Genomic DNA, 144,179 nt, shown 5'->3' on the forward strand with positions numbered 1-144,179 from the left:
AACCTCTTAGAGATTTGTACAGTTAGTAGAGGGAGATGCCCCAACTCCTTTTCATGTTTTATAAAGTCTTTCACCTTTAAATCTTCCTCCATCCAGCTAATAATTAACTGCCAGTTATTTATACCCAGTACCGTACTAGGTAAACAGGTTCAAAAACAAATGCACAAAAGCAAACAAAACAGCACACTGGTGCTAGTTTTGAGGATTTTGCATAGAAATGGAGAAGACGGACAACAAATAAATAAATGAATAGATAAATACACAGACATAAACTATTAGAAAGATACTAAAGCAGAAAAAGCAGAATTAAGCACTAGAAATTATCAAGGGAAAATCAGCTTGGAGAACGTGATCATAGAAGCTTCTCTGAGGAGGTAGCATTTTTTTATCTTTCTTTATTTTTAATTCCAGTATAATCAACATTCAGTGTTATAATAGCTTCAGGTGTAAAATATAATGATGGAACAATTTTACACATTTCTCAGTGCTCATCACAAGTGCATTCCTTAATCCCCAGTACCTATGTCACCCATCCCCCACCCACCTCTCCTCTGGCTACCACCAATCTGCTGTCTGTATTTAAGAGTTTGTTTATTTGTTTGTCTCTTCTTTGTCATTGTTCATTTCTTGAGTTTCTTAAATTCCACATATGAGTGAAATCATATGATATTTGCCTTTCTCTGACTGATTTATTTCACTTAGCATTACACTCTCTAGGTCCATCCATGCTGTTGCAAATGATATAATTTCATTCTTTTAATGGCTGAGTACTATTTCATTGCCTATACACATACCACATCTTCTTTATCCACTTATCTAGACCCTTGGGCTCCTTCCTTAATTTGTAAATAATGGCTCAATAAGCATAAGGACACATATATTGTTTTTCTCAAATTAGTGTTTTTGCATTCTTTGCATAAATACCCAGCAGTAGAATTGCTGGACCGTATGGTAGTTCTATTTTTAACTTTTTGAGGAACCTCCATACTGTTTTCCACAGAGGCTGCACCAGTTTGCATCCCCACCAACGGTACAGAACGGTTCCTTTTTCTCCACACTGAAGAGGTAGCATTTAAACCAAAGCTGGAGGAAGAGCATATTAAGCAGAGAAAAGAGTGTGAATAAAGTCTTAGGACAGGAAAGGATTTGATGACTAAAGAGTTGAAAGGAATCCAGTGTGATTAGGGGGCGATGCGTGAGGGAGCAGTAACAGCACGCCCGATGGGAGGTACAGAAAGAAGCCTGTTGGGTCTGTCCCAGGCTATTGATGGTGATGCTCCAGCTTGGAACACCCCTGCTCCTCACCTGGGCCCATACTCCCCATAGCAGGTGCCACAGACCTTTCCCCACCAGGGCCAATATTGTGGCAGGACCAGTCTTGGTGGTTCTGATTATGACTCCATGACACTTCAGCCAAGAGCCCCAGGGAACTCTGAGGAACACGATTTGCTGTTTGCAGTTCCTAAAGGACACCTAGCAAGGTCAAAGGTGGATAAAAAACTTGTACTTGTACCTAGGGCCCTGCTTTCATTAATATCTGAGGGTGGGATGTCTAGGGTTTTGTGGGTTCACATTTCACTGGCAAATTTAAAGCAGAGAGCAGGAATGAGGGTGGTGGGAAGGGAGAAGTGGGGTCACTCAAGTGGTCCGTTACCTAGGCCACACAGGGCCTTCTGGAAGGGGACCTTCACGACTGCCTGCTCCTCATGGGGTTGTTTTGTGAGCGGCCGTGTCATATTTCTGGCAATATGTTTCTTCAGGACAGGTATCTTTTGAAATGGATGCCTCGGCAATCAGAAGCGTAATGTCAGGCACTTAGACCACAGTTAAAGGGCTAATGTCAGGCACTTAGACCACAGTCATAACCCGTAGAGCTCTTCAGGCTGTGAGGAAGAGGTAACACATCTGAAAAAGGATTCTCCTGTTCACACACCCTAAGGATTCTTGGCCTCTCCAAACACAGAGTTGCTTTGCACTTGCCCAGAATGATTAAAAAAAGAAAAAAAGACCCAATGCAAATAATGCGGGTTATCTCACTATGACCAGAAGTCCAAATTGGCAGTTTTACTTACGCAAATGATTAAAAAAATATTATTTTTGATTATACAATTATTAAAAATATATTAATTAATTATGCTAGTCAGGGTCATTTACTTGAACAAAACTCTTGCAAGGCACTCGGTCTGTGAATGAGAAGTTCAAAATCCTCCAATCAAGTCCGACTACTTCCTATGGTGCAACATGAGGCTGAGACACACACAGCAAATATGATTTGTCCAAGGTCACACAATTTAGAGAACCAAGGTGGAGATCTAGATGTCTGTGTATCTATCCCGACACTCTTTCTACCAAACACCCCACTTGGGCATAATATGATTGGAGTCCACGTAGAGGTTAGGCTAACTAAAGGAGGGAATCTGGTGTTCTTCCTTTGATGAGAAATCTCCTTGAATCCTGAACTCACTTGAATGCATGACATTTTCCCCATTGCCCAGATAGATAGAAATTTACTTCAAAAATTACCCTTTTCTTGTGCCTCATGAATAATCATTGCCATCAGATTAGAGGCCAGATTAACATTTTCTATATACTTGATCCAAAAGACTGCCTGGAGGTTTTTGGGTAAATGAACTAGGCAGTAGGTAATCATTAATTTCCATTCTATCACCCATGCATGGAAGCCTGCGCCAGTGTTGAAACCGCTTTCTCTCTAGCTGACAAATAAATTGTTCCCACCTTGATGCCTCTGAACTGCATGTATAATGGCTTTAATTAATATCATGTATTTTCTATACTTGATGAGCACAAGATAAATAAAAGTCCCAAGGAGACCAGTATGGGCAGGAGAGTATCAGTGGGAGACATCTAAATACGGCAATCTACTGGTGACAAGCAGGTTGTTGCATGGCCATTGTCTCTGCTGCTCCGGTTGAATTCTGGAAAAAGACTGTCTGCGAGGTGTTGAAGAGAAAGGCTTCTGATTGATCTGAGATTAAACCCTAACATTTCTCGTTCCCATTCAGGAGACTGTAAAACATTTCTTAAATGTGCTAAATTTTCATTTCCTCATTCATAATGGAAGCAGGATAATACTCATAGCTAACGTTTATCAAGCCCTTACTATTACATCCTTGATACTTCTGTATGTAGCTAATAGGATTCAATGAAAGGTGTGTAATACTATCTCGATCATAAAAGTAAAGAAAAATAAAATCCTTGAATAGCCTGCCCAGGGTCATACAACTGGAAAATAACAAAACAATCATATTCCAACGCTTTGTTCTTTTACCTGCATAAATCCTATGAAGTTTTTGTCCAGCTTTTGTGTTCTTTTTTTTTCCCCTGAAAAATGAGTAAATGCCTCATTCCAGAGAGATAAAAATGGCAAGGCTGTTCCATGACCTCGCTAGCCATCCGGCCTCTCCTCCATTTTTCACCCCCATGTACTTTCCTGAGAGTCCTGCTGCCTCAGGAGAAAACCTTTCTGTTATTTTATTTTCCTTGTTTTTAAAATATTGGCGATTAACTGAGCTTCATAGGCATCTGCCTAGAAATAGTATGTTCTAGAAAGCTTTGTGGAGGCCCTGAATTCTATAGCACTCCTTTGGGTTATGGGACAGCAGCCACTGCACCTTTCAATACCCATAATGTAGCTGTCTCCACTGCGCTAGTCTTGCCCTCCCCCTGAACTCCTATTGTGCTTTTGCGAGCAATGCTCTCGCAGCATTGCGTGCGATGCTGTCTATTGTGAGTATGCATTCTAGAAAATAAAGACCATGTGATCTGTGAGCAAGGCGTTAGTATAGAACCTTATTGCATTCATTGTATTCTATTGGCACAGTAGCAAGCTCAGATAGCACAAGAAAGGTAGAAGCGTCCTCCAAACAAGCAAGGAAGGACAGGGAAGGCTCCGAATGTTTCACCCTCTCCAACGAAGGCACAAATGATATGGAATCCTACAAAACAGCATAAAATAGCCCCATTGGCATGCTTGGAATAATAAGCAGCCAGAATGGAGGCCTACTGTCCTTCATCTGGGTCTCAGATATCAATGGCTTCCATAGGCAAAACCAAGGCTCACCAACCGGACTCCCTAGAGTCAGTGCTTCTCAACTGTTTATTATGCTTTCTAAATTTATGCCTGAGTTTGAGACTTCAAAGGTGTTTTTACACTGAAAAGGAAACAGGAATAAGATTCACACCAGTCCCTTAAAGTTTGGCCCTATGTTCATAGTTCCATATTAAGTCTCAATCCCCATTTTATTTTTGGCCTTTTGTCTTCTTCTTTCTTACACTTTATATAATTTGTTTGCCCTGATCTTCACTTTCTGGGTGTGAATAAGCATCTTTGCGGTTTGAACTTACCAGCTAAACATCTGTGCTTCAGTCTTGCTATTTGCTCACCCATAACTAAGTCCATCAGTCCTCACACCCCATCTCCTTCTTCTGGGTTTCTCATCACAGCCAATGTGTTTTCTGCATTTTTTTAGTTACTAAAGACTGAAACTAGGCATTGTTCTTACCTCCTTCTTTGCCCCATTCCCCTCAGGCCCAATTACCCGACGGCGTCAAAACTACCTTTCAACCAACCTTGAAGTCCGCTCATTCCTCTCCTTGTTACTGTTGCCATTTTTTCCCGTTCACCTATTTAACCCAACCTCCCACGCCCCTCCCCTCTGGTAAGCATCAGTTTCTTCTCTGCAATTAAGAGTCTGTTCCTTGATTTGTCTCCTTCTTTTTCCCCTTTGTTCATTTGTTTTCTTTCTTGCATTCCATATATGAGTGAAATCATTTGGTACTTGTCTTTCCTTGAGGGACTTACTTCGCTTAGCCTGATACACTCTAGCTTCCATCCATGTTGTTACAAATATGTTGCCACCATTTTGGCCCATGTTGTATTACTTCTCACCCACAACAACTCTTAACTGGCTTTCATGTCTTCTTTCTCCCTTTCAACCCTTTTCTACACTGTAGCCAAGGGTGTTATTTCTGAAGTTTGCCTGTGATCATGCGTGCTCATGAGTAAGGCCATCCAGTGGTTTCTAATTGCTCTTAGATCAAGCTGAAACAGCTTATATCAAGTTATAAACTGTGTGCGTAATCTGGTTACTGCTTGTTTCTCCAACCTTAGTTCTTCCCTCCCTCGCTTACTGCCTGCCCTTCACACAGACTTAGAAACATAACAAGATTCTACCAGTGTGAGAGAACCAATGAAAATGTGCTAACTTTGATTACTTGACTTGTTTTAATATATGAAAAGTAACTACTATTAAAGAATGTGTTCATTCCTGCTCCCTTCCTGTCTATACCATGGCACAGATCAGTTTCTCTTCGTAAACATGACTCCTCAGCCACCACACACACAAACCCTTCTTTCCCTGTCAATTCTGTATATTGGTCAAGACTCTTTGATTTGTAAGCCATAGAAATCCATCTCAAAGCATAGTAAAAGTAATAGTGTCATATTAAAGTTATTGCATGCCCCTTTTCTCAGGCAGTTGTCTACCACCCATCCTTCTGCAACAGTGGTGGACCCATGGAGCTGGGTTTCCTATGTATGATCCCTCCCCCACACCTGCCAGCCCTGGGCCACAGTACGTGGATCCCAGGTGAACATCTAACCCACTGAACCAAGAACTCCCGTTTCCCAGGAAATTGGAATTTCAAGCAATATGTCTCTACCTTTGGCAAGACCCAAAACAATCTCCAGTGTGGTGGGATGACTACATCTTCTGCCAGGAGCAGAGAAAGACAATCTAGACAGAGGAAGAAAAATAAGGAATTAGACACACGGGAAAAAAAAAATCAAATAAATAATAACAACAGTAATAAGAAACAGAAGGTATTTTCATATCCTTCTGGTCCCTTCCTGTCTTTTCTGATAGCTGGAAGCATGTTCGCACCTGTGCTCCATTAAACATCTGTATGCCTCCCTCCTTTCTGTGTGCTTAAGTCTACTCAATTTTATTTTCATTACATCACAGTAAGAGTCCATTATAATGTGTTGTTTGCTTTCTATGCAACACATAATATGGATATATATTATATGTGCACATACATAATATATACATGAATATATATGTGTGTATGTCTTTATGCACATTTGAGCGTGCGGGTGTGTACATACATACATAGTCTCATGTCCGTATCCCCATAACTCTGAAGTGTTTGTGTTATGATTTCCATTTTACAGAAGAGAAACATGAGACTCATAGAAGTGATATAACACATCCAACATCTCACAGATAAAAACCAAGGAGCTGACGATGAAATTGAAATATTTTTTTATGCTCAAGAGCAGATTTTTTACCTATTTTGCTATGTTTCCCACCCTCATTCATTTGGATCGTAGCATCAGTCAATTGTTCATCCCTTAATTCACTTATTCACTCATTCATTCATTCAATAAACACCTATTAGTTTTCTTCTCCATGGCAGATGCTGTGCAGGCAATTTTCTCACAATTTTTGAAGACAGTTTTCCGTGACTCTCACATTTCTGCATGTCTTGTGTCAGCCATTATTCTAGATTAGCTTTTCAAGGGTGTCCGTATGACAGACAATCCTTGGAAGATAGAGACAGTGTCTTCTTCCACAGCAGAGGGAATATTTCTTTTCTGGCCAGGGTGATAGAGACAATTTCTCCCGCTGGGGTGAATGTTGAGTCCATTTGTTAGAAGTCCCTTCTAAGAGATCAGAGTGTTCTAAGTTTGGAGTTCCTCAGCTGTGATGCAGGCTCAATGAATATGTAACATCTATCTGGGCCACTCCACATCACTCCATGAGACTTGTGCACAAAACCAATGTGAACACAAAGCTTATGATGCCTTCTGTTATTCCGTGAGCAATAAAGTCCATTATCTCTGACCAAGAAGTCTCATATCTCCCCCCAGCACCTACGTGTGACAAATGTACTTGCTAGTTTGCCAAAGAAGAAAGCTTAGATCCTTCAGAGCTTTTGATAAATACGACTGATAAAATAGTTACGGGATGATAGATGCAGACAATACTACTTGAGTCACCAGGGTTCATGCAGACTTATAAGTGGTAAGGCCAACGTTTGAACGAAGGTCTAACTGACTTCCAAACCATCAAAGAAGGTATAAAGGAGTTAAATAGAATTAATAAAACAGACAGACAGCCTCAATCGGTCAGCTGTATTCTGCCATAAAATAGGTGTGTGATAAGAACTTTTGGAATGGTTACCATCGTCAAGTGCATCTGAGACCGGCACAGGGGTTGGTGAGTAGCAAGTAGAGAAGACAAATGGTCTTAGAGGTTAAGAGACTTTGGAATCAAACCGCCTGAGGCTCAAATCTGACACTCTGCATGACACGGCACAATTTATTTAACCTGTTGGAGCAGTAATTTCTTTCTCTCTAAGGCAAGAATAATAGATTCCATCTCACAAGAGTGTCATAGCATTAAACAAGGTGATGTATAGAGCATTTAACATGAAGCTGCACACAAAGAACGTGCTCATTAAATAATAGCTCTTAGTGTCGCTAATAAGTCCTCAATAAAGTTTGCATGAGTGATTGATTGATTTCTCTGCATCAATTCACCTGCTCCTTAACTATCAGATCATTTACTACTAGTGTTGCCCTAGTAGTTAGCAACATAATCAGGTTTATAAACACAGATCATTACCTCAACCACTGCAGCTTTAAGAGCTACAGGGGGCCTCGATTTTAAGTGTGGTGGATACTAATAGTTCCTTTCTTGTAACAAAAATATCTTCGGGCTGCAATTTTGAGATAGCATTAAAGCCCAGCCCTCACTTTGTACATTTCCACAATGGTATGAGAAATTACAAGGCTGGGGTTTTCTCGGTTATCCATTTGTCTCTTTCCCATCTTGCAAGTGGAACCAGTACCTCTGTTGCCAAGCAACAGTGTGGAGGGAGACACGGTGCATGTGTAATGTGGCACTCTGGGAGTGAGGGGCTTAGTTCTAGAGCTGGTCCAAGGGCACTGAAAAGGAGCACCGAAGAGTGCACTTTTTCTCGACAGCTGGACAGTCATGTCATTAATGCAAATCCTCCAATAATTAAAAGAGCTGCTTCCACTGAGCAATCCCATCACCAGCTTTCTGTGAACTGTGGAAAATCCTAAGAACCACAAGGCATAGTAGCTTTTGAGAGTCGCCATTTGCCATCCGAGTATCTTGGCCAAACACACCGCATAAATCCAGCGATCTTTCTTGCTGAATAATCAGGACTCAGACTAGACTCTGAGAGAGGGGCTGGAAATCTCAATCCCAAACAGGCCTCCATTCTATGGAATGAATAAGAAAATGGCTCTTTCACCGAAGTAATACAAAGAAGAGATCTTGAAAAGGGGAGTGGGGAGTAAAGGCAAGAATGAGAGAGGACACACAGTTTGGCAACCGGCAACCATCTGTTTCATGTCATTAAAGAGGGTGAAGAAAATGAAGGTTGAGAATGTCTCTGTTACATTAGTAGCTGACGCCTCCCTAATTAATTTTAGTCAAATATCCCCTAATACGGGATAATTGTGTTCAAGCTGAAACAGTGTGCAAAGCAGGATTGTAAGATAGTGACGTACAGGCCCAGGAACCAGGCTGCTTTGGTTTGGATCCCAGCTCTCCCACTTACACACCGAGTGAATTCTGGAAGGTCAACTGACTTCTCTGCGTCCCATTTATATAAATATATAAAATGTGAAACATTATAGTACACATTTCGTAAGACTATAAAGATTAAATGAGTTAACATATATAAGCAATCTAAAGTGAGAATATAGTATTAAGTAAATGCTAGCCATTATTCACGACAGTTTCACACATTTTTATTAAGAAAAGGAGCTCATCTCATTCCTCTTTTTATTTTTGTCATCAAAAAACTACATCCAGTCTTTAGTTGGTACATGATCAATTTTTGTTGGATGAGCAAAGGAGGGGGCACTCTAAAAATTAAAATACCTCACTTTAGTTCAATACGTTTTTAAAGCTGGCTAACAAACATTTAATTCCAAGTCAGAATAGGAATGACATCAGGAGTACAGAATATGTTTCCTTGCCTAATCTCTCAAAACATATTTTTAGGAAAATTAAACTCAGGGGGCACTTGAGGGGAGCCCGCTTAAGATTCTCTCTTTTTCCCCTCTGTCCCTCTCCCCAGCTCACACGCTCTCTCTTTTCAAAAAAAAAAAAAATGTTAAACTCAACATTTGACCTCTGTCCTACATTTTATTCTTCCCAGATGGATATCTCTGCCTCCTAGAGGCAACAGCGCTATCCCGGAGTTCAGTTTGAGTTTTTTAACATATTGTGCCCTTGTCTTGTATTGAGCTTTAATAGAGAAATCATCCAACCTCAGTGGGAGGGAGAAAAAGCTTTGATAAGCTATAGCAACCCTGCGCCCTAGAAAAAGCCCAGGGCCCCATTTGAGTTCTCCCCTGGTGTCTCACGTGGAAAAACAGCTTTAATTCTTGGTGCATTGGTTTCGTCGTCTTTAAAACGTGAGTCATAATCTGAACTTTTTGTGTTCATCAAACGAGACCGTTTACATCAAAATGTAATGTTACGTGAGAGGTTCTTGAGAAAATTTTAGTCCGAGAAAATGTCTCCTTTTGAAATGCACCTTTTAAATGAAGGAAGTGGTAGGTTTCCAGATTAGTTAGTGGCATAAGTACTTTCTCCTCTTTCTTCTGGTATCTCTGAGATTGTTTTTTATTTGCCATATAAGGAGTGGAGTTCTTTGAGCAACAGGTACAGCAAAAATAGCTGCTGTTCCAGCAATCAAGGAAGCAAACATATAAAAATAAGATGTGTGTTCACAGAAACCGAGGGACAACCAACTCTTGATTATTTGAGACTTTAACCATTTTATAAGAAATAAAAGTAGGGGAGCTCCCAAATGCATATGTAATTATATCAAGGAAATCAAAATGATTCCATAAATATTTTCTATTTTGAGCCAAGCAGTATCTAGGTTCCAAGAGAAGGCAAATATATACAAAAGTCTTAGAACCACGCCTTCGGTATTTTGGTAGATTGCAAAAATTTCCCCAATTCATCATGGCTGTGTTCATTCTCTTTGCCATGTGGATTTCAGTGGCCTCTAAATCTGACTCAGCTAAGTCCAGGAATAAGAGATAATAAACATATATGAGTATCTAGTTTCTGGCAGATAATATATCTGTAACACACTCATTTACTGTTACCATAGTGTGGTATTTATTTTCTATAACTACATAGGAAGTTACCACAGATTCAATGACTTGAGACAATACCTATATATTAGCACATAGTTCTGCGGGTGAGAAGCTCCCCATGGTAGAGTTGGGCTCTCTGCTCAAGGTATTGCAAGGATGAAATCAGTGTCTGCCATGCTGAGCTCTCATCTGAAAGCTCTTGAGAAAAATCCACTTCCAAGCTGATTCTTGTTGTTGGCAGAATTCAGTTCTTTCCAATTGGACTATAAGATCCCCATATCCTGCCTGGCTGTCAGCAAGGGGCCGCCCTCAGGCTGCTCACAGGTCCTCGCCATGTGGCCCTTTCTATCTTGGCAATGGAGAATGTCATTCTTATTAAACCCCCCTCAAGCCTTGAATCTCTCAGACTTCATCTTCTATGAGCAGCCCTGCTTTTAAGGGGCTCATGTGATTAGGGCGGGCCCACCCAGGTCATCTCCACATGTTGAGGTCAACTATGCCATAAAATACAACCTAATACCAGGAGTAAAATCTATCATAATCACAGTCCTGGGGATTATGTGGGGCATATTAACACCAGGATCAAGAAATCTTGAGGGAATATCTCAGAATTCTGCCTACCGGAAGTGTCTAGTGGGGGCCATAAGATTCATTCTACAGAAAGATCTTCACAGAAATAAAATGGAGTAAAAGGAAATGCAAGGAAAGCTTAAAATTACTTTAACAATACATGACATTAACAGGCATCCCAAGGCAAATTCACTCCTTTTTCCTTTTTTTTCTAGAAGCCTAAGGATTTCTAAGAATTTAGTGAAAATGACACAAAAAAACCTTTCTGGAGTGCTGGCAATATTTTAGATTTTGACCTGGAAATACCTGGTTGTATCTGTGTATTTGTCAAAATACGTGGAATCATATGCTTAATATTTATGTACTTTATCATGTGAAAATCATAAAGAAATAAGAGAAAGATACCTAGGAAGCTCACAGTGGAAGGTGCACATTGGAAGATGGGTAGCAAGTGACAGAATAGCTCTAAATTATAGAAGATAAAGGAAGGGACCCAAAACTGGAACCCAGAGGAAATAACCAAAGAAGATGCTCTGTCCCTTTAGTCACTTGAAGGTGCACACACTTTAAATATCCATTTTGAAGAAGCTACAAGTTTGGCTTCCAATTAAATACAAACCATGTGTATATTTTTAAATGTTTTTTAATGTTTATTTTATTTTTGAGAGAGGGAGACAGAGTGCGAGCGGGGGAGGAACAGAGAGAGGGAGACACAGAATCCAAAGCAGGCTCCAGGCTCTGAGCTGTCAGCATAGAACCTAAAATGGGGCCCAAAGTCATGAACCAGGAGATCATGACCTGAGCTGAAGTCGGATGCTTAATCAACGGAGCCGCCCAGGCACCCCAACCATGTGTATGTTATATGTCGTCTCCAATGACTTATTCAATGTCTCTTGAGATAACTCTTCTATTGGAGTGCCTCCCACATGTTGCATATTGTATATTTTGGATAGGAGAGTTCTGGAGTTGCACAGAGATGAGGGAGATCCTCAGTTGCCTTAGTCATTATCCCATACACTAAATAAACCAGTAGGAACACTAAAAGCTACAATGACAAGGATGTTAACAGAAACCAGCAGCATTCCGGCAAGAAATTATTCTGACAAAATCATACTTCTGTACTGTTATTTAATATTGCTACTGAAATTGTCCTGCCCATGGACATACCTCAAATGTGGAAATGTGCTCCTGGTGAGCAGTTAGCACCCACGTGATCATTTTTCCCCCAGGATGGATTTCAAGATGGATCAAATTAATAAATTTGTCAAGGAGGTAAAGACTCTGTGCCCCCTGATCAAGTGGGAGGAGTTCTTCTCGGGTATTTATAAAAGAAGACCAGTCTCACAAGGAGAATCTTGAAACCAGTGTAAATTTAGTAGAAATAAAGGAAATATGGGAAGACTTCTGATTACTCTCCTGGTGTAATGCAAACCTCCTATCCCCTTGTTCTATACCTTTGCTTATTTTGAAAGAACCAACATTGCTTAGTTCTGGACAAGAGGCAACCACCCCTAACTTGCCAAGCATGCATGCAAGAGCTCAGGAGAGGAGAGGAGGCTTGGAGAGGGTGGGTAAGTTTTAGAAGAGCTACTGTAGATAAAGAGGAAGGAGCTTCAGTTAAAAGGAGTAGGTGGGAGAATCATGCTTCCAGTTTACAATGGAAGTTATTAAAAGACCGTACCATTCCTCAAGAATCACCTGCTTTCTGGCCCAAAATGGTGTTGAAATGACAAACAGAATGGATGCAAGCATTAATATGGCTGGAGCCCAGCCTTCCTGACCTTCTGTGCCATTTACACAGACCCCAGGAGTCTCACATCTTCCCGTGGAGGAAGCCCCTCCTAGGCTCCCTCTTCCCTTGCCCCCACCCTCCCCATCACTTCTGATTCTCCTCTACAACGGGGTCCCTAATTGTTGTGTTAACATTTCCTTCAATTGTTCAATATTACTCTAGAACAACAACAACAAAAAGGCACACATGGTTAATGCCAGTATTAGATCATAGATTTGAAAATGTGTCTGATGGTGCAAAACAGGCAAAAATCAAATAAGTAAAACAAATAAGCAGAAAATCCCACCAGGGGCTTGTCTTAAGTCCGAGATTACCTCTGTCCCTTCAATATGCCGTTTATCTTCAAAATAGCTGTGAGATCTGAAACTGTTGAAAGACTTGATCTTATCTTTCTTTCTTTTTCCTATGTTTTTTTTTTTTCATTTTCCATCATCTTGCCCCTTAAGAACTTAAGAGGAATGGGGAAGAGACAAGAAGCTGTGATTTATAGTATATAAATCTCCTCTTCAGTACAAGAACAAGAATGCTAAAAAAAAAAAAAAAAATGCTTGCTAATGAACTGGTTGAAATTGAGATTTTAAATCAACCATTGAACCGAGAATTTAATTTACATCTTTTGACCACCCTAACCCAGAAATGCAGGAATGTACCACGTTATAGCTGAAAGCACATCGCATGTGTGCTTTGAAGGAACTGGATAGACATCTTGACTGCAGCACTACCTGTGGGTTATTAAACTGGATAAATTGGTTAACCTCTCTGACTTTAAGTTTCCTCACCTCTAAAGTAAGAATAATGGCACTTATTTCGTGAGGACTTGTGAGGCTTAAATATATATAAAGATTTTGGAATAGCTGTATCTTTCCACTCTGGAAAGCTGGAATCACATAAGCTTTAGGGATAAAGCACAGGTATGTTAGATTAAAGTTTCCCTCAAACTTCCCTAAACATTGGAACTGTCGTGGAAAACTGTGCCCAGACCCTCTGAGATGCAACATGAAGCCCACCTCAGAATTGCACATCTCAGGGTGCAAAGACTAGAACATTTATCCCTTGGCTTCCATCCCCCCCCCCCATGCATTGACAGTTGCTTCTGGAACATTCGTGGGGTACGCACTTCTGGGTTGTGCCTTTTTGTTCACAGAAGAAAACCATCATCAGGGAAAAGAAAAAAATGGGCACTGGAGGTGGTTGCTGAGAGAGTAGGTGGGAAAGTGTCTCTTTTTTCTCATTGAAATATAATTAATGTACAATGTTGTGTTAATTTCAGGTGTACAACATATCGATTCAACAACTCAGCGCATTGTTCATCGATCACCACAATAAGTATAGTCACCATGTGTCACCATACAACGATATTACAATATCCTTGACTACATTCCCCATGCTGCACTGTTTTGTTTATCATTCTGTCCTTACTGCCTACTGCCTAGAACATAATATGGAGTTTAGTAGATGCTTAATTAATATCTTTTGAGTAAATGAACAAATGGGTCATATTTAATTAAGTATAGAGTTGGGATTCATCCCCAGGTTTTCTAATTTCCAACCTAGCATAAATACCACCTTGCCAAGACACTAAATGCTATTTCTAGTCTGCTCCATTATACCCTTAGCCTACCTGAGTTTATAGATCAAAACAGCTGATACATAAAAGATGGTAAGTCCTCAGTGACAGAAGATTAGGGTTAGGGTTATGGTTCGGGTTCAGGCTTGACAGAAGGGAAGACCCTGGAATGAGAATAAAGACTGCTTCTAAATAGAACCAACATCTATACTTTGGCCAGAACATTGGCAAAGTCCACCAGCTTCTGATGGAACTCAGTAAACTAAGGGCAGATCGAGCCAAACACCAGAGGCTTCCCTATCACTGACATAGAGCCAGTTACTTGAACACCCCAAGTCCTCCCTTTACATCCTACTTGATTCAATCTGAAGAAGAGGGGAGGAGAACTATAAGAACAAGACCATTTTCTCACCCTTTGTCTAGGCCTTTATTCCATAATTCACCAGGCTATGATGTTGGAGAAGAATGCTTGAAACTAGACATGACAATAAGCATTTTATTAGATTGGGCTGAGTTTTAATAACATTACTGAAAAATGGCCATAAAATTATACAAATACCAAAATGACCTCAAGATCTATAAAGAAAAATTTAATATAACACAGTGAAATCAGTGGCTGGAAATATAGAATGCCATTTCATGTTTACAGGTAACTGCTGTGGACTCACTTGTGTCCCTCCAAAATTAGTAGGTTGAAGCCTAACCTACAGTGTAGATTTGGAGATGAGTCCTTTGGGAGATAATCAGAGTTAGATGAGATCACGAGGGTGGAGCCTTTGTGAAGGTATCAGTGCTCTAATAAGAAGAGATAAGAGGGAGAGATCTGTGCTCTCTCTCACTCTCTCTCTCTCTTTCACTCTCCTTACTATGTGAGGACCCAGATAGAAGGTGGCTGTCTCTAGGGCCAGGAAGAGAGAGCTCTCACAGAAATCAGCCATGCTGGCACTTTGGTCTCAAACTGGTAGCCTCCAGAACTGAGAGAAAACAAATATCTATTTGTTTAAATCACTTATCCTATGGTATTATGTAATGGTAGCCAAAGCTAAGACAGTATCTAAGTATAAACCTTAATAGACCATTTATACTTGCCTGAAAAATCCTGAGTAGTAATTTTAACCTCTAGTAGTGGCTCTAACACTGGAAACTTCTTCTAACATGCCTCTTTCCTGCTCAAAAGTGGTCTTAAAATACCATCTTCCCACTGAATTAAATCCTAACTCTTCCTTTCTGGAATTCCCAACATGGCCCCAACCCAGCTCTTCAGCTGTATTCATGTTCTTCTCTGTACATGCTCCAAGCTCCACTTCTCTCCTCCCAATCTGTGCTTTGCAATCTCTTTGCTAGGGCTGACATTAAAAACTAACACAAACTGGATGGCCAAAACAACAGAAATTCTTTTTCTCAGCTCTAGAAGGTTGAAGTCCATAGTCAAGATATCAGCAGGATTGGTTCCTTCTGATGGCTGTGATGGAGCCATCTGTCACAGGCCTCTCTATACAGCCTACAGATGGCCACCTTCTTCCTGGGTGTCCTCAAATTGTCTTTCCTCTATTCCTCTGTGTGCAAATTTCCCCTGTGTATAAAGTCAGCAGTCATGTTGGATTAGGGTTCATATCAAGGACTGTGTTTTAACTCAATTACCTCTGAAAAGATCTATCTCCACATAAGGTCACATTCTGAGGCATTAAGTTTAGGACTTCAACATATGTATTTGGGGAGGTAGAGAGGGACACAGTTTAAACCAAAAGTTTATATTTAAAAAAAAACTTTTTAATGTTTATTTTTGAGAGAGAAAAAGAGAGAGCACGAGCAGGAGAGGGCCAGAGAGAGAGGGAGACACAGAATCCAAAGCAGTCTCTAGGCTCTGAGCTGTCAGCACAGAGCCTGATGCAGGGCTTGAACCCACGAACTGTGAGATCATGACCTAAACCACCCAGGTGACTTAACCTACGCCACCCAGGTGCCCCAACACATTATATTTTTACTTGCTTACTCTTCTCTATTCCCCAAACTTCCTTTCTCTGTTTTTTCTTTGATGACTTTGAACTCATACCAGTCGTTCAATGCAAGCTTCTTTAAAAAGTGTTCTCTCCTGATATCCCCTGTCTCCCAACTAAATGTACTCTATTCCTTCAAACATCCATTATACTTAGCTTTTATTTTTCTCATGGCACTTATCTCCCACTTCATATCATATACCATGTGTATTTTTTTCCCTCTTTTAATAGACAGTGGAGAGCTTAATGGATGGTCTGACTCTGACCCCATACAGTGCCAAATGCAGGTCTTAATATTTGGGAATTGATGGGGGAATATTTGTGCACATGGTTATTCATTTGAACAACCAGTCTGGACTGCGATAGTTGTAACTCACTTGTATATGCATTTTTAGTACTGGGCACAATGCCTGGCACGGAAGCATGACTTATTGAAGTGAGTGAGTGATTTTTCTAAAATAGTATATGCTAAGGAGATAGGAGGGAAACAGCTAATAGGAAAGGTCAACAAAGCTAACTGCTTGCTACATGACGCCTGCCAGCATCTCACTGCCATGTCCCTCTGGACTGTAGATGTGGACTGTCAGTCTCGGATTAAATGAGCTCCCTTCAGAAGAGGCATCCACAGGGATCACTTTGACTGACAGAACGTCACAGGAAGTGAGGAGTGTGCCTCTGTAACGGGTTCTTTCACGTTTCACATTGGCCCATATAGAGTGAAAGAATAAAATGACCCAGAAAAACGATTTCATAGCAGGATATCTTGACCTGTCTATAGGGAGCCCATTGGGAATAATGGCATGAATACAGACAAAGGTGAAGAGAAATAGATTCCATTAACCATAGTGGTTCCGGCAAGTCACAGGCAATAAAGCAAGGAAGACAAAACTCCTGACTGCTGGGCCTGGTGTGGGTCCTTGCGTCTGCACATCACTTTGCACTCCCTTTGTGGTTTCAGATGAGGGCTGCAGGGGTTAGGTGGTGGTTGGAGCTTAAGATGCAGAAGGGCTGAGCAGTGTTGTAATATAGGCTTTATTATTATTACTTAGGTATGGTAGACCAGCAGACTAGGAGACAGTGGCCATTGAAAAAGAGCTTTTATACTGACAGATCCCAAGAGGAGAGGGTGTGTCATGCCATGGGCTGGGGGCACAGGGGGAAACAATGAATTGTAACAGAGAGGGGGAAACCATAGGAAGAGCCTTTGTGCTGTGGTTTCTATGGAAAGGAACAGGCAAAGCAGGCTCAACAGGTTTAGGATTGGCCAGTTTGAATACTTTCAGCGGGCTCTGGGGGATAGGGGTTGCCCCTGGTTGTCTAGTGTCTGCCCCTGGAGAGATTAGGCAGGTAATACTGGTCCCCAATAGAGAGACCCCTGTAAAGGAGGTTGATGGAGGGTAGACTCTAGATTGGTTGGTTTGCATTTGTGAAGTGTGCTCAGTGCTCCAGCGTTTACTCTCCCTAGGAGTTGGCTAGCCCAGGGAAGGCAGTCCTTCCAGGGCTAGGAAGGCCCTAGATATCAAAGCCTCAGAATACAGAAAACAAAAGCAATGGTTCATACAAACAGTCAGGCCCTGAGCCACCTCCATTCTTTCAAATACAGCATCTAAAATATGAATTTCATTAACCAGCATTGTTTCCCTTAATGCCCTTAATAATTTTTCTAGACAGGTTTTAATTTTCCTATTGACAAGTGAGAAATGCGTGGCTTACAGAACTTGTTCCAAGTTTGTACAGTCAAAATGGTAGACCAGTTCCTCTACATCAAGCCTAAGGATAATTTTGTTTTCCACCTTACGTTATTATGGTCACTCTGCTTGCTTACAATTCTCAGGGGCTTTAAATGTCCATCAACTGATGAATGGCTAAAGAAGATGTGGTTTATATACACAATGGAATACTACTTGGCAATGAGAAAGAATGAAATCTGGCCATTTGCAGCAACATGGATGGAACTGGAGGGTATTATGCTAACTGAAATAAGTCAGGCAGAGAAAGACAGATACCATATGTTTTCACTCATATGTGAATCTTGAGAAACTTAACCGAAGACCATGGAGGAGAGGAAGGGGGAAAAACAAGTTACAGACAGGGAGGAAGGCAAGCCATAAGAGACTCTTAAGGACTGAGAACAAACTAAGGGTTGATGGGGGTGGGGGAAGTGGGTGATGGGCAGGGAGGAGGGCACTTGTTAGGATGAGCACTGGGTGTTGTATGGAAACCAATTTGACAATAAATTATATTTAAAAAAACAATTCTGAAGGGCTTTTCATATCAAACCTGTGTGAAAACATGTGTAATAAAGTCATGGGAACCATAACTTGGCCGACAATTAATGGCTACCTTAAGATTTCTATGCAATTAGGACCTATGCCATTAGGACCAGGCTTCTGGAGCCTGGGTCAGCAGTTCTACATCTGTTTTTTGTTTGTTTGTTTGTTTGTTTTTAATTCCAGCCTCAAATATTTTCAATAGGTACCTTTTAATGATCTTGGTCATAATCGATACTCCTTTCTTCCTCGCCACACTTTGGCCACTGAATCAGCCATTACATTCAGCCCCCCAGCAGCTTCCATGCTTCACTAGCCTTTGGTTTTACTTCCATTACTTGGTAATTACCAATGTGGGTACCAGCAATCGTGCAGATGAGGGTGGCTTTCTCCCCACCCTCGCCTCTTACAAGTATCAAATATTGACAAGGTGAGGCAAAGGAAACACTTGAAGTTCTCTGAATGGCCCTGGATAATTCATAATGGAGTTACACAGATCTGAGTGTATACATTTTCTCTTTATCCACTGTTTCCAGAGGGGACACAGAGACTTTCAAACAAACTGTAAAAAAAAATTTAGGATGAATTTCTGTGCTTAACATCCCAAGCCACTCCATTTCTAAAATTGCTCCGCATTGCTATTTACAAGATCTAAAAGGTGTCAGAGACACAGAAAAGAGGCAAGGTAGGATGACAAATGGAAGGACTTTCAGGTGCCTCCAGATACAACATTTCGCACTGTTATGAAATTTTAATTTCTTTAAGGGAAGACCACCATGTCTCAACTCTGGGCAGGTGCTACACAGCCACGAGACATTCCGTTTAAAGAGACATAAAAGGCAGGGAGCCTGCAGATAATATTGGTAAATAACAAAGCCTTTAGGGTCAGAGAGTTCTAGGCTCTGGTCGAAACTCTTATTAAGAATTCTAGCCATGTAACCTCAGGCAAGTTGTATCAGTGAGCCTCTGTTGACTTGGGTGTCAGATGGGAATCATACTTCCCAGGGTTTGTTTGAAAATTAAAAGTTTGGATGTAAGGAGCTTAGTTCAATACCTGGCATAAATCAATCACTCAATAAAATTTTAGCTGTTGATGGATATAAGGCTTTCTATTAGGAGTCAATAAGAATGATTTTTGTTCTTCATTTTTTAATGTATTGTTTTTTTTAATACATGAAATTTATTGTCAAATTGGTTTCCATACAACACCCAGTACTCATCCCAAAAGGTGCCCTCTTCAGTACCCATCACCCACCCTGCCCTCCCTCCCACCCCCCCATTAACCCTCAGTTTGTTCTCAGTTTTTAAGAGACTCTTATGCTTTGGCTCTCTCCCACTCTAACCTCTTTTTTTTTTTTCCTTCCCCTCCCCCATGGATTTCTGTTAAGTTTCTCAGGATCCACATAAGAGTGAAAACATATGGTATCTGTCTTTCTCTGGAGTACTATGTGGCAATGAGAAAGAATGAAATATGGCCCTTTGTAGCAACGTGGATGGAACTGGAGAGTGTGATGCCAAGTGTATTGTTTTGTTTTTAACGAGTTCCAGGTTGTTCAGGATTATCATTAATTTTAGAATTCGAGAAATCTTCTTTGGTTCAACTCATGCTACACAAATGTAAACTAGGGTGCATGATCCGAAGTACCTTTAGTTACCATTGAGAAACTACAGCTAAAACTAAGATGTAAATATTGGTTGGTGGAGACAAAACTTTTTGACAGGGCATAAAGTTGAAAACCTGGTCAGTCTTTAAGCTAATACTTTTCAGCAAAAAAGTACAAATACTTAAAAGGAATAAAACTGTGAATAGTTTTCTACCACACACTTTACTTGGAGATGAATGCTCTTCTGTTGAGAAGATGATATAGTATGATTTGAACATACTTTTGCAGTATGAGGGACGTATAGAGTAACAGCCCCATATTTGCCATTTTTAGAGAAAAATGTTTCATTCATTCACACCGTAGCTCTGCTGGGTCTGCAGGATTATGGCTGAAACAACTCTGTGATGTTTGCAGGGGAAAGGATTCTTTTATTGGCTCAGTAATTGGCAAAGACACTGAGGAGAAACACCTTCATGGTTGGTCAGTGAAGCTCTTCCATACCAATGATTTTAAAATTTGAAACTATGCAAAGCTTTTCTTAAGGCCAACACCCACCTTGGTCTCTTCCTGTATTTTCCAACCTATACACTAAGTAAAACTCCAGATTTTCTACAGCCCAAGAAAGTTATTTAATGGCATTACACAGGAAGAAAAATGAAACCCATGTCTCAGTGTGCACTCCAATGAAGGTATGATCCTTTCTCAAAATGGACTTAAAACTTCCAAAGCTAGAGCACTGAACAAACAAGAGAGGCACTATTTTCAGAAGCGTTAAGTAAAATAAGAGCTACATGTTTACTGGGGACAATTGGGAGAAGGGTGCTTAGAAACAAAAAACGCTTCAGTAGAAGGACAATTGAGTACTGGGCACAGAAGTTGTAAGGACAGTGCCTGCACAGGACAGCAGTCAGCAAATATCTAAGGAATGAATGAACCATTGAATGAATTCATATATGTCATTATGTGAGTGTAGCTAGCAACTATCTTGTCAAGCCAACACAAACCTAACAACCATCCCCGGGGCCTTGGAGGTTATCCACACCATGAGGGACGTCATCTCCAACGTGATGAGGTGGATCCATATATATAAGGCTACACCCATTTTAGTTCGTTTCTTCCTCACCTGGTCTCCGTACCAGCAAGGTTCTTTCCAGCTTGCAAACCACAAGATTTTAGAAGCAGAAATGGCTTCCATAGCCTTAATCCATCAACCAATATTTACTGAGCATCCAGTTCACGCCAGAAGTGTGTGAGGCACCTGAGAAACAAAGATGACACAGGATGGGGCCCTGTCCTTAGGTGGCTTGCAGCTCAGTGAGGAAGAGCAGGGAGGTCAGAACGTACATTACAGGGGCTACAGGAACATAGTGGATGCCTATTCAGGGCAAAGTGGAGGGGAGATGAACTTAGGAGTTTTTTCTGCAGAGGAGTCAGAGAACATGGCCCAGAAGTGACATCTTAAAAACTGTTTCACTCTATTTTGATGGGCAAGGGTGGCGGAGGGATTGCAGGTAGAGAGAGCAGCACATTCAGAAACTCCAGGAGGGATTCTACTGTATCTAGTTGCAGGGTGTATATGAGCAGTTGGGTCGGGGCTGGTTAAACTAGACGCATAGTCAAATCACAGAAGCTTTTCACGAGCCCTCCCATATCACAATGCCCAGAAGAATCCTTGATCCTAGCTTTCCTTTTATCACGCCTACATACAGCACCCTCAATCTTTCATGGGATCTCCCTTGACTCCTTTTTCCCCTTCAAATCAACCCAAAGATGTCATGCTCAGGTTCCTTCTAATCTGGGGGACCCACAAGTCACTTTTCACATGCTGCAGGATCAGGTATCCTGAGCAGACAGGGCAGGGTCAGGAAGTAGTGCTCAGTTTTTATAAAATAAATAAGTTCTGAATCAATGAATAAATATTATCAACTATGCTTTGAGGTGATCAAAGTAGCTCTTGTTGCTAAAATGTCTTCAGTCATCCTAAACAGACGCCTTCACTCATTCAAGGGTTTTCAACCTCAACTTTAACAATAGGGATCAAATGACTCTTTGTTGTAGAGGCTGCAGAATGTTTATCAGCATTTCTGGCTTCTACCCACTAGGTCATAAGCACCCCACTCCCTGAATTGCGAAAACCAAAAATGTCTCCTGACGTTACTAAATATTCCCTCCGGGACAAAGTCACCCTTGTTTGAGAACCATTGACCTGATTCCACGTTTGGGTTAGTGTAGTTTATGTATACCAATGGTTTTGTCTTGTAAATGCGATACGTTTTCATGGAGCCTCTAATATTTTTCCTATGAAGGCATTTCTGCTATGAGTACCATTTTATAGAGAAGAAAATTAGGCTTATGGAAAATTAGACACTTTTCCTACTGAGTGGATCCAGAATTTGAATCCAAGCCATCTGTCTCAAAGTCAATCTCTTAGACACTCTGAAATGTTACCTCCCCTGTGAAGAAAAGCCCAGACTCCTAGAAGATAGCTGTGTAAGGATGCCAGGGAATAGCAGGCAGGTCAGACAGCACATTAAACCTGTTAAAATCTAGTCTTGCCAACTCACTTTCAGAAACAGAATCCCCAAGATACTCAATGATTTGCCTCCTTGAGATGAAAGCAAGGAAGATCAACCCAGAGACTAAAATGAGGAAATGGCTTCTTTGACAGCTTATCCAAGCCAGGCCATGCTGTTTCCATTCTTTCTAGAAGGCCCCACGCATCCCTCATCGTAACACATCACACATTGTATTGCCAATGTATCCTGCCTCAAATGCCGATTCTATTAGACTGGGAGCTGCTTCAGAGCAAAAACAGTCCCCCTCACTGTTTTTTTTTAATTGTTGTTGTTTTTGTTTTGTTTTGTTTTGTTTTGTTTTGTTGCAAAGAGCATTTTTCCATTCACATAGTAAGAATACAATCAAAGCTGACTGATTGGATGGATTGGACGCATGGATGGATGGGTGAACGGACTAATGAATCCTAGATACAGAAAGAACTGTAAGCATGAAGGATGGGAGTTACAAGTGAGTCCTGGCAGCGCAGGTACAAATGAAAGCCTGTCAAGTTAACCACTTACAGAAAGTGTTTTCTATTATCCAGACAGGAAGCCGCTGGGAGCAAAGTACATAGATTTAATGCGGCAAATAAAGTAAGAAAAAATTGGCCCTGAATCAATAAAAATCGTCCGTCCTCTCTTTTCAGTTTTATAATCCAGGCTGTGGCTGACCCAAACCACCCAACTCCATTCCACCCCCATTAAGGACTTCTACCTGCCTTGTTAAATATTCACGGGCACTGCCCCTCCGGAAAGGCCACAGGATCTTCAGTGCAGTAAATCGATCCACAGCGCCTCTATGTGAGCAGGCTGTTAAAAGAGATTACAAAACACAGCTCCGGGCTTGACAAGTTTCCCAGACTTGGGGTTTGGCAGCTGGAGACAATCAGGCGGGCTTCTCTGTCCCCACCACCCACAGCTCTGGACATGGAGAATTGCTTCTCCAGTCCCAGGATGACTTACTCACGTGGAAGATTTCCTGACGCAACCTTGATTCTGCAACTTTCATTTTGTCTCAGACGATGATCTCTGCAATCCTCTTTTGTCAGAGCTTCTGGGGCCCAGACTGATAGTCGATACTCGATGAGGCAGCTAAAGCTTAGGGAGGGGAAATGACTTGCCCAAGATCCCTGGGAGAAGTGACTGCAGGGCTAGGATTCACTGGGGAACTGTTGATGGACTGAAGGCATCGGTTGGACTGAGCAAATAATGCACTGGATCTCCCATGGACCCAAACAAAGGAAGCTCCCTAGAGACGTTGATCAAGTGGGCTGGAGCCATATTGGGAATCTTTTCATCGACAGTGGTAGTTATTCAGGGTGATTAAAGTTACATTTGTTCATTTATTTACGCATTCACCGAGTACTACTATATGCCTACAGCGTTCTAGGAATTGCACAAGTTTTGGGTGGTAAGTGATAGAGCAGGAAGACAAGAACAGAGCAAATAGGCTAGCAGAATATAGAGATCATATAATATAGTATTAAACAGAAGATCATACATAATTATGTTAGACGTGATATTATATGATATATATTGTCTTAGTTGGCTTGGCTTAGCACAACAAAATACCATAGTCTAGGTGGCTTAAACAGCAGAAATTTATGCTGTCACTGTTCTGGAGGTCAAACGTAGGAGATTAGGGTGCTAGAATGGTCAGGTTCTGGTGAAAGCCCTCTTTCTGGCTTGCAGGCAGCCACCTACTCACTGTGCCCTCACAGTGGAGAGAGATCTCTGTCATTTCTTCCTATCAGGCTGATCCCATCATGAGGAGCCACTTCATGATCTTATCTAATTATCTCCCAAAGGCCCATCTCCAAATACTATCACACTGGAGGGAAGGGTTTCAAAATATGAAAGGAGTCACAATCAAGTCCCTACATATAACTAAATATGATGTGATGTCTGATATTGTATGACATACAATTTAAAAAATATAGACTAAGAACCGAAAGAGGAAGGAAAAGGCTGCAGAAAGGTTCTTGCAGGCAGTAACACCTACAGCCAAGTGTGTCATCGAGTTCAAAGGGAAAAAGAGCCAGAGACCACAGACTGATGAAAAAGGCCCTGAGTCAGTAAATGAACAGTTCAGCAGGCAAGAAGAAAGTCAGGAAATCCAAGTTCCTGAGCTCAGGCTATGGAGGCAGATAGACTTCAGGCACCTGCAGCTATGACCATGAACAAATCATTCAAATCTTCTAAGTCTTGATTTCCATAATTATAAATCGTGGAGAACAAAAGCAGCTAACTTATCAAGTAGTTGTGAACCTTGGCATGAGATAATCTTCTTAAAGAGCTTAGCCCTGAAGACTGGCATATTGTGTTTAATCAATGGGAATTATGATTTTTGAAATACTGAAAATATTCCACCAGTGCATTCCGTTGGCTCTACCTTCAGATACATTGTGCATCCAAACATCTAACAATCTCCAGCAACCTATGTGGCCTTGGCCAACTGCTTGAAAACACCTCAGTTTTCTTATCTGTGAAATGGATACATTATTAGTGACTACCTCACAGTGCTTTTGGGAGTACTTATGGATTAATACACATGGAAAGTACTTTAAAAGATGCGCAGACTGTAGCTCATGGCGAGTGCTAAGTAAGTGGTCCTTATTATTACCATCTTGCGTCTGGATTGCTGGGGTAGCAGACTCTTACTTGCCCTCTCTGCTTCTATCCCTTCTCCTTGGATATTTTCACACAGTAGCCAGGGTAAGGCATTCAATAAGTAAATCATGTCACCCTCCAATGGCTTCTCATCTCATTCAGAGCAAAAGCAAAGGCTTCATATTGGCCTGGACCCCCTTATCGCTCAGACCTTATTTCCCACTGCCCTGCTTGTTCACACTGCCTCTTCCTCCCCAGCCTGACATGCTGTTCCTCTGACACAGCACATTCATCGGTGTGTTTTTCCTTGAAGTTCTCTCTGCCCGAAGGTTCTTGCCCAGATATATTCTCGACCAATCCATTTAACTTCATGCAAGTTTCTGTCCAAATGTCTCGTTAGCAGGAAGACCTTGCCTAACACAATTGACCTAGGTAGCAAATACCACCCAGGACATCCCATCACCCTGACCCTTCTTTATTTTCCTTATGATCTAACATGCTATGGATTTATACTGATAATTGCGTATTGTCAACTGTCCCAACAGAATGTAGGCTCCAGGAAGTCAGGGATTGGCTTGTTCAGTGGCAGTAAGAAATGTGCTTGATACACGGAAGGAGCTTCATTAATATTTTCCAGTGGTGAATGAGTAAAAGAATTATGGGCAGGTGTCTTCTCTGATTGAACACTGACCGAATGGGGCAGAGGTGACCCCCCTGGTTGCAAGGCATGTGAACTGAGCTCCTGAATGAAAGACGCAGGGGCCCAGAGTCCCTGATTGCCAGTCCAGTGTCTCTTCCGGGAGAAGCCTGGAAAATCTAACTGGATAGTTCTCAGTGGCGGAAGGCGAGTAATCTTCATTATTTAGCAATTCTAAGCATTACCTTAATGACCTGGTAAATCATCCTGAAAATCTGAAGGTCTCTAAAACATGGTGATTCTGAGAAACTGCTGACTCTAGCTGTCTCCAAGGGATGTTGTTAGTGATCATTTTGAATGGGCTTTTAGCAGGTACTTTTATGTTCCACTTAGGTGAGGGTGCAAGGCAATGAGATCTAGTTCTCCCGCCATTTATGCAGCAGAGCACAATCTGTTCACAGGCAAGGCAGTGCTGTAAATCCTGCATCGCATGTGCATGGTGTGTGTGTGTGTGTGTGTGTGTGTGTGTGTGTGTAGCTTCTGTGGCATTATTTTAACCAGAAACCTCAGTTAAGTGGGGTCATAAAACTATTTTCATATTGGGACACTTCTCAAGACAAGATGGCTTCCCGCTGTTTTTCTTCCTTCTTTCCTTCCTGGAGACACTCAAGATGAAATTGAAGATTAGCACCTGTTGCATCCTAAGTATGGCCGCCATCCAACCTGACCCCTAGGTGGCACCACCCTTAGATCTAGGCAACAAAGCCTCCATCTTGGGCCTCATTAGAGGGGCCTTATATTACAAACACATTAGAATATGCATTTACCAGGGCACCTGGGGAGCTCAGGTGGTTAAGTGTCTGACTCTTAATTTTGGCTCAGGTCATGATCCCAGGGTCATGGGATCAAGCCCTGCATTGGGCTTTTTGCTGACAGGATTGAGCCTGCTTGGGATTCTCTCTCTCCCTCTCTCTCTCTTTCTCTCCCTCCCCCATTCATGCTCTCTCTCTCAATAAATAAATAAATAAATAAAATGCATTTATTAATGCATAAATAAATAAAAAAAGAAAATGCATCTATTAAAGAATATGCGATCATCCCTGCTCGTTGGCATCACTCTCAGCTCTGACACAGTGTGATCCTTAACCCTGAACCTCCACTCCTGTGAGTGTCCAAGTATCCCCAGGAAAATGCGTCTCTACATCTCCTGCCCCAGGTGCTCGAAATGAAAGATAAAGTGCATTCAAATACCTTGGGGGTTTGCAGGTAGGCTGTTGCCAATGTCAGACATAGATGCTGTGAGATTTGAGCAGCAGGAGGAAGTTAGGCAACAGAGCAGACGAACTGATTAACTTATGAGATCTTTCCTTGCAAATAGTACAACGGAAAAGGCTGGTAATACAAAGCACCCATTTTCTTGCTTTGATATTGCATCTCGCGGCTCCAGAGGTAGGCATGAACAGGCAAGGTATTCACATCACTTCCCCGGGACAGCTAAGGAACATGTTCCTATATTAAACAATTCATCTTGCTCTGGGAGTTTCATATTTTTGCGTTGTGGGCATCACAGGCATGAAGCATGATGCTAATTCATGCTAGGTGGACATTACACACTAGAATCATAAACAGTGTTATTGCTAACAAAATGAGTAAGGCTGAATTAAACTTGCAAACAACCAAGTAAAATGTTTAAGCTTTATTTAAATAATTTAAATTTTTTTTAATGTTTGTTTTTGAGAGAGACAGACAGAGCGTGAGCAGGGGAGGGGCAAAGAGAGAGGGAGATACAGGATCCGAAGCAGGCATCAAGCTCTGAGCTGTCAGTGCAGAGCCCAATGCAGGGCTCAAACTCATGAATGTGAGATCATGACCTGAACTGAAGTCAGACGCTTAACCGACTGAGCCACCCAGCCGCCCCTATTTAAATACTGTAAATGAAATTTTTGATACTTTGACATAATTGTTATTTGAATTTTTCAAATTTTAGCTTATTTTTGCAAGTTTTAGATGAACTTCGAAAAATAAAAATAATTTTCATCTTTTGCCTATTTACATTCAATCTACATCTTTGACGAACACTTATTAAAGTTTTGGAGACTTTGAATCCAATTATATGTTACCTTCCAAGCCTTTAAATCATTTAGAATAAGTACAAATTGATATGGCATTATAATCCAGGAGGTTGAAAATTTAGCGCAAAGAAGAAAAGGGCTGAAAAAAAGAACATTTTTCAAAAAGCAAGTCTGCCTAGAACTAGAAATAATAAAAGGGAATACGTTGCATTTGATAGGAATCACATAGGATTAGTAACTATTGCATTACAAATTCTTGATGTAAAGCTTTAATTGTTAATCAAAACAATGAGAAAGGAATAAGGAAATTACTGTCATCAGATCTACAACCTGAACAAGTCAGAGGATATCAATGCAATGTTGTGATCTTTACTAAATTAAGACATAATTACTGCACAAAAAGAGAAGGTATGGGCCTCCATTTTACCATTGCACCAGATCCCGGAGGTCCACCTTCCCAAAACTCACTACAAAATAGGGTGACGCAGCCTCATCTACCTGCCTTACTAAAGTCCCTAAATAGAAGCCCATCAAAACCACCCTTTACCATTATAGGGGAAGAGCAGTACACAGTAAGAATGACAAATACGGGGAAGCCACAAATGCCTAGACCAAGTGCCAACTTGCAACGGTCAATTCTCATACTGAAAGGGAAAACAGAGCTCACTTTGAGCTTCTTCCTTTCTATTTTACTCATTTATTTTTAAGTCACACATGTTATATTCAAGGCCTTTGGCCAAGTGCCTTTTATGCTCTATTTTCTTTGATGTTCAAATGACGTAATCAAGAGTTAATGCTACTTTCTGCATGAAGCAGGGAAGTCTGTGCCACTCTCATGGTGATTTCATAAAGCTAGAGTGGTATTGGAATATGAACCCAGGTAGTCTGGTTCAAGACCCCACAAATAATCAATGCCATCTCCCCTTAAATTAAATTACCTTTGTGGGGAGCCCGGGTGGCTCAGTCAGGTGAGTATCTGACTCTTGATTTCGGCTCAGGTCATGAACTCACGGTTCGTGAGTTTGAGCTCTGCATCAGGCTCTGGGCTCACAGCATGGAGTCTGTTTGGGATTCTCTCTCTTTCTCTCTCTGTTTCTTTCTCTCTCTCCTCCTCCTCCCCCACTCATCTTCTCTCTCTCTCTCTCTCTCTCTCTCTCACAAAACAAATAAATAAACTTAAAAATTATTTTAAAAAATAACCTAGCTTTGGAATGCGGGTATAAGGATATGCGCATCCTCTACCCCTTCTGGATTATTCTTTTTTTTTTTTAATTTTTTTTTAACGTTTATTTATTTTTGAGACAGAGAGGGACAGAGCATGAACAGGGGAGGGGCAGAGAGAGGGAGACACAGAATCTGAAACAGGCTCCAGGCTCTGAGCTGTCAGCACAGAGCCTGACGCGGGGCTCGAACCCACGGACCATGAGATCATGGCCTGAGCCGAAGTCGGACGCTTAACCGACCAAGCCACCCAGGCGCCCCTGGATTAGTCTTTAGCAAAAGGCTATGTTGACTCCTCCCCAAAGATCTTCTTTCGTGTAACAAACAACATCAGTGTCTATTCTCTCCCCGTAGTATATGTGAGCAACTTGAAGCATCGGCTACATCTTATTCATCTTTGTATCCCCTGTGCCGACCACAGGGCTTATATATTTTAAGAGTTGAGTAAGTTTCTAGTAAATGAATGAATAAGAATGAATGAAGACAGTGCAACGTGTGACCCTTCCCTCAAGTGAATTGCATTTCACAATCTCCGGAGCATGTAATGTCTGCTTGGGAGACTCACGACCTCCCTGTCACTGCTTCCCATGTGCCACAAGCAGAGGCATGAGCTGCCTTACAAGTATCAAGTGGAAGCATCCTGCCTGCTTTCTATCTTTCACTTCATCCTTCCTATCGGATGAGGAGTGGTTTGTCCTGTTGCCAAGATTGGATGGAGGACCCAGAATGCTTGGGGTAGCCCTTCCAGGCTCTCTTTTTGCCCACTGTACCCACAGAATAGAGGCCTTCTTTTCCAGTCCTTCACCCGTTAGGGAGGCACGCCTGACGAGGAGACCAGGAACGCCTTCCAAAGACAAATCAGGAGGCTCACTTCCGTGCCCACTTTTAGCTTCTTTGAGGAACGGAGGTGAGCACATCGTGGCTTTTGTGCTGCAGGCCGGGCAGGCATCTGGTCGACAAACCCGAGTCTTCTCACACGGGGGCCCCACCGCTGAGATTCAGGAGTAGGGAGCCCAAAGGCAGATTTGGACAAGCCAAATTCTCCACATCTTAACCAACAGTAAAGCTGATATTCTCACCCCTATTTAACTCCTACATATGTGTCTGAATTGATTCTGAAATTCCAAGGGGAAAGGTATTGAACAAAATCTTTATCTTTAGAAGGTTCTTCTAAGCAGGCATGATTAAGTCTTAGAGTTTTCGCTGTAAAAACAGATGGCAGTAGATTCCCACTCCTACTTATCTAACCCATTTTTTTATAAAGGCACTCCTTTATTCTTAGAATAGGATGGGCTTCCTCTTCATCCCCATGAACTTTGCCCTCAGTGCTCCAGAGAATACTCACCACAGTGAGTGTCATGCTGTGAATGTCACTTGTTTTTTCTGAGCTTCGCAAACCTCACACTCAAAACTCCTGAGAAGTGGAAAAATGAAGAGCCTACTCTTATTATTACTGTGTTCCCCGTAGCTAGCTCAAAGCCCAGCATTTAGAGAACACTTCAAAATAAATATAAATAAATGTTAATAAGTGAAGACACTGTAAGTTAATTTGATACATAACTTTGGGGCTCTGGAACTTGAACTATCTTGTTAATGTTTAGAAAAATTATTGCAAAACACTTCAAGAATTTACTCTGACATTTTAAAATGTCGCCGAATCGCACAAGCTTGCGAGAGGCTAAGGGCCAGACAGGGACGTGGTTCAGTCTGGGAGCGTGAGGGGCTCAGAAGCTGGTGCCGGCGCTGTCTCCAGCTTGCAGTGTGAACTCAAAAACGTGAGCTCTCTAAGCGGCATTTTGCATTTTAATGGCATTCTTGGATTTTCATGAAATTATATGATGCTTGATTAGGGAGAGAAAGCACAGAGAACATGGTTTGCCATATCATTATATTGAATGAAAAATCTGAAATCGGAAGAGATGAGCTGGGCTTGTCAACCACACAACAGAACCAAACCCAGAAAATGGCACTCCTTGCCTACCAGGTCTGTGTGTCCCCTTGTGTGTGTGTATTTTTTTTCTAAGAAGCAACCCTGCCAGGATTCAGTAGGCGCTGAGGACTGAATGGGGCTCTGGAAGTCCACTCTCTAGTGGACAAGGGAGATTAATCAAACAATGGGAGATGCAAAGATGTGCAGGTCGTGATCTCGCGATTGATGAGTTCGAGCCCCACAACAGGCTCATTGCTGTCAGCCTATTGGGGCGGAACCTGCTTCAGATCCTCTGTTCCTTTCTCTCTGCCCCTCCCCCTGCAAGTGCTCTCCAAAAAATAAATAAATGTATATTTTTTTTAAAGAAAGAATCTTCTTAGTTCACCTAAGGAGGAAGGATGTCAGGTTATTCATTCCAGGATGATTCATGATCTGTGTTTCTATGTTTGAGTCAGGATGCTGCATAAGTACGAAGGCACAGGAGGGCATTTTGGAGGGGTATTACAGAGAGAAGAGCGATCATGTGGAAGAAACCCTTCACCCCATTTCCCACCTCACTTTCTACTTTCTACTTATAGCTCCTTAACATGTACATTTTCCTGTAGCCCTCACCTTCACTCATGCTGGTCCCTCCACTAAAAACATTCCTACTTCCTCTCACACGACCATTTCCTCATTGTTCATCCTTGACCTTCAATGCAAGGTTCACAAGGAAGCCTGCTCCAACTACTCCCAGTCTTAAATAACACCCACCTTTATTTCTCTCATATGAAAATACATTTCTGTGTTCTAAACACAATGTTTAATGTTAGTTTCAAAATGGGTGATTTTCAATGCCCATCTCCATCAATGAGCTGTAATAAGCTCCTGAGAGCATAGGTCACATCTGTCCGGCTCATTACCGTACATGATCAATTCTCACTAAAATATTTGAACGAATATATTATGAGATCAACCATTTTTATCAATGCCCTTCCAGAACATGTAATGTGAGTGGATGAACTCATTGTCAGTTGACATTTATTGAGTGCCTACTATGTGCTACGCAATGTTCTAAGGATTTTACAAATTGTTACCTCCACTATTTCTCTTAGCTTTAGGAGGAGATAGATACTAAGGTAACCCCCATTCTATAGATAAAGAAATTAAAGCACACAGGCAGTAAGTGACTTGATCAAGTCTCCATAGTGGTAGGTAGCAAGGCTGGAATTAAATCAGGTGGTCTAACTGGAGAGTCAGTGCTCGTATGTAGATGCCAAGCTACTTCTCGTGACTGAGTGAATCAATGAATAAATGAAGCATGAACAGCAAACTATGTGCAAGAAGCTACAGAAATTTAGTATGAGAGAAGTATAGGGTGAGTGCTACCGCAAAATGTGTGTGTAGCAAGGCAGGGGACTGGAGGCAGTGAGACTCAGCGCATGGATGGGGGGCCTTGGGCACCAAGGTAAGGGATCCTCCCTTTGTTGGCAGATACACTGAAGCGTTCACATTGAAGACAGATCAGTGGCTGTTCTTTCAAAATGATCATTCAACCTCAGATCTGATTCAAGAATGCTAACTTCAACCCCTACACCATACCTCCATCCCACTCCCTCATGCCAGCTACCTTTTCCAAGCTGAGCCCCTCAGATTAGCCATGTTGTGGGACCGCCTGCCTGTTTTGAGAATGGCTTTCCTACCTTCTAATGTTGCTCCATTCTTCTTTGGCTCATTGTTTTACAACCAATTGAGTAAGTCTGCAATTAAGCCTCCTCCATAGCTCTTAGGAGCTAAACATCCTAAGTTCTTGGCATTATGTGCCATGTTATTGTCATGTTAGTTGGACTGTGAAGGCAGGGAGGTGAGTTGATCGCCTGGTGTTAAAGAGGGAGAAGGTTCAGGGATGAAGAGACCAGTACTAGCTGTGAGGCTACTGCAATAGTCCAAGTTCAGTTTAAAATAGTCTATATTCTATTGGTACTTATGGGACCAAAAAAAAAGGGAAAATATGCAAGGTCAGAAGCAACAGGACTTAGGGAACACTTAGAAAAAGACAAGACAGTGCAAAAAATCAGAGGCTTCTGAAATTTTGAGTCTGAGAGTCTGAAAAAATGATCATGTCAAGAAACAGAAAAAGAAAGGGAATAGAAAGGCTGATGTTCAGTTTGAGGCACTGACTGGACACCCACGTGTATGTGTCAAGCCTGACGCGGGCACAGGCAATGAGGCCTATGGACTGGGAAAGAGCGCGGGAAGGAAGACACTGATGTGAGACCCATTCTTGTTGATGTGGTCATTGAAAATGAAGCTTGAGAGTGAAGTCACCAAGGTAGAGTGTGTAGAAACAGGAGAAACCCAAGGACAAGTGCCATAAAATAGCCATCACTATGGGAGTACCTGATCTCATATTAAGAGCATAGAACAATCCAGAGCTGCAGAGATAAAACCATGGCTGGGTTTGGATCATGGCTTCAGCACTTTTTGGCTCTGTTACTGGGGAGGTTTCTTTACTTTTCACAGCTCAGCTTTCTCTTTAGTAAAGTCAGCTCAATCTCCTAGGGTCGCTGTGAGAAGTTATTGAACGAGTGTGGGAAGGACCCAACATAGCAGATAGCCCATTGCAGATCCCAGAAACACCAGCTAATACAATGTTGGTGTGAAAACCAACTATTGGTTTTACTGGTGCTTGGAAACCACTGTACCTGCATGCTGTATATATTTCTTCTTCTAATCCTTACTACAACAGTAGATATAGGATTCATGTGATTGCCTCCATCACATGTCTGTCTCCATCACATTGTTTGGAGAAATTTAGGTTCCGAAATTAGGTTCACTTGTCTGTACTCAATGTAACTAATAGGTATAATGAGCAACCCCCAAATCTCAGCCACATAGCACAACAACATTTTATTTCTTGCACAAATGACAGACAACATTGTTGAAGCAGCACTTTCGGGTAAGTGTTTTCCAGGGAGAGATTTGGAGATTCAGGCTCTTTCCAGCATGTGATAGCCCGATCTTTATTTTTTGAAGTTTATTTATTTATCTTTATTTTTTGAAGTTTATTTATTTATTTTGAGAGAGACAGACAGACAGACAGAGATAGAGACAGAGAGAGCCCAAATGCCGTAGCAGCAGAGAGAGAGAGAGAGAGAGAGAATCCTCAGCAAGCTCCACACTGTCAGTGCAGAGCCCTCTGGGACTCGAACTCACGAACTGTGATCATGACCTGAGACAAAGTCAAACACAACAAACTGAACCCACCCAGGTGTCCCAGACCCATGTTTAATACTTGTCCTGTATGGTCATTCATGGCAGAAGAAGAGAGCAAGGAGGATGATCAAGCTAAGAATTAATAGCTAGGTCTGAAAGGAGCCCACACAACAACTCTCAGACACAGTTTGAGAGGCCAGAACTTAGGCATGTGTCCATCCCCAAATCAGTTTCAATGAAAGCTTGGAAATGTAGTGTTCTTGCCCAGGAAAAGAATGGAATTGGTAAGCAAGACTGTGCCCTGTCTCATAACTGGTGAAGGTGGGATGTGAAAGAAGTCCTAAATTTGGAGATTGGAGGAAAAAGAAAGATAGTAAAGGGAAAATCTGACAAGTGGAAAAAGGCCTAACATCTTTTTCATGTTCTGCAAGCCAAGGGAAGAGTCTACTTATTAAACCCCTACTATGTACCAGGCACTGTGTGGCTTCAGTGTTGACTCATAAAGACACAATATCAGGAGGAGGATTTGGAAAAGTCCACTGGGTTTAGCAATTGGACATATATTTCAGGAGAGATGGGTAAGGCGCAAGGAAGAAGGAGACAAGATTTTTTTTTTTTTGGTTGTCAAATTTTGTCATTGCCAGAGGCATGTCACATAGTCCTCTTGACATTATCACTGGAAACTTGACTTTCTCTGTGTTTGAGGAAGAACTCTGTGAGACACTGACGACTTCTCAGAGAACAGCAATGATTTGCCCCCACGGGAAGAAGATACGACAGGACTAAAAGTAGGATGTGGTGTGGGAGGAACAAAGAAAGTACAACATGCATACTTCATCTCCTTGTGCATTTATGTTTCTTCGCCCATTTGGGGAGTGGCCCTTGAAGGAAAAGAATAAACAACAAAGAAAGAAAAATGAAATGAAAAAAAGAAATCAAGAAACAAAATACAAGCCTGGGATCTAGGGCTGGTGGAATCTTTGATTGGAAGTGCTTTGACACAGAAGATTTGAGAGAAACGAGGTAGCCAGCAGAACTGGCCAGAGCCCCAAAGACCCCTCCTCTGCTATACACAGGACTTCAGGATCTCTAAAGTAAGCAAAAGCAGGACCTCCCTCAGTCTCCCGAATTTCTCGGGACTTTTTCCCATTGGTCAGTTTCAAACTCTCAGCCTCTGACAGCCATCAGTTTCTACTTCATTGCCTTTTAACCTCACCTTCCCTCTTACTTTATTTATTTTTTAAAGAATGTTTTTAATGTTTATTTTTATTCTTCAGGGAGAGAGAGTGTGTGAGTGAAGAAGGGGCAGAGAGAGAGGGAGACACAGAATCTGAAGCATCACCCTCCCTTTTCCATTCATGTGAGCTAATGAACCCTTTAGATTGTTTACCTGACTTCAGACTCAGAATGTCTTGATTGCTACCCCTCCAAACCTCTCCACAGCCTACTAAATACTGATGTGCTGCACCCGCACCACACCCAGAGTCCAAGATACTTCATTCCAGATTATAACCCAGTACCCATCCCCTAAGCCATCTCATATGGTGAGGGAACCTCAGGTAGATGTGGCCCAAGAGAGATGGCAAGAGAATGTTCTAGATGAATATGGCTGCCTCTGCTCTGGGCTTCAGGAAAGAAATGAAGAAGCCCTTATAGCTTCTAGGTCATGCAGCCTAGCTCTCTTAAAAGGAAGCAAATTAACTGGTTCTTTCAAGAAACTCATGTATGTACCAGAAACTTTGCAGACAATTCAGATACTGCCTGCAAGAAGCTCAGGGTACGGGGCACCTGGGTGACTTAGTCGGTTAAGCGTCTGACTTCGCCTCAGGTCATAATCTCATGGTTCATGAGTTCGAGCCCCGTGTCGGGCTCTGTGCTGACAGTTTGGAGGCCTGGAGCCTGCTTCCGATTCTGTGTCTCCCTCTCTGTCTGTCCCCCCCGCCCATGCTCATGCTCATCTCTCTCTGTCTCTCAATAATAAATAAACATTTAAAAAAAAAGAAGCTCAGTGTACAAGAGGGAGATGGGTGCCCATGCAAGCAATCACAGCACGTTTGCAACACTAGAGGCCATAGTGGGTGAGGGGGTGGCCCAGACTCCTGCTGCAGCCAAGGGGAGAAAGCTCAGGAAATGTACATGTACAAGGAGGTGAGGTGAAAAGTCTTAAGGCAAAAGCACCACTGGAAAAAAATGGAATCACCTCTGAAATAACTCTGAAACCTGGCTGGGGGAGGGGGGATAGAGAAGCAAACAAACAAAAGTAAAAGAAAAATAAAATAGTGGCAAGTATCTATGTAGCAACCCAGGAAGAGGAAATCCTAACAGCTTGAAAGCATAAGAAAGGGAAGGAGTGCTGACTTCATGCAGGAAATAGAGCCTGTGGAAGGTCTTGGTGAAGGAAAATGAAAACTGAACGTATACGTGAGATAAAGGCAAGAACTCACTGAGGAGAGAGATGCTAACAATGCCACAGAGTTGTGGGAGGTCAGGAACAAAGGCCCTAAATCTGCTGACTGGACCGTCAGATAATTTCTTCCACATTTTCTTCCACGTGGGAGCAATTGTCAGGAAGTGAGAGGCCAAGTGGTAGCATAGACAGTACTTCCAAAGGCCCGAAGACCATGAATGTGCATAATCATTGCTACCACTCTGGTGAAGTGGAAGAGGCATTATATTCAGAGTCAGAAGATCTGATTCTGCCACAGGCGGAGTCTAGGAATTTTCAGAATTTTCTGAGTTTCTCTATCTTCTCTTGCAAAATGAGAGTATTGGAAGGAAGAATACTATGGTTCATCTTTAGAGGCCAAAATGGATAGCCCCTCCCCCCCTTTGGATGTTCCTAGAGGAAGCAGTTCTTCTAGGCAAGCTCACATCTAGAAACAATTGATTCTTGATCATCTATGAGACTCCAAATAACACATAGGCATTTTAAGCCAAGTGGCATGCCTAATCCAGAATTATCCCATCAGGCATTCCATGCATCCACTTAGGTTGGATCAACAAAATTCTAGATTCCAAAATTCCCCAGTCTATTAAAGAAACAAATGGCTTTTTGTTTGTTCCATTATAGTGATCATTTTCATCCTAAGTTTTAAAAATGCCATCACAGAGTTCTATAAATGCTCCTCTTGGCACTCAAGGGACCCAGTGAAACTGGCATTTTGTTCTGTTGGCTGTTGAAAGTGAAGTCTGTTGACTGGGAAAATGTTGACTTCTGTTCCTCTGAGTAAAGGTGTGTGTATATGTGTGTGTGCACTCCCAGTTCGGCAGGTAATAAAAAGATTAAATCTGAAAATGGTTCCACTCTACAAGATACGGTATTTCACAGTGAGCTGTATTTTACAACATTTTCAGGTAGAATTTGATTACTTTGAACGATTGACTATTGATTCATGTTTCTCAGAACTCAGCAGGGCATGGGGAGAAGTCTCAGCCAATTGCCAATGCTTGGAAAGTGTTCTCAGGCAACATAGCTTACAATCAAAAGTAGTGATAATTTAAGCAAAATCTTAACATTTCTCCCCTACCTCCTATTGATGAAATATTTCACTTCCCCAGGTTGAGCTTCCCTGGGTCAAGTATAACTCACTCCTCCTACGTTAAATGACACAATCATATCAAATGTGTTCAGTGTAACTCTGGCATCTTCAATAATTAAAGTCCAAGCTGAAAAAAATATATATGTATCTAATATATATACATATTACATTTATTTTTAATGTTTATTTATTTATTTTGAGGGAGACAGAGTGAGAGCATGCGTGTGCACACGAGTTGGGGAGGGGCAGAGAGAGAGGGAGAGAAAATCCCAACCAGGCTCCACAGTGTCAATGCAGAGCCCAACGTGGGGCTCAATCTCACAAAACATGAGATCATGACCTGAGCCAAAATCAAGAGTCAGACGCTTAATCAACTGAGCCACCCAGGCACCCTTTGGCTCACGATGTTCTGACTATGAGCATTTACCAAGTACTCTATGAGTTTTCACTTATGTAATCCTTACAATAATCCTATGAGTTTGATATTATTATCATTCCCATCGGTAATAGACAAGTACTATCTATAAAATAACTGAATCCAAGAGAGGTTAGGAAACTTACCAAAATAAGTGATCATTTTAAGCTTTGAATATGCCAGAGCCTAAGTCCTTAAATATCATGTTATATACTGGCATTTTATTATAATCCTATGAACTTGATCCCAGAATACACTTATATATAAATGTATATAAATACATAAATCCTTGCCTGGTTCCTATGCTAAATTGGGTGACTATCCTTTCTAATTACTCCAATTATATTTAGATATTTACTTAGATATTTTTAATAATCTAACTACCTAATGACAACCCCAAATGGAAAAACAAACTGGAACCTTGACAGTAACTTACAACTCAGGGCAAGGTTCTCCCATAAGCCCAGATCTCTGCTTCTACTAACAAGATATAAATATCAGTAGGAATCCTGTATTAGTAATTCCCTTGCTCTCCTTTTTATATAGCCCCACTTGCCTGGATTCCAAAATTTTACATGCAAAACATACACAGGCACATTTAAAAAATTAAAGTTGTAATACTGATTTGTTCACAAAGGCTTCTTCCATCTCTGTTCTTTTTTTCACACATTTACTAGATATGTGTTTCCTCATCTATGAAATACATCCTCGTGTCTCTTGCATATTTTTTTTCCTTTGGGTAATCAGCATTCTTACTGTATAATCATGATACAAATCCTTTGTTATAGTTAAAAATATTTCTATCTTCTCTCACTGTGTAACTTGGGTTTCCACACTCTTCTAGCAATCTTTTGATTGAAGCCTTGATTTTCTTACTTGTAAAATGTACAACTCACTGTGTGGTCTGCCTACTCCTGATTGCTCCCAAATGGATATATATGCATTTTAATGCGAAGGAAGACTTAATACCATAAATAATCAAATAAAATCCAAGTTGATTGACACATACAAAGCATTCAAATGAAAAAATATAACAGGAAGAGAGAACTGGAAGAGGAGATATAATATCAGTACTCTAAAGCTCCAATTAAGTACTGTATGTGTAAAGTTCCAATTAAGACAGCATGTGGTACTGATGCGGGTGGAGAAATTTGACCAGTGAGGAGCACCTGGGTGGCTCAGTCAGGTAAGCATCCGAATTCTGCTCAGGTCATGATACTGCAGTTCATGAGTTTGAGCCCCTCACCAGTCTCTGTGCTGATAGTGCAGAGCCTGCTTGAGATTCTCTCTCTCTCTCTCTCTCTCTCTCAACCCCTCTCTCTCTACCCTGTCCTGCTTGTACTCTCTCTCTCTCTCAGGATAAATATACTTTTAAAAAATATTTTTCCAAAGAAATTTGACCAATGAAATAGACTGGGGGTCCAGGAACACACGTTTATTTATATATTGAAACTTAGTATATGACAGATGTAATATGCCACATTAGTGATGAATAATAGAACTGTTCAATAGTTGGAGTTGGAAAAAAGTACACCCACTAAGAAAAAAATCCCTGGCTTACACCCTATGCTAAAATCTCATTTATTCATGTATATACCACTTGCCTAGAATTCTTTATTTATAATATCCCATTATTTCCCTATCCAGTCTCCTGTATCACTAGCTAAGTCATCTGTTCAATATTGAGAATCGACGTAGATATATAGCATTTTAATAATGACCCTCACTCTGCAGGACAGAGAACTAATATGAAGACTGTTGGCTATTAAATTTACCACTCTTCCTATGCACTCAGAATCCAGGGATATAACACAGCTAGGTCTGCAGACTCATTAGACACAATAGGAAATGGATTAATGGAGAAAATTCCATTTTTGCTTGGTTTCTATAAGTTCCCAATCTAACCAGAGGAACATGAGGACACTTCCAGATTGGGTGAGCACAAATATCATGCAAACTCTATACCCTAGAGTCTTAAAAATCTGAATATTCTCAGAGAACAGTTTCCTTGGAAGTTAAAAGGGCTTTTGTGAAATTATGAGACAAATATTTACTGCATATTTTTGATAGCATCATAGAGTCTTGTCTTAAAGGGCTCCAGCTCTGATTTCAATCAGTTGGTTTTGGGCCTATGAACCAACTTCCATATGGAAAACTGGATGAAAAACAATAATTGTTCGTTGCGTTAGTTGATGTTAGCCTTTGTCACCCTCCATTAACTTCCATTGGTCAAAATTATACTCATAGAGTTTTAATTGTTCTGCACGTCCAGTTTGGGTGGGCACTGAGTCATCTCTGACATCTCAGCAGGAACATGGAAACCTCAGGTCAGAAGGTAAAAAGCGTCCGGTGCTATCATGAGATGGTATGCCTGCAGGCTGTGCCTATATGAATCACTTTCCATAGAGTCTGGAACAAAGCAAGGGTCCTAGAAATATGTGTGACCAAGAGACTATAAAAATGATCATAAGAAGCAAATAATACAAACAGCTATTAAATCAACGATGAATGGAAATCCTCTTTGTAGGCAAAATTGTGAGCAACACATCTGTTTTTCCCCCCACTTTTTCCATTAAGAGATATGATGTGATGAGTCTACATCACCTTATGGGTAGTGGCCAGTTGGTTGGCTTGCTACTTTCAGGTAATGTAAAAGACCAAAACTGCAAGATTAGTAACAAGAAGGTCTGGGGAAAAGGTGTGTGCGTAGATTTCTTGGATTTTGTAGTACATTTTGGATAATATGTAGTATGTATTTTGTATTACATAAATGCCCACAGGAAGTCATCCACTCTGGAAGGGGTTTTTAGCATGATGAAATCATCCATACTGTGGATGTCAGCCCCTTTCCCAAGATATACTGATACTTTTCCTGTGTCTCCTTATTCAGTCTTGGCAGGAAGAAACCCATGCACGAGCACAAATACATGACTTAAGCCCCACCAAGCCTGATCCAGGTACTGAAACAACTGAATTCCTATCTTGACAACAGTGGATTCTAATATTAAAACCAAAAATAATAAAACCAATGGCTAGTTAATACATTGGGTACCTTCCATCATGAGATGACAGTAATTTGTATTCTTGGGAATAGATATTTGAGAATCCTATTCTGGATAACAATGACTGCCTACCATACTCTGTCAGAACAACCATTTGTGGACTTACAGAATACCACTGTCATCATCTCAGTGTCCTATATAGCATCTCTTCCAAGTAAGAAACTATATGGGAAATCAAATAAAACAAAGCTTTTGTATATGCAATGTGTTTTTCTTATCAGTAATCCTTCATCCATAAATGTATAGTTCAATAGAATTGTAGAAATCATACACAGCTTCATTCCCTGCTGCCAAGGCTACTATTTAAAGCTTACTTACAGAATTGGCTAGAAGAAAACACCCTCAAGTATTAATGTTGTCTTACATGGAGTAATATGTAATTTAAACCAACAACCAGCCCATGGTATCATTTCCCTCAAAGCCATAATACATGGGTCTGGGAATAAAGAAGCAGAAGTAGAAGGGACCAATCTCACTGCTATGTCACATAACTCAATTAGAGGATTTCTAAATTCCAGTGATTATATTTCTTAAGAAAATAATGTTTCCCTTAGGGAGAATAGCAACACTTCTATTAACTTACAAGACAAGAAAATACCCTGGTCATTTGGGTTCCTCTGCTACTGCACTGACAGACAGAGAAGTGATGACTACAGGGGCTTGATTTCATTTACTAAAAAGAAATTAGGCTGCTTCTACCCAATGGAGAAAATAAGTAATCTATTAGTAATCAATGAAGTCGTTAGGGTAACTTTATCACTCTCTTGACAATGGTCCTAGTCAATGGAAAAGACAGCTCAATGAAGATAGAATATTGGGGAATAAACATTTAGGTCTCCGTACAAAAGATTAATCCACAGGGTTCACAGAGAACAGGGGTAACATGGACTGTGGTCTGAAAAGGAAATCGTGATTATGTTTATGCATAACTTATTATATTATTTCTTCTACCTTACCCCTTACGATATCTTTTCTTTTGAAAACTAGTGCTGATGATTTATATGCATTTATAAGGATTCAGTATGACAAGATGGGCATCACTGCCACCAGAACTAGGACAACATTGAGAAAAGGGTTTCCTAAGTTACAAAATCAAGGAGTTACTCACTCTCAAGGGTGTGCATGTTAGGGTGCCTTCTGGATTGAATTATATAGTTCCTGCTGTGTCTTTCCTGATACATGTCCAGTGCTTAACTTCTATAATAGACTGATCATATTCTTTGTCTCCTTACATGTATTTGAGCTCTTAAAGATAACTCTATCTTTTTTTAAAGCTCACAATCTTTTTTTATTTTAAAAACTTTTAAATGTTTTTATTTATTTTTGAGACAGAGAGAGACAGAGCATGAGCAGGGGAGGGGCAGAGAGAGATGGAGACACAGAATCTGAAGCAGGCTCCAGGCTCTGAGCTGTCAGCACAGAGCCTGACATGGGGCTCGAACCCACGGATGGTGAGATCATGACCTGAACTGAAGTTGGATGCTTAACCGACTGAGCCACCCAGACGCCCCAAGATAACTCTATCTTGTTTAACACTATATTCTGAAGACTTTTAGCACATTGTAGATGCTAACTAGAAGTTTGTTTAATGGAAGCATGTTGTCTCACAGGTAAATTTTTGTTTTATTTTGATTTTTGTATTTTTACACAGGTTTTTATTACACAATGTTCACAAACCAAGACCAATACTACTGTATTCTTTCATTCTTGGCAGGGGATGGGAAACATTGCTGGTGATAAATTAATAAGCCAAACATTTTAAGCTAAGGTGTAGACAAAATATTACAGAAGGGCCATATAAAAAAAGAAGGTATAGAGTGGGAAATGCAGATAGTAAAACTGAGTTTTCAGAACTAAATCTCTTATTTACTAGCTCTGAGAACTGAGATAACTTATTTGATCTCACTGAGTGTCAGTGTCTCCTATTTATAAAATAGTGTATGATATCTAGAATATAGACCTTACAGAGCCATTATAAAGATTTAAAATTAAGTTAAAAGTATAGGTGAAAATAACATGTAAGCTTTAACATGATATAAAATTGTAAAAGATTCCTAGTTAGCAACTTCACTGCTTTTCTAACTTATCTAAATGAGTGATTTTCTCTGTGTGTGTGTGTGTGTGTGTATTTTATTTTTGAGAGTGAGAAACAGAATGTGAGAGAGAGAGGGACAGAGAAAGAGGGAGAAAGAATCCGAAGCAGGCTCCAGGTTCCAAGCTGTCAGAAGAGCCAGACTTGGGACTTGAATGCACCAACTGTGAGATCATGACATGACCTGAAGTTGGATGCTTAACTGAACTACCCAGGTGCCCCTATATGAGTGCTTTTCTACCACTAATCACAGATTATCCAGTATGATAGATAATTCTACGTATTTCAATCTTATCTTTGTAATAAGTTTCCTGCTGTCAGTGGAGATTGAATCTTATTTCTCTTCTCTCTCTCTTCCTCAATCCCTCATTAGCTCCCTCCCCCTTCCATGTTTTCCTTCCTTCCTTCCTTTCTTCCTTCCTCTCTCTCTATCCTTCTTCTTTCCTCTTCTTCTCCTGCTCCCTTTTCTTTTCCTCTTTCCCCACTTCCTCCATCTCCTTCTTCCTCTCCTCCTCCTCTTCCTTCTCCTTGTCCTCATTCTCCTTCTTTCTTCTTCTTCTCCTCCTCCTCCTCCTCCTCCTCTTCCTCCTTGTCCTCCTCCTCCTCTTTCTTCTTCTTCTTCTTCTTCTTCTTCTTCTTCTTCTTCTTCTTCCCTTCTCACTCTCCGTCTCCACCTCTCCTCCTCAGCCTCCTCCTCTTATCATCTTCCCTTAGAACTTACCACAAGGGCTCAATAATGTCTATTTAATTAAATAATATTACTTATTTCCAACTCATTTAGTGTTTTCCTGCCAAGATTTGTACATATTTTTTACCTAACAAGTTATGATCCAGCAAACTTTTTTAAATTATAGAACATAAACAATAAAACCAAACATGTGCAATGAAGTTGATAAGACATGACATTAAACTATATTTTTTGTGGTCTCAAGAGGTAAGCTTGAGGGCATACACACTAAGATTTTGTGTAAGAAGACAACTAGATTGAACAAAGAAACGAATGAGATGAGTGAGGTAAACTGGCCCAACACAACTAAATGTGAGGGCAGGGGAGTGGAGTGTGGCGCTGTCCATGGTTCTGGCCATGTATTAAACTTGGGAAACAAATAATTCCTGTCCAGTTTCTCCCAAAATTTCCTAGTCAGCTAGAGATGAAACCATAAATGGAAGACAAGAGTTATTAACCAGATAAAATGGGTATATACTGTCAGTGATGCAAGGTATTGATTCCCTAGTTTATAAATGAAGGAAAGCTGAGTAAAATAAAAAGAAATATTGTTATTTTATCATCATATAAGAAATCCAAGGTTACTGAGCAAGAAACCACAAAATAATATTATTTGAATGTGAAACAACTATAGAATAAGAAATATGTGAACCACGAAAATAATACCTGTGTTTGTGTTAATAAAACCCAGCCTGCCTGATACCAAGACTGAAGTTACAACATCAATGATAAGTTTTTCTTTGTTTTTATTTTCTATCTTGATTTTTTAAAGTTATGTTTTCTATCATATTGCAGAATATATTAAATCATGACTTGTGTTTTATAATATTTGCCAGTGATTTTTATTTAGTTTGATAATTTTGTCATATTCTTAATTTCTATAATTCCTTATAAATCTATAACTTATTTATGTTTGCATGGAGTATATCAGGAATCCTGGCTTTTCTTCTTCCACCTCCTGCCTGATGCTCTGTGAGCATTGTTATCAATAAATTGTCCTGCTTCCAGCATCTATTATTTTCAACCACAGGCAAGAAAGCAAAAGGTCATCTTCAACTTCTCCTTCCATTGAATTTGTTTCTTCCAATCATTTCAGCTACATATAACTATCTCTTCTATTGTATATAGGTTACATTCTTCACAATGAAAAGAATGTCCAACTTAATTTGGTCTAGATCTGTATTACATTCTTATCAGTCACTACTCTGATCAAACAACTCTAGTCTACTTATTGTTCCAAAAACATCCATACCTTTCATATCTCCAGCTCTTTCTTTGCTGATGCTGTTTTCTATGTTCATGATCTCCTGCCTGGTTTTCTCCAATAAAAAGTCTGTTCTTGGGGCACCTTGGTGGCTCAGTTGGTTAAGTGTCTGACTCTTGATTTTGACTCAGGTCATGATTTCAAGGGTCGTGAGATACAGCCCCACATAAGGTTTTCTAATAAATAAATAAATAAATAAATAAATAAACAAACATTAAAAAGTCTGTTCATTCTCTAAACACATCAAAATATCTCAAAAGATACCAATCAGAAACACTCTTTCATTGATAAGTCCACTACATTGTGAACGTTTTTGGATAGACTGGAGAATTACAGCATGTAATACGGACTGATGTACACTGGGAGGAAGAATGAACCATGGAATTAGAAAGATTTGACTTTCAAATAAATATTCATTTATTCAGCAAATACTAAAGTCCTATCAGGTCTGGACACATTCATAAGCATTGGAACAAATGGAAAGAATAGAAAGTCTTTGCTTACAAAGAACCAAATCCCTAGTCAGAGGTGGTAGACAATAATCAAGTAAATAAAAAAAATACATTTAATATTTGCAGATAATGAAAATATTATGAATATAATAAGCCCGAATTATAGCTTAGAGAAAGGTAATTAGAGAAGGCTTCCTTGAGAAAAAAATCCCTCTCTCTGTCTCTCTCTCTCTCTCTGTCACTTCCCCTCCCTGCCTCCCTCCCTCCGTCTCTTTGGGAACCTGAATATTATGAAGGAGCCAATGATGCAAAGATTATAGATGATGATGAGAAAGACAAGGAAGAGAAGGAGGATAACAATTATAATAACCGGCATTGATTAAACCCTTATGTCTTGTAGCCACTTATTTAAAATAACACAGTTCTATGAACTGGGTACTAACACTATCTCCATTTTGCAAATGAGAGAGAAAATAGGTTTACAAAGACTGAAAATTCAACGTCAGTTAAAAAGCACAATAAGACTCTTTAAAAAGCTATTTAGTCTCAGGATGCCCATAGGGCCAGACGAAGGAGTTAATGTCCTAGTCCTCCATGTTTCTCATTTATAACCAAGATCTTTATAAACAATCATTGACAGGTGATCTTAGCATAAAGGATAAAAATAGGAAATAAATGCAAAGATATCAATAAGAATTCAAGGTATAAATATTATTATAAATTACTTAAGGTTGGATATACATATCCTTTTAAAAGTACATATCCTTTTATATGCAAAAAAGGACTTAAGTGCATGTACAGAAAAATAGAATTCAATAAGAAAACAAAAATAATTAAATAAAAGGTTAGACTGAAGAAGTTTATAATAATGGATTCAATAAAGCAAGATATTTAAGTAATAAATAGAAATTTAAAAGAAGGGATAATGCATAGCAAAATAAAAGGCACAGTCAGGAAGGAGTAGGGTGTGTGTGTGTGAACAGCTCTTTTACATGTTGTTGTGCATTTTAAGGAATTATCTGTCTGAACTTGATGGCAAATAAATGGTGCTACACAGATAACCTTAGCAGAATTTTTTTTTAAGTTTTCTATCAGTCTTGAATATTACTGTCCTAAACCTAAGGAAAGTTATTTTCAAATCCTAAAGTGTCCCAAGGTTTCTTTTTAAAGAATTGCTTCTCCTGTGAGTCATTACCCAAGGATTCCATTTCTCAGCAAGTCCTTTAGCCCAGTTTCTCAGTCTCTGGTGGCTATTACTTATGTTTAACAGTTACGTGATTGATGAACAGATATATTTTTGAGATTTTCTTGCATAGTCTTAAAAATTATTGAAAACAAAGTGTTATCTTTTTCATTTGTTAGTTTTTCTTTTTGTTTTGAGAGAGAAAGCACAAAAGGAGGGGCAAGAGTGAGAGAAGACAAAGAATCCCAAGCAGGCTCCCCGCAGTCTGCACAGAGCCCAATAGGGAGCTCAATCTCTTAAACTATGAGATCATGACCTGAGCTCAGATAAAGAGTTGGATCCCTCACCAACTGAACCACCCAGGTGCCGATTTTTTTTTTTAATTGAACTGCTTTGAGGTGTTTTTTGTTTGTGTAACTTTTCTTCTCAATTTTGAACAATTGGTTTAAAATCATGCAAAACCATCATGATCTTGTAGTCCACTTTCATATCAAAATGTAAACATAGTTCAGCGCATTATGCTTTATTATGTCCCCCAGGATGGAAAAATCCAGAATAAACAAAATTACTTGACATTTCAAAGTCAGAATTATATAGTAATTCCACCGACTGATGTGGCTGTTGGCCCATGTGATTGAACAGAGCTGAAAATCTTAAATTGATCATGTGTTAAGTGGTACCTTTGACTAGCATGCTTTCCACATATAGTAGGAATATACTTTATCCCCAGTTTGTTCCCATCCAGAAAGCAAAATCAAATACCTTTAGATTTGTCACTCTATTTCTGAATCTACTATGTCAGAAATAGATACAGAAATAGTTTAAGGAAAAGGAAAGAGCCACAGTCTTTAGCTGCAAAGATTGAGATTTTTGAGTTCAAGAAGCACTCAAAACAATGCACAGAAAGGCTGATATTAAAGAGGATTGTAGGAAAAAACATTAACATTTGTACTAAGGGTGTCCCATGGCTTCGCCTATACCAGCCAGGCTGGACTGGAATATGTGGCAAGAGCAAATGACCACCAAATCCCAATATTTAAAATAACAAACATGTGTTTCTTACTCACACTGACTACACTGCACATCAACATGGTGGGGATGTGGAATCACCTCAAAAGCCTCATTGGAATCACTCAAAATCTTGGGCCAATAAGCAGCCACCATCTCAAACATTACTGGTAAACAAACTGGATAGAAAGAAAGAGCTGGAGGGTCTTGCACTAATAATCGAATCATTGTCCCTCCATTGGCCAAAGATATTTATTTATTCCCACCTAAATTCAAAGGCAACAGAAGTTCTATTCTTTCATGTACCCAAAAAGAAGAGAGCCAAAAATATCCAGAAAACAGAACTAGACCCTACCACAGCTTCCATGCTTTGCTTTTGTGAACACTCCATTTTTACCTATAAATAAACTGCTCCTCTGATTTGAATTAAAGCTTTTGTGTGGCAGCACTCATTCCGCAAATGAAAGGAAGTGGTCTTTCTTTGTTAACATTTATATTTAGCAACGCAATATAAGACATCTTTGCTAGCACTCTTGTCTTTATTTTCTATTCTATCCAGAGTCTGATCCAATTATCAATGATATTAGCAGAACCAAAAAGAAAAAGACCAGCTTTTGTAATATATAAAGCTTACCCGTTGGTTTTCACTGCTGCCTGCCATCAATCTGCACAATGACATACATTTAGGGAGAAAAGGGGAATTTAGTCTTTGTCCTAAGACCTGACATTGCAGTATTCCCTGAGTCCCAGGAACAACTTCCTCTTGTACTACATGAACTTCTCCGGGGCTGGCTGTGTTGGGTGGTGGGATGAAGGTTAACAGAGCCCGAATTTGGGGGCACCTGGGTACCTCAGTTAGTGAAGCACCTGCCTCGTGATTTCAGCTCAGGTCATGATCTCATATTCATGAGATGGAGCCCCATGTCAGGCTCATGTTGACAGTGTGGAGCCTGCTTGGGATTCTCTCTCTCCCTCTCTCTGCCCTCTCACCCCTTCTAAATAAATAAATAAATAAATAAGCCATTAGAAAAAAGAGGGCCTGAATTTCATTCCTGACTGTATCACTTCCTAGCTATAAAATCTTGAGCAAAAGGGTTTACTTTTCTGCGTCTTCTCTTTCTGCAAAGTCACAACAAACAACATGTTCCATGCGTACAAGACTTGCAATTCATCTCTTTCTTCCTTCCTTTCTTCCTTAACTTGCCTCCAACTACCATTGTACTTTACATGGTTTCATTGTATTTTTAACTTTATCATAGTAATTTAGGCATATGTACAGATGATATTACATTGGACCAGAAGTAAATTCTGCTACTTATGATAGCATATGGCAATCCTGTATCAGATACTGTACCAAATGGGAATCCACTCCCCAAATGAGGAAACTGAGAATCTCCAAAGTAGGCAGATAACACCTGTTCTAGGCTACCTCACAAGGTGGTTGGGATGATGAAATTTGATAGTATAAGCCATATTTTTTGGCCAAATTTTTGCCATGTATTTTTTGGCATAGCACTAGTACATGGTAAAGTGCGGTCTCGTTACACATTATAAAACTCTTGAAGGCAGGATCTGTGTCTGTTTTGTTTTTTCCTTCACAACAGCAAATCCAATGCCTGACAATGGTAGGAGCTCAAGGAATGGTCGTTACCTTTACACCAAACCCTAAGAGCCCTTTCCCACACTCAAGAAGACCTATGAGATGAAGATACATACAACCATGTTTTAACTGTCTCCACACTGATAAGGATTACAGTGAGCCAATGTGACTGAAGGAAATAGAAATCTTTAGTCACATACACACTTGTGGTCAAATTTTAGCTCTGCCCATAAAATCCAAGTGTCCTTGAGTAACATGATCTGATTTCAGGTTTAGAAGAGTGAATTAAAACATGTATATAAAATTCTTTGCATAGCCCCTTGCACACTTGGACATCAGTAATAGTGGAATTCATCATTTACACAGTTACTTCAAAATTGCTTAATATATGAAAAAAAGGATTAATATAAGGCATTGAAATAAGGTATTCATAAATGATGACACAGCCACAAGTATAACTGTATTGGAATTAGTGATTATTTCCTATCTTCCTGACCCAGGATATCTATATTCTTGCATTTGCTATGTAAGTATTGATAGCTTTTATATATTTATCTCAGGCAGTTGAGGAGAAAGATTTATATAATTGTCATAGCCGAAATATAGTCATAGAGATTAAGGAAACTACTTCTAGAACCACCTGACTTCCATTAACCAAGAAAAGCTCAAACAGGAAAGAGAGAAAGCCTCACTTTTGAGGCGTCCACTTCGTAGAGTAGTGACCTGTGGAAATTCATTCTAGAGAGAACACTTCTGTATTAACTTGTTTCAGGTCTGTCTAAAAATCTGTATCACCTACATTCTCCCTTGATTTTCCCTTTAGTGAGTCCTCTCCCTTCTCAAAGAGACACAGTACCTACAAAGGGTGGGATACAAGTGCTAAAGGCATTTCGGGTCAGGCCTTTGCATGGTGGCAAGCATTGCACTGAAGTCCTCTATCCAACATCCAAATCACACGTTTCTAAACAAAACTATTTCTTTCCAGTTACCTTTATGTCTTTGTTGATTTTGTTGGCTGACAATGGAGAGCATTGAGCATTGAGGTGTGAGGACACAAGCATTAGGTCAGAACTCACGAGGGGGTGACTTTGCCCTGCCTTCAGTGCGGGGACTAGATCTAGTCCCCGGTGCAAATTTTCCTGGAGCAGCTCCTCCATTTGTGTCCAGATGAGAGGAGGTTTTAATAAAGACCCAAGATTCAGGTGGCCTAGGGGCAAGCGCAGAGATTCTGGAGTCAATGGGCCCCAGCTTCAATCCCAATTTTGCCCATCACTATGTTAATGACTTTGGAAAAGTCATCCAACTTCTGTAAAGGATCGGGCCATAACCTTGTTAAGGGGGGGGGGGGGGTCTTTGTCTGACTTATTACCAACTCTCTCTAAATTGTGTACTTTTCCTGAAATAGAACAGTGCCAGTTAGCTACTTTTTGACATAGTAAATGAGTAAGTGAACCTCATTTTTTCTCTCTGTGATGTGGATCAATATGTACCCTTCTGTATAGGAAACAAGAGGGGTGAGAGGTACTGTGTAAGGCACCCTGAACAAGGGAGAAGAAAGAAGGATGCGGCTCTGTGCTAGATGTGAAGCTTGCAAGTTGAAGCAGTGGTGATTCTTCCGGCAGAGCAGTGGATTATAAACTGTAGGCTTAGTGTTCCTCCACATAGCAATGAAACTTCAATTTTATCATCTTTAAAGTGGGGCTAATAATAACAGCTTTGTTGCAAGTTAATTATGGTAATTTAAGAAAAAGAGAATTCTGGCAAAGTTACTTGAATTCATGACTATACAAACACGTAGTGAGCTTTCAATATTATCATCATGCCATGCTTCAAGACTGTCCCAGAAGGCAGTCTCACCCACTGGCTCCCTAAAGGAATTGCCTCCACTAGAGAGGGCACCTGCCCAAACTCACATCACCTTCCTGGGGCTGTCTGCACCCATGACTACTCGATATGACGGTATGAACTGGACTTGGGACCCTTCACTCTCAACTTGGGGCAACTCTGCAGGGTCATCCCAGCCTCAGAAGGTTGGCTCAGGCTTCTGATGGGACTGTGTCACTAACCATCTTCTCCTTCTGCCAAATTCTGCTTCCATCCCTACTTGCCGCGGGTGTGGACCTTAACAACACACCTGATAAAATCTCCTGTATCTAATCTCCACCTCAGTCTGCTTCTTGGGGGATCCAATGTAGGGCATCGTTATACTGCCAAGGTGCCCATCACTTTTGCATCAGCCGCCAGCAGAAACCAGGTTTAGAAAATGCAAACCTCACCCAAGGCCGACGGAATCAGCCACTTACCCTCAAGTTCTGCTTTCTGGCCTATTCCCTACATCTTTGTACCTTGGGAACTGCCTTCTCTTCTGCTTCCAATCCACAACACAGCACTTAGACATGATTCTGGACCAACAATGTTGAAGTTTATTCATTTATTTCTGTTCCTGTCCCCACAGTTTGTTGCTACGAATATAATAGAAAAAAAAATGTTCATTAATGAAATAGCCGTGTATACAGTGAGTCGCTATACACACGTCACTGCTCTAACATGAGCATTCATCTCGATCTATTGTATCAGTGCCCTGTTGGTTAAACTTTCAGGGAGTGCCGGACTGGTATAAATGCATCCATCGCTTTGTTGTCGTATTCCCAGCTTGAAGAATACGACGCAAAGTAATTGCGCAGGAACGGCAACATTTCCAAACAATTTCATTAAATTGATGGAAGTTAAAAGACCCATCTCGGAGAAGGTCCAAATTCTCCTGTAAAACCGCTGATGGTCCAGAAGGTGGCAGTTAAATCGGTTAACAATTAAAGAAAAGACAAACTCAAAATACCCTATTGCATTTCAAAAGTGAATTATTTGATTAGCAAAAAAGCCAGAAGAACACTTGGACAATGAACAAAATAATATATATTTTGCAAAACAGTACTTTCTTTAAGGTCAGGCTATTAAGGACTATTGGAAAGTGAAGGATAGATTGTCCTGATGCCATACGTTTATAATAAAAACCATGCACCCACCACCAAAACGATGAAATCCACTTGATCCATTTTTTTTTGTTCATTCTAAAAATTAGATCACAATTACATTTTAGCTAATATTGTTAAATAGAAGATAAAATGAACTGGGGCACCTGGGTGGCTCAGTCGGTTGGGCGTCCGACTTCACCTCAGGTCATGATCTCGCGGTTTGTGAGTTCGAGCCCTGCCACAGCCTCTGTGCGGACAGCTCGGAGCTTGGAGCCAGCTTCTGATTCCGTGTCTCCCTCTCTCTCTGCCCCTCCCCCACTTGTGCTCTGTCTCTATCAAAAATAAATAAATGTAAAAAAAAATTTTTTAGAAGAAGGTAAAATGAACTTATTTTTTTTTTAATTTTTTTTCAATGTTTATTTATTTTGGGGACAGAGAGAGACAGAGCATGAACGGGGGAGGGGCAGAGAGAGAGGGAGACACAGAATCGGAAACAGGCTCCAGGCTCCGAGCCATCAGCCCAGAGCCTGACGCGGGGCTCGAACTCCCAGACCGCGAGATCGTGACCTGGCTGAAGTCGGACGCTTAGCCGACTGCGCCACCCAGGCGCCCCCTAAACTTATTTTTTATAATTGTTAAGTTTCATTTGTCATACATTATCCCAGTCAAACTGATTTTTTAATTTTCTCCAAAATATGTGTCCCATTTTTGTGGATTCACTTTAAGTGGTCTTATCTCAGTGGGAAAGTGTCCTGAGATAATGAGGCCTTCCCCGCCTGCTGCCCTGGAGATGACTTCTGACCTCCCTGGAATGTCCCTGTCCCTACTTCACCTGTGGCCCCTACCTTACTTCTATTTATGGACTCCGTGCACCTTTCCACTTGGGTACACAGCATCCTAATAACCCCAGACCCTGACTATCAATGCTCCTCTCAGCAAATGAAGCTGGGCACCAGGATCTAGATCTCCCCTTTTTAGAATAAGCAGAGGACATCATTATTTTCATAAACATGAATAAATTGCAGAAGTATATCATTGAAATACACATACATACATAGGTACCCTCATGTACATACATGTACCTGCCTTCCTATGTGTACACATGTATGTATATACATAAAAAACCAAAACTCACTGCTATTTTTAACATTTAAGAATTTGTCATAGAGATGCATTCGCATGGGCATGTGAAAATGTTATAGCTTACAAATTTAATGAATGTAATCAAAGTGGTTTTACTTCCCCCAAATCCTGGGCTTTACATAACAAGACTAAATGACTATAGTAACTGTGGGAACGTGGGAGTTACCAGAGTTGGCTAGAAAAATATTCTGCCAGCAAGATCTTGCTTGCATGACAAACAACCAGAACATCCATCAAATTAAAATCATGTTTGAAACGAAATCCTATTTGCATGACAAACAGCAGAGCATCCGTCAGAACAAACACCAGTGTTTAGGACTTGGTAAAAATTCCGCAGGAAGAGAAAGCAGCAAAGGACAACGAGTACCAAATTAGGGCTGAAAAATGGAAGCCAGAGGCACAAGACTTTTGCATAGAACGAGCCCTGTCTACAAGTTTCAGCAAAAAGCACCCAAAAGAGGTTTTGTTTCTTTTTTATTATTATTACTTTTTATAAAACGAGGACAAAGTCCACCCAAAAAGAGAGAGGGAAAGGAAAGGTGAGGGAGAGAGAAAGAGAGGAGGTGGGAGGGAGAGAGAAAGAGAGGAGGTGGGAGGGAGAGAGGAAGCGAAAGATGAAAGGTGGAAGAGGAGAGAGAGAGAGAGAGAGAGAGAGAGAGATGTTCTTCTTTCCATGGAAAGAGAATGGAGCATGAAGGCATGGGGTCTGAAGGGAGATAATCGCGCAGCCCAGCAGCCAGCAGCTAAAGGGTTTGGCAGACTGCGAGAGCAGGTGTGCTTGGCTGTAAAACAAGCATTGCCTGCCAGGCCCTGGCATCTTCCCAGACTCATGTGTACCACGCAGGCATATGGGGCATAAATAGCGACAGGACAGGAAACGCAAGGCTAGAATCAGGGCGGGAAGCAGAACCCAGCCTTCTAGCACATCCTCAGGCTCTCTCGGACCCTCTCCTCCGAGTGCATTTCATCCACACCTGGGCTCAATTTGAGGGCGTGTTGTTTATTGTCCCGGTGAGAATGTGAGCTCTAGATTCGGGCAGAAGGGAGCCCATTATTCACCAGCTCTATGGCATTGGTCGTATTGGGTCTCGGCGTTCTCATCTAAAAATGAGGGCCAGGGTACATTTCTGAGAGAATTGGAAGAAAGAAAGATGTGCGAGCATGCGCGGTACGCCTTGCTGAGCACCTGGCAGGCCACGCCCCTTCCCTCCATTATTGTGGGGACAGTTTTCCCTCCTCTGTCTAGGAAGGGTCATGGCTGCCGAAGTTAGAGCCCACCCCATCTTGTAAAAAAAAAGACCCCCGAACTGCATTTCCTTCTTCTTACCTATGAAGTTAGTGTTTATTACTGGGAGGCAGGTGGAGTGAAGAATTCTGCAGGAGGGGCTTGGAACCAGCAGCCAGGAGAGCTGGAAATTACTTGTCTATGCCCTTGGGCACTAACATAACCTTGGAGAGATGCCATGACTGTACTTGAGCATCCTCAACTCTGTTTTGGGGATTCTCCAGAGATCGAGAACTGGTTTTACTATATGCTGTGTAACTATAATATATAATATATGTTCTGTAACTATACTTGATTTTTGAACTGCATGGGTTTTTGTTGTTTTGATAAATACAATACTAATCATGTATTTTCTCTTTCCTATGATTTTCATGATAACAGTTTCTTTTCTCTAGTTTACTGTACCGTAAGGATACTGCACATAATACATACAACACACAAAATACGTGTTAACTGTTTTGGTTATCAGTACAGCTTCTGGTCAGCAGTTGGCCAATAGTAGTTACGTTTTTCAGGAGTCAAAAGTTATCATATAACTATAGTAATATAGTGATTAATTTATCTTAATATATGATTAATCATGAATGTACTATTTAAGTAATGATTAACACACAATTATATACCTTAATATAATTATTTTAAGACAGATATATAAGTATAATTTTTCTAGTACATTACAGTTATATGGCTTCATTCCATGATTATAGTATATATTATATACAAGTATATATATATATATATCATTATATATGTAACTAGAATGTAATTATTTATATATAATTATGATGAGATATATATTTTTTGTGTGTGTTATATATAGATACATATTGTAAAGAATTGGTTCACGTAAGATGGTGGCTGAGAAGTCCCGAGATCTGCAGTCAGCAAGCTGGAGACTGACAATTCATGAGACTGAGTTCTAGTTCAAGCCTGGAGGCCTGAGAAACAGGAAAGCCAATGGTGTAAGTTCTAGTCCAAAGGCCAACAGGCTTGAGAACCAAAAATGGATATTTTAGTTCAAGTCCAAAAGCAGGAAAAAAACTGATGTCCCATCTCCAAAGAGAGTCAAGTGGACTTACCTGGAACTTTGAGGTCAATCTTTTCCTTCTATTTAGGCTTTCAACTAATTAGCTGGGGCCCACCCACACTGGGAGGGCAATCTGCTTCCCTCAGTTACTGATTCAAATGTTAATCTCATCCAAAAACCCCCTCACAGACACACCCAGAATAGCATTCGATTACGTGTTTGGGCACCATGTGGCCCACTCAAGTTGGCACACGGAATTAACCATCACATCAACCATACCTTTCTTGAAAAGAAAGGAGGAGGAGAAGGGTAAGTAGAGCCCAGAAATACAGAATTGAAAACTCAAGAAATCCAGGTTTCTTGATATTTAGCATCTTCCGGGAAACAAGATGAAATAGCTAGATTCTATGAATTTTAGAGACACGGAGGAAGATGGTACCTTATCACATCATGAAGAAAATCCATGATTTCTAAGGAGAATGAAATACTTAAGAATGCATAGAAATAGCGTTACTATTTAAATAAGCATCTACCATGAGCCAGGCATCTTATGTGCATTATCTTACTACTCACATTAACCCTCCGAGCTGGGCTTCATTAAGACCATATTGGGTAGGGGCAGAGGCTGAGAGGGGTTAAGTAACATGTCCAAGGTCACTTAGCTAGTCGGTGACAATGCTGGGATTTTCTTATCCCCAAACTTCTGCTCCTTCTAAATTGTCCTTTTGTTCTCTGCTGGACACACTGTGCCCTGGTGCCTAGGACACTGCCTGGCATGTAGCAGGGACCCAACAACTATCTGCAGAATGAGTAATGGGAGATGCCCAGACAACCTACCTTCTCCTGCCGTTGTTTTTACCAGACCTCTCTCACCGGAAAGCCTGGTGGACCCCACCCACCTATCCACATTGCCCTGTTCCTGAGTCAAACAGTCCTAAATAGAGAAAGAAGACAATTCTTCATCTCCACTGCTTCAGATGAGGAAGAGTGAGTACTTCCTTTCCACAGATTGTGTTTTCTCTATGATAGAAAAGGACCCTGGAAATTTTGGTGCCTCAAATTCATCTCCCCGTAGAGCACTACAAAATCATCCACACACGTTCTCTGGTGCTCCTTTCTGAAGAAGCACACCACACACTATTAGGTACTCGGATCCATGATACACAGTAACGATGTGCCATCACGTGGGTCTGATTTTGCATTCTGATCCTATTTGGCCACTTCGGGCTTATGAATCGGGGCAAAGAAACCACATTTTTAGCGTGTTTCCCCTTCTGTAAATTCTGTATGATTTCCCCCGGCATGTAGGGATGCTGTGGGCATTTAATGTGCTAATTCAGACAAAGTACTTAGCACAGTACCTGGCTTATGGGTAAGGAGGATGAAGGATGACATATTAGGTATTGTTACTGCCCAACCTCAACCTCCAGTTTTATTCTACAGCAGACTGTGTGTCCCAATGGAGAGAAATCCCCAGTGCTAATACTATCCGAAATGCTACCTGAGTCGGGTACGGTTTCTGGCCTCTGCACTAGAATGGCTGCCCTTGCCAGGGCCCATTTCCCCAGTTGAGTTGGTTTTCCCCACCTCATCCCCCTCTTCATGGCTTCTTACGCTCGGTGACGCAACAAAGTACTCAACTCCTGTGGCTCCCCCAACTCACTGCCCACACTGTCTGCCAGCCTTCGAAGCCGTCTTCTCCAAATTTAAAGATGTGTCACTTTCTCTTTTAAAAAGTTCCCTTTTATTTGGATTAACAGCCCCATCGTCCTGTTTGCCACTTCCGAAGTGATTCCAATAAATAGAAACCAGAACATTTGGAAATTGCCTCGAGCCCTCTCTATGCTAGTCTCACTTGGAAATCTCCAGCAGCTGCGTGTTTTCCTAACGACCTTCAGTTGCTCAGAGAATGTATAATTCATTCCCCACCTATCTTCACTAATCCCACTTTCCTAAAATAAATATTAACTGAACTTATCTGCTAAAACAAGCCCAAATCAAGTCTCTTATCAAATGAACTCAGAGGCAGAACAAAAAGCTGAGAATCTGGTGGAGAGGTAATTGTCTTTATTGGGAAGGCAGATCTAAAACTCCCTCTGGCCTGCCGTTGCGTTCAATCCTGTTCGGCAAGCCTTTATTGAACACTCTCTATGCAGGCAGCCACAGGGCTGGAGAGCACAGAAAATTGGATTCAGAGTTAGAAGGCCTGATATCAGAGGAATTGGATCCGAATTCCATCTTTACTCTTGACCAATTGTGAACATCATGAAAATCGCTCTGAGGCTCATTTGCGATAGAATAGTAACACGATTCCTATTACCGGAATCCCTCAACACCTCTCCCCACCTCCTAACACACACAAACTTTCAGCAAAGTCTCCCTGGATTTGTCGGGAGAAGACAGTGAGTGTCTTGTCAAATATTAGAAAAGAATATTGACTTCCTGATGCATGGATGGATCATGGGAGTAGAAGTTGCAATATCTCTAGTTCAATTCAAAGGAGAAAGTTATTTGTTTTATTTCATGAAAATTTATAAATCCCATTGCCCATGAAAATATCCTTCCCAATCCAATTCTATTTAAGCCCCGTGCAGTCCTAGGATCCTTATCCTAACAGCACCTTTGCTTGCTGCTAGCATGGGAGATTGAGGAATAATCTAGAAATGTGTCTTGAACCTTCATTGCAGAGGCTGTTGTTCCCAAAGGCCTTATCTGACGATGTCACTTTTTTGTTTGAGCTCTTGGATGGGACCATCCTTGGAAGCCTCTCTCCTTCCGGATTAGCTGGTCATCATAGCACCGGGGATGCTGGGTTGGGTCCAAATACGACCCATCATCTAGCATCAATAGGTGAGGGGACCACAGGATCACATAGATGAAACATAGCAAATAACCAGATTTGTGCTACCAAGCAGCAGCTACAAAAGGCAATTTTAAAATCTCCTATCAGAAAAGGGTATTGTCTCAATGGATAGTGGATTCTTTCTGAGAAACAAAATAGGAGATGGAAGTAAAGGTTTACGACGAATGCTGATCGACGTTTACTTCCAAACTGGCTTCACGATATTGCTCCAAAATCTTGGGTTCCCACTCTTTCCCCCTCTCCAACAAAATCCTCTCCTGCTTCTTTCCCAGGGCTGCAATGATGGACTGAGCAACAGTGTTGAAAGCACCGGGTAGACTATCGAATCCTGAACGTGCCAGAGGTTGTCACCATTCTGAGCCACTGGGATAGGTGCTCTGAGGGGCAAGCAGATGAAAATCTCATGAGCCCCAACACTCTTGAGCGCACAGCCCAGGGAGAACTATTAATAGACTCCCCAGTAAGAGAGTCCACTGAGGGCTGGGCAAGAGGAAGTGTGGTGAGCGAAACAGGCACACGTTTAGGAACGCCCTTTGCTCTTAAAAGAACGTCAAAGCCAAATGGGGTAATTACAGAGAAAGGGTTACAATTGCCCGAGAAATCTTCAAGGAAAATAATTCCTTGTCCTCTGAGGGCACCTTCCAGTGCACCCTCAGGAAAGTATCCTTAAACCCGCATGGACCTAATGAGGTAGGCCAGTTAAAACACACAAAAAACTCCACTCTTATTTCTGAGAGAGCTCTCTAACCCACACGACTTCTTTGAGTTCAAATCAAGAAATTAAATATTCTAAATTTTTTGCACCAGCCTGTGTTCCTGTCTTTAATTTATAGAGCCAGGGACAGAAAAGGGAAGAAAGGGGCATGCTAATGAGGTTATTTCTCTTGTTGGCATTTGCCTACTAATATTTCTTTTCAAAAGAAGGATATGAACTAGAAACACAGCTCATTGTTCTAAACACCTTGAGAGTAAGATGACTTAGTAGAAATATAGTAGGGGGGAAAAAAGGCTGGAGAGAAAAACACAAAGTTTCATCCCATGTACCTCTCGCGTTACGAATGTTTTCCCCTCCGTCATTTGCTATCAATTTTTTTTTTACATTGCTTGCTACATGAAAATGTGTTACCATAAAAAATACTCTCCAAAAGAGTTTGCAGTGGGGAATTGGACCATACATGTGTGGCCACTTGGATTCTAAATTGAGGACACTGATGTGTGAAGGTTTATTCCTGGCGTCTTGTAATGAACAAGAACCAAAAAAGACAAGGACGTAGGAAGGTTTTATCCAAGCTCATTGGAAGTTTTCACAGGGTCTCAGTCTCATGTTGTAACTTCAGCGGAACTAAACGCGAGAGCCAGAAGACACAGTGAATTCAGCCACATGCCCTGTCCTTTCTCCCTCCCCTGTTCCTTTCTCTGGAGATAGAAACTATTTTTTTCTTAAGCCCTTGTCATGATTGCAGCTTCCTGAGGGCTGTCTCTGTCTATCCCTCTGCTCCCCCTTGAGCACAAGAGAGATACCATAGCTACTACTCTGTCAGTCCAAATTTGTGAAATCAAAGTCCTCCAAATAAGCAAACAGCGAAAGCTACCGATTTAAATCCTACCTGCAGGAGCCCTTTATTTTGTCCACTTTTCCCGCATTTGTTTATTTTGTTCTAGACATCTTTGGGGGATCACATTTGTCCTGGGAATTTCAAGTTGGCCTGCTGCCTGAATGTCGCATTCCTGTGCATTCCACGAGAGCCGATGGATACAAAGTCACAACAAAATGGAAACTATTACCTTGAGCCAAGCTAGCCCTTGAGAAGTCCTTAACTTGAAAGTTTTCCTTCCGCCCAAATGTTCAGTCAGGGACTAAGTGCTGAGAAGATGGCCTTCTAGAAAGCATGACTTGGAGGAGACAGGCTGCACTGTGTGCTGAAGTCAGCGAACTCAGGCTGGAAACCAGTCACACTTGGTAGTGAGAGTCAGTTGAACGCACCTCTTCCGATTCCCCTCTGCCGTGGATCCTGGATCGCAGCTTAAAATTCGCAGCAGGGGAGTATTTACATCCCTGAAATCAGCAAACGCTACAAATCTGAGGGTAATGTTTTTCTGTTTCGTTTTGTCCCAGAGAGGCAGTTAATAAACTTTTTTCTAGCACAGCACTAACTACAGGCCTGTGAAAGGTCAATGTTTCAAAGAGCCCGTCTGGATCTGAAATGCCTTAAGAGGAAGGCCTCTCATTTCTGTGATTTCTCAAGGAAGTGCCAGCAAGAAATGAAAATCTGTCTCTGTGACTTTTTCTTTCAGTGCTTTAAAATAACCCACACCAGGGGCACCCGAGTGGCTCAGTCGGTTGAGCTTCCGGGTTCGGCTCAGGTCATGATCTCACAGCTCGTGGGTTCGATCTCGGTGTCGGGCTCTGTGCGGACAGCTCAGAGCCTGGAGCCTGCTTTGGATTCTGTGTCTCCCTCTCTCCCTGCCCCTAACCCATTTGCATTCTATCTCTGTCTCTCTCAAAAATAAATAAACATTAAAAATATTCTTTTTTAAATAACCCACACCGGAGCTCCGGCCAGTGACTTCCTGCCCTCCCCTTGTGTTGTGCGTGACTTGAAAGTCCTTCCATTGCTCAGGCCATGCAGTTTTTACACCTGTATTGTGTTATATAAGCCAGCCTGTCTAGTTCTGGAACCATCCTGTAAATATGTCAGCTTAGATTTTCCTTTTCTTCTGCTTCACCCTCAGGCGGTAACTTTCATTCCCTTCCAAACAAATCCTTCCTGCAGTGGTTTGCTCCCCTGCCTCCACTGTCTCATGTTCCATCACTTTTCACTGCCCGCCACCCGCCTGCTGTGCCCTGGGCTCAAGAGCTCCAGTGCCGGTCCGCAATGCAGGCTCCTGAATGCTACACACCCCTTCTCTCTCCCTCTGAGCATGTGCCCCTGTCAGCAGGGCCATGGCCCTAAAACGCCTCCCTCGGCTGCCACAGCTACTCCAGATCATGGGACTCAGGCTTCATCTCTGACTAGTCTTCTGTCTCTTCTTGATGGGATTGTTCTCCTCCCACAGGCAGGGCTTTTGAGGAGTCTGAGGTGGGTACAACCCATTGGGTCCACACAGGGCTTGGGACCCTTTTTACAGCCATCGCTGTTTTATTGTGTTGTTACATATGTAAATATGGCATTTCCTCTAGTAGAATAGACAGGCCTTAGGAGCCAAGAGGGGGCCTTATTGAACTCTGGATTCTTTACAGATGCTTTTCAGGTGAGAAGTGTTAGGCAGAAAATGGACTTCCATAGCTGGACCTCCCCAATGTCCTAAGTTATCTGATATAAACACAGGAAGGACAGTTGTTCTCAAGCAAGAGTGATTGGTCCCTTAGACATTTGGTAAAGTCTGGAGGGTTTTTTTGTTTTTGTTTTTGTTTTTTTCATTTTCACAACAGTGAGGGCATGCTACGAGCTACGGGTGGTTAGACAACATGCATCCAGCTAAATGTTCTATAGTGCATAGTACAATTCCCACAAAAAGGAATCATCAGACCCCAAATTTCAGTAGTGCTGAGGTAGAGAACCCCTGACTTATAGTGTGACCATCCTAATGCTGTTCACCAGCTAATGGGGTGGTAAGAGTTGGGTTGTGGGTCTGGTCACACTTGCTTAACCACCCAATAACTGAGTGTCATAAGGGTTGCTGCACCCATCTGCTTATCTGAACCTGGCAACAGGATGGCCCCCTCCTGGCTTTCCACAAGGTCTTTGTTCTGACCCTCAGTCGCCACTGAATACACAGCAGAGCCCCTCACTTTCAATCCTTGGATGTGTCTCTTAACATGCAATAAACAAGCCATAGCTTCAGGATGATCTGTGTGTGAGTCTCAGCAACCTGCATCGTTCACAAGCACGTCACACACTCAAAAACTTACACTTGACAATCACGAGTTCGGGCAAAGTGTAAGTTAGTGGCTAGAAGCTCAGAGACCCAAGGTCAGGGGACAGTTATGCTCATGATAGCTTGAATGTTGAGTCTTTGCTAATCTTCCCTCCGTTTTCTAGTCTGTAAAATGAGGACATAAGTGAGACACCCCTCGTGGAGTTGTGACAACTATGCGATGATGCAACCACAGTGTTGAGAAACATGCCCCGCAGCTAGTAACCACTTAGCAAATAGGCGGTGTCAGTAAAACAACATTAGATTCTTTATGGGTAGGGAAAAAAGAGAAGCCAGGTGTTTCTGAATATTAGGGGGATTATGGATTATCATCAAATTAATAACCTACTTTCTGTAAGTAACTCCTTCGATCTTTATTGTGTTGAATTGAAGTGAACTGATTTCACTAAGATGCACGTGTATCCCATCGTTTGTTACCGAGCAACAATTCAAATAGAATAGAATGTTTGAAAGGAATAATTCATGGAGCTTGCAAACAGTGAGGAAGGGGGGGCGGGGAGAATACAGTGCATAGAATACAAGATGCATTGCCGTGAGCCAAGTCTTGAATATCTTCTATTTTTCTACATTAGTTTGTGCCTCAAGGGTCCAAAGCGTCTTGCTAATCTGATGACTCTCCACAACATCCTGGTATTATCATTCCAATTTTTTTTTTCAACCTGAGTAAACTGAACTGCAGAAAAATTGAGTGATTTGCTCAAGGTCACACAGAAGAGAAGCCCAGAATAGAACTGCATCTGCTGGCTTCCCGTTCAGCCAGGACCCTTCCCAATACACCTTACTTGAAGCAGTCTGGTGAGAGTGGCTAATGGCTTTGCTATTCTTAAACCACCAGTACCTTTTTTTTTTTTTCCTGAGTAATACTCTTGGCAAACTTGTTTATTTTCTAGAGTGAGAGATATTTCTGAAAATAGAGCCTCTAAGCAAAGTTGATTGTCATTCTAAAAAGAATAGTCAGTCTCAAAGCAGCAAATTAATTTGTTAAAAATGTGGGTTTGGGGACTGTAATCAAAGAGGAAGATCCTATACCAATGTCAAGAATCTGGAAAGATGGAGAAATTGAATGAAAGATATTGACTATCAAAGGAAGAGTTTTGCAAAGGCTCAAAAACGTGGATTCAGAGTAATAGCAGGCGTTTAGCAATGAGCTTGAGTTCTGGCCAAGAAATGTGGTGCACCTTGGCACCTTTCCCTGACCTCACAATCCTGCAGGCAACTCATTTCCTCCAGCCAAATCGATGGCTTTCTAATAGCTGAGCGTCCCGCTCTGAATCACTTGCAAACCACTAAGATATACTTTCACTGTTTATTTTCTAACTTGAGACGGAGAAGAGCAAGGTCAGTTGATTCTTTCAATGATTGCTCTTAAAATAAAAACTCTCACTGCCATCTTTTGAACTTTTGAAAACCAATGCCCAATAACACAGCCATTTTAGCCAATTCAGTTGTTCATGACCATAGTTTTCCATAACTTTATTATCTCTGTCTATAGCATATATATTTAACGCACTGGCATTATCAGTGGCATGTGCTTTTACATTTGTCAAGGATGGTGCCTTGTGCCTACTGTGTACTCAGCTAACATTGGAAACAAAAAAAAATATACAAAGATAATAAATGGCTCCATTTAATTAGGGCTTATTTTTCCTGTGAGATAGAGCCCTCCTATTAGAAGAATAAGTGTATATTGATCATATGATGATGTGGAGAAAAGGCTTACTGGTGGGAAAGGTGCATGTCCAGGAGCTGTAGAAAATAAAATTGAATGGGTGTGTCAATTAGGCAGAGAACATAGGCTTCATGTCGGGTGGGCATAATAGTGTGGACAGTATGAGCCAAAGAGTGGAGGGATTCCAACCACAAGATGAAAGCTCTAGAATGAATAAGTTCTATGAGGCAATACATTTGCTACCTGTATTCTACTTGGTAACCAACATGCTCATAAGAAGCTGCATCACTGTCACTACTACCGCCATCATCATCACCACCATCACCATCATCATCATCACCATCACCACCATCATCACCATCATCACCATCACCATCATCACCATCACCACCATCATCACCATCATCATCACCATCACCATCAACATCATCATTGTCATCCTCTCTTATGACTACAAGTCAAAGAAAGAAATTCATCAAAGTCTGGAAGCCAGAATATAAATAATTACTGTTAATCATTACTGTTAGAATACTCATGATCTTTTAGTGTTTATCTGAAACTACTTTACATTTTTACACTAACTGAAACAAGATTGCTTAGTTTCTCAGGACTGGAAGAATTATAAAGCATATGGCAGAGAATTCACTTTTGTTGGTCCACATCCAGATTTTTGTACTCATGCTGTACCTTATTTGAATATAATGAATCAACAGACAGAGGCTAGAGGCTAGATTAGATTGCTGACTGACTGTCAAGGCAATGGAGAAGTTATGTGGTGAAACCAGCTTATATCTCTCTTGTAATTATGTCGTCTTTACCTTCATTCTGTTTGAAATGAAAGATGCTTCTTCTAGATGCTGGCCCCTTTGAAAAAGTGGCCTGAAAAATACAACATGTTTCTTCCTCAAACTCCAAATTCTATTTCAGATGTTAGATGCTAGTTGCTAAGGGAACCATTACAGGGCAATTATCATTAAAACAGTTTGAAACTAGATACCTGAAGGAAGGGATTGTTCTCTGGTCTTTTAAGTGCAATGGTTGGGCAAACCCTTTCTCCCATTAGTAAAGCCCGTTCACGGACAGACTACTTTTCCTTTTCACCCACTTCCTGGGAAAAGAGTGAAAGAGATTGTATTAAATCCTTGGAGAAGAGAAGACTCCTATATGGATGAATGTTGAAATCAGATTGAACCCAGACTCATGATAGCTGTGCTATAAGGAAATTGTATTTAAACTTGGGAAACGACTTTTTTTCTTCTACTTTTTTTATAAATAGGAGTACAAATTGGATACAATAAAATGCAGATTTTATGTACATTTTGATGAGTTTTGACCAACGTATACCTTTGTTCAAATGCCACCCCCAAAATGATACAGAATATTTTCATCTTTCCACAAAGTGCCCCCCTTATACCACATTCCAGGCATTTCTTCTCCCTGGACACAACTATGCTGGTACCAGTCACCATAATTTAGTGTCTCCTATCCTGGAACTTCATATAAATGGAATAACATTATACTTAATCTTATTTTCTGGCCTCTATTGCCCAAATGTAAGGCTTATAAGATTAATCCATGGTATTCTATTTACCAATAGTCCTTTCCTTTTTATGGCTGAGTCGTATTCCACTGAATGAATAAAGCTGTTATGAGTGTTCTTTTAGATATCTGTCTGTGGGCAGGTATTTTCATTCCAACTTTAGTGTTGCTAGTCACAGATTTGACTTACTAACTCTATATAGAAGAAGCCACCGTGGGAGTAGATTGTTCTGAATAGAAGGGCCTTTTATGCACTTTTAGCTCTTTGGTCATCTCAGCCCAGGGTTGTGGACCCACTGTCTACCACCATCACCCATCCCCAATCTTCAATACCCATTGAAAGTATTCTCAAATTCCGTATGTCTTGAATACCACAGCCAAACAGTGTAATAAAGTCAAGACCCCTTCCACATTCCCATTCTCACTTAAATAATTGGGACTTCCTTCTAACATGTCAACCAACACCTTGTAGCTCGTGAGGAGACGTACAGTAGCTATGCCTCTGTTTAGATTGAAAAGCAGCCTGGGATGCGTGGGTGACTCAGTCTGTTAAGTGTCTGACTCTTGGTTTCAGCTCAGGTCGTCTCACTGTTCCTGAGATCGAGCCCCCATCTGGCTCACTTGGGGTTCTCTCTCTGTTCCTCTCACTCTCAAAATAAGTAAATAAACATTAAAAAACCAAGCAGTCTAACATTTTCAGAGTAATTGCTTCAGAAACTCACCTGACCAACCCACAAGCCCCCTCGGGTAATGACTTTGAATGCATGCGTTACCACTTTGCATGAATTTTGCACACATAGTGAAAAATAAGTCAGGTTTCAACAATGCACTTTCTTTTTTTATATATTAAATATAATGTGTTATCAAATTGATTTCCATACAACACCCAGTGTTCATCCCAACAAGTGCCCTCCTCAATGACCATCATCCACTTTCCCATCTTCCCCACCCCCCATCAACCCTCAGTTTGTTCTCTGTATTTAAGAGTCTCTTATGGTTTGCCTCCTTCCCTCTCTGTAACTTTAACTTTTATTTCCCTTCCCCTCCTCCCTGGTCTTAAGTTTCTCAGGATCCACATATGAGTGAAAACATATGATATCTGTTTTTCTTTGCCTGACTTATTTCACTTAGCATCACACTCTCCAGTTCCATCCACGTTGCTACAAGTGGCCAGATTTCACTCTTTCTCATTGCCAAGTAGTATTCCATTGTGTATATAAACCACAATTTCTTTACCCATTCATCAGCTGATGGACATTGAGGCTCTTTCCACAATTTGGCTATTGTTGAAAGCACTGCTATAAACATTGGGGTACAAGTGCCCCTATGCATCAGCACTCCTGTATCCCTTGGGTAAATTCCTAGCAGTGCTATTCCTGGGTCATAGGGTAGATCTATTTTTAATTTTTTGAGGAACCTCCACACTGTTTTCCAGAGTGGCTGCACCAATTTGCATTCCCACCACCAGTGCAAGAGGATTCCCGTTTCTCCACATCCTCACCAGCACCTGTAGTCTCCTGATTTGTTCATTTTAGCCACTCTGACCAGCGTGAAGTGGTATCTCAGTGTGGTTTTGATCTGTATTTCCCTGATGAGGAGTGACGTTGAGCATCTTTTCATGAACAATGCACTTTCTAGGAGGACTTTTAGTGCCTCCTACGTTTTCTGAGCTATAGGAAAGGATATGTTAATAAGACCATATTTAAAATTCACCCCAGTGGTGCTTCAACATCCTTTCTGAGAAAGATGTACTGAGATGTTTGCTATAATCCATGCTAAGACCTTTCTAACACTTTAAGGACTGTGTTACAGCGGAGAAAGCTTTATTAGAAAACAGTGGTCTGGCTGTGGGATCCCTGGAGTGTTTGCTTTAGCCCACGGGGTAGTGAGCCTGTTATCCGTGCTTTGATTCTGGCACACACAGGTTATGCCTGAAGCTCTCACACATTTCCAATGCTTCTAAGAGGTGACACGTCTCTAGGTGATTTAATCCCATCAACTGATTCTTTGTTTTTTCTTTTGGAGATGAGCTGATGTGCAGGGGACACCATTTAAACACGAGTGTTTCCAACTCCTGATTTTTAGGGGGGAGGGGCGGTTTCTTAAGGTTATATGATTTCCCAACCGCTTTCTTTTGGACTCTGTTAGCCAAATAGGCATTAAATACCGTGCCCATTTTACAGATGGTAAGAATGGGGCAGGTTAAGTGGCTTTTGCCCGTAGGGGCGTGTGTATGGTGTGCCTGGAGCCATTGTGATCCCCAGCCACGCCTTCAAGGTGACCGAGTGGGAGATGGTGCAACCTGCATCACAGAGACCCCTGACATCAAACCCCTGGGGAAGTGGAGCACCAATGACGTGCAGATGAGTGCCGTTTCCTTGAAGGATTACATTGCGGTGAAGCAGAATGTGCCAAAGTACCTGTCCCGCAGCACAGGGCACTATGCGGCCAAATGCTTCTGAAAAGCCTGACGCCCTGCTGTGGAGAGCTTCACCAACCCGATGACGTTGCACGGCCATAACAACGGCAAGCAGCTCATGACCATGCCCATTGCCAAGTGTACCTTGGAGATCATCTATCTGCTCACCGGTGAGAAACCACACATCACCCTCCTGACCGCACAGGTCCTGGTGCATGTGATTATTCACAGGTTCTGGGAGGACTCAACCCGAACTGGGCGAACCAGAACAGGGAAGCATCAGGCCACCGATGTGTCCCCACTACGCCGTGGGAATCAGGCCATCTGACTGCTGTGCACAGGTGCCCGTGGGGCTGCCCTCTGGAACATCAAGACCATTGCTGAGTATCCAGCAGATGAGATCATCAGTCAAGCCCAGGGTTCTTCCAATTCCTATGCTATCAAGAAGCACGAGCTGGAAAGTGTACTCAGGTCCAACCATTGGTCCCCTGGCTGTGGCCCCAATAAACCTAACTGCCCACCCCAGTCTGGGTGGAAGCAAAACCTCGTCTCTGTTCTGAGAGAAATCCCTGAAGTAATTCTAAATTTTTGTAAATGAAAGACAAGTGGATACTTACGGTAGGGGAGGGACTTGGCAAGGTAGCCCCTCCAAATCCCCCTAAATGTACCCAGCTAGCACTGAAGGATGGGGGAGAGTCAGTAAATCTGCACACGAATGAAGAAACTTGAGAGGAAAAGGATCTAGATTCTGAATGCTTTCTCTTTCAGGGGCCAGTATTTGAGAGTGTGCCTGGTGAATCAGGATGGTGGGAACTGAAGGTCGTGAGGCACGAAGAACACCAAAGAGGAAAACGTTATGGGGGAAGAAGGGGCTCACCAACTAATCTGAAAACACCCAAAAACTTAACTCACAGAATCCACTAGAAAAAACATGCAAATCATGTACATAGTTTTAATGCTCTAGTTACTACCTTTAAAAAAATTAAAGGACAGGCACCTGGGTGTCTCAGTCAGTTAAGCAAAAGGTTATCAGGCCAGGTCATGATAGCGTCTGACTTTGGCTCAGGTCATGATCTCGTGGTTCATGAGTTCCAGTCCCGTGTCGGGCTCTGTGCTAACAACTCAGAGCCTGGAACTGCTTCAGGTTCTGTGTCTCCCTCTCTCTGCCCCTCCCCTTCTTGCTCTCTCTCTCTCAAATAAACATTTAAAAAAGTAAAAAGAAACCTACATAATTTTAATCCATTTTTTTATTTATTTAACCTAATATATCCAAAATATTATCGTCTTAAGAAATAATTAATATAAAAATAATGAGATACTTTATATCCTTTTTTTATGTATTAAATCTTGAAATCAAGGGTGTATTTTCTACTTATGGCGCACCTCAATTGGGACAAGTCACATTTCAAGTGCTCTTGCTTTTATTTTTTTATATTAAACATAATTTATTGTCAAATTGGTTTCCATACAACACCCAGTGCTCATCCCAACAGGTGTCCTCCTCAATGACCATCACCCACCCTCCCTCCCTCCCACCCCCATCGACCCTCAGATTGCTCTCAGTATTTAAGAGTCTCTTATGGTTTGCCTCCTTCCCCCTCTGTAACTTTTTTTTCCCCCTTCCCCTCCCCCATGGTCTTCTGTTAAGTTTCTCAGGATCCACATAGGAGTGAAAACAGATGGGATCTGTCTTTCTCTGCCTGACTTATTTCACTTTCAAGTGCTCTTGCTTTTAAGTAGCTTCCGTGTTGGATGGTGCAAGGCTTGATGTTCATGGGATAAAGACAAGAAACGCCCTCTTAGCAGTCACTCTCCCAAGAATTCTGAGCAAGGGTGTGAGCTAGAGCTGTCTGTAACCATAAGGTGTGATGAGCTATATCTCAGGACACAGAGGGTAGTGAGGATGACACCAGGGGGCAGCAATATAACCACAGCCCCATACTGTGGGCCACAAGTGGACCGAGAATTTTGCTTTACCCACTCCCTACTGTTTGGAAAAAGAGTCAATCCCAAAATTCCTGGCCAGTTGGTGTAAGGAGAAGAACCCAAGAGAGAATTTGGTCTTATGTCAAGTTGAAGCAAAGGAGACTTCAGCCAAGAATCTGAAAAGAGAAATATAATGTCCTCTGTTTTGGAAGTCTGTGACATGGGTCAGACCAGTAACAATTCTTTAGTTGTGCATCAGCCTTCCCACCCCACGCCAATATGGCACAAGGGCCTTGAGGGGAGGAATTAGAATATTCTCTTTTATAATAGTTGCTGAAACTTCTGTGGCACCACAGTTGTGGTAAACTAGGTAAGCGTGGTCTTCTTCAACCTCTTCCCAGCACCTAGAATAGGACTCGCCATGGAGTCATATGCATTAAAAAGTCGTTGAAAGACTGACCAGAGAAACCTGAGCTCCTTTCCTTTCTGCTTGCAGCTCCCTCCTTCCAAAATGGACATAACCAGAAGGTTCACACTGCTCGTGTCTCAAGTAAATTTTTTTTGAAGTTTATTTGTTTGAGAGTGACAGAGACAGCACGAGTGGGGGGAGGGGGTAGAGAGGAAGGGAGAGAAAGAGAATCCCAAACAGACTCCGCGCTGTCAGTACAGAACCCGACGTGGGGCTCGAACTCACCAAGTTGTGCATGACCTGAATTGAAACCAAGAGTCGCATGCCTAACTGACTTAGCTGCCCAGGCGCCCCTCAGGTAAATTTCTTGTAGGCGTTACTATCCTTACCTACCTACATAAGTCAATGGGAAGAAAAAACTATAAGAAAAATTAGTGGAATAAAAGATGTTACATTTGCATGATGTTTTAGATCATATAGAAGGCTCTCGTATGCAAATCTCATTTAAGCCTTCACATTTTACATGTTCAGAGAAGGTAAGACCCTCGGTTCACTCAAGTGACTAACAAATCATTCGGCTGGAAACTGATCCTACAACACCTGACTCCAAATCCAACTAATTTTAGTCTTCCTTTCCCTGCATTATGGCTGCCTTCAAATGCAGGACCACCTTGTACTGATAATAAAACGCTCTGCACAAATTCATGATATTTTTACCATGTTGTTATCAGGAGTACTCAGTTAGCCCTAAGAAAATATTATTATATGAAACTGCCTTTGACCTATCTTTACATATATTAAATACAACTATTGACCCACCAGAAAACCCAGAGTGGCTCTAAATAAAGATTTTCATTTTCCAGGTTATACCATGATAGTTTGTCTTCCAGAATAAAATGACTTCTTTGGAAGCAGGGGAGAATTGATTTCTTAAATATGACCCAGACGTCAGATTGGTGTGCTTTATTGTAGGAGTCTAACTGAATGTTTTCTTAGCAGGATCTCCTGTTACTGGAACAAGGAGATTTTGCACAATTTATTCATCGAAGCAATGGGGGAAAACAGGCCAGACCACACAGCTGGCTTAGAAAACAATGTAAATGCCTTTTTGTTCAGTAAACAATTGAAGAGGGAAAATAATTTCCTCCCAAGCCAACTGAAAGTGGGAAAGGACAAACATTTGCTTTTGCCAAATTCAGTCTGAATTATTTATCACCTGCTACAGAACAGGGTGTGTGAATAATATTGTAAGAAGCAATAAAGCTCTGACACCTTCTCAAGAAATAGTTTGTAAGTATTTTGTAAATAGTTTGTGAAGTGTCAATAAATTACCACGTATCAGTCCATGTAAGGAGTGGGTCATGGGCAGTTGTGGCCACCATTATACTCTCCTTGGTTCTACATCTTGGCCGAAAAAAATCTTAACACTTCTCAACACGCTGTTGAGAAATGAGTGGACTTGAAGCCCAGAGACCTGGCTTCATTCTGTAGCTGCATTGTCTTCTTCGAGTCACCGAAAATTTCTGAGCTTCCTCTCTCCTGTTGTTAAGCACGCTAAAAATATCTACTTTGTAGGGTTGTGCTGAGAATTAAGTGAGCTAATAGGAGTGAAATGTCCTTGTGCAATACCTGATCCATAATATTAACACCCACAGATCAGTGATCTGTAGGGGGAACATACACTCAGAAATATAATTTTCCTGATTTAAATATGGCTGCAAAATTGGTGTTGCCTGTCTACTAAGCTGATAATCATACCTGCTCTTACAGTGAACTTGAGATGATATAAGAGTAATGCATCATCACTCATTCATGTATTCTTTCACTGCATCATCATTTTAAAAAAAGTTAATTTATTATCTACTGTGTGTGTGGCACCATACCAGACCCAAGGCAGACAACATATCTATTCCCCATAGACTACAACCTATAGCCTACTATTGACGGGGAATGGCAGGTGGTAAATGTCGTTATACAGGAAGGGCCTTGGCTCCCTAATGTGAGACTGATGGTTTCAATGTCAACCGTGCACAGCAAAAGACGTTCTCAGAAGGGTGTTTAAGACACCCATCTCATTATTCCAGCTTGCAGTCACAGAGTACCAGGCTGAGATACAGAGAAACAGCCTTCCTTTCTGAGGAGCACACAGGTAAACTCTTATGTTAAGGAGAAGCAAGAGTTCATTAGCAATCAAATTAAAAGAATTACGCACTTAAACAAGTGTTCTTCAAACAAAAATCAAAGGAAAGTATAAGATCTCACTTCTATTGATAATACTCTGCAGCAGAAACCAGATCTGAGAACACAGTGATCAGGACAAACTTCAGACCAAGATGGAGTTTTAAATACATGGTGTTAGGAGAACTGGGCAAATCATTTTGGAAAAGAAAGGCAAAAATTAGATTTATATCACACCATATACAAGAATAAATTCTGAATGGATTAGAAACCTAAATACAAAAAATGGGACCATATATATACTATATGGGTGAATTCCTTTTTAACTTCAGAGTAGAGACAAGCTTCCTAAATATGACCCAAAATCCAGAGGCCATAAAGAAAAGTTGATAAAATTGACTACGGAAAAATATGTAAAAATGCATCACACAAAACATCATAATCAAAATCAAAAGGCAGCAGGGGAAAAAAGCAACATGTACCATAGCCAAAGGTTTAAGATGCCTAATAAGCAAGGAATTCTTAAAATTTTAAGGACAAAGGACAAAAATAATAGAAAAATAGAAAAAATATATATATGGACATACAATTCGGAAGAGCATATAAACATCACTCTAAATATATTAAAAAGTTCAAATTAGTTAAATAAATGCAAGTTATAATAATGCTTGAGTTATTTTTCACCTCTCAGATTGACAAATGATTTAAAAGTAAGAAAACAAATGGTACTGAAACGACTGGATATCCACACGCAGAGACGGAATCTAGACACAAGCCTCACACCTTTCACAAAAATGGACTGGAAGTGGATTCTAAACATAATTTAAAGTACAAAACTATTGGGGCGCCTGGGTGGCTCAGTCGGTTGAGTGTCCGACTTCAGCTCAGGTCATGATCTCAGTTCGTGAGTTCGAGCCCTGCATCGGGCTCTGTGCTGACAGCTCAGAGCCTGGAGCCTGCTTCGGATTCTGTGTCTCCCTCTCTCTCTCTCTCTGCCCCTACCCCGCTCATGCTCTGTCTTAAAAATAAAACATTAATTTTTTTTTTAAAAAAGTACAAAACTGTAAAGTTCCCAGACGATAACATAGGAGGAAACCCACCCAATCTTGGACAAAGTAATGACTTTGTAGATACAACACAAAGGCATGACCCATGGAAGAAATCATTGATGAGCTAGACTTCATGAAAATTAAAATTTTCTGCTCTGGGGCAGACACTATAAACAGAATGAAAAGACAAGCCACCGACTTGGAGGACACATTTGCAAAAGACATGTCTGATAAGGGACTGTTATTCAAAAATATAGTCTTAAGTGAGAAAATGAATGGCATAATTTTCAAAACTGGGTTCAAGACCTGAACAGACACCCCACCAGAGAAGATAGAAAATATACAGATGGCACATAGCATATGAATGGATGCTCAGCATCATACGTTATTAGGGAATTGCAAATTAAAACAAGATGCTACTACTCACCTATTAAAATGGCCAAAATATAAAACACTGACAACACCAAATGCTGGCAATTGAGGATGTGGAACAGCAGGAGCTCCCCTTCATTGCTGGTGAGAATACAAAATGGTACCACCACTTGGAAGACAGTTGGGTATTTTTTTTTTTACAAAACTAAATATACTCTTACCCTTATGACACAGGAGTCATGTTTCTCAGTATTTACCAAAGGAACTGAAAGCTTGCACCCATACAACAACCTAAGCACGGATGTTTATAGCAGCTTTGTTCTCATTTGCTGAAACTCAGAAGCAGCCAAGATATTCTTCAGTAGGTAAATGGATTGAAAGAAAGAAGGAAAGAAAGAAAGAAAGAAAGAAAGAAAGAAAGAAAGAAAGAAACGAAAGAAGGAAGAAAACTACATCCAGACAATGGAATATTATTCAATACTCAAAAAGGTGAGCTATGAAGCCATGAAAAAACATGGAGGAACTTTGAATGCATATTATGAAAGGAAAGAAGTCAATCTGAAAGGCTAAATACTATATGATTCCAACTATATGACATCCAGGAACAGACAAAATTATGGAGACAGCAAAAAGATCAGTGGTCAGCAGGGCCTAGGGAAGAGTGATGGATGAACAGGGACAGCATTGAGAATTTATAGGGCAGTGAAACTGTTCTATATAATATTAGAATGGCAGATATATGTCATTATATATGTCATTATTTGTCAAAACCCATACAGTGTATAACACCAAGGGTGAGCCCTAATGGAAAGTATGAACTTTGGTTATGATGTGTCAGAGTGGGTTCATCAATTGCAGCAACTGTAGCACCCTGACCAGGGATACTGATGGTGGCAAAGGACACCCATGTGCGGGGCGGTGAATATACAGGAACTCTCTACTCTCCACTCAATTTTTCAGTGAACCTAAAACTACTCTAATATACAAAATCTCTTACAAAAATAGAACAACATATCCTGTTGGTAAAACTGTGAGACAACACATTCTCTTCAAACATTACTGGTAGACATGCGAACCAATACAACCCTTCTGGAGGGGAACACCAGACCCAACAAAACTACCTACATGCTTACCTTTTGACTCCACAATTCAATTCCTAGGAATCTACGGCATGGCATACAGATATGCACAAGGTTATTCGTGGCAGCATTGCTTGTTATTTCAAAATATCAGAAACTACTTAAATACTCAAAGCAGAATTATTGAAAATAAATGTGGCACATCCACACAAATAGTATGTACCTATAGCAAAAATCAAGGAAGATCTCCTTTGATTAGTATGATGTGATTTTCAGAATATACTATCACATGAAAAAAGCAAAATGCAAAGTCGTGTCTACGGTATGCTACCCTTTATGTAAGAAAGAAAAGGATATAATAAAATGCACCACACATAATTTTTGCAAAAGTTGAACAGGGAGGATAAACCAAAAACTAAAGAGATTGGTCAGGAGCAGAGAGTAGGGCCAAGTGGTCTTATAAGGAGAGAGGGCCGCTTCTCCGAGTGGACTTCTTTAGATAGCCCTCACTCTTAAAGTCACAGGAATATTTCACAAACCCCCCCAAATAAATCATTAAAATCAACCAGAATGCAGGGGAATCCAAGGTGGAGAATAAAAGACACAAAATGAACTTCATCACATCGCCGCGAATATCAAAAGCGCACCGAAGGGGTTGGGGAAGCAAAGAACTGACCTAAATCACCTTGAAAAACTGGCATTTGGATAAAATATCTGGTAAAGCACAAGACAATAAGAACTGCGTGCAAATGCTGTCATTCAGTAAAATCGTTTCTCATAGAGATATGGGTTAGCAGTTCTAAAACTATTTGACGTGTGTAATAGGATTATGTGAGGATTATATACTGTGCATGATGCGAGCAGGATTTCTTGCAGCCACAGAATGGGGGTGAGGTGGATACATGGCACCTCTCTGAATTATCTTTGCAGTTTCCTATGAATCTATAATTATTTCCAAAAAATAAAAATAAAAAAGAAGGGCAAGGGCAGCAGATAGCTGGAAGGACCGGGTCAAGATATCTAGTCTGGTCAGTCCACGGGGCTCCAAGGCATTTGTAAATCTGCATATGCTCTCATAAGGGAATGTGTGTGAGCGTGTGCATGTGTGGGCATGTGCACACACACTTTTACATAGGCATAAGTATGTATAAATAGAAAGGTGATGATTTTAGAAGAGATTTTTTTCCTGATGTTTCTTATTTTTCTACCATGAACATATATTATCTTTAATGGAAGAAAAGAGAGGCATTTATAATAACGTTAGAAGAAAAAAAATGGAATTACTTGTCCAACTTAAACAATTCATCTATGGGGAAACCGAGGCCCAGAGGGATCGCATGTCAGGGCCAAGCTCCCCCAGTGACCCCATGGCAAGGTGAAGGCCACTGCCATCTATCTGTCCAAGGCTTCATCCACAGAGCCTGTGACATCCTTCTCTCGGGAGGAATCGACGGTTTTCTTCTCCCAGAGTCCAAGTTTCTATAGGAAATGTCAACCGCAGGGCCAAAGAAATTTCACAAAGCGAATAATAGACATATAATTAGTACTGCGGAAAGCAATTTGATTGTTGATGAAAAAGCGAAGTTGTCAACCAGAGGTATGCAAACAGGCTTTCTGTGCCAATAAAATTCCAGCAGACTTGTTTAAAATTCTCTACTGATGAACATCCTTTTCACATAAGGCAAACAGTAATTGTAAAAACACAGAACCACCAAAGTCTTTTAAAAGTCTCTGGCATAGTTTCATTTATGTAAGACTTTTTTTTTCCCCTTAAAACTAAAATTATCTTAAATATCAATTCCTAAAATTAAATTTAAAAAATAAAAGGCCACTCTTTCTTTGAAATTCTTTAAGTAAAAGATCTGGGTTATTCCTTGAATGCAGGAACAAAGAATTTTGGAAATAAAGAAAGATTTTTAGGCAGTTTGAAAACCCCAGTTTTCTTTAGAAATGACTAAGATTATTACCATTTTAAGATAAAACACACATAAAAGGGTGATTGGAAAATAGCTTATTTTTACTGTGTAAAGAAAATGCCTATTTTATAAAAACTAGTGAGTAGGGAATTTTCTGAAAAAGTTGTTTTGCTTTCAGATTCCATTTATCAATACGTGTTTCAACAAAAATCCATTAAGCACCTGCTTTAGACTGGCCCCACTCCCATTTGGGTTCCGAACATAACATCAGTGAATGAGATCAGTAGAGCTTAAACTGTAAGAAATTCGTACGGCTCCAGCCCTAGGAATTTGGAAAATAGGCACATGTTTTTCCCATCATGAGAAAGGATTGAGATGGACGTGAGAAGAGGCATCACCCTACTTCATTCTGCACACAAGGGAAAGGGTACCAGCAGTGGCTAAAGATTCAAGCACTTCCCAGACAGCACTTTGCCATAATCACGACCACCCACTGTGATAAGTCATTTCTCTATGTTCCAGCCCTGGGAACTATGATTCAGAAGCTTAAGTAACTAAATGGGGGTAAGACAGAGGTAGCGATAGAGACATTTAAAGAAGGACAAGCTTGAGCAGGTATGGAATACATCCTTTACTCCCATTATCATGTTGAAGAATTTTTGTTAAGGTAGGGAGTGAATGAATGAATGAATGAAGAGAAGGACATAGGGATTCTCATTCTACAGCTATCCCTTACCTACGCATGGGTTAAGTTTCATGTTCTACTTTATTTTTTTTAAGTTTATTGATTTATGGGGGGGGAGGGGCAGAGAGAAGAGAGAGAGAGAATCCCAAGCAGGCTCTGTTCTTTCAGCACAGAGCCCAACATGGGCCTCAATCCCACAAACCATGAGATCGTGACCTGAGCTGAAATCAAGAGTTGGTTGCTTAACTGATTGAGCCACCCAGGTGCCCCCATGTTCTAATTTAGAGAGTAAATGGTGGCCCCTTAATTTCTGGGAAGGGCATTCTCTGGAGGCGCTGAGCATAGAAGGAATTAGAAAGAAAGTACAGGACTGTGGCCCAGCTCTGATGAGGTGGCAAGAAGGCAAAGAACCTGGGTCACTGCCCCCTTCTTCTTTCCAGTTAGTACCTTCATCAGCTTGGTTGAATAACAGCTAACACCTAGGACTTCAAAACCTCATCCTGTAAAATAAAAACAATGAAACGTGTCTCATTGTACAGTTGTGAGAAGGAAACAAAACAAGCACATTGCATGCAATTGCGTGGAAGGTTCTTGGCTCCTGGCTAACAGAACCTTCTTTCACAAGCGCCCACCTGAGACCAGGATGGGACCAGCAGAAACAGACTTGGTTGTGGGTTGCGGGGCATGAAACATGTCTTCTGGCTGAGGGAGCTGTGGAGGGAAGAAGGCGAGGGGGTAGGAGTTGGGTGGGCAGAGGCCACACAGTCAGGGTTTTTGAACAGCACCACAGATGTCACCATGGAATGTTGGAGTCGTCTTCCGAAGGTCTTCAAAAGTCAAGCTGAATCCAATCCAGTGAGGCTCCACCTAAAAAGAGCATATGGTCTGGATGGTTTTTCAAGCCCCTTCTAGCCCTCAGGTTCTGTGACAGAATCATCTTTAAAATAACCAGCCTTTAATTTTTTTTTCCAGTACCTTCTTTTGTAAAGTCAGAGAGTTCAACCGATTGCTTACCTTCCATTGCCTCTCGGTGGGGTTTATTTATAGAATAATCACATGACAGCCAGAAATACCTTCAGACCAGGAGGGACACCGGCCATCTGTTCCTCTGATAAGGCGCTTCCAGTGAGTTCTCCGGGATGCTGGTACTTAACAAAATGTTGCTACGGCATCATCCAATCTGTGTATTTATAGGGAAGGAGAATGTGTGTACGTTACATATTTGGACTTGTTTCTTTCAGCGGGAGAAATATAGCTTCTGCCATATGTTTGCCACACACATAATTACCTCAGCACTCCATACATCTAATTTTAAATATTTTACCATCCGCAGAGCAGCAGGTTAGAATCTTCCCCTTGAGTCCAGAGACACTTAAACCCATCATCCTGGAACAGAAGCCCTTTGTGGGAGGGTCATTAATCAGATAATTACTAACTTTCAAGCTGACTCTCTAAATAAACACTCCCCATTTTGAGGTATCTTTCGGAGCTCGGAGAGGAAGGCCGTGGTTCCCAGGTGGGTCCAAGGCGTGCGCCTTCACTCCCTCTGGCTTCCGCCACCCCCCACAGCTCCTCTTGCGTGCATGAAGGGCCTGTTGGTAAGAATGAGACCTGTAGCTTCGCTTAGTATGCTTGTACCTCATGCCGCACTGTGCTACACATGGTATGTGAGGTACCTGATTTTGCTTCTCACAGCAGCTCTGAAGGGTGGGACTCATAACCCCACCTTACAAGTGGTCAGACTGAGGCATACAGAAGGTAATTATCTAGTGAAGGACAGAGCTGGCCCTCAAGCACAGACCTAGCTCTCTAAAGGGGACGCCATTTTGTTAAATACTTCAAACACGGATTCAACCAAGATTACCCAAAGCCCTCCCAGCACCTGCTTTGACCTTGGGAATACGGTGCTCCACAGAGAAGGCAGAGTCCTCTCTCTCACGGGACTGGGAATTCTGACAGCAGAGGACTGACAAACAGCAGGGGAGAAAATGGCAGGTACTCAGGAAGCTATGATGGAAACAATGCAGGACAATACACAGGGAGAGCCCCGAGGTCACTTCGACTTTAGCTTTGTGGAATGAGCTGAGACCTGAAAGAGACGAGGCTGGGCAAGGGAAGCTCCTGAGGCAGAACATTCTGGGCAGAAGGAACATCTGTAAGCTCATCCCCTTTACAAGTTCAGATGGAAGATAGGTGGAACCAGATCCTCTGTGCAGGCGGGGATCCAAGTACAGAGAGGAGTCTCAGAGGCAGACAGGGACATGTTTTATAGAAGCTTCCAGACCAAGGCAGGGAGATTGACTTTTCTTGAGGTGTCTGAGTGGCTACTTGTGGAGCAGGAGGTGTTTAAGGGGCGATTTTCATCATCTGGCTTATACTTTTCAGAACTCAGAATTGTACGTGGACGGGGGTGGGGTTGGTGAGCACAGAAGCAAGAGGAACCATTAGGTCACTACCACAGCAACACCCAGCCCAGCAGGTGGATGGAGTGTTGCTGCCACCCGTGTGAGGGGTGGCCGGGAAGGGAGACAGGGCATCCTTCCCATATGAGCTCTATCTAGAAAGATAACCAAGATCTCATTAGGCAGGGGAATGGAGAAGAATATTTCACTTAGAGGGAACAGTGATTGCAAATATATGGAAGTCTCTAAGTACAGGGTAAGTTAGGGAAGCAGTAAATATTTGTCCCCAGACTATGGTGGGACCCAAACTGTTAGGAACAGGCGGTGAGGGGCCTTGAGCATATATAAGGGCTTCTCCACAACGAGAATGAGTGTCCCTTCCTCTAGGTGGACAGAGCCCACACCAGAGCTCATGGGAAGGAAAAGTGGGAACAGCGATCACTTCAGCTCCTCCTTCCTGATGACACCCTGAGCTACACCTAGAGCAGTGTGCAGAAATGTCTGATGTCCCTTCTCTACTCCCTCACCCCACTCCTGCCACCCTCTTACAAGGTCTATTCTGGGTTCTTGCTCAGTTCGCTAGTGCTTATGCATAGGACTGCCTGGTGGTAACAGTACGTGCCCCACATAGGAAATGGTGGTCCACACCCAGGACTGGTGCCAGGACTCTCATCCTGGAAGGTTCCATGCTAGATGTTTGCAATAGACCCTTGATCCTCTAAGTGGAACAGCAGTATCAGAATTTCCTGGCGTATGTTAGAAATGCAGAATCTGGGGGCACCTGGGTGGTTCAATCAGTGAAGCATCTGACTTTGGCTCAGGTCACCATCTCACGGTTTGTGAGTTGTAGCCCCACAGAGGGCTCACTGCTGTCAGCCTGTCAGCCCCGAGCCTGTGTGGGATCCTCTGTCCCCCTCATTCTGCCCCTCCCCCACTTGTGCTCTCCCCAAAAATCAATGTAGAAAAAAAGAAATGCAGGATCTCCAGCTTACCCTAGAGTAATTGAATCAGGCTCTGCATTTTAGCAAGATTCCCAGGTAAGTTGCGTGCACATCTGAATCTGAGAAACACTAGTCCAGATAAAACATGTTCTGCCAAAGAAAACGAAAAACTGTATAAATTGCTTTATGACCACAAGAAATGTCCAATGAGTTATCTGTTCGTACGGAGCATTAGGTGGTCTCGTTCATCGGGGGAATCTACTCTTTTACTATGCTACATTATTGATACACAAGCAGACATTCTCTTTCCTTGCATTATTTTTTTATAAACTTACCACCTTTTAACACTACATAATCTCTTAGTTTTAACGTTTGGGTCTGAATCCTTAGGGTGATCTCAGTCTGAGGTGACTCGGGTTTGAGGTGTTGGGTCAAAGGGAGGAAGATCAAAAAACCCTAAAATATTAAATTACCACTCAGTATATGTGAAATGTGTCTTTGAAGCTCATGCAACTTTTTTTTTTAGCTTAATGCTCGATGGCATGTCACTCTGTCTTAAATCTCTGCAAGAAAAAAATCAATTAGCATCATCGAGCTGGTAATTCTACACCATATTCCGCAACAAGGAGAATGACAGAGAAAGAGCAATTTAGGCTGATAGCTACATCAAGCACAGTACAGTTGATTAAAAATTTAACAGTTTTTTTCTGATGAATGTCCTAGCTCAGATTTGGAAAACACTGACGGATTTAATTTTCCACTGACTAAATAATCATTTTATAAGCCATGTATAATTCATGTAATGGCAATGTTATGGGCTTGTTAAAAATCACTGCTACTAAACAGTTAACGCTCTCTAGCAAGCAGAGACTTATAAAGGATTATTATTGGAATTAGTTGGCACCCTTTCACTGAGAAAGGGGTTTTGCCTTCTGAATCTTTAAAATGAAATAGGTTCAACCTATTAGCACAAGTAACACCCCACCCCACCCCCTGACCAAAAAAAAAAAAAAAAAATCCATAAGTACGTTTTGGGGAAAGCATGGGATCTGTTTAGCTCTGTATTTCCCAACCAGATAACCCTGAACAAGATATTCAGCTTTCCCAAGGTCAGTTTCCTTACCCAGAAGACCAGAAAATGGTGATAATCATGCCTATGAGACAGTGTTAGTAGGGGAAGAAAGCGAACCGATGCTTTTCTTTTTAAAACCACTTAATGGCGGGGCGCATGGGTGGCTCAGTCAGTTGGTTAAGTGTCTGACTTCAGCTCAGGTTAAGATCTCACAGTCGTGGGTTCGAGCCCCGTGTCAGGCTCTGTGCTGACAGCTTGGAACCTGGAGCCTGCTTCGGATTCTGTGTCTCCCTCTCTCTGCCCCTCCCCTTCTTATACCTCTGTCTCTCTCTCTCAAAAGTAAGTAGACATTTAAAAAATTATTTTTAAACTTAAAGAAAAGAAACACTTAATGGCATTTTTTAGAGAAGTAGAAAATCAACTCTAAAATTCATATGGCACCACAAAAGACCCCAAATAGCCAAAGGAATATTGAGCAAAAAAGAACAAAGCGGGAGGCCTCACAATGTCAGATTCCAAAACGTATTTCAAAGCTACAGTTATACAAACAGCATGGAACAGACTAGAGCCCAGAAAGAAATCCTTACATCCATAGTCTACTGATCTTCCACAAGAAAGTCAAGAATACACAATGTACAATGCATAATACACAATTTTCCTTGTTAAATATATTAACCAGCCCCCCTGGAGACTTTAAGGGAGCTACTACTTGGTCGTAAAGTTCAAAGATTTCTCTTTCTCATCTGGGAAAAAAAATCCGGTTTCTAGTTTAACTGGACCCATAAAACTGGTATAACCAGACAACTCAAGCTTGTGCTGAAAAATCCGTTAGCTTTGAGGTCCTGTATTTCTCTTCCATTCCCTGAGGTATAAAGAAAAAGGCATGTAAGAAACTCATGGCATGTCAGATAATAAAACTAACTTGCTTGGGGCGCCTGGGTGGCTAACTCAGCCGACCTCGACTCAAGCTATCTTCTCACGGTTTGTGAGTTCGAGCCCCACATCGGGCTCTTTGCTGTCAGCATGGATCCCACTTCAGATCCTCTGCCTCCCTCTCTCTCTGCCCCTCCCCCACCTCCCAAAAATTAAAAAAAAAAAAAAAAAACTTAAAAATAAAGTTGTTCAATTGAAATTTTCATCTATCATGTGCAGAGAAACCACAGAAGAGAAAGATTTCATCTTTCTTTCGTTCCAGGAAGGCTTCCCAGAAGAAGGGACCTTGTGTTGGCCATTACAAGATGCATGAGGGTTCTGCATGTACAAAGAAAGGAGGGTGCATGGTAGCTTGCGCAGAGAGAAAAGCACAGTGGCAATGAAAATCTTCACGTTGCCCCAGCACAGTGGGAACGCTTGTTGAAATTTTTCTCATTATCACGCATTGAAGGAGCACTACCACGTATCAGGAACTGTTCCCCAGAAACAAAAGGGTAAAGTCAGTTTTGATCTGTGCCCTAGAGTTCACGGTTGAGGCAGATAGAAAGTCACACATGCACATAGAGTGTGGAATGAAAAATGCAGTCCCAGCAGTGGGCATGAGTTGCCATGGGAACACAGAGACACTGAGTGACTCTGCTGGAAGAAGGGAGAGAAAAGTTGTGCAGAGAATTACCCATGAGCTGTGATGAGATCACCAGCAAGGGAAGAAGGAGGCAGGGACATCCCAAGCAGATGGGACATCATGTGGCACCTGAGCCTGGAGGTGGGGAAGTCCGTGGCTTCATAAGCCATAAAGGATTGCTAAAAAATTAAGAATTACAAAGGGCATTCAACCAAGGACAGGGCTCTTCTGAGTGTGACCCTTGTGACCACACAGGCTGCACACCCACGAGGTCACCCTGCCTATGGAGGAATGTGCACGAAATTTACCCTCCTGTTTCATCTCAGAGCCCTTTGTCCCAGTCCACCTCCAGGTCACTGAAAGTGACCACAAGGTTGTTACTTTTCCTCACAATGAAACTCTGATGTTGGAAAACCTTCACTCCGACCATTCTTCATTGCTACAAAACCGGTCTAGGTAAATGCCATCGAAACTGACTGCAATAAACAATAGAGAAACACAAAGGAAATGAAAACCACCACAGAGAATGCAAAAGAAACCAAGAGGGTAAAAACCCAAGCAGAGGAACTCCTGTCATGCAGAGCGATTTGTCTAAGATCAGAGGAGCTAAATGCCTCCTTGAGTCCCAGAATTCGCTCACCATAATTGAAAAGCACTTTAGACTTTCCTGAAATTCATTGCATTTCCCACCCCCCCCCCCCAAACATGGCTTGAAAGTAGATTGCAGGATAAACAGAAATACCATGAAAAATTGTCTAGGGATTAGAAACATAAAACCTTTTATGTTTCAGAAATAAAGGCCATAAAAACAAAGTATCTATATTTAACTATTCCTGTGGATGGTAATGAGATATTTTTAGAAGAGAAAAAGCTTATATGGCATATGTGCATTGCCTTGTTTAGATCAGGTTAGATTACAACGTAATGACTAACCAACTTCAGATTTTACGGTTAAACAAAGCTTCATCTTATTTATGTGTGTGTTCTCTTTATTGCTCTGCAGAATTTCTGCTTCTTACCATTGAATATGGACTGAGGACCTGTCTATCGAAGATTCAGGGAAGCCGGGTCAGTTTTTTAAGGGATGTAGCATATCAGTTAAAATAAAGTGGCATGACAGAGTAGTCTTGAGGGTGTCAGAAGAGGGTCCAGTCTTCTCATTCCGCCTCCTGGGGGATGCGTTCATTAGCTAAGCCACAGAATATCTATCTGAGCAGGGCTCCGTTTCTCTTTGATTCTGTGCAGTGCCCTACCCCCCTCTCCCAGGCTCCTCTCAGCATGTCTGTGGGTGAACTCCACTGGCGCTTTGATGCACCTACCCCAACGGACTGAGCCCTCCATTCGGTGGTACTTCGATTATGAAGCGGAAGCTGATGACCTGGTAGCTATGTGATTAGTAATAACGATCACTTGCGGAACATGCACAGGTGTCTGATGTGGGGTGTAGCATTTTGCATGGATCACGTCTCATATTTCACTTACTCGTAGAGCAGCCCCATGATGTAGGTTCTGTTATTAGTCCCATTTTTAATGAAGGAAATTGAAGTCCAGACAGCCGTTTCCCAAACTCGCTCAACTGGTTTGTGTCTGAACCAAAAGGAAAACCCAGCCAGTGAAGCTCTTCAGTTTGAATCGGCAGCCACTGGGTCAGGACTTCCCCAACTTTCATCAGTTTTGTACCACTGTTAAAGGTGGTGGTCTGTAAACATAAAAAAATTATTCATCTATCCGTTTAAGTGACATTTTTCGTAAAATATTACACATTAATATATTAAAATATCAATTGTTCATCCACATACCCCCTATGATCATCTTGCCCACGACCTGGATTCATTTGACAGATATTTATTGGGTCTATGCCAGCGTGCCAGGCCAGAGAAATCAACAACCTTTTGAGAAAGATGTGACTGTCAAAGAACAAAAGATTCTCCTGACATCCCAGGAGACAGTCGCTCCATCCTCAAGGAGATAGTCGCTGAGGACAGCATGGCTGTGTTGGGGTGCAGATAGGCTTTAGGGAGACTGAGAAGGTACCATCACAGCTGTGTTCTGACTGGTTAGGCCCTTTGAGGACAGGACACCAGAAACCCAGAGCAAGACCCACTCGGCGCCAGTGTAAGGAGTGAGCAGCTGGGACAAGGTAGGGTCCTGTGCTCAGCTCACTGGTGGACATGGGAATCTGGACTCCCCTTCAAGTCTCTCTTCTAGTAACTGGATGGATAGCAGGTCCCAGGAGGAAGCTGAGATTCATCTATTTTGATATCAGAAAATATCCAAAGGCAACAGATGTGTGCAGAGGCTTAAAGTCCTCACCACTCAGAGAAAACGAAACCCACTTTCCATTCTCCAGCAATTCCACAACAGACAGGAAGCTCAGAAATGAACATTAGCAAGTATTCAAGTGAATCCCACTAGAATGGAATTCTAGAATGGAAGCTCCTTGAGGGCAGAGAATTCTGCCTACTGTATCTCAATGCTTGGAACAGTGCAAGGCATAGGGGTGATACTCAGTGACTATTTGTTGTATAAATAGATAAATTAGAACAGGTACCTGTCTTCCTTTGGGACGATAAGTTGGAGAGTGAACAGGAATCTGGGTAGCAGCGTCACTAATGTATTGTAAAGCCTTATTGTCATGTGGAAAAGTCCAGACATTTCCTGTAGACCCTGAAGATGTTGATATATGTATCTTAAGAGCGTGAGATCCAATCTACTTTTATGCCAGTGCAAGTTATTGTCTTTTCCCAGAATGTCTCATCTACTAAAGTGCCTCCCCCATAAAAATTACAAAAAATTATTGGGGTTTTGTTGAATGAATCACATATATTACATAATTATTCTAAATAAAGACTGGGACTTTTTTAAAGTTTAAAAAGTTCTAGTTTAACCTAGAACTTTCTTTTTACGAAAATCCATGAAGTAAGTACTATATTATCTCAATTTACAGAAGAGAAGTGAAGATAGTTTCACAATTTCTTTTCAAATCAAGCAGCTGGTGAGTGACAGAAAAGATTCAAACCCAGGCAGTCTGTGCTCTTAAACCATTGTATTTTATTTCCCTTCCAACGCCGAGGAATATGAGTCCAGAGCAAAACTATAAGTTTGGCCTCATTTACCTTCAGGAACTCATCCTCTTTTGCCTGTTACCTTGTCCATTTCAGCCCTTAATATCTTTTATCACTCTCAGGGTTTTGTCTAGAAACAGTCCTACCAGCCTATGCTTCTTTTCAAACAGAGGGACATTCCAAACAAAGCATACAATTTTCTGGGTCATGATTTCCCAGGTTTCCTGCCATGTATCAGCTGATAAGTGTAATGAAATGGATCGTTTTTTTTTTTTTTTTTTGATTAACGATTTCTATCCCCTTATTCCTCCTGTCCTAAGCACTGCGTTGTGAAGATAGAAATACCACATATGGAATAAACTAGGACTTTTCAGTTATACCGGTCACGTGGGATCAAAGTCATGTCCACTAGATCCTGTCTTGACCACTTCCTTTCATGCTCTGTCACAATGGTGTCCCATTTGATACTAAGCCCTGACCTGGTCAGTCTTATGGCTTGAGTCCTATCCTAGCAGTCTTTTTATTTCTATTGGTTTGCCATCAGAGATAATGGCTCTCCTTTCTGGCTTAGGTCTCTGGTCCTGGCAGAGTTGACCAATTTGGCTTGAGGCCTTCAGTCTCCCCGGAAACTAATGCATCGAGGCCTCATGACCTGGTTCCCCTCCTGAGTCAACCAGCTTTCCAAGGTTATGACTAATTAGCTGAGATCACAACTGGTGCCTTATCCTTTTTTTTAGGGTGTCTCATTCTACCCACCAAGGGACACCTGTTGAAAGGTTACCAATTTGTCACTTCATTATCTGGATAATCAGAAGCAGCAATGAGTCAATGAAAAGGTCACTGAGATCGACATCAAAAGAGCTAAATTTGAATTTCCACTTTATTACATCAAGCACCTCAGTTTTAGTCGTCTCATCTATGTAAATGATAATAAAAATTAATTTCCTAATATTTTAAGTCTTCAGTAAGATAATGTGCCTGGAGGTAAGTGTTAATTATTATAAGCTACAAAAATGTCAAATATGTTTTTCTTATTCTCAGCTTCATCCTGTGCTAATAACATTTTCCAAGAACCATTTGAGCTAAGAAAGAGGTTAATTTCAAATCAACCCGCATTTCTTGGTTGCCTGCTTCTAAGCAGGCACGGCATTTGGTGCTGGGTACGAAGGTCAATGAGCACACTGGAAACGCCCAGTTTGTCCAGCACCACAAAGATTGCAAATGACCTGCGTCAAGGTTTGGAACATACCAAACTAAGTGTGAAGAGCAGTGAAGATTCATTGGTCATTTGGAGAAGCAAGCCAGGCATGAGTATCCCAAAATAAAAATTAATTCATTCATTCATTAATTTCAAAAAAAACCCCAAAAAACAAAAAACCTTTTTAATCTGTGTAAACCACCTTTAGGAAAAAGTCCTTCTCTCTGCGAAGTCTGAGCTCACTCTGAAGATCTGGTTTGTAGGGAGCCCTCTAGAGGTCAGTTGACATTATCGCTTGCATTTTCTGACAGGAGCCCTTGGGTCCTGCTTTAATATTTAATTGCCAGATGTGGATTGCTGAGCCCCAGAGAATGTAGCACTAAACGTCAGCTTTTAAAGAAAGACATTATTGTTATTAGAATTGTGGAAATATTAATGAGTGTGCGATATTTACATTGATATTATCAGGGAAAAAAATCCTGAAGCAAAATTTAAAGTATAATTTTTGTATCTTCTGGTACTTTCATCCCTAACTTGCAGCTGTCTTTATTCCTTGTCTAACTAAACCTTTATTCCCCCACTTACTACTTAGGAAAGATGTATTTTTTGTGGACTTTGAAGTCTGCGAGAGAACAGTGTTTGTTAGATGTTTGTGGATGTTCTTGATAGACTCATATATAAATGTTCTTTCATGGTTCAGGAATAATCTTTTCTTAATTTCTTGAGTTCACATACTACTGAGGCCCTTTGTGCATTTTCTTTAATACCCTATAAATTCCAGTGTTACTGTTTGTGTTTATTGTGCTACAGGTAAAATTTTGCACAAGGAAGTTGGTTGTTTTTTGTTTGCTTGTTTGTTTTTAGTTCTCTCCTCTATCCTGATATATTGATCATGTAACTCATCTGGAAGTTGATCCTGGGCCATCTTGCAATGTTCTTATTTTGTACTCTTAAATATCTTTTTGAAAATATATGTATAAGTGAAAATTAATTTTACTCTGAGATAAATCATGTTTTATATATGGTAGAAAGTCAATGGGTATTTGTTGGTTGAGTTGACATAATTCTAGTTTCTTAACTGCTCTCCTGGTTGCAAACAGCACAAAAGATAAAAAGGTTTTAGTGATTCCCATATTGACAGGATGGATTGCCAGTGATAACCATAGATTTCCTCTCATCCCGATGGTTTTGAACCTATTTAGTAATTATAGCTATGCTGGGATAAAGGGTGTTTGAACTGGCAATGATAGATAGGCTTGATATCTTTGCCAGTTTCTGCTTTGATTTTTAAATGTCACTTGTCCCAGAAAGAGAACAAAGGTATTAAGACACTGGGACAGAAATCCAAAGCCAAGCAAAATAGGAAAGAAAGGAGTTTCCCATAGAGTGCAATGGGGTTGGGGGAGATTGAGGTTTGCTATTGATGCTACTCAAAGGAGTAACCAGATCAGAGCTGGTTTTGTCTTGTTATTTTTCTCTGGCAGATTTTTTGTTGTTTTCTTCCTCCCTCCCTCCATTTCTTTCTTTACACCTGTTAGGGAAGGATTTCCATCCCCCGTAAGCCTTGGTGTCCAAGTGGAGAGACTTGTAGTAGACAAAGAGTGTTGATCTCCCTTCTGACTCTCACTGTTTCCCAGGAGAAAAGAAGTGATTTACCTTAATGGAGAACGTGTAAGAGGAAATTGAGAAGGCTGTGCTCAGCCCCCTCCAGGGGATGCCTGTCGTTGGTCATCTGCAGCGATGGCCAGGTTGACAAGTGTGTGAAACTATCGGGTGAACTATAAGCAAGTCATATTCTACCCCAGACTTCCTACTGCACCTTACTCTCAGTGGCCCTTAAATTCAGGATGGAAAAGGAGGTATTATTTATGGCCACTTGAAATCCCAATAATTCCTGTCCTTGCCCCTTTGAGTTGAGGTGGATTTCAAAATCATATACAAAACAAGATAAAATACTAGTAAGGAAAGAGAAGCATAAAATAGTAGGAAAAAATAGAAAACAAGGCAGATGCTTACCAATTTGTTCAGTCAACACACATTTACTGAGGTTCCAGGGTCCCAGATTCTACTTTTTTCTTTTGCTTATTTATTTATTTTGAGAGAGAGAGAGAGAGGCAGAGATAGAGCGAGCAGAAAATCCCAAACGGGCCTCACACTGACAGCACAGAGCCCAGTGGACGGCTCAAATCCATGAACTGTGAGATCATGACCTAAGCTTAACCGACTGAGCCATCCAAGCACCCCAGTGCCAGGTTCTATTCTAGATGGGGGTGTGTAATGACGAGCAAGAAAGGCGGGCTTCCTGCTGCATGAACTTTACAGAGCTCACCAATTTCACACCATGCCGTCTTTACTTTTTTCTCTGGAGGAAACAAGCACAGTAGGAGCTAATCTTATTAACAGGAAAAAAAAAAAAGTGGGAAATCCATCTTCAATTACGTGATGAACAGGAGTGTTTGCCTACCCAAAGGAGTGCCTCCCACCCCAGATGCTGTGAGATATTATAATTCACCTCTTGGTAACCACAAAGAGAAATGGACATTGTGTTTCTCAGGATCCCTGACTTTCAGCTCCAATGGTTCAACCAGGAGGACGTATCTAATCCAGACCAGATCATTCAGAGCCCCGACCCAGTATTTTTAGCTATCTGAGGCAGGGAATCCAGGTAATCTCTTGAAAGTGAATGAAACTCAAGAGCTGTCAGCAGCCACGATTCTGGGTCGGCAGCAAAGACAGAAAAGTAAATGGGAGAAAATAATTTGCTTTCTTCCAGTTGGGCCCAATACTATGTCCACAGCTTGACAGCTGAACACCTCTCAAGCATGTCTGCATTCTTCTACTAAGATGCTGAGGTTTAAAAGAGTCAAACTGCAGTCATAGAAAGGGAGAACATAGTTATACGCAAGCTCTATGCTCGAGTTTCACATGACATTTTCTACACATCTACCTGTCTTTTCTTTTCTTGTCTTGTGTTAATTTAAGATGTGATTTCCATTTATGTATTCCTCAGCTATTCATCCTGGACCCTCTCAAAGTTACCAACTGATGCAACGCAGTAATTTAACTTTTCAGAACACATCAAGGGCTTAGAATTTCATCTTGCTGTGTCCCATTTCTGACTGTCATTAATGTTTTGATTCTGAATGATCCCTCCTTACCCCCCAACAATCTTCAGCATTTGGCATAATAAGTATTTCTTGCTGGTGTAATTTAAACCTCACTGGAGCCCAGAGATGAAATGTGGTCAATGGATCCCACAACTTGGAAGGAGAAAAAAGATGTTTATATCAGATACGATGTTATCATTCACCCTGTTGGTGCCACTGTAGATAAAACAACATTCTTTTTTAAAATTTTTTTGAAAGAAAGAGAGCTTGAGAGTGAGAATGGGGAAGAGAGAGAGAATCCCAAGCAGGTTCCACACTGTCGGCACAGAGCCCGGCACGGGGCTTGAACTCACAAAGCGTGAGATCATGACCTGAGCTGAAATCAAGAGTCGGAGGCTTAACTGACTGGCCAGGCACCTGAAAACAACATTCTTGCTAAGAGAATGAAGCAGGCTGTGAAATCCAGGTTCTTCTCCCACTCTGGAATGCTACATTTCCATGGCAACACAGGGACTATTTCACAATGACTATCTAAAGTGCTGATGGTGGCTTCTGAATGTTTTCATTGTAAACCTTCTAGGGTTGTTAGGAGACCGAGTAACTTTTGTCATGTCTACGATTACGGAAACTGAAACTAAGCAAATTAGAGAATAGATACCTTCCTTAGATTGAAAGCAAACAACAGAAAGGAAAAAACAGATTCTGAACCCAGAGCAAGTGGTGAGGTCTAAGGCACAGCTCTGGCAGAACATCTAGGATGCCCAAAAGCTCTCAATAAGTAGCAGTATGAGAACGTTCAAATACAGAGCAGTCAGCATTTTACAATGCTCATTTTTACAATTGACAATTCTACAATTCCTCAATAGTGATGATCAGATGCCTTGGCAATTCAACAAAATTATAGGGATTTACTACAAACGTACATTCTTTTGTCACTGGTAGCTCTCTTGGTCAAAAACCCTCATGAAATTTTGATCAACTGCAATGGAATGTAGGAGGCGATTAGCTGTTTAAATGCATAGATTTTGTGGGAGTAGTACAAAGACAGTCTACATAACCCTAGACAATCTTATTCTCAGAAGAATGTGCTTGTTCTAAGGACTCATTGATTGTCCTTGACCAATTTTGATCAAGTCAATCAGAATACAGTTACTGAAAATGACATATTCTGGGAGCCACCAATACCATGCTCATTCCAAGACTGTGTCACTGAAGGTGACTCAAAGTCCCCACTTCAGTCACTTCATGAAAGGAGATACGTTCTCACAAAGCCCAACAGGCCCAATGTTTCAGAATCTGTTCACATAATTACAAATTGTTGGATATCCCTGAGACTGTCGTACCCATCTCCCAAATTCTTGGGCTACATCACCTTCTTGGCAGCCATATTTTGCTTATGGTCCAATGAGATTTTCTAGAAGCTCAACCTTAAAGATGAGGCAGATGCTAAATGACTGAATCATCCTGAGAGTTGGAGTCTAAACATCGGGCATAATTCATGTCCGTCAGACCTACGAGTTCTTTCTGAAATCAGGTTTCCAGTGATTTCAGGGTGAGCAATGGGAATCGGGTAGAGCCTCAAGTCTCCTTGTACTCAATCCACATGTTCAGCTTGCTCCTGAGTGCCTGTATTTCCTCAAGAAAAACATCCAAGTTGAATATATTCTCCTTTTAGCTCCTCAAGTTGGTGAATCCATATCTCTACCATAACAATGTAAATATGCAATAGAGGGTTTGAAGACTTGGGTTCTTCAAAGTCATCTGAATCCCTCAACTCTTTAATCTGAAAGAGCAGTTCAATAAACCTCTTCCAACGTTCCTCCTGATGTAGTCATTCATCTACACGAAACAAACAAAATTGTTTCCACTTCTTTCCCAGTGAATAGTCCCAAGCATGCATAAAATCCAGTCTCAATCACTCCCTCCGTTAAAACCTGCAGTGGAGTAGACTTACAATATTTAGAGCCCTAACTGTCTTGACGTTTGGTATAATAGAGACCAAGTCCACCAGTGTAGGTCTGGGATCCACATTCACTTAACAAATCTTCTCTTTCTCCGTGTTTTCCCCTGTAACAACTAGGCTTAGCTTGTTATTCCTCAGTCCCCAAAGCTCCGATTCCTTGGAGGAAGATGAGTTCACATATTCTAGGTCAGTAGGTATCTATGTATATTTTGTAGCATCTTCAAGATGAATGCCCTTGGCCTCATGGTGACCATCCCTCCGGGGTGATCAGATAACTGAATAGGGAAGAACTAGTTATTGACACTGCGATTACCAGAAGTCAGTTTGGCCCACAGTATACAAGACATTGAGAACGGCTCCTTTATGAGAGGGGCCCTAAGGGCTACAATGAACCCAGACGTCATTCGCAAGTGGCCTCTCAAAGGGCCCCTCCTTGTTTCGGTAGCATCCTATCTTCATCAACACTTGCAAGCCTGGATCTCTGGCCTGTGTTTCGATACCTGTTCTCTCTGGCCTGCGTTCATGTTAGGTAATTCACATGTCACCTGATTCCCCATCCTCCACTCCCTACCTGTTTTTGGTCACTGAATGTAGGTTGTTCTTGGCGAATTGCTTCAAATCCCCTTGTGACTGAAACAAGCTGTACCCCATTTGGAACTTTGCTGTTCCCACGTGCACATGGCTGGTCAGTGGCCCGTTCTTCCACCCAGAAGAAGCTGTGATTGTCACAGTCGCATCATGGAGAAGAGCATGAGCTGGAGGGAAAAAGTATGTGAGATCCAGGCTCGGTTCGCCGCTTGCTATGGAAACTCAGTTTTGTTGTTTCTTTGCTTGTTTATTAGCTTCTATTTTACTACTCTCTGAAGGGTCACATTGAAATAAACACTCTGAAGTGATATTCACTTTTTCCATCTGATATTAAGCGAAAATAGATTGTCTTCTTTTATCTAAACTAATACAACATGTTAAACGAGATGAGGAGATGGGCAACGAGGCTTTGGAGTGAGACAGGCCTTGCCCAAACGGGCCCTCGTCCCTTCTCCTATTCTTCTGAAGCCATGAGCACTTGAGAAAGTTTCTAGGCCCCCCGTGTCCATTTTCTCAGCTGTAAAACAGGGATAAAAAAAATCTTACTTATGAGCATGAACGTTAAAACGACGTACAGAGCCTCAAGCCTGAAATAATTTTGTCCACAGAAACCTACCACATTCCTTGTGTAACCATTTACCAGGCTCTCTATTCTCTAAAAGTTTATTTAAATTGTCTCATTTAGGGGAGCCTGGGTGGCTCAGTCGGTTAAGCGTCTGACTTCGGCTCAGGTCATGATCTCACGGTCCGTGAGTTCGAGCCCCCCATCGGGCTCTGTGCTGACAGCTCAGAGCCTGGAGCCTGTTTCAGATTCTGTGTCTCCCTCTCTCTCTGACCCTCCCCTGTTCATGCTCTGTCTCTCTCTGTCTCAAAAATAAATAAACATTAAAAATTTTTTTTAAATAAATTGTCTCATTTAATCCTCAGGGGTTCTATTTTTATCTGCATTTAATAGATGAAGAGACTGATGTTCAGGGAGGTTGAGCTTCCCAAGATCATGAAGCCAGTAAGGGAGGAGGTTGGTCTTTGAAACGAGATCCCTTGGTTTCATTTGTTATGCCCTAAAGATGACTCTTCAGAACAGAAGGATTAGACATCTGGAAGGCTTCTGTTTTAGGTGGGACACCTGAAAATGGCAGACCACTGACAAGAATTGTGTTTGAAAACCAGCGCTCAGATTATTGTGCTTTAGAGTGGACTGAGAAGGGAGTTGAAAAACGAATGGTAAGATCCCTGATTCCTCAGAATAATCTCTGATATTCAGTAGACTTGAGGCTATGTGCAATTTCATGCAACTGTAGAGCAGTTATTGAGTGTGTACTTGGTACCAGAGAGTATAAGGTGCTAAGGGTACAAAAAGGAATAACTGTGGTCCCCACCCTCACTCTCACTGGCCCCGCTCTCTGAAACACATCCTTTATCATGGCCTTTCAGTGAAGCCCATCAGTGTTAGTTAGAAAGCAGTTTCTCAGAATGATAGGGTGGGAAGAAATTCATTTGTATCTGGGTCTGGCAGCAGATCGACCAGTGAAACCTGATACTGAAAACCCTAAGCCTTGGTTCTTAGTTATAAAATCTAGACAACTTCCATACGGGGAAGCAGTGATCATCACATCTATGAACTGGGCTGTTAGGAATTGAAGTGTGTTCTCCAAAAAAAAAAGATATGTTGAAGGCCTGACACTCAGTACCTCTAAGGTAACCTTCTTGGAAAATAGGGCCTTTCACAGATATCATATGTTTTCACTCATATGTGGAATTTGAGAAACTTAACAGAAGACCATGGGGGAAGGGAAAGAAAAAAAATAGTTACAAACAGAGAGGGAGGCAAACCACTAGAGACTCTTAAATACAGAGAACAAACTGAGGGTTGATGGGGGTGGGGGAGTGAGGGGACGGGGAAAATGGGTGATGGGCATTGAGGAGGACACATGTTGGGATGAGCACTGGGTGTTGTATGTAAGTGATGAATCTATCCCCAAAGCCACTATGCTGCATGTTAGCTAACTTGACAATAAATTGTATATTAAAAAAAAGAAAATAGGGCCTTTCAGATTTAAGCAAGTTGATAAGGTCATTAGAGTGAGCCTTAATCAAATATGACTGGTGACCTTATACGAGGAGGGAAATTCAGGCAGGGACACACAGGGAGAACACCACGTGAAGACATGGGACACACAGAGGGAAGACAGCCACGTGATGATGGAGGGAGTCATTGGAGTGATACGTCTATGAAGCACAGCAGGTGAAGGCGAGGAGAGAGGCATGGAACAGATTATCCCTCACAGCCTCCAGAAGGCTCCAACCTCACCAACATCTCGACTGGAGGCTGCGAGCTGACACAAGCGTGAGACGGTGCTTCTGTTTTGTAAGCCATCAGGTTTGTGGTTTTGCTACAGCAGCCCGAGGAAAGAAACGCATCTGCCAAGTGACAAAGTTGGGGAATAATTCTCTAGGGAGTCTAACATTCCATGAGCAGGCAGAGAGCACCCACGTCAAGTAACAGAAGCCAATCCTAGTACACTGAAGTCCAGGATTTAGTGGGGATATTAGATCGTGCACCACCACCATCCTTCCAGATAATGCATCGCTTACCAGAGGAACGCAGCCCTCACACCCACTAGCCCAGTGATCCCGGCTTTGTCAATATGCACAGATGTCTGTACTCACTGACTCTTTCTCAGAGTTTTCTTTTTACCTTTATAACTATCACTTTAAATCCACCTGCACTCTCAACCAAACTTTGTCTATTTCACACTATCCCTCGTCACTTTCACTTGTTCACAAATGGGCTACTGCTGTAGTGAAAAATTCGTTTTATTCTTTTCTCTTTGTCCTTCCTTTTTTAAAATTACCTTTTTAAAGCTTATTTATTTATTTTGAGAGAGAGAAAGTGAAAGCATGAGTGAGGGGCAGAGAGAGAGAGAGAGAGAGAGATTGAGAATCCCAAGCAGGCTCTGCATGGTCAGCATGGAGCCTGTCTTGGGGTTCGAGCTCACGAACTGTGAGATCAGGACCTGAGCCGAAATCAAGTGTTGAACACTTAACCGACTGAGACACCCAGGTGCCCCTCTATTCGTCCTTCCAAATCTCATGTCCAGGGTCCCACCAACTCTCATATTCCACTTCCTCCTAGAAGTGCCTCTTTCAATACTTTCTAGACACAGGGAAGCCAGCCGTTGGCTTTCTTTGATAGCTAATGTGTTTTAAACAATCCCTGGATATTTCTGTCCTTGCTGAGGAAAGAAACTAAAAGAAAGGGGAAAAGGAAGCTTCTTCACATATTAGGTATGGACTGAGCTTTGATGAGCCCAAGACTCCTTAATGAGAACAACAGTAGAACTCAGACAGCCTGGCTTTGAATCCCTGCTCTGCACTGACGAGCTCAGTATCCTTGGATGGATTACATAACTTCCACACATCCTGACTGCCTGTAAGATGGGGTCAAGGTATTGTTGAAATTAAAAACAAAACAAAACAAAACAAAACAAAACAAACACAGTTGTGAAGATAAATGAATTAATAATGCACATGTACCTTTTGCCTGATGCTTAATAAATACTTAATAAGGACCCAGTAAACATTAGCTCTTCTTATTCGTTGCCTCTATTTGGGGTAAATATTTCATTTTTGCAATGATGCATTCACAGATTTGTGTCTATTTGTTGTTTAAACTGAGACCTTTGCATAAAGACTTATTTTTATGCAATCTCTTAATAAGAAATTGAAGTGGTGAAATTGAAGTATAAATGTAATGAAAAATAAAATAAATCCCATCAAATCAATGCCAGTAAATCTTGGTGGAGTGCTTCTTTTAAAAACCTGGCTTATGGCAATTGATCCTACACCTGCATTTTATGAAGCATATTTCATTTTTTAAGTATTCAATTACACGGAATAGGTGTGCTAGTATAGGCTGATAGCTGTGTCATGACTAGAGATCGCAGTAAATCTACATTTAAGAAAGCTTTCAAAGTGACTGTCGAAGCATTTCCTTCTTGACTGGGATTTTGCATCTCCGGAAGAAAGGGAATAAAAACTCTGAGGAGTATATTGGAGGGCAGCTGTATTCATTGGCATGAAATATAGGATATAAGAATGCCAAAAAGAAAAGCAGTCCAATATGCCAAGGTAATTCTAGTTGTGGTCACTATTCAAACTCAACATATATTATGGATATAAATTTGTTGAACGAGTAGCTGTCTTCTACTCAGATGAAGAAAGCATAAATGGGAGAAATAAGCTCTCAAGAAGATAATTCTTAGTCTTATTTGAATATATTAAGCCCAGACAGGTTTTACTTGTTTGTTTGTTGAGGTTTCTATTTTTTTTTCTCCTTTATTTTCTTTCTTCGAAGGGGGGCCTTATTGCATATGATTTAGCACTTAAATGACTTAAACTGATTGATGATTGGATGAGTGGATGGCTAAATGGACGATCGGATGGGGTCTGGGTAGGTGGTGGACAGACGTATTGATAAAAGTCTGATTGCTCCAAATACTCTTAAAGGCAATCACCAGATGCCCAGCACATAGTAGGCACTCCGTAAAATATTTTGACTGACTCAGTCTTAGAGGTCCTTTTATCTTCCCAGACGCATAGTCAATTCTGCACCAAATGGGCAAAGTTGGCTGCTTGTTGAGTGGGGTCTGGCATAGATCTGTCTTCTGTGAAGACAGGATGACAGGAGCCAGTGTCAGTGTGGACAGCTTCTGCTCATCAAGGTCAACTCCCAAGAAGAGTTGAAAAGAAGGAGACAGAAGTACCAAAAGAGGAAGTTCTCCCTTTATGCCAAAGGCACGTTAAAGGAGTTAAGACGAGTATGGGATTTGAAATGAGAAGACATGAGTTGAGTGTCCATGTCTATCCCCTGCATGTTCTGTGATGTTAGGTGACCTTAGCTGTGATGTCTGTGACCTTAGCTACCCTGCGTCTCATCTTTCTTGCTCGGAAACTGGGCAACATGCCCCCTCAGAAGGTTTTCATCAGGATTTAATAAAAAAAAAAAATGCTTGTGCGTTAAACCTTAAAATCCTCCACAGATTGACTCAGCATCCATATCGGATGCAGTAGGGAAGGTCAACTTTGTAAACTGTAAAAGGATGAGAGGTGAGACCTTCCACAGATAGCCGAGGTCTAGAGACAACGGTCCTGCTGAACAAATCTTCCGATCTTTTGTTCTTGAAGCAGTTTGTATAAAGTAAAATTCAGCAGCAAAGCTTGAGAGCACAAGTCAGAACAAAGGTATATTTCAACATATCTAACATCTTGCGAAGTCATTCGTACAGTCCAAAATTGTATTTTCAGGCGGTAAAGGGGGGAGGTGATTTTTTTTTCCTAGAACAACAACAGCAACAACAACAACACTACAACCACAGTCTGGACTGTGCCTGCAATCTCAGATGCTGTGTAAGACATAAATACATTATAAAACATGAGCTTGCCTCCCCTCAGTGCAGCTTTATTGCATATTTATGCCTGTGGCTTCAGTGTGCTTCTGAGACAGGAGATACGCTAGTTTGCTGTTTGGATGGGCTCCATTGCCCCTCACCTGTGCTGTGCTTAATCTGGCAGCCCCCTTCTGAGCCCAGAAAGCATCTTTTTTTTTTTTTCTGAGCCAGGAGACTGGGGAGTCTGCATAAATCCAAAGACTCCACATCAGGCATCGGCAGGATGAACGTGCTGAGCTCTGAGGCCTTTTCAGAGCTTGCAAGATCAAAAACAGGAGGACAGCATTGCAGGTGCCTAATGTCACAAAAGACAGTCGCCAAATCACACGTGCTAATCAGAATGCTTGAAGGGTGGCAGAATGCGGACAGCAATTTCTCTTCTGCCGATCTCCACTCGACTTTTCTTGGGAACCAACAGGGAGATGTTGGATCTGACTATTAATGAATCAGGACACACTTTATTGGTCTTAAAGCACATTTGTCATGGCAATTTACATGAGTTAGCACCATGTTTCCAAAGCTTGCTACAGAATCTAGCAAGTATTCATTTTAATGAGCTAACACACCCAGAACGACTTCTACTTTTTTATGGTATTTATTACATATTGTCATAAACACTATTAAATTAAATTATGGGACCATTTGCAAGCTGAAAAAAAATAAATTGTTCATCATTAAAGCAAGAAAGAATCTTAAGAGACACCCACTCGACCAGTTCTCATTCCATTGGATACAGAAGAAATTGTGGCAGTATTCTTTGCCTCGTCCTAGCTAAACGAAAAATCCAGAGGTTAGCACCTCGGCCATGGTACTAGAAGTCTGGGGGAAGAAGGAGGGCGGAGCCCAAAGGAAAAACCAACTTTGATAAACTTGTCACCACGTTATTAACCCTTTGGAGCTAGGAAGGAGAAGCAAGGTCATGAGCAGAATTGAGGATAATGCACCAGCACAAAAGGATTCTGCACAAAGAATGGGTGGAAGGCTTTGGATCACTTGAGCAGGTGAAACACAGCATTAGGCACAATTTATACTAGATTGAACCCTTAGATATGTGGCAGGAAGCCTCAGATGTGGACTTTCGCTTTATGTAGTAATCATCAATAATACCTTGGCGTCTCAATATACGGGAGTGGTTTTATAAGCCCTTCTTTGATGTGAGGTGTTCTCTCTCTAGGACTTTTTGGAATGCTGATATTTGCCCTCCTCCAGATTTGCCCTGATCTCCCATACTCTGAGCTCCTTCCTGAGGATGCTGCCTCTCTCAACATTAGTATCGATGGTGCTTTGAGAACATGGACTCTTGGTTCAAATCACAGACCTACACTTACTAGTTATCTTCCTTGGGAGACTTCCTCAGCCTTTCCGAAGTGTACAATTATGATATGGGAATAACGATAATAAAAATCTTTGGAGTTAGTGTAAGGACTGAGTAAAAATATGCCAGGTCCTTAAAACAGTGCCTGGTTACCTAATGAATGCTCTCTAACACTGATCATTTTTCATGATGCATCTTCCCTTCCCTTCCCCTCCTCTAGTTGTCTGGGCTTAGCCTTCTGAGGGAAGGCAAGAATAACAGGCTGTGATTTTTGTTTAAGTCAATATAATTTCCAGGTGAATACCGATGGTTTTTTTTTTAATATGTGGCATTTTGAAATAAGAGATAATGAGGCACATTGGTATAAATAGGTAGACTCCTTTTTAATGCAGGCGGATACAGGAATGCTAGAGACAAATCATATGAACAACACTGTCATCATTAATGTGATTTTTCAAACTGTGATCAGACTGGCTACTCAGAGCAAAGTCCAGAAAAAAAGAAAAATACAGTTACTTATGGATTTACACACACTCATCACATTCCTGGGAATCCAAAGTATACCAAAAGTGAACACAAAATCCTTTGGGATTTTATGGAAAACAAGCATATATCCTGGGTCCACACAATGACAGTACGTTTTTTTGTTTTGTTTTGTTTTCTTTTCTTTTCTTTACTTACATGAATGGCAGAATGGACATCCAAATCATGCAGAACTTAGAATGATTCTTTACTATGTGGGCGGAACCATCTAGTGCGTTGCAGGATGTCTAGCCTTCCTGGGTCTTGCCTTCTAAATACCAGTAGCTCTCTTCCCTCACTCATGATGAAATTCAAAAATATCCTCACACAGTTTCAAAATGCCTCACAGGGTAAACCATTGACCTGGTGAGTGACCAGACAGGGAGGTAGTTTATTGGTGGAGTGAAAGCCACAAGCATTTTTTCCAGGGAATTCAGACCAATCATTAAGGGACCAGGGACAAAATCCAGAGCAATACAGTTAATGACAGGAAAGCATGAGAAGGAGGCCACAAGGACGGGGAACAGGCAGAAGGAGGACCATGACTATGGGCACAAGAGGAGCATGAAAGAAAAGAGAAAATACAGTTTCCTGAAGAAGAGAACCCTCAACAGGGTTGGACGGAGTAGGCGAATTTGGCAAAATGGGGGGCTGACGTAAGTCAACTGAATTTGAAAATTAAGGGGTCATTTCTTAATTACCTCCAAAGCCCTTAGGGCTGCCTTTGTGGGTAGAGACTCTACTGCAGCCAACTTAAAACTGGACACCGAGAACCGGGGTCAGTAATGTTGCCAACTCTTTCTGATAGCCTCAATGAGAGGGGAGCGAGATGAGGAATAACGACCGACATGGCCCATGGATGGAAGCACCTGGGTTTTAACTCACACCCCTCCACATTTTCTTCCAGAATACTGTACTTTTCCATGTTTGTATAAAATGTACAGGCCAAGAAAACCCGGAGGATCCATTTGGTTTTGTTTGTTTTTAAAACTAATGGCATTTTTTATTTGTTTGTTTATTTACTTATTTTGAGAGGAGAGAGAGAGAGAGAGAGAGAGAGAGAATGAGCAGTAGAGGGTCAGAGAGAGGGAAAGAGGATCCCAAGCAGGCTCTGTGCTGCCAACACAGAGCCTGACACTGGGCTAGATCTCACAAACTGTGAGATCATGAGCTGAGCCAAACCAAGAGTCAGATTCTTTTTTTTTTAATTTTTTTAATGTTTTTATTTATTTTTGAGACAGACAGAGACAGAGCATGAGCAGAGGAGGGGCAGAGAGAGAGGAAGACACAGAATCTGAAGCGGGCTCCAGGCTCTGGGCTGTCAGCACAGAGTCCAATGTGAGGCTCTAACTCACGGACCATGAGATCATGACCTGAGCTGAAGTCCACGCCCAACCGACTGAGCCACCCAGGCGTCCCCCTAAGAGTCAGATTCTTAAGCAACTGAGCCACTCAGGCACCAACACTTCAGAATGAAACAAGGGAGACTTTTTCTTGCACAAGTTCTGAGGGAAACATCCATCGGCCTTCTCTTGAAATTCCCACCAGTACCTTTAAGCATGTTCTGTGTACAACCACAGATCACACAAACAGTAGCCCGTTCCTTTCCATTTCTCCACCATTTGCCAATCTGGCACGTTTATTCTTTCTTCCTGGGAGAAAAAAAGGTCAATATTGCTGTATCTAAAACCAGTAGGGCTCCCCCAGATAACTGTACCTCCCTTCAAAAATGTCAACAATTTCTGGGCTGTGGATTACCCAGTTACCAAAATTTGTCTTCAGTCTTGCAGCTGAAGCAGTGGAGAAGAGCTTCTTTAGGATTTCGTTTCTAGCGTGGGAAAGGCTTGAGCACGTTTATATCCTGATGAGGGCAAGGTAAGGAAGGAGCGGCTCATAGAAAGAGACAGAAAGTGCTAATTGAGGGAATAAGAACCTTAGCAAGGTTCTAGAGGGAAGGTATACAAAATACTCATCTTAGACAGATGGAGGGACTCTCTCACAGTTAATAAGAGGACAGAAAAAGTGTAGTTGTGCCTATGTTAAGTGTGGAATGGAGGGAGAAATGAGACTTTCTAGAAGCTCATAGACAGGCCTGTGTTACTTCAGATACTTCTAACAGATGTCCCAGGTAAATCTGAGTTACACAATGAAGATATATATAATCTGATTTAAGAAAAAAAAAATTCAGATTTGGCGGGGGGCGGGGGGAGGGGGCAGGGCGCCTAAGTGGCTCAGTCTATTAAGCGTCTGACTCTTGATCTCAGCTCAGGTCATGACCTCCCAGTTCATGAGTTCAAGTCCCTGGGCCAGGCTCTGCACTGACAGTATGGAGCCTGCTTGGGATTCTGTCTCTCCCTCTCTCCGCCCCTTCCCCTCTCTCTCTCTCTCTCAAAATAAATAAGTAAACTTAAAAATATATCCAGATTTGGATAATAATAATAATAATGTGAGGCAGTGAATAGAATTGTGTGGCGACAACCCTAAACCCTCACTCTGAACTGCTAGGTACACAGGCTGGCTGGGATGAGCAAATGAGGAGCAGTTGCTAGCTTCTCGAAGTGGGAGAAGCATTATCTAAGCTAAGCACCCTGTAGGGATGCTGACGTCCTGGTCCACGGGCCATGGATCATCTATTGAAAGCCACTGGTGTGTAGCAATTGGCCCCCTTCCCCTAGCATTCCCAGCCAATTTCTGCAAACCAGTGGTTTTCAATAGATGATCCATGGCCCGTGGACCAGTAGCATCGGCATCACCTGGGAACACGTTAGACAAGCCAAGTCTCACACCCCCATCTCAGACTCCTGAATTAGACACCCTGGGAGTTGGGCAATTTGTATTCTAACAAACACCACGGGTCGCCACTAATGTCTGAGAACCACCGTTGTAAACAGCTGACAGCCCAAGTCTAGATGAAGGGACCAGACCATTGAACATTTCAAAGGCAATTATAAAGATTTTATAGAGATAAGCAGGAGGAGAGCTCTGTGTGATGCCCACACCATGTTTCTAGTAGCCACTCTCCTGGAGCCATTTCAAATGAATCCTCAAATTGAATTAGGAGAGTGGAAGTTTCTGGTTTTCAGCAAATGTAGCACAAATTTGATCAACCACAAGGGCATTCACGAGAGTATTGCAGAGACAATGTTCCAAAGTTCATGCTGATTCAGGCTAACCTGATTATTTACTCCAACATTCAAAGCTCAGACATTTACTACAGTAGGAGAATATGAGATGGACTGAGGCTGGCATCCCAGCTCTGCCCTTGGCAAGCTGTGGGGCCTGGTGTATCTCAACCACTATGAATGGCATTCTCCTCGTAAAGCTCTTACAGTTACTGTGAGAAAAACAGGATAAATATACTACACTTAGCACATGTTTGAGGTCTAACAACTCAGATAACGATACCCTAATAACTCATTGCCGTGTGGTTTTTGTTGAGCATCTTGTGGTGGTTCGTTCCTACTCTGGATGTTGATGGCAATGGGTGAAGGGGGAGCACAGAGAATGGGTAAGAGATAGCATGGGAAAGAAGGAACACAAAAAGGCTTCCAAGAACATGATGTTTGAGGTCAATCTCGACAGATGAGTGAGAGAGAGAAGAAGGATGAGGAAAGGGGCCTCAGAGCTGAGGGCACACGTGGATGAAGGCTGAAGACAGCTCTGCCTTTTCAGGAATGCTCAAGAATTGCAGCTTGGCTGAGGAGTAGGATTCATGCCCAAATGAGGGATGAGATAAAGCTGCAAAAAAGACAGACACCCTACCATGGAGACCCTATTTGGCCCACCTGAGAAATGGGCATCTTTGGAGACAATGGGAAGAGACTGATGGGCTTTCAGAGAGGAGTGAGACCTACTGGAAAAACACAACCCCGTGATACCTGGGTGGCCCGGTCGGCTCAGGTCATGATCTCATGGTTCATGGAATTGAGCCCTGCGTCGAGCTCCATGCTGCCAGCACTGATCCTGCTTGGGGTTCTCTCTCTCTACCTTTCTGTCTTCCCCACCCCCCACTTGCAAATCTCTCTCTCTCTCTCCTTCAAAATAAATAAAGACATTAAAAAAAACAAAACCTACCCAGCGATGGGCATTAAGGAGGGCACTTGTTGTGATGAGCACTGGGTGTTGTATGTAAGTGATACTTGGCAATCAAAAAGAATGAAATCTTGCCATTTGCAACGATGTGGATGGAACTGGAGGGTATTATGCTAAGTGAAATTAGTCAGTCAGAGAAAGACAAAAATCATATGACTTCCCTCATATGAGGACTGTAAGAGACAAAACAGATGAACATAAGGGAAGGGAAACAAAAATAATATAAAAACAGGGAGGGGGACAAAACAGAAGAGATTCATAAATGTGGAGAACAAACTGAGTGTTACTAGAGGGGTTGTGGGACGAGGGATGGGCTAAATGGGTCAGGGGCATTAAGGAATCTACTCCTGAAATCATTGTTTCACTATATGCTACCTAATTTGGATGTAAATTTTAAAAAATAAAATTTAAGTAAATAAATAAATAAATTCGTCTCCTGAAATCAATGTTACATCATATGTTAACAAGCTTGAATCAAAATTTTGAAAAATAGTAGAGCAAAGGGGGACACCTGGCTGGCTTCGTTGGTGGAGCATGCAAACTCTTCATTTCAGGGTCATGAGTTCGAGTCCTATGCCGGGTATAGAGATGACTTCAAAAAAAAAAAACTTAAAAAAGTAGCACAACGAGTCTCAATTTCACTAGGAAATTAAAAAAAAAGGAAAATGAATCAAATATCAAGTACTATTCTATACCCACTTTTAAAAACAAGACAGCAGACCCAAAATGGAGTGGCTTATGCTAATCCTCGCATCACCAAACTTAATTAGTTTCAGCTCTCCCAAGAATGGAATCTTAAACCAGTCAGGAATTGCTTGATCACCACTAGTTAGCTAACTGCCTGGTAGACCACTGCCATCCTCCACAGGAAAGTAACCTTGCAATAACCAATCCGCTTTTTTGTCTAGTAGAACTTCCTTGTTCCCTCCCACTCCCTTCTACCCAGGAAAGTATTTCGTTTTGTACAGTTTCCTGGAGCTCCTTTCTATCTGCTAGACTGGATGCTGCCTGATGCATGAATTGTTGTACAAAGTCAGTAAGATCTTTAAAATTTAATAATAATAATAATAAACCTACCCAAACTACAGGGAGGAGAATGTATTGAATTGGAAAATAATTTGGAGTCAAGGGATTTGTTCGGAACTTATGACCATAAATCAGGAGAACACAGATGAGGGCTTGGATGAGGCCATTCAAGGAGAGAGAGAGCTCACTCTATGAGATTGCAGTAGAAAAAAAAAAATGTGTTTATGGTGGTAATGGGATCCTCGTGGCCAATACTTTCCATGTTAAGAAAAAGGATACATGGAGCGGACCTTTTGATCACATCTTAATGTGACCAGGGGTGTGCCAGGAGTCTGAGACCTCATAGCATCACAGGGAGAATGTCACGATGTGTGGGACCCTGCTGGAGGGCGTTGAGGAACACAGTATAAATGCTGGAGGGTGTGGGTGCTTTACCCAAGTAAAGCAAGGTCTTGAGGAAACCTCTCCTGACTCCAAACCCAAAACCCCCAAATCACTCTATGAGGAAAGTGATATTCAGAAGAGTTAAGATACATTACCTTCACAGGTGGTGATCATGAGAAAATCACTCCCTCTTTCTGGCCTTAGTTTTCTTCTCTATATAAATGATGAGATTGGAATTGACGATGTCAGGAAATGACCCAAGGTCATGATCCTCCAATGGAAGCTTATGCCTGCAACCTGGCATACTGAAAGTTGTTGGATAAACAAGGTGCCTCTTCCCAGAAAAGTCTTTTTTCCTGATCATAAATAATTCAAAAACATTACCCTTCTGTTAAAATAAACAAAGACATGATTTACCATAAACTGCACATAGGCATAGATTTTAAAGATATAACACAAAGCTTCCAAAGCACATCTGGCTTGCAGTGCATGATTGGTAGACTTCTGAGATGGTTCTCGATGATCCCCACCTCCTGGTGTTTACATCTTGTGTAATCACCTCCTAGACTTCGTGACTTTCCTTTAAAGAATAGAATGCAGCAGAGGCAATGGGATAAAAATTTCTGAGGTTAGAGGATAAGACACTGTGACTTTCCTTCTCTCTTTCCTCACGTAATCACTCCGGTGAAGCCTGTTGCCATGGTCAGCTGCCGTCCAGAGATGTGCACTTGGCAAGCAGCAGCCAGCAGGGAGCTGAAGCGCTCAGTCATACCAGCCACAAGGGATGGAGGAATGAGGGGCAGAGGGAAAGGCGAATGAGTCTGGAAGCACAGTGGAGTCTGGACGTGATTGAAACCCTAACTGACCCCTTAATTACGAGAGATCAGATGACCCCAGCTGAGACGAACCTAGATTTCAGGCCCACAGAAACGATGAGATAATAAAAGTTTGTTGTTGACATAATTTGTAATGCAGCAAAGAGTAACTAATACACAAAATACGGCTTTGGGCTGTAACCGGAAACACCTGCCGAAGGAGTCTCTCTCTTACCTCTCTGCCTTTAGCAGTGCTTGGTGGAAATATCTCTGAAACATCCTCAGAAAGAACAACCTTTAATGAGGTGAAAGCCCATGGAAGGCTCTTCCACTATAAGAGTAAACCTTCATGGAAACCAATTTGACAATAAATTTCATATATTGAAAAAAAAAAAAAAAAAGAGTAAACCTTCAGACTTCAGCTCTCTAGAACGTAAAGTTCTCCGGGTCAGAGGAATGGAAAGAAAGCTCAACTATTTGCCCAAGTCTTCCTGGCTGGTTAATGCTGAGCTGGAATGAACTCCAGGTCTTTCAATACCCAGGTAGTGTTCTACTAAATGACTCTGAGCTCCAAAATTGTAAATCTATTTGCATATGCATTATTACAAGAAGTATTAATATTTTATATGGTATATACATATAATCATAGTCATTATCCTTACCGGGTCCACAAAATTGTTTTCTAAACCTTTGCTGGCTTACTTGTTAGTTCAAGGCATCTGCATGCAAGGTTGTTTCATTTTCTTTTTTTCTCTTTTTTTTTTCCTGTTTGTATTCAGTGACTCCTAAAGGACACTATCAAGAATCTTTGGACAATGATCCCAGAATGTCGAATTGAAAACATTTCCCAAAGCCCCAAGACATATTTCAACACTCACCTCCAGATACCATTGTTGCATGGCTGCCCAAGATAAGGCTGGCCCTATTTTATAATTCAACTTCACTCCAGGGCAGAGGGAGTGAGGCAGAGCATCATAAACCCAGCCAATGGAATGTGTTAATAAAAGCCCTTGTTCTTCTTCCACCCTAAGGACAAGCTGCAGAGAAATGATACAGTAAATGTGGATAGACAGTCCCGGCTTTTAGAGAACAGTGAGTTGGAAAAGCTCATGCGTCCCTCGCCGTGGCTATAATTGCCATGGATGCCCAGAGAGCAGGGGGGTAGAGCTTCCACTGTTCTTGTTGCTCCCACACTTCTTGCTGCGTTGCTGTTTTTGTTGTTGTTCCTTTAGTGTCCCTGTGCCCTTGGCATGGTGTCCTTCAACCAGGTTGGAAGTCTCTCAATAATGGGGAGCCCAGTGCTCTCTACTCGCGGGTTGCATGCGTCAGGATGATCCAGATTATGCGGCAGTAACAAACACTCCCCAGATCCCAACAGGTGAAAACAACGAAGATGTATTTCTGGTTCACATTAAATTCCCACCACGGATTAGCTGGAGATGGCTCTGGCTTGTTCTCCCTCCAGAGCCCAGGCTGTCCAAGGAGCCTTTTCTAAACCGTTGAGGATTACTGGTGGCAGAGGGAAAGGCGACGTAGCAATTTTGAACTACTGCTAAAGTGTTTTCCCAGAAGTGATACACTAACATTTCATTGGCCAGAGCAAGCCACACAGCCATTCCTGACTGCCAGGGGAGACAGAAGTGCAATCGTAGCTCATGCTCAGGAGGAAGAGAGCTACGACGCTTACAGCAGTCTGAGTGAACATCAGACACATACTCTCAAGGTACGGTTATATTAGAGGCTAATGAGTGGGAAAGTATATGACATGACACGTCAACACAAAAACTGCAGATTTTATACCAAGGCTTGGTAGCTTGCACATTCCCAATCTTTTTGATTGAATGAGATTCTCTCCAGTCTCAACCACACTTAGCGGCGAGAATGCAACCAAAGCAGTAAGGTTTCAGTTCATGGGTGATCTCTTCTGTCCTCTCAGCCCAGCCTCTTATCCCACCTCCATCAGGACCTAGGTTTCATCAAGTGTCCTCTGCCTTCTGTGTCTCTAGATACATCCCATATGCGGGTTCACCCCTTCTCTCCATGTTTTTTTATTTGTGTGTGTGTGTGTGTGTGTGTGTGTGTGTGAGAGAGAGAGAGAGAGAGAGAGAAAATGCACATAAGCAGGGGAGGGACAGAGGGGAGAAAGAATCCCAAGTAGGCTGTGTGCTATCAACACAAGGCCCGACATTGGGATTGATCTCATGAACCATGAGGTCATAACCTGAGCTAAAATTAAGAGTTGGACACTTAACTGACTGAGTCACCTAGGCACCCCTCTTCTCTCCATCTTTTCACAACCAAGAATCTCAAGAGTGGTCAGTGTCCACTCCCCCCCGCCTCTCTAACCTCACCTTCATCAGATGTATAGGTTCTACCCACACTCAAAGAGAAGGAGGCTCACAAGGGCAAGGGCCACTGGGATCATCTTACAATCCTGTCCGCCCCTGCTAACAAAGAGCCAAAGATCAAGGAAGGCCAACTACAGGTGGGAACCATTTCTTACTTGCTTAACACTTCTAATCCTGTAGGCTAATGTCTGTCAAATGAAAAGATGGGTGAATCACAGAGGCCACTGGATCATCTTCTACACACCTGTCACTATGGCTAACTGGTACTACCATCATGGATGAACTGGTTATCTGAAGCAGCCCCAAAGACGAAGAGTGTCCTCAGAATAGTGTCTTTCTTTGTCCTCAGAATAGTGTCATGCATGGCCAACAAAAGCCACCCCAGGTAAACCAGATGGCCCAGGTTCAAGTCTCCCCTTCTCCTTTAACTGTGTTGCCATTTTACTCATGCCTCAGCCAAGCTAAGCTTCCTTCTGTAAAGAGAACAATAATAGTGCCTCACAAGGTTTTCACAAGGATTAACCAATATATGTAAAGCACACACCTAGGCACACACCAAGTCTTCAGCCAGTGTCGATTATTATTGTCATTGCCTTCACCTGATCCTTTATGCCATCGACATCTTTCTCTCTACTTTCCCATTTCCCTCTCTCTAGTGTTCTCCTTTCAGAGAAGCAGCCAGAAGGCTGTTCCCTTTGCCAAAGTACTGACAACGGCAACACAGAAAACACCCTTAACTGATAATACCCTCCTCCCAAGAGGTGATAGGATTATCGTTCCCTCCCTGCCACCTCTCGCCTGGGCCTGGACAATGGCTAGAGGGCAGGAAGTTGAGAGTTTAAAACAAGGGGTCTGAGTATCCTTTTTTTTTTTTTCTCCCTCTGTTTGAATACAGTGATGTGGATGGAAGAGTCCTAAAGACAGGCTAAAGGTCTAGCAAAGCAAAACACAGATGGCTGATTAGAAATGGCTTTTCCATTAGCCATCTGCGTGACCTTGGGCACGTTGCATTTCACCACCGCAAACCTGTGTGCCCTCCTTGCAAAAAGAGTAGCTTGGCCCGGGAGATCTGATTTCCCTCGCTGACATTCTGACATTTCTGATCCGAGTACCGCACTGCAATCAGCCAGAGCCTCCTGTGCAGGAACCAAGGACACACAGTGCTGACGGCTGAAGCAGACTCCGCTCGTTCACTTGACCAACCTGGGGCTGCCAGCAGAGGAATATGGTGCCTCCGGGAGATAAGGCTGAACATCAAGGGGCAGAAAGGCTGCAGAAATGGAAACTCACATCAATACTCTGTAGGTCTGTATATTACATTGAATTTTATAAAGTGTTTCCAGGTTCGTTGTCAATGTGGATTTCAGAAACAATATCATGGGTAGGCAAGGTGGTTATTTTTATCTACGTTTGTGAAAGGGCTGTTAGGTTCAGGCTCTGCCCCAAATGAGAAAGCAAGGTCTACAACCAGATATGGCATGGTAAACGAATTAAAACGATTTCAGGTCTACAGATTTATGTCTGTTGTCCTTCTGACCTTGGAACACGGTCATTAACAGATTCTCCGCTCTGAACTTTACACTCTCTTGACACATAAAAAAGGAGTAACAACGATAACGATGATTCAAATGTCAGAGAATGGTTTGCGGGGCCCACGGCGGATCACGTATATGACTTCACTTAATAAACCACGAAAGGTGTTTTTGACTGGTTGTGTTGAGTTGTTCTGGCACCTGAGCTGAGGTACTACTCACTCATCCACGCATGATCACTGAGAAACAGGCAACATATTCTCCATAACCCTTGGGGCAGCTGCACGTTCCCGAGACTGTCTCTCCATCTAGGACTTTCTGGGTGTCACAGCACCTGCTTTGCACGCCCGTGTCACTCTTCGTCCCAAACCTGTGTCCATTTCTTAAAAGCTGTCATAACCTTCTACCTCACCAAGGACCCTTCTGGGATTACACTCTCCTAACTCAGCCACTGACCCCTGCTCTGAGCTCAGAAATGGCTGGCCCTTCCTCAGTCTGGCCAGTTGGGCACTACTTGTCCTTGGCGGGACATAGAGGCAGAAAGAACACAGAACTGGTGCAGCTAACTTGACATCCCAGCTCAGCTGGATGACTCTGAAGAACTCCCAGAATGCACAGCTTGGTCATCTGCAAAGTTGAGAAACAATCCCTACCCTTCAACCCCACAGATTTCCCAACATCAAGAAAGGAGAGGTTGTAAAGTGATTGATTACCTCTGCAGAGCTGGAGAGATAGTTCTCACTCTCATTATTTCAAAATCATCATTTTAATTCACTTGTTATTAAAATCCTACCTAAAAATTCCCATGTGCAAATGATCTCTGACTCAGTGAACCTTCACGCTGCTTTTTAAAGACAGACGAAAGAGAGAACGATTTTCTCAGGGCCTAGTGAAAGCCAGGCGATGCGTTGGGTGAATCTGTGCGCGCTTACCCCATTTTATTCCCACCACAGCCCCCTAGGGAGCATGTCTCCGTCCCCTCACAGATGACAAGCCGCTCTCCTGGGTTTCTGGCCAGTGTGGCAGTATGTATAGTCATGCCTGTGACAGACGTAGAACTTCAGGTCTTGGCTCATCTGCAAGGAGGGAAGGGAGGTCGGACGTATGAACTGTGATCGGCCAGGAGAAATGAATAGGCTGAAATGTCGGAACCATGGTGGAAAGCTGGGAGCTCACGTTTCAAACACGGGCTGAAAAAGAAGGCAGGGTGGGGGCGACCCCGGAGGGGCCAGGAGGCCGGCCAGGAGGGACGGCACACTGCTGCAGGATTCACAAGAGGAGAGGGTTGCCATTGGGAGCAAACGCTCAGCAATGCTTACGGTTGTTTAATGCCTGTAACCCAAGGAGGGGAAAGGGCCCGGTGAACTTGGCCAAACAGTTCTTTGTAAGTCACAGGGAGGCCATTTTCGGTGGTGTCCGGAGGGAAGGGGTGGGGACGCCTCCCTCTCTTGTGGCAGGGTGACAGGGCAGCGAGGAGGGTACAGACAGCGAGCGCTGACAGCTCGGTGGGAAAGCAAAGGCAGAGGAGTGACGACGGGGGAGGGCGGACCGCAGCTCCAGGGAGGGGATTCGGGCCACGGAGGGGCCCATAAACTGGCCGAAACCAGAAGGATCAGCGATTCCCTCATTCAGCCAGGGCTCCTGCCATATGCCATCTTCTGCGCTGCTCAGAGATCTCTGCAGGAATGTCGTCCCACCAGGCCCCGAGGCTGAAGAGATACACAGAGAAGCTCGAGCTCACTCACCCCTGGTGAGCAGCGGAAGAAAGCGCAGATGCCACATTCCCGATGACACGCGCACACAGCACGCGGGGCCACTCCAGTGGCCCACGTGCCCGGCACATCACACGCACAAAACGTACAACACGGGTCCTGCGCCTAACACCCCCCACACTTGGCAGACAATACACGCGTGGCACACGCGCGTGCTAACACAGCCTCTACACGGGCACACACACCACGCTGAAAACACAATAAGCACGTAGATGACACGCATCAAACGCACATCACACGCGCCACGCAAAGAACAGCGCACACGTCGCTTGCACAGCACGCAGCGCGTACAAATGCTCGTCGCACCTACAAACGTGCGATACACATGCACAGGCACACAGCACGTGCTTTAGGCGCCCAGCACGGTCTGTATTCACACCTGCACACGGACAGCGCACGCCTGTAAACGCACACACGCGCACCGCGGGAGAGTCGCCTAGCAACCCAAGGCTGTATACACCACAGCCCTGTGAATGGCATTGGGATGGGGGAAGGGAAGCAGGTGTGCCAGTCCTCAAAGGGCCACAAGATCAAATATTTAACCAAGTAGAGAGGAGAAGAAAAGGAAACCAAGGGAAAAGGGCAGGGGCGCAAGGATGTGCCCTCCTCCACTCCGCGGATGCAAACCCCACGGCTCCTTTGCAAGCAGAAACTGTGATCCACTGACCGCGGCTGAGAACGTCCAGCCCCTGAGTCTGAGCAGGTGCCTCCGGGGAGGCTTTGAAGGACAGAACCTCCACCACCACCCCTTTTTTCTTCCCTGCCTGGCGATGAATGAGTGGCCTCTTTCTTTGAAACTCACACACTTTGGGCCTCAGAGCGGCTCTTTGAAATGCTGATGGCAGAGAAAAGGCAGGGGAGACTGAGGGAGCTTAGTTCTGCTGGTGGGAAAGAGGAGCTCAGAGAATGGGCCGACCTGAGCTAGAAAGAGCAAGGTTTTCTCTCTCAACAGGCACCTTCATTTTGCGCTCAAGTGATCCCGCCATGAGCAGACTGAAAAAGTGTTTTTGTTTTTTCTAACCGATTCTTTTATGTAGGAAGAATCCCAGCCAAATGGGACTGTCTACTCCTGTCTTTTCTGCCTCCGGTAAAAGTGAATGGGAGTAGGGAAGAAAGGTACCCTCCCTGGAAGGTTTTTCTTCTCTCCTATTTATCTCTAGGGTAGAAAATTCCAGAAAGCATCTCCAGGCTCTCAGCAGTGATATTCTGGTTCCACTTCTTCACTGCTCCCCAGGTCTCTTCTGACATTGCCAAGCTGCCTGCTGAGCTGTCATAAAATGTTCTGAAGCCTTGCAAAAGGAACAGGCAAAAAAAAAAAAAAAAAAATCTCTTAGCCTGCTTAAATTAGTCATTGTCTCTAGCAGGGGTATTCATTCCCTCTCACTTTTCTCGTCTGGCTTCTTTTTCTTCTCCTCCTTCTTTTATTTTTCCTCCCTGCAGTTATTCTGATGTGAGTTCAGTATATACATCCACCCCAGAAAGGCCCCGGATGCCAAGAAAGATCCCACCAACTCACCCTCTTATCACGCTCCTCCTGAGGTGGAGGCTTGCTGTTCTCTGGCAGGCTGCAGAACGCCTAGTCTCACACCCGTCTGTCTCCTGCTGGGTTTCTGCACAGCACAATAATAAGGTGTTCCGACTGACACAGAATAGAGTCACAATGCCCTCAGCCATCAACACCGGTGGGCGGACTCAGTGACCGTCTCAGGGTCTGCCCTGAGCTCAAAGAATGGGCCTAAAGTCCATTCATTTTGTGAACACTCATTTATTGAGCAAGGCTTCCTCGAATTGCAGGCCCGGATGAGGCATACGGTCCAGGGGCAAACGGTGACAACACCTGTTTCACTCTCAAGGTCGTTTCTGCTTGCAGGTTCGTGTCCCAGCCATTCCACTGCAACGAGACTAAACCAGGCAGACGCCACGATGCAAAGAGCAGGGTCCTCGCCTTGGAGGAACTCAGCCTCCTGAAAGGCAGGCAAACAGACAGTTAAAATAAGACACAAGAGCTAGGACAAAGGAATGCACAGAGCCATGTGCCTGTGTCCCTGTGTCCAACACGGTATCTAGAACAGTGAGCTCTGAGATACCTCTTGTTGCTGTTTTGTTTCAAGCAGTGACAGCGTTCTGTAGATAGCACATTCCCCACAGTGATCTACTCTTTCTTCCTCTTCTCATCTTCTTTCCTTGCTGCCTCCCCCTCTTCCAAGAGTCCGGAATCTCCTGGACACATATACTCAGGGAGATGGTCAAGGGAGTGGGCGATAATCAAAGGTAACGGACATACGTTCCCCTGTGTCCCTCCTCAACCCCTGCGGCAAAATCACAGAGACCGATGTTGCCACCCATCCCCCACACATTTTCTTTTTCTACTAGATACTGGATGTTTACGGGAAAGCTCTTTTGGCTGGGTCTAATCGGTTTCCTGCTGCGTTCCTGTGTGCCAAGGTCCAGCCCCTCCTGATGGCGCCAATTCAGAGCCCTTTCCCCACCATTTCTGCTCCTGTGGGTCTGGCTGTGCTAACATAAGCAGGTCTTGCTACCAAGTGCTCAGGGCCAATCCTGCTGGTTTATCCCAACAAGGTCAACCCGGTGACCTAATGGTCCCCGTTACCCCCAGGGAAGGTTGATTGTTGCAGATATCACTGAGTATGGCCTCGCCCTTCGGTGGTCACTCTTGGGGCCCTTGCTGAGGTGAGGCGGCAGGTTCTCCCCCACCTCATCTTCTGCTCTTATTCTCTGAAGATCGTGATTTCACCCACCGTTTTCTTCTAAGAGTCTTTTTTTCCAGCCTTCTCACATATGACTCCCACAAATGAATCACACAAGCTGGGAGTTTCCATGTGAGTAAAAATGCAGCTTCCATCCACAAATGTTCAGTGTTCCTGGGCTTATTGTGTATGTTTGATTTCTGTCAATGTTTTAATTAAAATGTCACCACAAATTTAAGAGAGAAAGAAAGGGCAAGGGAGAGGCCAGGATGACAGAGGTGTGCTAGGACGAATCAAGCTCCATAAGCAGTTTCTCCATTTCCTTGTCCTCCAAGTGCTCTGAATTTCTGACATTTCTGTATTTTTAGTAGCTTCCAGTCCTGAAGTTTATGGGTTGAAAAGCGTGAGGCATTGCCTTGCCAAGTGGCAAGGATATAAAAACAAGCGATAAACAGAAAAGTTAACTGAATAAGCACATTGCGTCGAGATGAAAGCTGAGATGACAGGAGGGTCTCTGAGAACCCGGGGTACAGGGCCACGCCGAATGGGGATGGAAGCAGGAAAGAATGCAGAACATAATCATCACTCTTAGTTCTTCCGTGCTGGTCCCCTGAGACATCTTGTCTCCTGAGATTGTGACTTCTTCTGGGGGAAGGCCAATGTTTGATTTTTCTGCTGCATTTGCCCACGTTTCATAGCAAGGTACTTAGCACTCTGAGAGAGGAAATGGGATCATCTAGAAAGGTCCAAAACCAGCAGACTCCTGTCCCCAAATCTGCAGGTAAATCTCCATGTGACCTTGAAGAATCACTTACCTCCCATTTTCTTCAGCTGTAAAATAAGTATGGCCGGATAATCACCAAGCTGCAGACTGGCTTTAAAACTTTGTGAGTCCATAATCATGACTGTTGGATCAAGTTAGGGGAGAAACTCTGGGGTTCGATCATGTGTATGTAGAAGTTGTTTCAAAGCGTGGACTTGGATCTCAGTTTCTTTTGTGCAAATCAAGGACATTAGAATAGATGATAGTCTTCATTCTATTTCTCTCTAAAATGCAAGAAGTATTTGAATCAAATGCCGAGCCTTCATCCTCAAAGATCAAGCCCCAAATGGCTCTTCATCAGGGCTCAGGAGAAAGAGGAGGAATAGACCTTATCCACATATAATTCACTGGCCCGTTGATAAGAACCTGTATTTTCCATGGGTTCATTTTTATCTCAGCCATAAAATCTCAATCCTGTTTCAAACATGATATTTTCCCTTTCAATATAAGAAGCAATTTATTTTATTGTTACTTGAAACTAAAGAATCCAATAAACTGGTTTGGAGCCAAAGAAGACCATAATGACAAAATGATTGATCTTTTTATAACGCATCGCACCGCTATCCTCAAATTGGAGAAACGCAATATAGAAGATACTCATTTATACCACCGGCTGGTATTTATTTCTGTAATAGAATGCAACACTCCTTTGTATTTATTAAGGATCTGTCACCACTAGAAATACAAAGTAAAAGGGCTTCACTGTGAATTCTCAGGCATGGTCAACTATCGGTTGTTATGCGCCACTGACGTCAATCCATATGGGAGCTTAAGGCAGAAATATCAGAAGTATTGCATAGTGTGAAAACTATAAGTGCTGCATCCATGATCCATTGGTAGCAGTGGAAGGTAAGTAAACAGATGCTATTCAACAGGACAAAGAAAAACGTGTTTTCAACCGCTGGAGCCATTCAACAATGGAGCTGACAAAAGGGTATTAACCCGAGAGGTCCTGCTCTGGGCTGGATGCATTGCCTACCACCTTCCTACACCCTCAGAGTACCCTCTGAGACACATATTATTACTTCATCACACAAATGAAAAGGCAGGGGGTTCAAGAAAGGTAAACTATTGTCATTGGGCCACTGAGCGGTTACATGTTTGAACCAAGACTTGAAATGCATTTTGGCTGATTCCAAAGCCCACGTGTATCACTGTATCACAGTGCATGTTCATGAAGTATGTTCTCATACTAAATTTATGTTCTCATGACTTGTCTCATGGCCAAAGAAAGACCAGCTGGTAACAACATATTGAATAGTGACTATTTGCTGAGTTCTTAATGTCTGTCATATTTTGTCAAGAATAGTCTTGGATGAAGTTGTACTTGAACTACATGAGGTCTTAGGGAACACATCCCTCCTCAGTACCCTATACTAACCCAATGGGGTAGATGTAACCGTTGAGAATTGTCACAAGGTTTTATGAATCCTGCGGGTGGAGAGCTTATCATGGAAGACTGCCTGACTTCCTAGTCCTTATACCAAAAGTTGTCCACTCTTCCAAACCTCCACTGAGATTCAGTAAGATTCTGTGATTCTTAAACTCCTCCCTGCCACCTACACAGCCAATGAGAGGGAAACTTGTCTGATTTTTCCCACAGTGTTCATGCGTTTCTGGAATCTTTGCAGTGAGAGAGGACTCACCACTTCTCCAAAACTGCCTACTAAATTTTGAACAATGGTGACCCATTCCATCTTTGTACAGCTCTAACTCCCAGAAAATGTTTCCACAGACATCAATTGTCTCTGTTATAGCTTCCACGTTTTGGTTCTCTTTGTCATTTTGAGTCAAACAGAACAAATTCACACAAGCCTGTAATGTATCCCCTTGGTGTGTGACAGTGAAGATGGTGACAGTGTCACCAGGAGTCACAAGTCCACTCTTAGTTCTGCTTCTCACTTGGGCTTTGAGCACTTGATCGAGGTTGAGTTATTTCACCTCCCAAACCCTCCACTATACGGTTCACGCTCCCCTCTGAAAAATGAGTAACTTGTATGTGATGAGTTTCTAAAACTTCCTGCACCTTGGATTCTAAGTGATTTTCTGAGCCCTCAGAATAAACACTAATAGTTATTCTATGTCCTTCTCGAACTGGTCTCCCAGAATTTCACTGGGGGACTTTCCGTGGGTGAAGGAGTTCAGTGCTGGTATATTTTTCCCGTATAACCCGAAGATCTTTCTAGAAATGCCTTCCCGTTTGGTTCTCACTATCTGACCTCAAGGATCTGAGACAATGAAATCTCCTCTCCTCCCACAAAGATACAGCATTTAGAAATGTGCTAAACCCTAAATACATATTATCACCATTACATCACCATTGCAATCAACTGTATCACATCACAGCCACCAGCCTGGGCCTGAAACTTTCACAAATAGTTCCAAATTCTTATCAGATTCCCTTGCAAAGATTGATCCTTCCGTGAGCTTTACATTGAAAAATACTCTGCTTACTACCCAAAATGCAAAAATATGCATTTTAGATAATAATACTTAATTTCTGGATTGCTATTTGTATTAATCAATGGCCCAAGTCACTGCTCCTTGGAAATTCTGATCTGCCCAAAGGATGTACACACCTGGAAACTGCTACAATTTCAACCACAAGCTGAGGCAACCATTCATTATGTGCAATGACCATTTTTTTACTTTGGCGTTGGCTCATGTCTGATTTCTGTAGCACTTTTTGATGCACTTAATGCTTAGCAAGCCTTCACGTGTTCCTTTGCAGATGGTCCAGGAACTGAGGACCCCAGATGGGGAGCTTCTGTGCAAAGCCCTCCATACCCCACTTTGAGTTCCAACCTTATACTAACTTTGTCTTATGAAGGCTTGGACTTAAACCACTAAAGCAAATCACAGGCGGGTGTGGAAGAGAGTGGGGAGGGGTCACTGGATGAGGCAAGAACTCATCATTGATAGAGACCAAGAAAGACAAAACGCTCAGTGTAATTTTTGCCCCATGGAGGGAATCACTCTTGGATACTAAATCAAGCAGAGACTGCACTTTTCCCGATTGCCCACAAAAGTCGAAAGTTGGTTTGATTCCCAAGAAACACCAATGTGGATGAGGCTCCGGTTTGCAAAGGGAACTGGTTTGTCCCTGTCCTGTACTGACTGACCTCTGGAGATAGTTGCAGGAGCCTGATTCTCCTCATTCGAGATGTGACTCTGTGAGGGTCAGCCTGGTCTTCTCAGAAGCCAAACTCAGGTGCTGCACTGCCCAGAAAAACTTGCTCCTTAAAACTGTTGACTGCTTCTACTTTCCTTGCCATTCATGGTTATTTGAAACAGAATTCAGCCTCCATTCACAACTGTGCTGATTTTCTTGAAATTTGCTTTTCTTCTGTGTGATGAAAGACATTATGAATTTTTTTCTTTCCATCAATTTTCTGACGGCTGGGATACCCCTGGGACTTGTTTTGGTAAATATGCCTCAGACGAATTGATAAGGAAGCATCCAATTTTGATCGATGAGAAGCGGAGAATTGCACTTTGAATTTTACTGAATCTTCCTATGGCGGATATCCAATAATTTAAGATAACCACCACCTCCTTTTTTCTGGTGAGAGATCTCTTTCCATTTTTCCCTCTTCCCCCCAAATGGACTCATGGTCTAAAATGGGGTAATGGTTGTACTTCACTTTTCAGGTAACAAGAATCAGTCTGTGGAGTCAGGCCAACCCCAATCCTCCCCCAATAGGAAAGGAGTTCTTTCCTCTCAGGTAGTGAAGGCGGGAGACATTTTCAGAAACTTCTGGAAGTTGGGGGTCCAGCTTTACAGAGAAAGTTTGCAAGAGGAAGGATTGAAGCTAGATGAGAGAGAAGCAAAGGTAAGTGTAGAGGAGAAATCCCCCATCATAGCCTTCAGTCATAACCAGGTCCTTCCCACTACAGAGGTCAATAAATGGCCCTATTCATTTCAACTAATTTAAGTTTGGGTTCTCTCTCTGGCTACTGAAGAGAGTCCTGAATAGCACGATTCTTGGACAAGAGATGTTTTTGATACAAAGCAAAGGGTATAACTGTTGCTGACAGAGGCTGCCCACAGTGGGTTAGAGAGGAATCCAGAAGTCTGAATTCCACTGCTTTCCTCTTTCTTGCTGTTGGAGCCTCATCAAGCCATTTAACCTCTCAGAACCACGTCTTCCTGGGCAGAAAAATATAAATAAGCACCACCCTGTATTTATTGTTCATGCCTTTTCATTTTCTGCATTTTCAATGATCTAACATCTCGGGGCCTTGCTGACTCTACAACGACCACCCTTCCCAGGGCCGGCCAGTTCCTAGAGACAGTAAAGGGCTTTCCTGGGAGCATGCTTTTGATATGAAGGCCAACCCATCCAGAATGTGTGCACCCAACTTCTTCTGCTCTCAAGACCTCACACTCTAGGCCACTATGTCCTGCTCTATTCACCCCAAGGCCAAGTGCCAGATGGCTAGGAATAGCTCCAATGTCCCAGAGTGCCCTGACATTACTCCAACTCACCAATCCTAAATCAGCTTGCCTTGCCTGTTCCTTCACAAGGAAACCACTGTAAAGGCTCCTGCACACCTTTTCCCCTCAGTCCCTCTGCTTCCTGACTAACCCTAATGCTGCCCTGCGTGGGTCCCTGTGGTGTGATGTCCCCCTCTTCTTGGGAAATGTGAGAACTACCTTTCCGATGGCAATCGTCTCCTGGCCCGTGAGCCTCATCCTAACTGAATAATAACAAAGCCTGTATTTAAAAACCCTACCTCCCAAGGTTTGTGAGATAAAGCTGCTCATGTGGCACTAGGCGAGATGGGCCTGCACGATTTGGCAGTTCAATCAATGCTGGAAAAGACTCATGTACCGGTGTTAAGATCTGAGGGCATTTTGAGGGTGGCAAAGCTGCCACACGTTGGGCCAATGGTTGATACCCAAAGTCTTTCCTTGCAAACCTCCAGAGAAGCAGATTCTGGGAGAAGTGTGCATGATCATTTTTCATCTCACTCATTCTGCGGACATCCATGAAGCACCTGTGACCTGCAAAAGTGGTGAGCAAATCAGGTATCATTTCTGCCCTCATGGAACTTAATTTTATAGATAAAAGATATTGAACAGGAACAAAGCTACAGCCATGATACACACTGTGGACATGAAATACATATTGTATATGACGATGCAACTTCCTATCAGCCTACTTTTAGAGGGAAGGGGAAAAAATAATTGCTTAAAATTAATTCTTCTACTTTAGATAGACCAATTTCCTATTCACCCCATATTTTCCTACTATTTCGATGATCATAATAGTTATATAAATAATATCACAGTGACCTAAGTAATACTAACCTAGACATATTCTAAATGATAATGCCTTGGGCACCTGGGGTACTCAGTCAGTTAAGCAAGCAATTCTTGATTTTGGCTCAAGTCGTGATCTCACAGTTCATGGGATCGAGCCCCACATCGGGCCCCACGTACCGACACTGTGGAGCCTGCTTGGGATTCTCTCTCTCCCTCTCTCTCTCTCTCTCTGCCCTTCTCACATTCTCTCTCTCTCTCTCTCTCTCTCTCTCTCTGCCCTTCTCACATTCTCTCTCTCTCTCTCTCTCAAAATAAATAAACATTAGAAAAGTAATAAAGGATAATGCCTCAAATGTGTACAGTACCTTACAATTTACAACCTACCCACATATATTAATAACTACGCGTGTGGAATGTTCGTCTCCAAGGTGCTTCCTTCTGGCCCTCCCCTAAAAGCTTGGTGCTCAGATCAGAGAGAATCAACCGAGAGCTGGTTAGAGCCAAGGCTCTGAGTGCCTCTGACTCCAAATACAGAATGACTGGGGTTTGGCGGGGGGGGGGGGGGGGGGGGGGGGGGGGGGGGGTTGCCCTGTTGCTGTTGTTGAATTAGTAGATGACAAAGAGTGACATCCTGGTTTAGATGCTTCTGAAAATGAGTTCAGTGACGCCTACAGCCATGCAACATCCTCTTTCTCCCTCACCTGCTATGACCTTGGGGATGTTACACCCCACGCAGTCCAGAACCAGTTTTGCTCCAGGGAGGGGAACTGGCAAAATCCGGGTGCTGCAGCGGCTATCTTGTGAAAATCGGGGTCCTGGAAGGTGAGAACTTCTCACTTGCAAAATCAAATTCCTTTACAGATTAAGGATTCACGGTGACAATATGAAACTTCTGCTAGAAGCAGCATCTTTTGAACAGCCAGCCAGAGTGGGGGAACAGCCACTTTTGAAGAGCCGGAAGGGAAATTTCACCTGTGAGTCAACTCCTGACAGGCTGCTCGGTCTGAAAGCAGCACGGAATTGCACTGTCAACCTGAACAGAAGGAGCCCTGAATACTAGGAACCAAATGCCTGGGGCCCCCCTTGACCTGCGTCCCTGGGGTTGATTCTGACTGCTTCCACCTTGAATCCTAAGAGTGTATTTCCCTCTCGAAGAGGGAGGCTGGCCTACCAGCAGAGCAGGGCCCGAGGGATACAGCTGGAGGAAATGCCTGCAGTGGCTCAGAACGAGAAAGCCAGGACTTCGGAAAATCTTCATAACCAACACATTTTCAAACAGGGAAGCTTCATGCACATCGAGCTCAAGTTATTTGAAGGAAAAAAAAAAAGTGCTGATACCGAGCCACTTAAGCAATACTTGACGGCCCCATGCTTGATTGAAAAATAAAATATGGTGTCTCCCGTGGGCACACTGTGCTGACTTCACAAGATTGCTGCAGCTGGAAGCCCGGGGAGCCTTGCAGCTCAGTGATGGGTGAATCTCCCGAGGTTTAGAGTTCAAGTTCAGTTCGGGTAACAGCTGAGCTGCTTTTATGTTTCCAGAAGCTTAATAGAGTCTGGGGGAGGAAGGAAGAGGTTGGAAAAAGGGAATTGCTTTGAGCGGCTGATTGCAAATGCACAGATCAGAAAAACAGGAAGGACAGCTGGGGAGGCGTGATCTCAGCCCAGACATGGCACGTGGGGGGTACCAGGAGGACAAGCCCTCAGTGGCATGAAGGGACAGTGGGAATGAAACGGTGTCTGCTCCCTTGTTTCTTATTCTGAGGTCTCGAGTTGGCTTAGAAAGACGAAGGTCAAGTGTGTAGTTTCCTTTGATCCGCCCACATCAGCTCTAAATGTGCTCATCATTTCTGACTGCACAGTACTGAGTGGATTTGTCTAGAATAGTATTGGCTTATGATGCTGAATCCACTCGACAAACGTATGTTTAAGATCCACCATGGTGGGTCCGTATGCAGAAGTCAGGGATGGGGTCAGGATGTGAGCCTCAAACAGTCACGTTCAAAAGCCAGCACCTGGACCACCAACAGTGCATATGAAGAGTGGTAATTCCCAGGGACCTGGGGCAGGTTATCTCAGGCCCTCGTTGGTAAGATGGAGGTAATAACAAAACCTACTTCATAGGGCTGTCGAGAGGATTAAGGTGAGGTAATATATGTAAAGTGCTTAGAAGAGTGCTAGGCACATAATCAGGGCTGCATTGGTGGAGAAAACAGACATTAATCAAATAATCACCAAGAAAATGGATAATTAGAGAAACTGATGTGTGTTATGAAAGAAGGGCATGTAGGTAAATGAGACCCGGATGAATCCAGGAGAGGGAGAATCAAAGGTCATTTAAAAGTGGTGACATTGGGGGGCGCCTGGGTGACGCAGTCGGCTAAGCATCCGACTTCAGCCAGGTCACGATCTCGCGGTCTGTGAGTTCGAGCCCCGCGTCGGGCTCTGGGCTGATGGCTCAGAGCCTGGAGCCTGTTTCCGATTCTGTGTCTCCCTCTCGCTCTGCCCCTCCCCCATTCATGCTCTGTCTCTCTCTGTCCCAAAAATAAATAAACGTTGGAAAAATAAAAAATTAAAAAAAAAAAAGTGGTGACATTGGAAGGGAGAGAGCCAGTCGAGCGAGACTTTACTGGAAGGAGAGGAAGGATTTGGGAGAGCACTCCAAGCTCTTCCAAAACAATCCACCTTCCAGTAGATCCACGATTGGCAACCTTTTTTGGCAGAGGGCCAGACCACATGGCCATGAAGTCTCTGTTGCAAATACTCAACTCTGGTGACAAGCAATATGGATTGCCAACCCCTTCACTGAACTGTAAGCCTTCCCAGGCCACCGACCACATCATCCTTTCCGGCAGCAGTCTCTGAAACTTACAAGGTGCTCAGCAGATGCTTGTTGAAGGAATAAAGTAAACAAGAAATGCTACAAGTATCTACTCAGGAGAACACCCTTCACCTTAGGATTCTGTTAGGTATCTAGAGGGATCAAGATATAATATAACTCAAATCCCACTTATTAGAGGATGCTTTCCCTGGTAAATCCACCCTGAAGTGCTCATTTTTAAGTTAATCTTCTCTTTAAGGGCCCCATCTCCAAATACAGTCACATTCTAAGGTGCTAGAGGTAAAGGCTTTAACATACGAACTTGATGGGAACACATTTCAGCCCATAACAGACAGAGAAAGCACCTGGGGTTACAAGGGGTGTATCACTGCCTAGCTTTGGGTCCAAGACTCTGATGAAAGCCCATGCTCTTCGGCAGGACAGCTCACTGGTCCAGTCCGTGGGTGCTCCCAATAGGGACTCCACTCCTCCATCCTTGGCACCCTATACCCCTCTATGCAGTTCTTCCTGAGACGTCGCCCCAAGCTCTAATTGCTACTCCACCACTGCTCTCCCTAGGCCTCGTTGCAGAAGCTCCTGCTCGGCTAATCTCCCAGAGTGTTCTGTGGTAGAACTGGGTATGCCTTTTCTGTGCTTATGCTCTCCTTCTGGGGGAAAAAAAAAAAATCAGGTCCTCCGGGGAACAGATAGCTCATCTAATTGTCTCAGCAACATCACGCCTAGACAACAGCCCCTTGGAGCCTTTCAAACAACTCACACAGAAGGTCTCATATTTGCATTCCAGACCCAGGCTTTTTATGTTTTTCCTCTGTCACTTCTGAGTCATGTGTCTGCTGCTGTGCTCAGTCCCCTTTTCCCATATCTTAGAGCAGCAGACGGTTCCTCCAGGTGCCCCTTAGCTCAAGATAAGATGACACTACTCCAGAAACGTATGTCAGGATGTTCCTTTCTTTTCCAACCCTGTGGCCTCTGATTTCATTAGACCTTCCTCTCTGGGTGACTTCCAGCTGACCTCTCCCACAGCCTCCTCCCATCCAACCCACCATTCCCTCGGGTCATCAGAATAATTGGTTTACAACTCAAATCTCTCCATGTGATTCCCACATCTGATAGTGCTCACTTCCCCAGGTAGTTGAGGAGGTGAGGATTATTACCTCCCTACCTGGACCCACCCCGTCCCTCACAGCTCACTCCCCCACCCGCCGTCAGGAACTTCTCACATCATTGCTCCACCCTAGGTTTGCTCAGCTCCAGTCTCGCTTCCCTTGCTTCCCTTGCTCGTGATGCTTCTGCTTATCTCCTTGTCAGCCTTGGACCCAGTTTGGCATCACCTCTCAAGGAGGCCTTCCCTGGCCCCTCCCATACCGGGTTAGGTCCTGTCTGCCGCCATGACCCCTTATTCATATCTCTATCATTTAGTCACTAGAGTCGATCATATTTCCCTGTTGTGTATCCATCTTCAAGACAACATCATGAGCTTCTCAAGAACAGAAGCTGGAAGAGTCACTGTTAAAGTCCCAGTGCTCAGGAGAATCAACCAAAGCAGCCGACGCTGAACTGAGCTCCTGGGTTTGCAGCCCTCACCCCACGTCTCCGGCCCACAAACACAGGGGACACTGGGCTGGATGCCATCACGCCTTCTCAACAGTCTTCCCACCAAGATTTGCAAGGAACCTGGCAATAGTCCCAAATCCTTCCTCATTTGTCATATCTTTTGGCTCAGGAGCACAAATGCAAATCAGGTCTTAGGAACAACTCAAGGTAGTTCATCATTCCCCAAGGTAAGTGTGTAAATTAAGCTCAACTAATGTCTCTGGATTTTGCCAACCATGGAATTATGTTGAAAAGACAGAGAAGGACATGCAACACTCTCTTCTTGCAATTGGCCTCCCTTGACAGTTGGTACGGATTCTGGAGAAGCCCCACACCTCAGTCTACCTTTTACCCAGACATCACCTCTATTTCCTGAGCTTCGGCTTGGACTCACCTGAGAAATGAGGTGGAAATTTGTGACCCAAATGCACTTTGGATGGAGGCCTTGTTCTCTCCCTGTTTGTGAAACTCTGAGCTCTAAGAAGGAAAGTCGCCCTTTTAGACAGAAATGTACTATTAAAATTCGCCTCTGTTGAACATGTCTACATTATGACCATAAAAGAGTGAGGTCTCCCTTTTGCAGCCAGTGCAACGTAGTTACCCTGATATTCCAGCTTCCCCTTGCCTCCCTGGGAAGATGATTTTCTTACACAGGTAATATGGGCTTTGAAATTAGAGAGAGAACATGTGTTGCTTCTCAAGCAGCTGTGCAGATGAGATTTGCTTCTTTGGAAGCCAGAAAAGTCCCCAAATACCTGCAGCCAAGGCATCACCAGAGAAGGTTCTTGCTATAGACTAAATGTTTGTGTCCCCCCCAAATTCGTACGCTGAAATCCTAACCCCCGAAATTTGGAGGTGGGGCCTTTGGGAGGAGGTCAGGTCCTGAGGGTAGACCCCTCATGAATAAGATTGGTGCCTTATAAAGGGACCCCAGAGAACTCTGTCTACTTCCCCCCATGTGAGGATTCGACATGAAGTTGGCAGTCTGCAACCTCGAAAAGGGCCCTCATCAGAACCTGCCCAGGCCGACGCCTTGATCTCAGGCTTGCAGCCTCCACAACTGTGAGAAATAAATCTCTGTTGTACTTTTCTTACAGCATCCTGAGCTGACTTAGACAGCTCTGGATGCCAGAGGTTCTCCGGGCTGTCTAGAGACTCAGGGAACTGCCCGATCACCTCACGTGTCTGGGCACGCGTGGAGTGGCAAAGTCACCTCATCACCTACGGCACCAGCTCTCCAGCCTACAAGCCGTCTTGCACTCCAATCGTGTCGGAGCCAGGAGATGGGTCTGCCTTCAGGGCACAGCTGTGACATCCATTTGGCCTGGGGCAAGTCACTTTCTTCCCCTGGGCTTTATCTTCCTCACCTCTAAATGGCAAGGTGTATACTCAATGCCAGCCAGCACTTTCATTAGAGGGAGGTTGCGGGCGAGTACAGTATCACAGACTGGTCTGAGCATCAGAGAAAACCATACACTTAAGAAATGCCCATTCTGCAGGGCGCCCGGGTGGCTCAGTCGGTTGAGCATCCGACTTCGGCTCAGGTCATGATCTCACAGTCTGTGGGTTCGAGCCCCGTGTCGGGCTGTGTGCTGACAGCTCAGAGCCTGGAGCCTGCTTCCGATCCTGTGTCTCCCTCCCTCTCTGCCCCTCCCCCACTCTCACTTTGTCTCACTCTGTCTCTCAAAAATAAATAAATGTAAAAAGAAATGCCCATTCTGCGGGCCGTACCACTGGGGAACAGATTTCCTAAACCTAGACATCAGTCCCATGGCTACCCCTGGGATCCTGGCACAGCATCCCCATCTGGCAGAAAAACTCGCTGGCCCTAAGGAGAAGGGCGAGATTGCAGAGTTAAGCAATAACAACAATTAACAAAACGCTGGGAAAGCTGCAACACAAGCCCATGTTTCAAAAGCATCTTGATTTCTGAGCAGAACGATGGGCTTTCATTTGCGTTCAATTTCCAAATATGTTCCCCAGTATCAATTCTGAGTGACTTGATGGATAGTGATCTTCCCAGTGTCTGCCCGTCCTTCTCCGTAGCTCGTTGTAACGTCCTGTCTGCTCTCCAGCAGCCCCTCCCTGCTCCAGCTTCTATAGTGCAGGGGTGAGGGGCAGCTGTGGGAGGTACAGGACAGCAGACCTGGCCCATTTCCTCCTAAGCTCTCCAGACCTCACTGTCACCCACCTTCCCTTCTCCCCATCGCCACTGCCATTCAATGTCTGCTAAGCAGGTATTATCTCATTCTTAAAACTTACTCATCTTACTTATTTCTTACCTCTGTCTGTCAGAAACATATTGGGAGTGACTTTAAAGATTTGAGAAAATTCTAAATATATTCTGAGCATAGAAAAGCAAACTCAAGATTAAGAAAGATGGAGAAGGGAAACATTTGAACCACGAGTGCCAAAAATGTTGCTTTAAGTATGTGTCAGATTTGGCTTTGCGATTCCTTGCAGTCAGGACACGAAAGAAAATCTAACATCGTCCTCTTTATAAGAAAAATAGAAATGAACAAATTCCTCCTGGGACAAAATTATATGTTTTTTAGCCTGCTACTAAATTCTAAAAGAGATTTCTCATGTGAGCCCTTTGGAAAACGCATAGCATAATAGGCATCGTTGTTGGAATATTAACAATTACATGCACACACATTTCCTGGACTTGTATCGAGCGCCTGACAAGCTGCTGGTTTCTAGGGATCCCAAGTGAAAAGGGGTTCCTGGCCTCCATGAGATTCATGAGTGAGAAGGATTGGAAACTGACCAATTCTAGAATAGTAAGTGCAGAGGAGGGAGGGGAAGGGTCCACAGAGGATGGTACATTTCATTCAGTCATTCAGTCATTCACAAAATACATGCTGACCTCCCAGCATGGGCCAAGCTTTGGTCAAAGCCCTTAGGATGCATCAGTGAAGGAGATGGACAAAACCCTTGCCCTCTGGGAATTTACCTTATGGTGTGGGAGACAGACATAAAACAACGAACGTGCGTGTATCCATGAGATCAATGATGAAAAATCAAGATAAAGCAAAGAGAGAGAGAGGAAAGAAGACCAGAACTGCTATTTTAACAATGATGATCAGATAATTCCTCCAAGGGGAATATTTGAGCAGAGGCTTAAAATATTTGAGCAGAGGCTTCATTCTCAAAAATGAAGTGAGGGGCAAGGCATGTAAATATCTGAGGCATGACTGTTCCAGGAAAAAAGATCAGAAATCACAAATCCTGTGATGGGCTGAGTTGTGTCCCCCCGTCTCATATATTGAAGTCCTGGCCCCCACTATATCAGAATGCGACTGTGCTTGGAGACAGGGTCTTTAAAGAAGTAATGAAGTTGGGGCACCTGGGTAGCTCAGTTGGTTAAGCATCTGACTTTGATTCAGGTCACAATCTCATGTCTTGTGAGTTCAAGCCCCAGATCGGGCTCTGTGCTGACAGCTCAGAGCCTGGAGCCTGCTTCAGATTCTGTCTCCTTCTCTCTCTCTCTGCCCCTCCCCCCATCCACGCTCTGTCTCTCTGTCTCTCTCTCTCTCTCAAAAATAAATAAACATTAAAAAAAAAAAGTAATGAAGTTAAAATGAAATCATTAAGTTGGGCCTTAATCCAGTATGACTGGTGTCCTTATAATAGAGATTAGGGCATGAACACAGAGGACAGATCCGGTGAGGACACAAGGGGAAGAGGCCATCTGCAAACCAAGGAAAGAGGTGTCCGAAGAAATCAGCCCTGTGACACTTTGATCTTGGACTCCTAGCTTCCAGAACAATACAACAGAAATAATACATTTCTGTTGTTTTACCTGCCCATCTGTGGCACTTTGTTCTGACAGCCCCCGCGACCAGACTGGCCTGCTGTGGGGATTTATTTGGCATTTTTCTAAGTTGATATATTTTTTTTTTAATTTTTTTTTCAACGTTTTTAATTTATTTTTGGGACAGAGAGAGACAGAGCATGAACGGGGGAGGGGCAGAGAGAGAGGCAGACACAGAATCGTAAACAGGCTCCAGGCTCCGAGCCATCAGCCCAGAGCCTGACGCGGGGCTTGAACTCACGGACTGCGAGATCGTGACCTGGCTGAAGTCGGATGCTTTACCGACTGCGCCACCCAGGCGCCCCTAAGTTGATATATTTTGAGAAAGAGAGAGAGAATGAACGGGGAAGGATCAGAGAGACAGGGAGAGAGAATCCCAAGCAAACTCCACACTGTCAGCGCAGAGCCTGATGTGGCTCGATCTCGTGAACCATAAGATCGTGACCTGAGCTGAAGTCGAGAATCAGAGATTCAACTGACTCAGCCACCCAGATGCTCCTTACTTGCATTTTTAATGAAGAGCTTGGTCTGCACAAAAATCAGACAGTTTTTGAGGGCCTAAGCCACGACTTGCCCTTGTCTTTCTTCTCTTCCACCTAGTTCAGGTACACGCCAGCCGCTCAGAAATACTGACTGACGGGTGAATGACCGAATGAAGGAATGACCACGTTAGACACAAGGATCCCAGGCCACTCACCATTTCTCCATACCACCTTGACGTTTGCCAAAGTTCCAAATGTTTGTTGTCTTCTCTGGCCGCCCCTCCTCTTGTGCTTTATTTGGAGCCCTCCAACCACGGAAGTATAGCACAGAGGCACTCCTTCCAGAAGGAGACCGTGCAGTCTCACGGTGCAGATAAACAACGCGCCCTGGAGTTGTTCCCAGTACTTACTTGCTAGACCTTCCTCGGTCCTCCACAGCTGTGAGATAAAGGGGCCCCACCACCACGATGGTAAGGACACAGAACACAAACAACAGAGCTTAGAATCGTGAAGCAGTGTGTCCGCCTCCAAAGATCCATTGGGTCCACGCCCGCACGTACACTCACGCTCTCCCTCACCCCCACGCTGAGAACAAAGTTTCAGCTGAACAAAGACCGTGCTGCCTGCATTCGGGCATCCGACAGCTGGCAGGTGGAGGGCAGGTCCACAGAGGGCAGAAGGCAAGGCTAGGAGCAGGCAGCCAAGACTCCACCCCAAGTGCCTCCTGCTTCCAGAATAAGACGATGGACAAGTGACTTCAGTCCTCTGGATCTTTGCTTTCTTTCTTTTTTTTAAGTTTATTTTTTATATATTTATTTTGAGAGAGAGAGAAAAAAACAAACAAACAAACAAACACGTGAGTAGGGGGAGGGAATCCTAAGCAGGCGCTGCATGGTCACAGCAGAGCCTGACTCCAGACTCGAGTTCACTAACCGTGAGATCGAGACCTGAGCCAAAGTCAGATGCTTGACCGACTGAGTAACCCAGGTGCCCCTGAACCTTTGTGTTCTAATCTGGAAATGGGACCTGCAATACCTACTTTAACCTTACAGTCAGATGGTGCTGACCAGCTAACGCGGTGCACACGCGACCGCTTTGCTCCTCACGAGGCAGCCCCTAGCTGGACACGGGGGTCCCCTTGTTGCTTTCCTGACACTGTGCTCGGCCACTGGTTAAAAGATCCCGCTCCCTCCTGCAAAGATCCGTCTCACCGAGGGACAAATCGGAGCCTGTTTGGAAGGTCCTTCTGCTACTGAACTGGTTTGTCTCTATCATCCATACACCTGCCCTCTTGGTTTTTCTTTTTTGTGTTTGCACAAAATTAGCCGTGTTGCCTTCAGGGTATACACCGCAGCCTTTCCGCGCTACGGTTTTCTCACGTGTAAAAGAAGTGTTTGCTGAGGCGTTCTCCAAGTGTCCTATCAGCTCTGAAAGTCTGCAGATCTACAGACAGAGAAAGAAAGGGGAAAAGTTACCTTTGAGTGACATGGCTGTCCCAGTCTTGCGTCCAACATTAATCAGGATGGTCAGAAGTGCAAGTGGCCTCCGTGGCTGAGAGGCAGTTTCATTATCTGTCACTGGACAGTGGGTCCTGGCACTTCCTCAGAGGGTAGCTCAGGGGTATTGATATATTGATAGAAGTTCTAGTTCGTAAAAAAGCAATTCATGAATATTCTGAACATGGTCTCATCAAACCCAGCTTCCTTCCTGCCGCTAACCCAACATTTCCAGGCAAACGGAGCTCTTGATTGCTCTCATACATGGAGACAGCATCAGAATGGAAGGAAGGAACACCCGAGACTTCATTAACTCACTTAAACGGTGCCTGACACATAGTGGACTCTGGATTCATCTCCCTGGGCTTCAGTTTTGTCATCTATAAAGCGGGACCATGACCCTGACTGGCCGGCCTCACCCAGCTGCCAGTTGGTTATAATTGCCCAAGTTTGCAGCTGTATCTCACGGCTCCTTGTACAAACGAAACAATCCGCTAGTCTTCTGGCTGGTGTTCAATGGCCCATGACCTTCATGTGATGAATGTACTGGAGGGCTGATGGGCAGGGGGAAGAATCAACATTTGAAGCGTTCATCAGTCATTGTCACCCTAGTAAGAGTAAGAAGTTGATTCTTCCTTACATGAAGATGGGGTCACAGCAGCAAGAGGTGAGGTCTAAGGGAGGGAGGGAAAAAAGGGAAGTGCAGGCAAGATGTGGAACAGAGCCCTCTTTCTCAGAGAGGCAGCCTTGCATCATCGTAGTGTTTCAGAGTTGGACTAGACCTTGACTGAGATGCCAGTTCCACTGTTGCAGGGTGCACGTTGTGGCTATGTACATAACTCTTCTGAGCCTCAATGTCCCCACCTGTCTAACAGGGCTGTCCAGAGGGCGGGTGGGAAGATGAAGTGAGTTGATGGGGATGGCGTGCTGCCCAGGGCTGACAGAGAAGTGCTACGACCTGCCCCTCTCGCCCGCCTGGGGCGTTGCCCGGGGCTCCCTGGGCTGCTGTAAGTCACCTTGTTTCTAGATTGCCAGAGGACTAGAAGCCAGGCAGGAATTCCAACATCACATGCTCTTGTATGTAATTCTAGCCCTGGGTTTGAACCCTGCATCCTGGACCCAGTCTTGTTCATAACTTGCTCTGTGCTCTGGGCAAGTAGCATCCTCTCTCTGAACCTCCGTTTCTCCATCTCCAACAATGGAGGCTGGATAATTTCCCCCACTAAGATCCTGTTCACGTTAACAACACAGAAGACGCTGTGTGTGCTAACGCTGCCTTGTAAGAGCAAATGTTTATTTGGTGTTCATCACACTGTGCTCCAAAACTTGATGCGTTTAAACGTATTTAGTCCTCACAAAACCCCATGAGACAGCCCCTCTTACCATGTCCATTTCACGGAAGGAAAACAGAAGCACAGAGAAGTTAAATAACCAGGCTTAGGTCACAAGAACGGGGAGCCTTCCAAATTCAAAACGAGGCAATTGCTCTAGGGCCCAGACTCCCTTTTGCATAAATGCTCCCTTTGAGACAGATGTTCATCTGGCCTCATTTCACAGATCACAAAACTGAGTCTCAGACATTCTCCCAGGGTCTCAGACAAGGGTCCCAGAACCTTCACCTAAGACCTCCTGCTACTGACACCTGCCCTCCTGGGCACTGTGCGAAAAGATGTCCTCGCTAGGAATTCTGCCCCAGCTGAGATCCCTAGTGTCTCCTGGAGTCTGGCCTCTCATCTCCTGCCTTAGACCTATGGGTTTTTTTCTTGCTTGGGCAGCTTGTCCTCATCCCCAGCTCCCGAGCTGGCTGAGAGGGAGGATTGTCTGCCTGGTGAGCAAGCACATGCCTCCATTTTAGATTTATGAGATTCCGGATCAAGTCCCTAAAGAAGCAGATTAATCACAAGAAGTTATTTTTCCTTTTAATTAAAAAATATTATCTACCGTGGCTCTGGCCCTGCTGATTCTCAGAGCAGACAATAAGGGCGAGCATAGCAAGGGAGCAATATTAATTTTCCCCAACTAATTTAAAGATAATATCCCTCGCATGTGCCAACGGCTAACAAGTTTGTTTGTGCACCAGGTCGTCTGTTACCGCTGGGCTCTGAGTTTTCTCTGCCTTTTTATTGACTTTGGAGGCATCCCCGAGGAAGGAGACATGCCGAGCACATAGCGAGGGATGAGACGAGATACGAGCATCCTTTTCAGGAACAACAGTCATCTGGGAAGCAAAAGGAATGACGTTTTCAGCTAAAAGCCAAGAGGCTACATGTTCATGGAGAAAAGCCTATAAGATTCCAGATTCAACTCCAGTAGCGCGTACCCATGGTGTCATGGGTGAATTATACCCTCTAAAATTCACGTGTTGAAACCCGAACTCCTAGTACCTCAGAATGTGTGTGTATTTAGAGATAGAGCTTTTAAAAAGTTGATTAATTTAGGGATGCCTAGATGGTTCAGTCGGTTAAAGATCCAGCTCTTGACTTCAGCTAAGGTCATGATCTCACATTTCATGGGTTCAAGCCCCATGTCGGGCTCTGTGCTGAAGTGTGGAGCCTGCTAGAGATTCTCTCTCTCTCTCTCTCTCTCTCTCTCTCTCTCTCCCCCTCCTCTGCTCAGTGCTCTGTCTCTCCCTCAAAATATATACATGAACTTTTTTTTAAAAAAGGTGATTAATTTAAAATGAGGTGCTTAGGGTGGGCCCTAATCCAATTTGGCTTCTATCCTTATAAGAAGAGGAGATTAGGACACGGACTCGCACAGAGGGACAACCACATGAGAACACAGGGAGAAGATGGCCATCTATAAGCTGAAGAGAGAGGTCTCGGAAGAAAGAAACCCTGCTGACATTTTGATCTTGGACTTTTAGCCTCCAGAACTGTAAGACAAGAAGTTACTGTTGTTTAAGCCTCCTAGCCTGGTATTTTAGTATGACAGCCCTACCCGACTAATGTACAAGGGCAGACCTATCTACCCTATAGGAAGACTGTAAGCATTCATCTTCAAGTTCCATGGTTGTTGTGGTTTTTTTTCAGCTGAGACATCAGGGTGGCTCGGTAGCAAGCCTAACCAGGAGTAAGAGATAAAGACCTTGAATAACTTTGTACACTTCAAGGCAGCACCACTGGTTTCTTTCTGGTTTCCATGCAGGCTCAGAAGCTAACCCATTCTCAGGATCCACACTCGGGCGAAGCTTTCCCTGATCCCTTCTCATGCCACTTCCCATTTCTCATCCCTTCTGGATGCCTCGGGGTTCATAAAGTATCTTTCCTCTGCACCCCACAGCCCATCACAATGACCACCCTGCACTGACATTGGTTGGCACCTTTAATGGATGGATTGCATAGTGACCAAAAATAATAGTCGTTCTGTATCCCTGCCTTTTGCAGTGTGATTTTGTACCTTCTCCCATCAAAACTTATAGTCTATTTATTTCCTGACCTCTTGAATCTTGGCTGGCCTTGTAACTTGCTTTTCCCAACAGAAAGCAGCAGAATTGACTTTGTGCCCGTTTCAAGTCTATGCTACGAGAGGTGACATGATGGAGAGCCCAGATGCCCCAGCCAAGGTTATTCTAGACTAGCCTACAGCTTGTCAACCTCAAAACAAGTAAGGAACCCCAGATGAGATCATCAAAGCCACCTATCTGACCAAAGCTGACCACTGACATCTGAGCGAGCATGACAGAAGCTGGAAGAATAACCCAGCAGAACACAGCCTAAATCAACAACTCACAGAATCATGAGCCAAAGAAACAGCTCTTTGTAGGCCACCAGATTTTGAAGTGTTTTGTTACACAGCACATCCTGACTAATAAACCACTTCTCTTGCCTCTCCGGCTAGAATGCTGCACCTTAAAAGCAGGAAGCATGCCTTAGTCACTTGCGTAATGCATACAATATAGGAGGCATTTAAAGAAAATGTATTCCATGAAGGAAAGAAGAAATTTTTGTTTTCATACATTCAGTTGCTCCCTTTAGGGTTTGTGGCAGGTTATATTTTCCAAATTGGATACAACAGTATTTCCCATGCCACACATATTATGCAAGGTAATTTTTCCACACCCTCATCTAAAGGTATAGTCTATTTCTTCAACCCCTTGAGTCTGGATGAGCCATATGACTGCTTTGACCAGTAGAATACAGCAGAAGTGACACTGTGGCAGATCTGAACACCACCTTTAACTGCCTTGATGTTACCTCTTAGGAGTCAGATGAAACAGAAGAGATAATACCATGCTTGGACAAGCCCAAGTCATGAGAGAATCCCTGCAGGATGGCAGGAGACATGGAGAGAGATAGGCACCAAAGAGCCCCAAGTCACCAGACATGAGAGGGATATGCCATTCAGAAGTGGATGCTGTAGCCTTAACTGTCACAGCTGGTGCCATGACATGAGCTGCTTAGTTCCGCCCTCCCCCCAAATTTGACTCACACAACCGTGGGCAAAATAAATGGTTCTTTTAGGCCATTAAAATTTTGATTGTTTATTTTGTAACAATGTTTTAGTTCATTCAGCCTGCTATAAACAGGATACCATAGACTGGGTGGTTGATAAGCAACCAGATTTTATTCCCCATAGTTCTAGAGGCTGGAAATCCAAGATCAAGGCACCAGAGTATTCATTTCTCAGACGGCCACTTCCTAGCTCCTACATGGCCATCTTTTTGCTGTCTACTCACAATGGCATAAGGGGCAAGAGAGCTCTCTGGGTCTCTTTTATAAAGGCACTAATACCGCTCAAAGATCTCATCTCCTAATACAATCGCATTGGGAATTAGCATATGACTTTGAGGGGGACACATTCAATCCACAGTAAACAGTTAAACAAAACATGTTTAGCATGTTGCAGTAAAAAATCCGGTTCTTGTGCCATTAAATACAGATTAATACCCTGCCTTGAATTCTTACAACTATGTAATTATGGGAAGCTCACTGAAGTTTTCTGGTTCTCAGTGTCCTCCTGTGTATGATACAGATGCATTCGCTCACTCATTAAAGCTCTATTGAGAGTATAGGGGGAACACAGTGAATGATCCACAGTCTCTGCCTTGAGGGAATTAATAGTCTGTTTCAGGAAACAAGGCAAAAGGCCAGCAATTCACAGGGCAGGTCTATCAGTTCTCCTATTGCACTAAATACAGCAAACCCTGGAATACTTCGGGGTGGGGGGAGGGACAGCAGATTCACCTCTAGGACTGGTAGGATCAAGGATAGATGAAGTAGACCATAAACTACGACTAATGATGCAGGGTGTTGATCAAGTGAAGGAGGCAGGATTGCTCAGTATAGGTTGTTGAAAGAAGGGAGCAGCATGTGTTTGGAGTTCAGAGAGAAGACAGGCGTGGGGTCTTCATAAGAAATAACAGCAGGATTGGGAGTAGCAGTGAGTGAGTGGGGTGTGTATTTCCATTTCAAGTCCATTATCAGAAATTGGACCAGTCTAGGAGAACCTAAAATGAACTTCTCAGAAATGAATTGTGCAGTCAATTTTAACCTTTAGGGAGGACACAACTTGATGAATGTGTCATGAAATAGGGTTATTTTAAGCATTCCTGGGAGAAAAAAAAAACAATTCTAGAAGAGCAGTTTTAACAATTCAGAGAAATGTTGGGGGAGAACGTACAAGGAGATTAAGAAACACAAACTTTTGTTTCATTTTAAACAGCAAAACTACAACCAAATAGTGCCCCAAAGGAAGGATTCTGTTTGAATTGGAAAGTGTAGCTCCTTGAAACCACTATCAAAGGGAATGAACATTATTTGATGTTGTTTCAAGCTCTGTGCAAATTATATCAGCTTCTGCATTACACACATTTAATAGAGGGACAGAGAATAAAACAGTGGAACATTAATTGAACCAGAGGTCAGGAGGTACCAATAAAAAGTTCCAAGCACAAGAAGTCTGATGTCCAAACAAAGGGTGTGAGATGAATGTCTCATCTAAGTGGCCAGGGTTCTAGCTCTAGAAAAGCAGGGTCCTCTGCCCCAGGAATGTAAGGTCAGGGGGAACCTCTCCCCCTTTACTTGAAGGCCTTGTGTCAGGCAGGTGGATAAGAGTACTAGCATATCATCAGCACAGCAATGCTGGGAAGCTGCCTGGGCCCCTGCCTTGGGTCAACTATAAACCTCTCAGGAGGGTAATAAACACTGCAAGTAAATGATCTTTAAGAAATCAGTATTCCTCTTCCAGACATGTGGGTTCCCTGCCTGCGTGCTCTCTTCTAGACCACCCTGTCAGTTCCAGACTCGTGGAGTTCCATTCACAACAGCCCTGAGCCTACTTTCGGGGCCTGCACAGTCCTCTTGCTTTGGTCCGTCCTAATAAAAATACTCAGCAGCTAAAAGTGCTTCACGAGGATGTTTTAATCTCACGTCCTCTGGAATTATACCATCTACTCCACAATCAGCCACTGACTGCAAAACAGAAAGTGCAGGAGGTGTCCCCTAATCTCTGAATACTCCAAATATGGACTGGCTCCAGAAAAATTCAAAGAGGTGTTAATACTGAAGACCCTAAGTATTAAGGAAGTTGCTCAGAATTTAGAAAGAATCAATGCATAGAATAACTGAACCTCTTTGGGAAGGAGAAACACAGAACAAGTACTGTTGTTTAGGTATGCATTTTCACGAATGTGTGAGAAGTGAGCAGAGCAGTAATTCTTTGCAAAGCGGATTCGGCACATAAAAAACTAGCAAAGTTTACCATGCACAAAGAAGCAACAATCATATCACCCTTCCAAACGCTTGGGTCACCCTTTGAGGATGAAATTTGGGAAACTGCAATCGATGCGGCCAGCTCTAAAAGGAACTGATGATTAACAGTCAGGTTCCCCAAGAGATTTGGGGAGTCTCGGGTTGAGACTTGGAGAAATGTGACTGGAATGTGATTATTCCTGAGAGACCTTGAGCTTCACCAAGTGAAAAATTCTGGTTCTGAACTAACAAATGAAGCAACAGAGAAAGGGCTTTCAGGGCAAAGGAGAGAAACGAAAAGATGAGAAGGGCAATTGACACAGATAAAGCACTTATTATGTGCTGGGCACAGCCACCCAACAATTCAGGGAGGTGGGTGATAGGATTCTCATTTCATAAGTGGAAGCTTAGGAAGTTTAGGACACCAGCCTGAGATCACACATGAGTAATTAGCACAATTGAGACTTTAACACAAATGACACGAAACAAGAGTTCAGAGGTGTCACTCAGAGAAAAGGACATCTAGATGAGGGCCTTTGACATAAGGTAGCTGGAATAGGCACATGGAAAAGAATGCTCTACACTTCGCAGCTTGAAGACATTGGCCGTTATTGTCATCTCTCTCCCATTTCTTGGATTTCATGATTACTCACCAAATAACGATCTGAAGGTCATTTGGATGTCCATAGACTAGCCAGGAGGGAAAGAACTGTCTGCTCAGTGAAAGTGACTATAGAAGACACAGCCAAAGTTGACCCCCAATGAATTGTACATTCATTGTACATTGCCTTGTACAATGCCCTTGTACATTGCCTGCCTTTGGGTGCAAGCTTATAATCAAGACTTGTAGCTTGCTTACCATCAATGGACTATGGTGAAAATAATGGATGTCCTTCTTACGATGAACTTTTGGTATCTAACACTCTGCCTTGGCACTAGACTAGAATTCCCCTGCTGTCCTTGGAAAAGCCAACAGTCATATTGTGAATTGCCTCTGGAGTGGCCCAATGGCAGGGAACCATGGGCAGCCTCTAGAGGTGGAGCATGGTCCCCGGCCAACGGCTATTGAGACCCTACGTCAGAGGACCTCTAGTTGTTCCAGACTCTTGACCCCCAGACACTGTGAAATAGTAAATACGTGTCATGTTAGTTGGTAATTTGTTATGCAGCAATACAAAACAAATACACTGAGTTTCCAGTCTACTTGTTAGAGCAAAGAGCAGAAACTATATGCTCTCTGTGTACTCGTAACTGCAATTGGCGAGTGAAGTATATGTGCAGGCACGAGCATGTGTATACAGACAAGCTACGCACACAGACTACATGAGGGCCTAGTACCTAGAGAAGCCGAGAAATGCATGTCAAGAAATTAAAGTAAGGTAAATGAAGGTGAGCCCTTGGTATTCATGAATCTCTGATCCTTTCCACCCTGATACTATATGGATCTTAGGGCAATGGTTAAGAGCCTCGTGTCAGAAAATCAATTATTTTTCTGCTGTGTGATTTTAGGAAAATTATGTAAACTCGATGGCTCATTTTTCTAATCCACAAAATGAAAATGATCATAGTACCTACTTCGCAGAGTTGATGAGCACATTAAATGAAATAACATAGGCTAACTGCTTAGAACCAGGCCTGCCACAAAGTGAACCCTATGTAAACATTTGCTCTTGGGAATCCACAGCTAAAAAGTAAGGAGTCCATAATTTGGCTATTGTTGTGGTTTATATATACAATGGAATACTACTTGGCAATGAGAAAGAATGAAATCTGGCCCTTTGTAGCAACGTGGATAGAACTGGAGAGTGTGATGCTAAGCGAAATAAGTCACACAGAGAGAGACAGATACCATATGTTTTCACTCTTATGTGGATCCTGAGAAACTTAACAGAAAACCATGGGGGGAGGCAAAAGGGAAAAAAAAAGTTACAGAGAAGGAAGGAGGCAAACCATAAGAGACTCTTAAAAACTGAGAATAAACTGAGGTTTGATGGGGGGTGGGAGGGAGGGGAGGGTGGGTGATGGGCATCGAGGAGGGCACCTGTTGGGATGAGCACTGGGTGTTGTATGAAAACCAATCTGACAATAAATTTCATACTAAAAAAAAAAAGTAAGCAGTCAGTTGTGAAGCAGGAAGTAGGACAAGCACTCTCCACAGTCAACCTCTATATCCCAATGCCTGCAAGAAGGTCCAGGAAGAGGCCCCCATGCTACAATATTATGGGTGGAGAAATTGGTCCTTGGTGCACAAACCCAGATGTACAGCCACACATCTATCACCATTGAGATCTGTTTCCTAACTTGTCCGCTGTGTACCAGCGAACAGCAAATAAAAACCAAAATAATGTAAGAATAAAACAACTTTGCCTTCCATGCATAATAGATGGTAATAAATCATTCATCAGCAGAAAACCAAGTGAGTGGTCATGCATTTCAGCAAATAAATCACCAGCAACATTTCTGGAAACTGAAACAAGAAACATCTGCAGGGAATCAAGCAAACCTACCAAGATGGATAACTCAGATGCACCATTAGTCTGAATTAGAGTCTCACTGATTTTAGGGTAAAGTCCATCTCCCAGCTTATGACTCTAATCTCAGGTGTTACTGTATAATTTGACCTTGTCTGACTGAAATTAGAGCCCTAAATAATCTGCTCTCTGGCATGTTGATGGAATTTCTAACCGATTGAAAGATGAAGTTTCTTGGTCACCAGCTAGGAAACTGGAATCTCAAAATCGATTTGGGCCAGAGATGTGCTCCTGACACATTCTGATACAAGTTGAAAATCAGGAAAGTGATTCTGACAAACCAAACACAATTTTAACGATGAAATCTCTCACCCTAAGGGAAAGATTTAAGAAATTGCCTATCAAAGAAAGTCATAAAATCTTGAAGCTGAAAAGGACTTTAGAAATTAATGAGCTCAGTATTGGTGTGGTAAGATTAAGGTGGTTTTTCTCAAGATCAAAGCTAGTGAGAGTGAAAGCTACGAATAAGGCTCAAGTCTGTAACTTCCGAACCCAGGATAAGATGGGAGCCTAGTTCTGGGTGTATGAGAGGTAAAGCCCCATGAAAAACGAGGAAACTGAGATTCAGGGTGGTTAGGTAACTGACCCCTGTTTTCAGCCCACTCATTGAATCAGACACCTTTAATATGGCTTTGTGTCACCAGTAGGAAGGAAACAATGTGGGAAGGAGTGGCCCCATATCATCATTCCCAATGACCTCCTGGTAGATATCATACTTCCTCGATCCACAGCTCTGGGCTCTACAGCATTTGAAGCCCTCTTCTTCAAGGAGGTGCAAGGATCACAAAGAACTCCAAGATGCCACTGGCTCTTGTATACTTTGTGTTCCTGTGTCTAGGGCTCATCAGACAAAAAGGAGTCACCATATTATCACAGGACATTGACACTGTTCAGCAAGAGGAGGTAGGCCTGCCGCTAAGCGACAGAGGCAGAGAACATCTGTCCATCTTGGGTAATCCACTTGGACATCCCTTGGTACTCCCTTACCAGATGGTGACAATTATTGGGCAAGTGGAGCAATTCTGGCCCAAGAAGGCAATGGTCACCAGGATCTGAGTCTTCCTGAGGAATGAGGGTTTGAGTTGTAAATATGTAACCCACCAAAACCCACCAAAATCGCAGAGGCGACTACTAAGGGTAAGAGAGACTTAGAATGGATAGTGGAAGAAGGAGACGACAGATACTAGTTCTGGTCCTACAAGGACTTGCAGCAAAAAGGTCTGCAAACCATCCCACTAAACTCCCTAAGTTTCTCCTCAGACTGACAAGGCCATCCCAGTAAAATCAAAGAGTAACACGGTGCCTGTCAGGGACTGGGGAGAGGGGGTAATGGGGAATTCCTAGTCAGTAGGTGCAAAGTTTTCAGTTAAGCAAGATGAGTAACATTATACCTGTAGTTAACAATACTGTGTCCTACACTTAAAAATTTGTTTAAGAGGGTAAACCTCATGTTAAACGTTCTTACCAAAATAAAACAAAATAAATTTAAAAGACTGAGAGAGAGAGAGAGAGAGAGAGCTACCAGAGCCCTTAAGAAGTTGTTCTCCACATATGTAGCGAGAAGTGGGTTGGCCAAGTATAGGGGTGGACTGTCACAGACCCAGATATGGACTGCTCAGGTGACCCTTCAAGAATGAACTTGCTGCCCAGATGCTGCCAGCTGTTAGTCCCTCAGTGTCCACTTCAGCTAAGCTCAGGCTCTTTTCAGAGCTGTCCCCAGACAGTGACTGATCTTAGGTATGGTAGTCAAGACTACACTCTTCTGGGGAGTCATTAGCAAATGGCTGAGGAGGACAGTGATGCTAGGGTCTCCCGTGTTCATCCAATGTGAGACACCTTCTATAGGAAGTCTCTGCTCTGGTGCTCACCTTTGGGCCATTGAGGACTTTGTCAGATCCGGGTCAGACTCTGATAGCTTCTCCTGCCCAGTCCTGCCTCTTCCTCTTTTCCTTTCATAGTAATAAACCTTTTTCAGCCCCACCTCCTTCTCTCCACCTGCTTCTCAGAGAACCCAACCCATGACTCCTGAAAATTTACCAGGAAAGACTTGAGCCTTTGCTTTCAATAGTATTTATAAATTCATCCCCAAATGTGAACTCTGTCTCCACCCTAGATTAGTTGATTTTATTCTTAGCTAAATGTCCACTCACCTCAGTCTAACCTACTTTCCTTCACGTGCTTTACACTCTTGTGAGGCTCACAAATAACCTAAATCACTCAGAGGATATGGAGAGAGAGTCAAAATTCCAGCATTTATATCAGTGCCACTTATAAATAAATATGCGTATGAGCTACAGAATCTGTTTATATTTATGTTTCATAGTTATATTCTTCTATATATGAGAATGCTGTAGAAATAGTACATTTGGGCGCCTGAGTGGCTCAGTCGGTGAAGTGTCCAACTCTTGGTTTCAGCCCAAGTCACGATCTCACAGTTTGAGGGTTCAAGCCCCGCATCAGGCTCTGCACTGTCAGCTTGGGATTCTGTCTCTCTCTCTCTCTCTCTCTCTCTCTCAAAAATAAATAAACATTAAAAAAAAAAAGAAATGGAACATTTGACCAATCACTTCCGTCATAAAATGATCCAAAACCAGTGAGCGATGGGCTCATTTTAAATAGACAACTGTTTCATGAGAACTTGATATATTCCTTATCATACCATTGGTCACTGGGAGAACAATGATAATAAGAGAGAGTCCATACCTTAAATAGTTCACGAGCCAGGGGAGAGAGGTGTGCTAACAGATTATTGCTGTTAACTAAACAG

General features: G+C 42.7%; 1 pseudogene; it reads left to right on the forward strand.

Annotated features, from left to right (window-relative positions):
• Nucleotides 1-54,345: 54,345 nt before the first annotated feature.
• Nucleotides 54,346-108,861, forward strand: LOC122469512 (annotated as a pseudogene).
• Nucleotides 108,862-144,179: the final 35,318 nt, after the last annotated feature.

This window comes from Prionailurus bengalensis, chromosome B1 (genome assembly GCF_016509475.1).
Source record: "Prionailurus bengalensis isolate Pbe53 chromosome B1, Fcat_Pben_1.1_paternal_pri, whole genome shotgun sequence".
Taxonomy (NCBI): domain Eukaryota; kingdom Metazoa; phylum Chordata; class Mammalia; order Carnivora; family Felidae; genus Prionailurus; species Prionailurus bengalensis.